The sequence below is a fragment of the Anser cygnoides genome, chromosome 3 (genome assembly GCF_040182565.1).
Source record: "Anser cygnoides isolate HZ-2024a breed goose chromosome 3, Taihu_goose_T2T_genome, whole genome shotgun sequence".
NCBI classification, from domain to species: domain Eukaryota; kingdom Metazoa; phylum Chordata; class Aves; order Anseriformes; family Anatidae; genus Anser; species Anser cygnoides.
Window position 1 is genome coordinate 62,440,637 of NC_089875.1, and position 124,075 is coordinate 62,564,711.

At 41.4% G+C, this 124,075-nt stretch overlaps 8 protein-coding genes and 4 non-coding genes across 19 annotated transcripts; 7 read left to right on the forward strand and 5 right to left on the reverse strand.

Moving 5' to 3' along the window:
- Positions 1-17,401: 17,401 nt before the first annotated feature.
- Positions 17,402-17,486, reverse strand: LOC125184228 (small nucleolar RNA SNORD100). The gene has a single exon (XR_007167896.1). It is a non-coding gene; the product is annotated as a small nucleolar RNA SNORD100 (small nucleolar RNA).
- A 349-nt stretch (positions 17,487-17,835) lies between these two features.
- Positions 17,836-21,615, reverse strand: RPS12 (ribosomal protein S12). 2 transcript variants are annotated; one of them, XM_048075708.2, is made up of 6 exons: positions 21,516-21,615; positions 21,330-21,381; positions 20,764-20,880; positions 19,102-19,204; positions 18,502-18,603; positions 17,836-17,918 (listed from the first exon to the last, which is right to left on the reverse strand). In XM_048075708.2, exons 2-6 carry the CDS (start codon positions 21,341-21,343, stop codon positions 17,856-17,858), a joined length of 399 nt encoding a protein of 132 aa, XP_047931665.1. In that variant the 5' UTR covers positions 21,344-21,381; positions 21,516-21,615; the 3' UTR covers positions 17,836-17,855. The 2 variants fall into 2 exon arrangements, with proteins under 2 accessions (XP_047931665.1, XP_047931666.1); XM_048075709.2 differs by lacking the exon at positions 21,516-21,615 and having other exon boundaries at positions 20,764-20,955; positions 21,330-21,385.
- LOC125184226 (small nucleolar RNA SNORA33) lies at positions 18,246-18,380 on the reverse strand. Its single transcript, XR_007167894.1, has one exon. It is a non-coding gene; the product is annotated as a small nucleolar RNA SNORA33 (small nucleolar RNA).
- LOC125184227 (small nucleolar RNA SNORD100) lies at positions 18,671-18,757 on the reverse strand. The gene has a single exon (XR_007167895.1). It is a non-coding gene; the product is annotated as a small nucleolar RNA SNORD100 (small nucleolar RNA).
- Positions 20,031-20,105, reverse strand: LOC125184225 (small nucleolar RNA SNORD101). The gene has a single exon (XR_007167893.1). It is a non-coding gene; the product is annotated as a small nucleolar RNA SNORD101 (small nucleolar RNA).
- A 5,274-nt stretch (positions 21,616-26,889) lies between the features above and the next one.
- SLC18B1 (solute carrier family 18 member B1) lies at positions 26,890-43,253 on the forward strand. Of its 3 annotated transcripts, none has more exons than XM_048075705.2 (14): positions 26,890-27,048; positions 27,368-27,504; positions 29,217-29,312; positions 30,889-30,962; positions 31,764-31,911; positions 34,130-34,286; positions 35,791-35,927; positions 37,587-37,688; positions 38,397-38,488; positions 39,656-39,751; positions 40,542-40,616; positions 42,004-42,097; positions 42,198-42,244; positions 42,690-43,253. In XM_048075705.2, exons 1-14 carry the CDS (start codon positions 27,003-27,005, stop codon positions 42,760-42,762), a joined length of 1,374 nt encoding a protein of 457 aa, XP_047931662.1. In that variant the 5' UTR covers positions 26,890-27,002; the 3' UTR covers positions 42,763-43,253. The 3 variants fall into 3 exon arrangements, with proteins under 3 accessions (XP_047931662.1, XP_047931661.1, XP_047931659.2); XM_048075704.2 differs by having other exon boundaries at positions 26,896-27,048; positions 27,365-27,504; XM_048075702.2 differs by having other exon boundaries at positions 26,912-27,048; positions 27,260-27,504.
- A 149-nt stretch (positions 43,254-43,402) lies between these two features.
- LOC106032501 (pantetheinase-like) lies at positions 43,403-50,945 on the forward strand. The gene is given in 8 exon segments (XM_013175487.3): positions 43,403-45,188; positions 45,288-45,418; positions 46,814-47,006; positions 47,529-47,777; positions 47,779-47,821; positions 49,057-49,430; positions 50,040-50,210; positions 50,637-50,945. Coding segments are annotated over 8 exon segments (1,494 nt in total). The 5' UTR covers positions 43,403-44,975; the 3' UTR covers positions 50,757-50,945.
- Positions 50,946-53,433: 2,488 nt separating this feature from the next.
- On the forward strand, positions 53,434-67,689 carry VNN1 (vanin 1). 2 transcript variants are annotated; one of them, XM_066994274.1, is made up of 9 exons: positions 53,435-53,604; positions 56,940-57,067; positions 57,176-57,417; positions 57,529-57,659; positions 59,157-59,349; positions 62,489-62,783; positions 63,973-64,346; positions 66,765-66,935; positions 67,187-67,689. In XM_066994274.1, exons 3-9 carry the CDS (start codon positions 57,205-57,207, stop codon positions 67,283-67,285), a joined length of 1,476 nt encoding a protein of 491 aa, XP_066850375.1. In that variant the 5' UTR covers positions 53,435-53,604; positions 56,940-57,067; positions 57,176-57,204; the 3' UTR covers positions 67,286-67,689. The 2 variants fall into 2 exon arrangements, with proteins under 2 accessions (XP_013030943.3, XP_066850375.1); XM_013175489.3 differs by lacking the exon at positions 56,940-57,067 and having other exon boundaries at positions 53,434-53,604.
- Positions 67,690-71,309: 3,620 nt separating this feature from the next.
- Positions 71,310-79,883, forward strand: LOC106032502 (pantetheinase-like). Its single transcript, XM_066994273.1, has 7 exons — positions 71,310-71,573; positions 71,686-71,816; positions 72,893-73,085; positions 73,735-74,026; positions 75,016-75,386; positions 75,554-75,724; positions 76,823-79,883. The coding sequence occupies exons 1-7, from the start codon at positions 71,361-71,363 to the stop codon at positions 76,940-76,942; spliced, it is 1,491 nt and encodes a 496-aa protein (XP_066850374.1). The 5' UTR covers positions 71,310-71,360; the 3' UTR covers positions 76,943-79,883.
- A 5,967-nt stretch (positions 79,884-85,850) lies between these two features.
- Positions 85,851-95,838, forward strand: TAAR1 (trace amine associated receptor 1). Of its 4 annotated transcripts, none has more exons than XR_007167849.2 (3): positions 85,851-86,212; positions 87,339-87,419; positions 88,842-89,137. XR_007167849.2 is itself a non-coding variant. In XM_048075647.2 (3 exons), the coding sequence occupies exon 3, from the start codon at positions 94,618-94,620 to the stop codon at positions 95,686-95,688; it is 1,071 nt and encodes a 356-aa protein (XP_047931604.2). In that variant the 5' UTR covers positions 85,851-86,212; positions 87,339-87,419; positions 94,584-94,617; the 3' UTR covers positions 95,689-95,838. The 4 variants fall into 4 exon arrangements, 2 of the variants coding, with proteins under 2 accessions (XP_047931604.2, XP_013030822.3); XM_048075647.2 differs by lacking the exon at positions 88,842-89,137 and adding an exon at positions 94,584-95,838; XR_007167848.2 differs by having other exon boundaries at positions 85,863-86,212; positions 88,882-89,137.
- A 7,756-nt stretch (positions 95,839-103,594) lies between these two features.
- Positions 103,595-106,333, forward strand: TAAR2 (trace amine associated receptor 2). Its single transcript, XM_013175370.3, has one exon. It carries the CDS (start codon positions 104,426-104,428, stop codon positions 105,584-105,586), a length of 1,161 nt encoding a protein of 386 aa, XP_013030824.3. The 5' UTR covers positions 103,595-104,425; the 3' UTR covers positions 105,587-106,333.
- An 11,976-nt stretch (positions 106,334-118,309) lies between these two features.
- LOC106032417 (trace amine-associated receptor 5) lies at positions 118,310-119,338 on the forward strand. The gene has a single exon (XM_013175354.3). It carries the CDS (start codon positions 118,310-118,312, stop codon positions 119,336-119,338), a length of 1,029 nt encoding a protein of 342 aa, XP_013030808.3.
- The last annotated feature ends 4,737 nt before the right edge of the window (positions 119,339-124,075 follow it).

Genomic DNA, 124,075 nt, shown 5'->3' on the forward strand with positions numbered 1-124,075 from the left:
GCTGTCTTTGTCATCCACATATATCTCCTCACTTGACTAACCAACACATTTTCCTTCTGGTAACATCCTACAATTACAACGACTCCTGGGAGAGCAAGATGGAAAGAGACTAAGACATGGCAGAGGGACTCTCTTCTCTCTTGCACATCACAGAATCATTTAGGCTGGAAGAGACCTTCAAGATCATCAAGTTCAACTGTCGACTTACTGAGTCCCATCACTAAACCATTTCTACAACAATTATTCCCACTTATTATTCCTATACTAACCATAATCAAACCTTTCTGCTCTTAAAGAATGTGAGGACAGCATGGAGCTCCCTGCCTGGCAAATGCTGAGGCTTGAATGTCCACCCAGCATCAGTTTTACACTGCTGTCTTCCATTTAACTACTTACTTAAGGCTGCAGTTGTTACAACTTCTTGTTCCAGTGGTCGCTTTCCCACAAATTTACCTAGCGATATCAACAATAACATTGTCAGCTAAGTAATTAAATCATCTTCATTACTAGTGTAACACAGAAAGGACACAACTTGATTCCAGGTGGAATCTGCAATGCTGTCAATTTTAAAATATATTTTTAACGTAGGCAAATTTGATCTGGAGTCATAGAAAGAATAAATTTGGAAGACCACCAGGTCATTTTTACAGAATCCCTTTCATAAATGTAATTGCGCTTTAATGGAATTTACACTAGATACACACATAACCAAGAGAAAATTAGTGTACATCAGTTATGATAATGTTTTCTGCTGAGCACTGAAAAATTACTGGAAAACCATTTAATAATGGTCTTATGTTTTATAATACTGTCAGATGAGTGATTTCCTGCTCTAAGGAAAGGCACAGCCCCGCTGTGAATTTCATTGGGTTGCACTCAGGGACTGTTCCTATGTGTACAAGTGCTCTTAATAGTTATCTTGGTTGTGACTACATAAACTGAAGCCCAGAAGTGACCCCCTGCTCTGACAAAAGCCAGAGAAAAGAGATAGTTTTGGTATTATGGGAAGACGAATGAAAGATTTTTGGTATTTGTTTTTGAAGCTTTAGTTTTATCCTGGGATGACAGAGCGTGTAACCTTGTAAATACACCACTGGTAAACCATTTCAAATAACACCACGAGGATTAGGGAGATATGAACACTTTTAAGACTATTTCAGACATTTAAGAAAATCTTAGCAGCCCAGGGCTAGGGGCAGTGAACAGAGTAGGAGAGGACCTGCTTTCTCTAGCCTCAGTTCTGCCAGTTGTACAGGGTGTTTTATCTCCTTGGATCTTACTATTTTCTGTTTTACCTTCTTCCTTTTCTACTTACATTTCAGCGTCTCTGCCACAGCTAATTCGGTAATGCTACAAGCTTTATTTATGTATAGCATCACTGCTGTAATACAGCTCCTAATAATTTGTTTACCTCAAGACTGACAAATGAGACGCTCCAGAAGAAATAAATTAGGAAGCACATTAAGACTGTGTAACTCATACAGAAGGGCAGAGCTATTCCAATAGGCACTTCCACCAGAATTTCTGGGAGATTTAGGCTTGGCATGGCCAAGCACAGCTAGAAGGGGCTGTCAGATGAAAGAGGTACAGCCACACAACAAACTCCCTCTTCCCCAGCTCCCATTAGCTCCTTTATGGGGCTCACTGTTTAGATCAGAGCTGCACCTACCCCCCTACAACACAGATCTCAGCACTGATCTGGATTGTCCTACTTGTTGGGTTATTTTGACCCCACCATCCAGACGAACCATCCCTGTCAAGCTGCCATTCTTTTTTTCGCTGTCCTGCATTTTGGCTCCCTGGCTCTCCTCTAACACAACCAAGAGTGCCAAACCAGTGCAAAACTCAGCTTTTTCCAACTTTTAGGGCACAGTGGAGCTTGGAGGCATTTAATGGGCTTTGTTAAGAAAGCCTTATGCAGTTTGAAAGTGGATAATAAATAATTAGAGATATTGTCCCCCAAACATATTGTCCTACAACTGTAGCCAGAAAGGAAAACAAAGAAAAAAAAAAAAAGGAAGACATCATAAGAGTTAAGATCTGACCTGTTCTGCATTTTGTAGGGTCACTTTGTTTCCTAAACTCAGTGAAAGCAATACTGTGCATTTTTTTTCTACAGAAATATGCATTTGTGGTTTTGCCCATGTTACATAAAGCTAGGGTTCAGCTCCAAGTCATTGCAGCTGTCTTGTACAAAAGGTGGACACACAGTTCTGGTTCCTTCTAACAAAACGGGGTGAAACGGCATGTCCTGTATGTCTTTCCAAGATTTCAGAAGAAAGGAAACCATTACTTTTTTAAATATACCATCCTGAATGAAGGTGCTGTGGAAGAGGTGACAAGGATCTTCTGCTGTATTAGAACTCTTCATTGCTAATCATTTTCTTTCTAGGACTAATGAACCTTGAAGCCAGATTTAAGAGTCTGCATATCACCTTCCACCAAAAACAGTGAGGATGAAGGGCCCAGCCATCTACCTCTACTTGCTCCATCTTGCTTTAAAAGCAGGGTCAGTTGAGCTGTGTGCTCACATTTGCTGGGATTTGTTTAACTGACTTTCAGCATACCCTACTGTGCATGTAGGTTTGCAGTCGCACAGGTTGTAATTTGAGTTCTGCTGAGAGCAAAACTGCAACTTTGAAAAGTTTTTAGGTGGTTGTGGTCAGGGTAAAGTGGCCATTTGGTGCTGTGCGCACTGTTTTTAAGCTCTGACCCTGCCTTTGATCTGCTTCCAATGCCTTCCCCCACATGCAGTCCACTAACAGAGCACAATGTGCTTCTTTCTCTGTGAGAATTTCTGTTTGTGTTTTTCGTTTGTGGTTTGTTTTTTTTTTTTTTTTATGGTTGTCTTGGTTTAGGGTTTTGTTTGTTTTTATGTGAGAGATTCTCCCCATTCTCAACAAATCTGAAGTGTTTAGTATTAGTGGCAACAATTTAGTATTAGTGGCAACTACTCAGACTCTAGCAGGAAACACATGAAGTAAGAAAACTAAAGGCTGCCTAACTGAGGCTTTTTCTGTGACATATGAAAGCAGGGCTATGGTGGATCCCAATCTGGCTTCAGCTAGCTTTGTTCACAGCATAACATGAGCCTGTGCACCAAAGGTACATGGGAGATGTTTGAATTGGTCATCAGAGGCTCCCTTCACAGTTCCCAAGACACAGGCACTTCATTTCACCCACCATTTAAAATATCTACTTTAAGATGAGACTGAGTGATCACTTTTTTTTTTTTTTTCCATTGAGAGTAAAGAGAGACATGGGTGATAACTGTACCTTGCAGGTACATAGCTTTGCTAAACCAGCCTTGAAGTCATAAGCAGAGACAAGAGGGGAGAGATCGGGCTACTTACCAGAAGAAAGGGAAAACCAATTTTGGCATTAAGTCCCATGGTCTGCTTCAGCATTTTACTTTAGAGAGTCACTAAAGAATAAAAGCAAAGACCCAAGAATTTACTTGGGCATCAAGGAGTAAATTTCTTTCCCCCAGTCCCAGTTCAGGATTGCATCCATTAAACTACAGACCAAGATCTCTCCTGCCCCAGGATGTCACCATCCCTGGCTGCACAGGTCTACCTGCAGTGGGGCAGGGGTTGGGACACTCCCTCCATACGGAGACTGAGAGGGTCGAGTAACTTTGCAAGAGATCAGTAAAATCTGCTGTTAAAGAAACTTCCTAACACAGGAAACAGCTAGTAAAATGAACGATCATTTGCTAGAATAAAATTTAGCCAGTAAAGTACTGTACATTTAAAAATTCTTAAGCACTTTCGATTTTTAAGTACAAATGAGTGTGGAACTCTGTTGTCATTGTTATTAAAGTCAAGAAATACATGTGTAGAGATAACACAAATATCTGCAGGTACATTACCTCTCCCTGTAGGGAAACTGTGCCATCCTCTTGGAGTGTGTATATGTATACATGCATACTTGTATGTGTGTGAATAAGGCAGAGCTGGATTCAGGAAAGGAAACAATTACATTTGTCCAGTCTCTCTGGGAAAAAGAAGTTCAGATTATGATGTATTTTTCCTTAAATAAACAAACTACAAGTTGCAAAATAACAATGTAGAAAATTCACCTTTTTTATCAGCACAGATTTCTGAAGTATTAGAGACTAAAATACATTTTATAAGATGATGAATTTGTAAATGTTTTCAAGAGTAAAACAAATATCATTTTAACCTCATGTATTTTTTTTTTAACTATAGCTATGATTAAGAGAAAACATTAATCTAACTGCTCGGTGCAAGTGGTAGTTGCTGTCTTGATTTAATGCATACAACAAATTAGCTCATGTTTAAAGCTGTAAGGATTTGTTTGGGCTTCTCATAGTCTGTTTGCCTTAATGTTATCCTACCATACTATCTTCTAAGTACGGGAAGTTTACTTGGAAACGTTTATTTATTTTTTTCAGTTGACCACAATTCCTTGAGATAATTGTTTTAACATTGCCTTTATGGCTGGGCTGTTTCAAATCTATATAGCATACCAAAATTATCTTGCGAGAACCTGTTGAATTTTTGTTAGTTTTCTCCCAGGATCCAACACTTTAAAAATGCTTTTCGTCTTTCAGCTTTTTAAAATGCTGTTCTCTTCATCCCTGAGATCATTTTCTGACAATAAGAGCTAGTGGGCTTCTAAGCCCTCTACTCAAAGCAGCTTCAAGGCATTTCCCTCCACCTCAGTTCTTTGTTTGATGAGTTTTCTCATGTCTACCCATGTAATTTTCACCAAGGTTCAGCCCAGAATTTCAGTAACGATTGCTCAACAACTAGCCAGCAGTGGACTCCATGTCTTCCAGGCCACTCACATGCTGCAAACTGCCTTCAGACCAGGGAACCACTGCAGCCAGAAAGAGTCAGTCCCTCAGAAGATGGAGAGTACAAGGGACCACTGCGAGTTCCTACAGGAACTACTGAGACGTTACATGGATGAGAATTGGGTAGGTCTGAACAAAATTAATTCACAATCCAGTTATAAATCAACTCATCACCTGCACAAACCTGTTTTAGGAAAATAATGTCAGTACACACTAACAGTCTCCAAGCCCAAATATTACAGCAGTCATGCTACAAAAATCTATCTCTAGGTGGCCCATCACATGACCGTCAAAATACAGAATACCAGTAAGTCATTTGTATCTTGGGGGACTCTTCACCAAGTATTCCATAGGTTAAACTGCTCTTCCATTATTGCTGATAGACTGTGACTTTGTGTAGAGGCCTATCCAGGACCAGGATCCATGTCACATATACTTATCACGAAGCAGCCTATGACCTGAAGAGCTTCCAGGCTTAGCAGATGTAGCACACAGCAGAAAAAAAAAAAAGCCATGTTACCTTCAGTCTGAGGTTGGTGAGCTGAGGGACAGATTTGCTCTAGGTTTCACAGTAATCACTGGCAGAACTGGGAAACAATCCAAGGCCAGCATCGTAACCATTAAACCATGCTTGCTCTCCTGGCATGGAGAGAAACAGAAACATGCCAGAGATGGAAAGCAAACTCCAAGTAGTAGAATGGGCCCCTAAAGTATTTTGTTCCCTGGAGAGAGATTAAAGTCTTGCAGTACATATAAACACCTGCCTAATGATGACAGAATTGAATTTATTGCTTCATGCAGCAAAAATGCCTCAGAAATAAGATACTAGACTTACTATTGAGATCATCCAAAACATACCACGTGTTGTAGTTATCACAGACTTCAGGTGATCAGCCTAAAACATCTGCAGCACATGTACTATCTGGTGAACACCAAGGCACAGCTCATAGAAACTCTGCCTGGGACCCTCCAGAGATTGTAAAGTAGCTGAGACATGATAGACTCGAAAGAACACCTCACTTCATGAACCTCCACCACTACCCCAGCACAGCAGCTCCGGCGGAAGCGCTGCCAAATGCCTAAACTACACACCCTCTTCTTCAGCTTATCATGCTCTTCGCTTAGTGAAAACACATTTCTGAGGCTGGGATAATAAGTTTGAACAGAGACCTTACCACAGAACTGCTGCACCCTTTCCTTTGGGAATTAAACATCTTCTATAAGCACTTAAACCATAAAGTATTTCTAAAAGTAGTATACAGGGCTTCAAAAATGTTAATCAAATGCAACATTTTAAACAAACAAATCTTTGTAATCCTTCCTGATACATCCACATGGTCAAAAAACAAAGCAGCTACAACATAACAAGCATCTGTTAGAAAAAGTAGTATCAGCTTATTGGCTGCCCATACAAAACAGCTTACCAGCTTTACTGTGTTCACAATTGGTATGAGTAAGGGCAATTTCCATTAAACTGTCTATACTAAATTTGACACTGATGTGAAAGGTGAAGTATTATAATTAATATATTGGCTGTAAAATCATTAAAAACACAGTACAAATGGCAAAACAATCTACACTGTAGTCATCTGATATTGTTGGATTTCTTTTCTCTTATGAAAAAAATGTTTTCATGGCTTTTTATTGTTAGAAGATGTAATCAAGATGGTAGCTCTAGACTGAAGAGAGTAAATCATGCAGGTTGAGGAGGAACCATACTTGCAGATCGTAAATTAGGTGAAAAGGATCCATATTTATTTATTTTCATTTCTTCTCCTCTGGGCAAAATTCCCTATTTTATTATCTGGAGCAACTGGCAAATATTTCAAAATACAGTCCTTACAAATTACAAATTTAACTTCACTCCTCAGATTGCAGGCCAACAACAGCTAAGTGAAAGAAAAAAACAAATAAATCCTTGCCCCCACTCACCCTTTCACCACCTTCAAAATTCTGTTCCTCTCAGAAAAACTTAAGAGAACTGGTGAACTTTGCAGTATGCCAGCTAAGTCAATGTGCATGGACTATTTTAGATCAAAGGGAGAAATGCTTTCTGAAGTGCCAAGAGCTCCCTCACTATTACACCAAAAAAGTGCCAGCTCACCTTTTCTGATGGCTGAAATATTGTGGGGAGAGATGAGCTACTGTCTAATATAGGCAGGCCTGGGTCATTAGAGATCCTACAGAGCAGCAGAAGAAATGACTTACAGCTCCTTTTGGAAACAGCCCATCCTGGTGCTCAAAGGCAATATACTTGCAGGGCAACAGACAGCATGTGCCAAATTCAGTCCTGCAGCAACTTCAGTTTCTGAACTGGATAGACAAGTGGTTCCAAGTGAAGTGCATCACAGTAATGTAATTCCCAAGATGGCAAAGTCCACTGTAAGACCTGAGAAACCCCAGCAGGCAAAAAGCTTAAAAACATTTTAATCTGATCACCTACAAGCATGTAGAAAGCGAACTGGATTAGGTGTGTTCTCAGTTCTAGTCTTCTCAAGTAACAGTAAAAGGGCTTATTGCTTCCTTCACTTCAGTGACTACTACACTGAACCACCTACAGCCCCTGTTAGTCTTCATTTTTGGGCCAGATGCTAATTAAGCAGGTTCCTGAAAAAGTCTAGTAAAAACATTCTAGCCACCCAAACTTCTTGACTTCCAGAGGACTGAAGTAGCCACCCCTCTTTGCTTCTTCTCTGGAAGTGCTATTAAATCTTTTGTAACTTTTAATGGCTGTGATGATGGAACAAGAGACTTTGGGCACCTCTCTGGGTTCTTTTAGTATTCCTAGGTGTATGTCTGCCATATCCTTTCCTATCAGGAATGCCCCACAGGATGAGACCAATGATCCACTTGCCCCGTTTTGTCTCACACAGTGGTTGTTGCAGAAGTTGTTCAGGGAGAGCAGACAGAACGAGACTATCTGAGGTCCAATCTTCATACTCCTCCTGCATCCTGCTATTAGATTAGGAACATCATAAGCAATATCCCTACCTATTCCCAAAAGTATCTGATTTGCACCTTTTATCCATTAATTTGTCTAATACATTTTGAATTTCTTGATATGTGTTGACTTCATACTTTCTTGCAATAGTAAGTTGCACAAGTTTATCAAATGCTTTGAAGAAAGACACTTTTTAAAATCTATTTTAAATTGTCTCCTATCAGTTTCAATTCACATCCCCAAAATGGTATTATAGGACCTGGTATGTAAGTTTAGCATTCATTTTCTGCACTGCCTTCTTGATCTGGTAAATCAACCAGAACCCTTTTGAACCTTACTCTCCAAATTGAAGTGAGAGCATACGCCTGGTGTTACATCCCCTTAATAACTTTAGATGTTTTTTGTTTGTTTGTTTGTTTTTCTCATGTCTTTATTACACTCTTCTCAAAGTGTGGAGATCAACTACATGCAGCACTCAAGATGTGGGTGTACAAAGATTTTCTACAGTGGCAAAATGATGTCTTTGGTTGTGTTCTCAGTACCCTCCTGATATGGGTAATTTTGGCTGCAGCTGAATATTGAGCCAATGATGACAAAGAGCTGCTAACTCAGCATGACTTGGATTATTCTAAATAACCACAAAGTTGTTTTGGAGACACCCAAATTAAGTCCAGACAAGTGACTAGACTAACACAACACGGGATAATACTATGCAGAGATACATGCTTAAGCCCTGGAAGATAACTCCATTAATGGAGTTCACAAACTCCTAGATTTACAGTACTACACTCAGCTAGGTTGTCTACAATTACAGTGCATTGGATAAAAAGAACAGTCCAACAGTCTCTCCCATGCTTCTAAAACGTTTTCAGAATGATACCTCTCTTTTGAGTAGCTCTCCCCTCTACTTCCAAGACGACCAGAGCACTGTATGCACTGTGAACATCTCAATTATCAATAAAAATCAGTGACTAACAAATTCTCCCCAATTTAAAACTTGTTTTCAATCACTGAGAAAAATTACCAGTACTCCATATGAAGGCCAACGCATAGCTATTATGTGACAGCAGAGAATGAGAAGTATGAACTACTTCCTCCTCACCCAATGCCGCATGTCTTCTCCCTCCCCGTGTACACCACTGATGCACCTCAAAAAATATTTATGAGTTCTCATTCAAGTACTTCAGCTGATAAATTTAATATCACATTCCCTGGGGTAAGCAAAAAATAAAATATTGCATTGGCTTTTGCACATGTGGAGATTATATTACTTTACAATGAAACCCAGCAAGCTGCATGTTACAGTTTTTACCACAATCTCCTTGGTAGGAATGTTTCAAATACATTGCATATGTGTGAATACAATATAAGCATACTGAAATGCTTTGAACGCTGTAATACATCAGACACTTGAGGGAGCAGAGACAAAAAAAAAAAAAAAATAATGCTTTCACCTATCCTGGCTCTTAAATCTGTGTAATCTGTTAAATGCTTCGTTTGACACTGGTGTTTTCTAGTCCCATACAGTGCTACTTAGCTAGCCAATGTACAAAGCAAATTTCTAAACAATTGACTACTCAAACATATCCCCAAAACCTCCGCAAATTTTCTGGCTAATTCATTAAATAAGATGTCTCTGTGAAAGCAAGCGAGCAGACAATACCGCTTGCTCTGTGCATTACAGCTCCGAGAAAAACAGATTAGAGTCACAGCTGTACAACAAAGCCCTCTGGTTTATGCAAACGCGTTTCTACACGCCGTAAAAGCCGAAGCATCTGACTCATTTGGATTTTACAAGGCTGCAGTGCTGGAAAATATGCATAAAAATCGACAGCATTCAAAGGCGTTAGAGAGTTTCAGTCCCCCGTTTGTTCGCTCCGCGGCCGGCCCGGCGGGACCAGCGCAGCACCTGCCGCCGCCCCTCCCCAGGCCGCTGCCGGGCCGCGGCCGCCCCGTGCCCGCAGCACGGCCGCCATCTTGTGTCGCAGCCGGGCAGCGCCGCGCCGCCACGGCGCCGCTCCAAAACGGCGCTGGGTTAAACACCCAGAGGCGAGCATTTACCAAAAAAACATATAAAGAACAAAATTAGCAACCCAACCGACGTTATCCGTGCTAAATATCTCACTCGCCCAAGCTGGTCGTGGTGGCGCCATGCGCACGCTGGTTTGCCTCAGTACCACAGTGACTGATGGGTCAAACTGTCTTCAGCTTCATTCGTCTGAGACTCCTGTATGCTTTATTTCTCAGAAATAAAGTAACTTTCTGTGCTTAAAGCAAGGTTTCAATAGTTGTGAATGTCTGGCAGTTCCACAGAACAAGGCTCAGGCAAGCTGGGGCACCCAGAAAATAAACACGCATCACCCTCTGTGAACATTTCCGAGTGATTTGCCTAAGAGGAGCTCAACATAGGAGCTCTCATAGGAGCTCAACGGCAGAGGTAAAATCTACATCACCATTTTTAACCACAAAACCATAGGTGGCTTTTTTATTTTTTATTATTTATATATACATATATACATATAAAGCAGCCTGTGGAGGACTAGTTTGCTTACTAGTTGAGAGAATATTTTACCCCCTTTTGCTACCAGCTGAAAGCTGGAAAGTAAGGGGTGACAATTGTTCAGAGTGTTGATCTAAATCCAAATCTCAATTAGATGCTCCATTTAAAAACAAACTTGCACATTTTTGGCAGCCTCAAACAATAACATTAGGCCTGAACTGTTACTGGGATTCAGAGATAATTTCTCTTAACTAAAAAATAAAGCACAATCAGGATAATGTGACATTCTCTACGCTGTTGCCCAAGTTTTATTAGTTCAAAAGATAAAAACATTTAAGGTTCCCAGGACAGATGCATTAGCTAGTGCAAATGTAGCTGATGCAATGAACTAATACCAACAAAAGAGATCCGAATTGTGCAACTAGCATGTAATCACAAGCTGAAAAGGAAACATTTTCCAACTCACTTCAGAACAAAATGTTCCTGCATATTGCTTCAGCCTTCTAACAGATTTGCTATGAGGACTTGTTTTCAATTGTTGCAGTATGTGTGGCCATCCAGGACTTTTTTTTTTTTTTTTTTTCCAAATACAGAAGAGATACATACATAAGGTGGAGCAGAAGGAAATACTGCTTTTGTCTATACGTCTATATTACTCTGAAAGAACAGCTATCACCAGTGTGCTGCTTGCCTCCTCTCCAAAAAGTGCCTTGTGAAGAGGCTACAGGTTGTGAACAGCTTGCCTGCAGATGCTGGCATTCTGGGGAACATGGGATCCTGAGCTGTAAGCGGCAAGGTGCACCTTCCTTCATGAAGGCAGGGAGCACATGCCAAAGAAGAGAAGAGGAACAGTTGGGCCTGGATGTTCCCAAAAGAAACACACCTGCTCAGGATACATCCCCCCAGTGCAAAACTCCTCCATGATCGTATATGAATCCTTTTTGAGTCACTACACAAGCAATTAACAAATCCATCTCTATCCTTAAATAGTCTGGGAGAACAGATTGAGGCAGACCAATTCACCAAAGAATATTAAACCTTTAGGTAGCGCTCCCCATTTCTGAAGAGGTTTAGCCCTTGTCATCCTTCTATGTAGACATCATGAAAACAGAAACCTTTTGTGAAAACCTGGAAAACAATAGCAAAGTAACCTTGCAGGCACTTAAAAGGAGCTTGTCACAAATGTGATGCTGAGCATATGAAAAAAATATTTATTTATTGACACTATTGAACAGCATTCCAACAATTGTTTTGCAGTCTAAGCAACAAATAAATGAAGTAAGTCTGTATCAGAAAAGGCCCTGACAAATGCAAGATGAGCACCTTGTGCATCATACAGGAATGGGTTCACACCATGGTTCACATCAAGAAGGCCCACCTGGAGATAAACAAAGAGAGGGAGATTGCTCCAAGGTGGTGAGAGAAATTGTATGTTAAACTGCAAACAAGGAGTCAGGAATGTGAAGAATTATGGCAAAACTGAAATACAGATGCCATCTCATAGGCTTGAAGGCCAGAAAAATGACACTACTGTTTGCAATGATCAGAAAAGGATCAAGATAATGCTACTCTTAAGAGGCAATATTAAAAGATGTCATGATGAGTTTGAAACAGATGGTTAGATAGTCATGAGGAAACAGATTAATCTGAGATTTTGATTTGGATATAAAATATACACATGAAATGGAAGGGTAAAAGTCAGTCAATGCAGAAATGGGATTTGAATTTATATGTATTAAAAGGTATAGCAGCTTGCTAAATTCCATGCACATGAAAGTATCTTATATGTGTGCTGACATACATTGTATTTTTCTACCCTGAAAGAAGCAACGCTGAAGAGTGTTACTTGAATATTGTCCACTCAAATGGGGGGGAAGAAAAAAAATATATATATATATATTTACCATATCTTGTATTGATATACAAACACCTTTTATATGTGGTATCTGAGGGTGTTTCATTTTTTGTGGATGAGTTCTATAATGCATGACCTCCATTCCCTTAAACACATACTCTTAAAATTAGAAACATTTCAGTATTTTTCCCCCTATTTGCCTTCCTAAACCTGTCCTAAGTATCTGCATTATGTTATCCAACACACTGGCTGCTAACAGTACAATCAATATAAAAGGTTACTTAGGGGGCATGGCTTTTTTCAACTCGGTCCTCAAAACACAAAGCTTATTTTTACCAAGAATTTGAAGTCTTTCACTGTGGAAAGTATCTTAGAACCATTTGAATAGGGAATGAAAAAAATAATAATAATAAAAAGGAAAAACTGAAGCATACTGGAATTACAACTTTTTGGAGCAAGAAATCAGGAAATTTGCTTTAATAAACATTTGTCTGCATGTCAGCATAAAATGTATTTTTTCAGTTTCATAACTTGATTGTAAAATTTTACAGGGCAGGAACCTCGCATACCAGACACTGGCCTAAATGCCTATTATTTCATTGCTTTTAGAAAAGAATATCTGACCACCTATTCATTGGTATTTTTACAAGAATATTAAGGTATAAAGTAGTCTACTGTTGTGCTTCAAACAGTAAAACTTATGACAATAACTTCAATAAGGCTACAGCAAAGATGAACAGAGTCCTGATATTTACTGAGCTAGAAACCTACTCAGAGTTTAAAAATAACTTCCAATCACTTCAGCGAAAAAAAGTCTAGGCTGATTTGTACATAAATATTTTCCACTTGTGAATATTTTTGTATAACTCTGCTTTGTACCTAGTAATCTTTCAGCAATATGAAACATCAGGATTTCTTTTTAATAAACCAATCAGGTACAAATAAAATTATATCAATTTGTAAATTTTAGGAAAATGCCGTTATTTTCCTTAGAGAAAACATCCCCATTTTATGTAATACTGTACTGGTGGCACAAGTCCTAGTGAAAATATTTTAAATACTTTTGCTTAAATACTATAAAGTCTCCATAACTGCTTTTGAACTGGAAGAGCAGGGGAAATGCTCCTGTAAGCCAAGGTTACTCTCAAATTAGTTCTCACCAGTTCATATAGTATTACATGACCCAGACACTTCGGGGATTGAAAGGAGGAAGGACAGTTACCAATGCCGGAAAGTTCAAAGGTCATGTTTTACTTCCATAAAATTACACCATCGATTCCAGCAGCTACGTGAAGCAATCAACATGGATTTAGGGTATTCTGCTGGTGGACCTTCATACAAAAATAATGCTAATGCATGAGAAAGCGACTATGTAGGATCATTACATATGACAGCATACTAATTACATCATGTGTTCAACTTGGTTGTAAGATCCTAAAAATAAACATTTGCTTGCTAACCAATGGCTGGGGAAAAAAAAAAAAAAACCTGTCTAAAATTAACTGTCTTTACTTAACTGTCTAAAACTAATTGCCTATAACCCTTGAGAAAATTTGCCATTTCTTGTTTTCCTTCAGGCTACATAAATCAAGCCACAGCTCTGCGCTTGTCCACCACCCAGTATCTGGTTCAATAGCTAAACACAGTTAAAAATCCTCCTGAGGTTTCAAACCCCAAACACATCCTCTCCAATGTAGAGGGCAAAACTGACAAATGGATCCATGCTCAGGGATCCTTCTCAGCACTGGATGGGAGATCTTGGTAAGGTCTTCAGAGAGTGAAGCACGTTGTCCACACCAACCTTAGCATGGCAGACACAACAGGAGCACTGGCTGACAGCTGGGGCATGCAAGTCCTACAATATGATGAACAGAACCAAGCTGGTGTTGGCAATTCTCAGTCAGGAGCATTAAACAGAAAATGTTCTGTTTTGCACTTGTTTGCAGCAGGAAGTGTTAAGGATAGTGTGTTTTAACACCAAATATATTTTTCTGTGTGTGGGATTAATGCTCCCCAGCCAGAACATACTTTCGGCATTAAATAAAATTGGCATATGTACTTTTCTCTTGGCAGAGCTGGCAGAATAAACAACACTGTCCGAAGGGTGAAGCTCTCAGATGTGGGTGCACAGCGACTTGCTGCTGACAAGCCGTGTCTGTCCATCCCATCTCCATGACATTTGTGCTACTGTAAAACTCAGCAGCATATTACACTGGGAGCTCCTGATGTGAATGACCCGTCCTGATAACGAATCCCTCCCAGTGAGCACTCAGCTTCCCACTACATTACGAGGACATCTACCTTCTCCCTAACCAAACTTGCATACCACAAAAGATCACTGCCATTATGCCTGACTCTAAGGGACTCAGTAAAGCAGGGGCATTGCCATGGCAAAACGTGGATGACAGCTGTAATTGGCTCCCCAACAAGAACCACAGCCAAATTTACAACTTCATCACAGCAGGAGCTGTGCAAATGCAAGGCATGGGATGGGTGAGCACCCAGATGCTCAAGAGTTTTTAATCTAAGACAAAGAGACACATCCAGGACACAGACCCAGTACCGGCCAGCATGACATGCAGATGGCTCCAAAACAAAACGAGCTTTCCCAGTCACAAGGTATTTTTATCTTGAATCCCCCCCATAGGACATTGCTAATACTATCTAGATGTCTCTACTCACACCTTCAGCGACATTTCTTCATAGCACTTTCCTAGCTTCTTCCTTCACAAATACAACCCAAATTAAGAAATCTCACATTGCTGCAAGTTACCTGTCTTTGTGGATAGATGATCTTCCACATGTAGACCATAACTCTGACTAGGGTTTTGTTCCTGAAATGCAGTACCACTTGTATGTTTTTGTAATAGTCAGACAGAAAATCGAGTGACAATACTGCCATCTAGCAGTGAATACATACTTTGAATTATTTTTCTCTGTAAGAGGTGTTGGGAGAAGCACAAATGGGAAAAACTTCAGATATTACACAACAGACTTCCACATCCTGAGTGTATGAAGGTAATTAAGTAACATTCAAACAACCTCTACGTAATTTTATTAAAGGAAAAGGTTATCACCTTTATTTAACTTCTCAGATACAGTTCTTCAAGATCAATCATTTCAGCATTACAATTCACCTGGACACTTCCTGTTTCTTCTCCCAGTGCAATCCTTCAACTTCTCTCCTCTAAAACCAAATTAAGAAATAGTCCCATCCAAAGCTTCAACACGGATTGGTGCATGTGCTTCACATTGAAAGACACCATTGATTTTTAAGAAAAGTTGTACAAACGGAAGTTTAGTGTTGAGTTGGCCTCCAGCGCATTAAGTTTCACTCAGAAGGGCATAACCAGATAAATTTTAGCATCTATCATTTGCCCATGCTGAAACCACCACAATTTTACCAAAAAGCTCCAGAACCTTAAGCAGGTTAGACGAACCTCATGTGATCGTATATGTGCAGAAGGTAAATATTTGTACATGACTTGTTTAAAAAGTCCCTTTGTAGTCTAGGGCAAAGTCCATCTGAATTAGGCATCACTCCCTTTCATTTTCATGCATAATGTTAAAAAAGCGTCATGTTTTAGCCAAAACACAAACATCTGGAAGTGTTCAATTAGCTTACACAGGCTCAAAAACTTCCTCAGATTTGAGCTTGCAAGTCTGGGGATTTTATCTTGTTGATGAATCTTCACCCACTACCCCAGAGGAGCTTACTGAATTACACATTAGTTGCTCCCAGTCCAAAGATATAAGGACTGGACAGGATTTACTATTCCTATATATATTCTGGTACAGAAGCATCAACAACTTTCAACCTCTGCTGCACACAGGCTATTGAACCCAGGTACCAAGCTCCAGTTTGGGATCCCAAATCCCACTGTAGATTTAGCTATGATGGAGCACAGGACCAAGGCAAAGCAAACCATAAATATAACTAGACTGCCACCAGCACTACTGTTTCATATAGTTTTCTCAAGCATATAGCTGGGAACATTATAAAAATGCTAAGGACAAGGATGCCTAAGTAGTTTATGTATTTTCAAAAAGAAACCCAAATCCATGGAAGATACAGTCCCTTAAGACAAAAGGAAGTCTACTTTGGCATGTGCCTATATACAAGTGATATACTCGAGGCTTATTAGCCAAACCAAACTGACAAAGTTTTGCAGTCTTCACACTCCACTTAGAAAGGCACATTCATACAAGTTATATTGTTTAGAAGCCTTTAGTAATCCAGTGAGATCTGCAACCAAGGCTCTTACCTACAACAGAATTTCTGTAATTTCAGCTATATGCAAAAAGCTCAGAATAGTAATTGGCAATATTCATCATACACTTGTTCATACCAACTGCAACTTGTTACCAATTTACCCAATTTATACCTCCACTTGCAACATGATTAACATTCATGCAAGTGTTATGAAGTTGTGTTTAACACCTTTACTGCAAAGTTGCAGACCAGAGTGAAAGTACCTAAGTTAAGCAATAAACATGGTTCTTACTTTTAACCAGTCTTGGAACATGAAATAATACTTGAAAGGCTACCACAGAAACCTCTCAGAAATCAGGTCACCCAGATCTGGCTACTGGGAAGTTGTCCAAGAGTGTCATGGCAAAAATAAAAAAAGCAAAGCACCACACAAGATAAACCTTCTGAGCTTTAGTGAGAGCTGCAGGAAAAATCTGCTGCTGAGCCCAACATTTAGAGATGCCTGCCTCTTTACTACACAAATGGCTGGGGATACGAAGAAAAAAGTGTGACAAGCAATGATGAAAATTTAAGTTCAAGAGCCTGAGAAGTAGATATGCATTCCAGCCTCCTCACGTGTACAGGTGCCCAGCCCCACATCATCACTATAGTCATGCCCTACTCACCAGTGTAACAGAGCAAATCCTCGAGCCTACTTAAGAGCTGCTCTACTTTGCAGAAAATGCAAGACATGCAAAACTTGCAGGAGAGAGGTGATCTTAAACCTGTTCCAATCCTGCCTCATTTCCAAAAAACAGAAAACTGACAAATGAGTTCTGTACCCTTACCACTGTCAGTGAAATCAAGCCACTGGACAAGTCAGTTAAGCACTGCCTTGTTTGAGCAGTGATCTCAAATTTGGCTACCCTTACTGCCAAGAACTCTCACACAATCACAAGTGCGTGGCAATACTACTTACACCAAAGTAATTCCACCCATTATTTGCTTCAAAACTGAGGGAAGGAAGGAAAATACACCTAGTGGCAAGTCGGTCTCCTGAATAAATTAAGATGTATTTAAAGAATTCCTGCAACATCTCAGAAGATTTGGGTAACAATTAAGGCAGTTCTCCTCACTTGTTTCAGTAGAGGGAGCCAAATTTTCATCACAGATGTAGCAGTACTTCAGACTTACCCGCACACACATTAGTCTGGAACCCCTGCAGAAGTAGAGGCCTAAGCACTGTCAGACCAGGTGCAAGCAAAGATCATAATCAACTGTCTGCACTTATGCAATCCAGAAGCTGTGACAAGTTCCCTACACAGCTAACCTTCATGTTAGGAATAGTAAAGGAAGCACCATGGAACAGGAGTTGCAGGGATTCCCACCACCTTTTTAGGAAACAGTTAAAATATTTGAGAACTATTCCAAGACCTGTGAAGTTCTTAAATCTGATGTTATCCTTTACAATCCAAAGAATTATTCCACAGACCCATTAAACCCACACATTAAACACACACACTCATCAGGCTCAAAATTTATTTTTCATTTCTTGCACTTGAAGTACTCTTCGATGACATCTTTGGCCTGAGATTCCTTGCCATAGTCCTGTAACACAGAATAACCCATTATTAACATACAGACCCATTCCAGAGTTTATATCCCACTTTTAAAAGGACAACAGGACAACTGATTCTGACAGCATTTCTCAAGGCACTCCCCAAATACACCCTTCCAAAAAAGTAATCTCAAGAGAAATCAGATCTACCAGCTGCTTTCCCTTAGTTATTCAAGGACTATTCTACTTTATCTAAGCATAACCATTAGCACAGATCCATGCAGGCTTTTCATTTCTGCTTAAAGCAAGTCAAAATCAGAATGTGAAACAGTAACAAGTATGTAAATACATGCAAAAGCCATTACTGCGTATGGTGAAGATGTAGCCATCTCTTGGGACCTCAAAGACAACAAAGTCTTCAAGGCTCGTACTGTGGCTTTACTTTACCAGCATTATTTTAAAATACACTCTGCAAAACACTTTCAAGTTGAGCAGACATTATTAACTGGATTTTACTCTTAAGATTCTTTTCTAGTATGTTCTCCTTAGTGCTTCTTGGCGAGAGGCCACAAAAGCATCCTTACATTTCCTTATACGCTCACTTGCAGAAGAAATAAGCAAGTATCAACTTACTTTAACAACCACACAGCTGCAGCCCACGACTTTGCGAGGCTTTCCTTCTCTGTCGATCTTGCAGAGTCCTACCCATTCGCCCAGCTTTTTGTTGTCATCAACCTGCATAAAATATTGCAACACATTAGCACTAGTAATTTCTAACATAACTGGGTTCAACAGAAAAGCTGCTGTACTCTCAGAAGTATTGGGTAACATATGGCTGCTTTCCTCACAAGTATCAGTAGAGGGAGCCAAAGTCTCATCACTGTACAGCTCCTATGTTCTCTAATTTGAAGATGAAGTCCCGTGAAGACTTCCAACACTCCGTGACCACTAACTAATGAATTCCCTATCTTAGCATACAGGACAAAAGCTCACTTCAGCTTTCTAAGATACATGATACACATCCTTAGCCATTTTTATATCTGTGGTTTTAGCGTTGCTTGTATGAGAACCACACAGAACTGAGAAGTCACTGCTGCTTTCAGAAATCGCTCAGATAAGCCATATACAGAATTACAGCACAGTGTTTCAAGGTTCAGCTCTTTATATGAAACGAGTAGCTTAGATTGCTAGCACAGTAACCGTTCCAGACTTGTCTGAATTTTGTACACTCACCTTTATCAGGTTGATCTGGTGTTCTGCACAGAGTGCTTCAACTAGCTTCACGTACATGGGTTCATCACAATTTGAAGCCAGGACACAAAGATGGGCTTGGCGCCTGAAGAAAAAGAAAACAGACAAATGTAACTTCAAATGCTGACCAAGCCTTCTTTAGTAATCAAAACCATGACAAACAGAACAACACGTGCATTTGTAGTATTTTTTTAGTCTTGATATACTTCTTTTGAAATACTGAAAGTGTTTTTGATATAATTACAAGCACTTATTGTTTCTCAAACACAACACACTACTTACGGATTGTTAGCTTTATTATCAGATTCTATTCCAGTTTCAGAAGCTTTTAGAAACCCCACTAAATTAAATCTCAATCACTGAAAAAAGGTGTAATGACTGGAAAAACACTAGGTCACAAACAACTGGTATCTTTAGTAGAAAGCAACAAAGTCACAAGTTGATTTTTGCTCTTTACCTCATATTGCAGTAATTCAACATTACAATTATTAAAAAAATGAATTTCTATGTCAAATTGTTATAAGCTCTTCAGAACAATCTTTTCTACTTACGTCCAAAGAAGCTGTTATGACAGGGCCCCAATTCTAATTAGGATCTTTGTATACTGCAGTACAATGTTAAGAATATCAAAGGGATACCTGACAACAAAGAGAGCTGTATAGGTCTTCTATGCTTAATTTAATTTGACCACAGCAAACAAATCCTATGTTCTCTACAGCCTTCTTCACAACAAACTTCACCAGAATGTTTCAGAAACAGCTTCCAGGCAAGAACCATCACACACAAACACACTTAAGCCGTGCACATCCATCATCCTCTGAACTCACATTACATAAGTTACCAACTATTTTTCAGCCAGTAAGTTCAATTTCTCTCATTCAGTACCTTATCTTGGAGCTTTTCGCATACAGGTTTGTCAGACCACTGTTATCACTCATAACGGGAGTGAAGGGGTATCCGACAATTTGTGGAGTCATCACTCAAACACTGTAGCTTTACTTCAACATTAAGGCTATTGTTAAAAGTTTGTGCCTATGCAGATAGGTGGCCTACTTCATGTTACCAGAAACCATAACTGTATTCTACAACTGGCACATGAATGACAGGTTTAAAATTGTTTTGATATAGTACCAAAGCAATTATTTTCAGCTACAACAAATAAAGTGAAGCTGAAAAAAATAAAGGCAAGATCTTTTTTATAAGAGCTAAAGCAAGTGTTCCAGTTTAAGTCTGACATATGTGCTAGGCCTCCCAGATCAAATTTTTATCAAGGTTTAGGAGATTATCATTTCCTAAAACACAATAGTAAGCCTCAGATTTCCATAGCTTCACATAGCCAATCCACTGTCTTCACAAAATCAATCTACATGAAAATTTGACGGCCCTGGGACTGCAAAAAGACTGAATCTAGTATACTAAATGCTGCCATCCTCGAGTCATTGAGTTTTGTGTCAGCATTTTAAGGTCACAGTTAAAAGCATTGAAAAAAAAACACTACCAGAAAAAGCATGGTTATGCTAAAACATTCAACTACAAAAATCTGTACTAAAAACACACTGTATGTATTTAGCATACTTCTTCACAATATACCCCACCCAGTTTTCCTATTCACCACAAATTAGACAGGAAATACTAGACACTTACTTGTCCAAGGCTTTAGCTGCTTCACGAATACCACGAGCCAGGCCATCGTGGATAAGTGCGGTCTTCAGCACTTCTTGGAGGGCGGTGTTAACATCCATTACACCTCCAGCAGTAATGCTAAACAGAAGACAGACATTATTGCTCTGTCCATGCCAAAATCTTCACACCTCTAAGCAGAAGCTTCCCGTTCACCTGCAAGTATCCAACCATTAAAAAATTACAGCAGAAGAGCAAACCGAGGAGCTAAATCAGAGCAAGAAAGTGTGAAACAGAAGCAGTTGAGACAAATCTCAAGAAACCCCATCGGGGCGCCTGCCAGCTTACGCGCCCCTTACAAAGGGGAAGGAAAACGGCGTGCAGAGCCTCCCCGCCAGCCGGAGCTCACACCGAGCGCCCGCCCGCAGAAAAGGAGTGGCGGCAGCACGCCGGGGGCCGCGTGTGCAGCGGCCCCAGCAGCCGGCCGAGGCGGAGCGGCGCGACACGGGGCGCTCAGGCCCAGGCAGCCCCCCGCCTCCGTCCGTCCCCTTCCCCCCTCTCCCACCCCACCAAGCCCCATCCCCGCTCACCCTTCCTCGGCCATGGCCCTCTCGGTGGGTGCCGCTCCCGCCCGGCTTCCTGCTGCAAATACAGACACAGACCGGCGCGGTGAGTGCCGGCGGCCCCCCCGCAGCCCCCGCCCGGCGCCCCCCCGCCGCGATGCCCGGCCGGCCGCGGGGATGGAGCCCGGCAGGCCCCGCCACCGCCACGCTCACCCGCCGCCGCCGACAGCCGCACGCCGAAGAGGGGGCGGGGCTTCCGCCTCACGCTCTTATAGCGGCCGAGGACCCCGGCGCGCGCGGGGACGGCGGCTGCCCGCGGCGGTGCCTGACGGAAAGTAACCAGAAGGCGGGGGGGGGCTGCGCTTCTCCCCGCACCCGGAGCTACCACGCGCAGGGCTGTCAGGAACAACGCTGCCCGTTCCTCACGCTGGCAGCCTCCAAGGTTTACGTGATCACCGCGAAGTATTGCCACTGATCTAAGGAGTTTTTGTACTGAGGGCAACAATAAACCATTCCCTCCCTCAGTATCGTCACGGACACAAGAAGTCAGCCAAAAGGCGCGTTAGGGTTGTTGGGTACATGCAATGTATTTTCTCTCCAGGAGATGGAAGTATGCACATCTGAAAGATCCCTGTTACAGCAGAGGTCATAATCACAAGGAAATTAGAGTCCCTGGAAGTCAAATATGTAAAAACAGCTTTCCTAGACCAGTTGCAAGGCAACAAACCTGTTACCTACATAGAGGGGAGGTGTTCGTTGGCACTGAACTCTGTGCTGCAATGTTGGTATAGCACAGTAGGTATATGTATATAATAATTAAAGAAAATATACGATCTAGTTTGAAAGTCCACTCCACTGTACAGCCTGTTAACACCAACTCAGCATTCACGTGGGCGCAGCACACTGTTGGCATTCCACCTGCTCTACCATTCTGTCCAGTTTCCTACAACGAGTTGTGGTGGTTTTACCCAGCCGGGCAGCCGAGCTCCACCACAACTGCTCTCTCACTCCCCCTCCTCAAAGGGAAAGGGAGAGAAAATACAATGGAAAGGGCTCAAGGGTTGAGATAAGGACAGGAAGATCACTCAACAATTATCATCACAGGCAAAATGGACTCAGCACAGGGAGATTAATCTAATTTATTACCTGTTACTAACAAATTACAGCAGTGAGAAACTAAAAAAAAAAAAACTACCAACACCTTCCCCCCAACCGCCCTCTTCCACCTTCTCCCCCCGCACAGCACGGGTCCCCCACGGGCGGCAGCTCCCCCCAGACCCCCTGCTCCTGCGTGGGCTCCTCTCCACGGGCTGCAGCTCCGGCCCGGGGCCTGCTCCTGCGGGGGCTCTCCATGGGCCGCAGCCTCCTCCAGGCCACATCCACCTGCTCCACCGGGGGCTCCTCCACGGGCTGCAGCGTGGAGATCTGCTCCGTGTGGGACCCGTGGGCTGCAGGGGGACAGCCTGCTCCACCAGGGGTCTCTCCACAGGCCGCAGGGGAACTGCTGCTGCCTGCCTGGAGCACCTCCTGCCCTCCTGCTGCACTGACCTGGGGGGCTGCAGGGCTGGTTCTCACTCCTTGCTCTCCCAGCTGCTGTTGTGCAGCAGTTTTTGCTTGTTTGTTTGTTTGTTGTTTTTTCCTGTTCTTAAATCTGCTCTCCCAAAGGCACAAACAAAATCAGTTATTGGCTCAGCTCTGGCCAGCAGCAGGTCACTTTGTAGCCATCTGAAACTGGCCCTTATCTGACATGGGGCAGCTGCTGGATTCTTCTCACAGAGGCCACCCCTGAAGCCCACCGCTACCAAAACCTTCCTATGTGAACCCACTTCAGGGGGAGAGGAAGAGTATGCACAAGATGCTGTCACATGACGTTTAAGAATTTGGGTTCTCACCAGCTAGCTGCTCAGGGCAACCCACCCAGACTCATTATCTCACTGCTTGTATTTAAAAATTCTTTGCTTATAGCTGCTACCCTCCACGGTCTCCATTCGATTCCTTGATACCTCTGGCTGTACCGCCTTTCCACTGCAGCAACCTTCCTCTTTTTACCCTGTATGATCAAAATGGCAACTGAACCCACGGGGCTTTTTCAAAGGAGTGGTACTGCAGTGAGTATATAACTCTTCACTGTGTCTCAGAAGTCCTCTTCCTGCTACTTTTTCTTTGTGTTTCTCTCCTAGTCTCTTGCTGTGGTAGCCTCTTACTTTCACCCTGTGCTTACCCTGGAAACCACAACCCATCTTTTCTTCAGAATGCCAGACTCATGATAGCTTAACTTAACTGCCAGGCACTGAGTAACAAGGAGTTCAGACAGTGCAGAGGGCAGCGAGGCAGCCAGGTAGACAGGCAAAATGGTTAGCTACTGCAAACTCTCAAGAAAGATCCACAACACCACCAAACTCTGAACAATCAGCTCTGAATTTCAGTTCTGAGCAATCTTTGCAAAACTTACTTCCTTATGAAGTCTGTTTCAAGAAATGCAAAGCACAGGCAGCGCTATGATAAATTTCTACTGTCACACGACAGAATTATCTCATTTTCATTCCAAAACATAATTTCTCAGAACATCAAGCTGGAAGCCTTCCTGCAAATAACATCAGCACATATTCTATCCTACTCTTCCTAAATTATCTTATTTATTTCCTGGTCACACAGTCCAGAAAAACATTCCGCATCATAAAGATTTTTGTTGAGGGCAGGTTATTTTTACCCATTTCTCACCCTATCTCTAACCGAAGTCCTGCTCCCCAGCCCAGACAAGTCAGATGAGTATTTCCAAGCACCTCCAAGTAATAGTTCAGAACAGCCAACCAAGTGCCACTACTCAAAAGTGCAAAAGGTGCATATATCAAGTTTTAAGTGCCCGTAGAAAATATGGTGAGACCATTCTAGGGGTTCAGAAAAAGGACAAGCTGTGGCATTTCAACTCCAATGGAAGAAAAATCTTTGGTGCTGTGATAACTGAATAAGTTTGCTGGCTTTTTGTCGCCTTCCACAGATTCTGTGCTGGACTCTCAAAGGATGTGGTTATCATATGGTTACCTTACGGCAATTGTAAACTTTCTAAGTACCTGCATGCACCACTATGACTTATGGAAAAAAAAATATGAATATGATGCAAATAAGCACCAAGCGATTTCTGGATTGTAAGTTAAAAGTGTTTCTAAGATCTCTGCAAATATACTGTACAATAACATAAGATACATACTCCCAAATGTGCTAAGCATTTCAGAATATCCTGGATTTCCACACAGAAACTGTTCTTAAAGCGATTTTCTTAGTATGTTTTTATCTTGCAGAAAAGGCAATGGATGTGGACTCTATTTGTAGTATTGCTCCAAGGCTCGAATTCTACGTATGATTTGAATCTGAAAGATATTTTTAAAGTTGCTGCAGACATGACATAAGCAAGAAAGGCTTGTGTGCTTTAAAAAAAAAAAAAAGTCTTCTTGTAAGACTTGAAAGGCTTTTTTGAGAGGCTGGTAACAAGTACCTGTTCAAAGGCTAATAAATATTCATATCTGGTTTTGTAGTTTCCTTTATTTAAAAGATAGAAAGAATTAACAAACTTTCTGCCAACCATTTTCTTCTCACAACAATGAGCACTGCATTAGTAAACTGTATGCGTGCACAGAGAGTTCATAGTCCCATTTCATTACTTGAGCCGTAGCTCACGCTGATCGCAGTACATCACTGCTACATCCCATACTTTGTCCTTCTGTTGCACACATGAACTTTGTGGAAATCTGATTCCACAGGCTTTACTGGATTATTCATTACTTGCATGTAATTATTAATGAGAGGAGGACAGGGTCTGGAAAAGAGTTATACTGCTGAATGTGCATCTGCACTGAAAAGAGCAAGTAGTTGGAATGAAAACTTTTGTTGAAATCAGGATCAACTTCAAGTGTTCTTCCTTTTTGGGGAGGGTAAGGCTGTTCAAGGGGCAGCATCTGTGAAAAGGATTTATTTTTATGGCTTTTTCTGGAGGCAGACAGGAAAAGATGAAGGTAGTTCTCAGGGATTTTTTTTTAACTTCACATCTATAATATATGCCACAAAATATATCGTCAAAATATGGTTCAACAAAGGAACTCATGGCTATTGTTCTTTAGGACTGATAAATAGTTTTAAAGTTTCCTAACCTTGTGATAAGAAAGTAATTCTTTTTTTCCTGTCGCTGTGGGGGGATTCTGAAGTTACATAAACGGAAATATTTGCCCTGAAATATCCCCATTATGCATCTTAATATCGTAACTGGTGACTAGATGGAGTTCTGATGACATAGTTAAAATAGTGCTTTTAAGAGTAATTACTGATTTTTCTCCTGAAACAGTAGGTGGTCTGCCTTTTATTATGGTTTTATAATAACAACTGACTCTTGATCTCCTTCCTCATTTTCCCCCCCTTTCCAATAGGAACTTGTGTCAATTGTGTTGCTTCTTCCTCAGCTCCAGCCTGAATTTACTCCTGGCCAGCTGACAGGTACTAATTCTTGTGACAATATTGGCATTCAGCTCTTCTGTTACTCTTATACTGTTCCTGTACCTTGCTATAGGCTGTGCAGATGATTAGCCACCTTGCTTGTTCTACCACTCCCAAGCAGCAATGCCGATTATCCTTTGTCATGGAAGACGGGCAAGTTACAGCTCTATTTAAACCAGATTAATGCTTGTGCTTACAAGGCAAATTAGCGGCCCTACAGTAACTGCCAGTCACACCTGAAGAGTCTTAGAGAGCAAAGCTGGGCCACAGCGGTTGGGTTTTCAGGAACTGCAACCAGGTCAGTCAGCTGTAGCGAAGCGGAGTCCCTGGAGCCCATCCCTCCCTTACCACCAGAGCTCCGCTTAGCTGCCCAGATGTGGAAAGGACCTCTTGGGCTCCCGATCCCAGCTCCCTGCAGACCCTAGTAGTATTGCTACTGTTTTAAAAGACATGGGATTTTATACTTCCGTTGTGAGGCTTTTCTAGAATGCACGCTGCCATACTTGTTGGAAACATCGTTAGGCGAGGTGTAGCCATAAGCAGCAAATACCCGCTTGATCTTAGGACAGCTTTTCTCCTTACCTCCTCACTTTTCTTCACCTGTAACACATTGAAGCTGCTGTACCTAGAGGATGAGCTGCACTTCTTGCTTTGCCAGGCCCAGCGAGCAATGCCCTGAGACAGGCGTGCGGCATACACGCAGATCCAGCCGGCCATCGCCAGGCTGCGCCAAGCCCGGTGCCCGTTACACCGCACAGCGCGCCTCCCGCAGAGCTGCTCCTGAAGACACGCCGGGCACAGCCTGCCGCTTACACCCAGCCACGGAGGTCCCACGGCGCTGCAGATCGATCCCTTCACAATACGAGAAATAAAGGATTAAACAAACCCCGAGGCGTAGCTGAAATGGCCGGAACCCGAACCCCCAGACCTTAGCGCGACCATCCCCGTGGGCATGGCGGGGCTCCTCCTCACCTGCTGTTCTCACCGGGACAGAGAGGCCGGCCCCGGCCCCGGCCCCGATCCCTGCCCGGTGCCCGTCGCTCCCCGCTCGCCCCCCGCCGCTGCCCGCGGGGCGGCGCAGGACGCGCCCCGCAGCCCGAGCATGCTCAGTGGCGGCGGCCGGCGGGGCCGCGGCTCTGTCCCGGCCTCGCCTTGCCCGAGCGGCGGCTCCCGGCCGGTGCCCGCTGCCTGGCGGGGAGGCGTCGCGGGCTGGCGATGGGCAGCCGGGCCACGGACGGCGCGGGGCCGCTGCGGCCGCCAGGTGGGGGCGAGGGGCGCGGGGCGCTGCGGGGGGGTCGGCGGTGCGGGGCGGTGCGGGGCGGGACCGGGCAGCCTGAGCGGGGCCGCCGCCGCGACTCGGGGCTGGAGGGGGAGCCTGCTTTGTGCCCTGCCTGCCCGGCAGGTGCTGCCCCTGTTCCTGCCTTAGCGAGGGGGTTGGAAAGCGGAGCCATTTACTGCAGTTTATTCCCCAGAGCCGGGAGGATGGGGGTTTCGAGCAGAATTTTCAACCCTGCTTTGCGAACTGTGCTGTCCTCTCTCCGTTTGTAATGCATACGCATCCAATTTCTCGTTTCAAGAAGACAGCGCGCCAGAAGCGCTCGGTGAGGAGCCGAGGAGGCTTACCAGAGAGCAGCTGTTCACAATGGTTGCAACAGCTTCTATAAACTTCAGTTCGATGATATGCTTTTCAATCCTGGGACCTTTTTTCCCTGCGGAGGTAAACAATTTAGCCGGCTGTTCTTTAGATTTTTTTTTTTTTTTTTTGCACACTGAAACTTCTTTTAAAAGGATCTTGAGCACCACGAGACCTTTATAGCTGTGGGTAAGCAGAGTTTTACTTTTCAGTTATGGGAATTTGTAGTGGTAGCCTGATGCTGTCCAGAATAGCTCAGAGCGCATGTAACAGTGACCTGGATCCTGGCCATGGACTAATTTCATCGCCCCCATGACCGTAAAGGAGACAGCAAAGTAACGATATGACAGAGTGTACTCGCTTGGTTTCACGTGTGCTCAGGCTTTCTGATCAGGCTTCTGCTCAGCAGCCATTTCCTGCAGTCACCTCTATGAGTGTAGCTTCCCTGCCCTCTCAAGTCTGAGAATCAGGTCTCCTAGTTGACATCCAGCTCTTAGTATGGTAAGTCACAAATTACTGTGAGTTATACAGACAGGATAGATTAGAGATAGAAATGAAATATTTTTTTGCCTAGTGTTGCATAACAGTCTGGGGGGAGTTGAGAGTAAAACTTGAGCCATGTCCTGACTTGCATTTCAGTACCTTAATCACTCAATGACTTTTTATTCATATCACCCTCTTTGTTAACTCATGCTTGGCCATCATTTGCTGTGCTAAACTTACTGACCTGGTAGCTGCAGGAAAAAACACAGTCTTTGTTCATGTTGAGTGAATGCAGTGCTTAAATATGGGATGAAAAAAATTGCCATTATGCCTTTGCAACAGAATTTCATTTCTCTCATGGTCAAGTTGTTCCCAATTATTAACAAAAATATGTTAACATTATTTTTGCTGTAAATATTCCAATGTACTGCTTGTACCTAAGTGTGCTGTGCCAGCTGTCTAAGTCAAAAACTTGCCTGGCACTTTTTATCACAGAATATCAGTACTAGGAAGGAACTCACAAGGATCATTGAGTCCAACTCCTGGCTCCACACAGGACCACCCAAAAATGAAACCATATGTCTGAGAGCATTGTCTGAACATTTTTGAACACCAGTGCTGTGACCACTGCCCTGGGGAGCCCGTCCCAGTGCCCGACCACCCTCTGGGTGCAGAACCTTTCCCTCACCCCCAGCCTGACCCTCCCCTGTCCCAGCTCCATGCCGTTCCCTCGGGTCCTGTCGCTGTCCCCAGAGAGCAGAGCTCAGCGCCTGCCCCTCCGCTCCCCTCGTGAGGGAGCTGCAGGCCGCCATGAGGCCTCCCCTCAGCCTGCTCTGCTCTGGGCTGAACAAACTAAGGGACTCTCAGCTGCTCCTCATACGCCTTGCCCTCTAGACCCTTTAGACGAGGACAGCAAAGATGGTGAAGGGTAGACACAATACAGTGAAGTTAACAGACTTCTCTGTTCACTGCCTTCCCATTGTGTGAGGGATCAAATCTTTGTAGGTAGCTCCACTGCACACCAGCTATAGTGATCGGTATAGAGTCTGGTCACCTGGTCGGTAGTAGCAAACCACAGAGTGTTTCCATTCATTGCAGAATTAATGTTGCTTTTCCTTTGATCATGTATAGCTTAAATAGAAGTGGAAGGTGTCTGAATTGTTGCGGTGTTACCCTGTGAGCACCTACTGCCTTTGAGAAAGGAAATTGGTTTGTAACTGCACTGATAGAGATAAAAAGAACGCGCAAAGCGTGAATGTTATTCACCCGAGGAATCTGTCTCCATCTTTACTGGTTGTGATCTTTTTTTGCAGGCAGAAAAAAAAGGTGCCAGTAACACAATTGTTGGTCTGATTTTTGGCTGTTTTGCTTTGGTCAATTTCTCGACTTCTTTAATCTTGGGAAATTATGTAAGTATAATTGCAGCTGTGACTTATTTCTGTGATGACACAGGTTGCTACACGAAGATAGTTCTCTAAGGATGAGAAAAGAGGTGTCTCTTCAGTAGTACTCTTGGAAGGTTGTCTGAAGTAATTGGAGTCTGGCCAGTCAGTCTGAATTTGACCTAGATCTTGTCAGCACAATTTCAAAATTGCTCATCTACAGTTTTTGAAGGCAACATAGGGTGGCCGACATGCAACTGTTTTTTCTCTGGTTAACTGTTGTGTTTGCTTCAGAATAATCTGCTCATCAGTTCTCCTTTAATTTACCTCTCTTACCCCAAACCCACATTTTATTTATTGCACTTATTTATATATTCTGTTTGATTTGGCTGTGTTCTTAAGGTGTTCTTTTTCCTTCAGTCTGCTGCACCCTTCTTCTTTTCTGGTATGTTGCCTTTTTCTTAACATTTCCTCCTATTATGACTCTGCTGCTTAATTCAGTTTCACCTTCCATTTCATCCAATCACAATACGAGATAGACGTCTCCCTTTTTTCCAGCTTCAATTTTCATGCAGATTCAGGATTTTTCTCTGTCTGGAGTGATTATAGATAAATTATATAACAGCTTCTCTGGCTGGGCATTCTCCTTTCACCCCATGGTGAAAGGTTTGTTCCTGGTGATGAGGTGGCTCATCAAGGTGCCACACAAGTGCCATTGGTAAGTCCACTGTATGTGCTTATGATGGCATTTAGCTATGGCACAACCTCACTTGAGTACTTCATAGAAGAGAGAGGGAGAGATCCACCCTCACTTGAAGGCAGGTGAAGCGAACAAGTCTTTATCAACAGAGGTGGACAGTCCAGCAGTCAGAAAACTTGAGTCTTTCAGTGAAACTTGGCAGAATGCAGGTTTCAGTAATAATGGCTGAAACACAGGGGACTCTGTCCAGGCCTGAACAAGAAAAACCGTCTGAAATACCTGCTTTCCTTAGGGGATGTTACAGCATGGAATTAGAACCTCAGGTGTACTTTGTTACTGGATTAAGTTAGTTTTATGGCGTGCCTCTCATCATCCTTCACTCTCTAGTGATGGAGTCTGAAGTGAAGGAAGATGGGGCTGTTTTTCTGGTAATAAATGGGGAGGCCTGAATTTACCGTGTCCCCTATTCCAAAACTTCCTGCTATTAAAGGCCTCGATAGATTTACTTTAAAATTGGCTTCCATTGACTCTTTCTGAGCCATATACATGACAGGTATTGCTGACTTGGCACTGCTGACAGTACTGGAGGGGGAATGTATTACTTCTTGCTTGTAATGAGGAATGCTGCTGCAATCTGCTGCCCCGCAGAAGCTGCAGCATGCAGCTGTGAAATAGTTAAGTGCACCATTGTCTTACCATTCTGAAAACTGGGTTAAGTCACTTAACCAGTTAGAATATTTTTAGGTTCAGTATTGCGCGAAGACACACAGGCAGGAGAATTGTCTCCAGATCTTTTAGTTAGGCTGTGAAATGCCAAAAATGTTTTGTCTTCTTAACAGTAGCTTTGAGAGATTTTTGAAATAGGCTTGAAATAATAACGTGGAAATGATATTTAATTTACAGCTTACACAGATTGGTGCAAAATTCATGTTTGTGGCAGGGATGTTTGTTTCAGGATGTGTGACGATTCTGTTTGGGTGAGTAATTTTTGTTTGGTTTTGTTGCATGTGTCTTCTAATTACCTTAATCCATATGAAAAGATGTTTTCAAAACACAACTGGAAATACTTGAGCATCATTTAGGTTTTGCTTAGGTCACTTAGCTTTTTGCATCTTTACTTTTTATGCCTTTTACTTTACTATGCCTTGTAAAGCACAGTGAACCCTTCTCCATTTCAGTAGGTTTCAAGGCATGTGTAGTACTTTGAAAGCCAAGGGGAAAGTTTCTATATATAAAAATAACTTCCATAGTTAATGAACTGTAAGAAATCTGTCAAAGTCCAGCAAGAAGGGAACTACTTATGCATAGTGTTTTAATTGTTGCTTTCTTAATAAAACAACACTGAATGCAGATGACAAGATTCGCCTGTCAGCCAGTGTGGCTAAGCCACTCATTTTAGCAAAATAAAAACTTTATTAAAAACTAAATAAGCTGTTATTAGGTAGTTGTAACTCAGTACATCAGACTCCTTGCACAGTTTCTTGGAAAAGCGATGAAATACAACAGAAGGTGGCACTGGTGTTTTTCGTGGCTTGGGAGGGTACTACCCTTTTTCCTTCTCTTTTCCAGCACCAAAGAAAGGGGTAAAGGAGAAGGCTGTCTGAAATGGTTTGATAGTTTGAATGACTTTAGTAATGCGATTCAAAATGATGTAGCAATAGACAGTATTGAGTGTCTTGTAATTGTGCTCTTTAATAAGAAATTATGTTTCAGAGCCGTTAGTGGATGACTTGCTGCATCCTGAGAGGTCTGTATTAACTTTTTTTTTTTCTTCACAGAATACTGGACAAGGTGCCAAGTGGACCAATGTTCATTGGTTTTTGCTTTTTAGTAAGAGCAATGGATGCAATAGGTTTTACAGCAGCAATGACAGCATCATTTTCAATCCTTGCAAAGGCATTTCCTAATAATATAGCTACTGTCATGGTAAGTTCCAAAAGCAGTGTTACAGCCGAGTTCCCACAATACAATGAATTTGCTGTAGGCAGCCTAAAACCAGGAGGATAAAATATGCTGTTTCCTATGCAGGCGTATTCGAAGTTGTCACGTAGTCTTTCTCTTCATAATCCAGAATCACAATCCTAAAACAAGCTTAGACCTTAGCATAACTTCAGCTGAACATAAATAATCAAAGCAGTGCATGCTGCATATGTATTGAAGACAGCTCGCTGAATCAATGGTAGTAATTATTGGTTGAAACCAGGCTATTAAAATACTACCTAGCTATGCAGGTTATCTATCCAATACTCAGACTTCAAAATAAATGTAATTCTGGCTGCCACACAAGTGACAGCACAATAAAAATGATACATAAGTGAAAAGTGTGTGGTGATGAAGGTCTCCTTAAGAGCACAATTAGAAATGTAACACAGCTGGTGGCTTGGTAGCTACATTTATCAAGACAAGATCAAGACAGAGTACTATCAAAAGACAGGTTACTTTAAGATGTTAATCCATTTGCCATATTATATATCATGAAGTGTTGTTCTACATGAGAACGAAACCTCTTCAGATTCGTTTATGTAGAATTACTCTTCTTGAAGGGAGGTGTTGGAGAGTTCTAGGTGTTGTGAGCTGTTTGTGGTTATTGCAGAGACAGGAGGCAGAAGGAAAAGCTGAGGAGCTGCAGCAGGTTTCACCCTATAATAAAATCATGAAGTCTGAAGGAATGGTTGAGGGATTTCATCCTCACTTTCCACTGCCCTTCATGATAGTGCTGAAAAGTGAAGAGCACTTTTCCACACCTTACCCTTTTGGTATTGGCTTACAGCCCACCTTTTATCTATCCATACCCTAAAGAACGTACGGGGGAGTTAGTAAATGCAGCCACATCAGCCTTGTTGAAGCGGGAAGTTCAGCAACTGTCAACATCCTCCCTCTATGGGAGGGATGTATACACTGCACAACACAAACAGTATCACTTTTCTTAGAATATCAGGTGTACCTTGTCCACCCCTTACCTGTAATAATGCAGTGCCACAGCACCTCCTCCACTCCCATTAATTCATTAACTCAGAAGGGCTTAGATGGTGCAAAGCCAGATTTGAACTGAAGTCTCACTGATCATAAATATTTTAGTCCTAGAACAGCACAAGTAAAAGCATTATTTGGATGCAATTATGTTAATTTATGGGTGTTGAAGTTCACCAAAATTTCTCAAATCTGGCTAGAAACGTTGAGGACTTGCTAGTGAAATGCTGTTATTAGTTATTTCCTGTCCTGCTAGGAAAGGAATAGGCTGGGACCCTAGGCTAAAGAACTTGGCTATTACTGACCGCACCCACTGTAGGGGCGTTTGTCCCCTCTGACTTGTGTCAATAAAATTAGAGATATTCAACATTCATGTGTAGATTAATCCCTATGATATCTTTGTGAGTCCTGTAAGTTATCAAAACTTCACCTGTGAGCAGCTATTAACCACAAGCTGTTACTTGTTAAAAGAGGGCAGTCCAAGCATTGATTAATCCAGTGTTGAGGCAGGTGGTGGTAACTGGTGTTTTAACACAAGATTTAAATGTAGTTGCATTATTGTCCTTCTAAAGTCAGTATCTTCTAAAAGATACCAGATTACTTTGACTATAACTTAATAATCTGAGTTTCCCCTGCTGCAGTTTCACTGTTATTTCCTGCCCCTTAGTCAGCAAATCCAGCCAGTCAGTTGTGGAGAGAAACCTTTACCTTGATGCATTCGTCTCATGAAATAATGACCCATCCAGGTAGGCTCGTTCAAGACCAACCCCACCACCAAGGCTGTGGGATGGTCTCTCCTCTCTCACGTGCTGAGTGGGGGAGATGATGACTTCAGCCTGCGTTGGCCTACAGATGCTTTCCATCAGTAGAGCATTTGTTTTACCTCAGGACTTGGACACATAGGTGATAGCTACGTGGTTAACCCTGCAGTGGGTTTGGGTACAGGTGGTTCACTGCAGTGAAGCAGGAGATAATTGGTGTCCCACAGACAACTGTAAAAGTCTGTTTGCTATCTGACTTTTTAAAGTCTCCATTGGCTGTTATCCCCTGTAGCAATGAAGTGTCTCTTTCTTTTACTAGCCTGACCACATTATATTGCTTCTCAGAGAAGTGGTTTGCTTTTTATTGTTACATTGAATTTCTTAGCATACTGACTGTTTTTTTCATCCTTTAGGGTAGCCTTGAGATTTTTACAGGGCTTGGACTAGTTCTCGGCCCACCTTTAGGTGGCTTTTTGTATCAATCTTTTGGTTACGAGGTCCCTTTCATTACGCTGGGATGTGTGGTGTTGGTCTTAGTACCTGTGAACATGTGCATGCTACCAAAATATGGTAAGCACCCTTCTTCCTGCCTCCTTTGTTTACCTTCATTTCTTGACTATATAACTTCCCTTTAGAAAATTGTCAGCTTCTGGAGTCTGACCCAACTCAAAGGGTTAAATTATCTTGTGATCCTGATCGGGCCCATGTTTTAATACTAAATAATGCGTGCAGTTGGCCTGGAATTTATGCAGCATGTCTTGTCCATCTCTGAGATGGACAAACACTAAGAACTCTGGAAGTGAGCTGAGAGAGATTTTTGTTTTGTTGTATCTTCTCAGCTTCAGGGCCTGTGAAGGTTGTATCTTCTTAGTATCATCTGGTTGTTGTAGCCATTTGAAGATGGAAATAGGTTTTGCCTAGAACAAGAGCGTTTGACATGTTTGAGGGGTTAATAGTGGGGGGGGGGGGGAACAATTACAGGGAGAACAAAAGGGGGTTATTTGCACTGAATGATGCCTGATGAAATTAACATGAAAGAACGTTAAAATTAATAAAGGAGGTCTTAAACTGAAGTGCTGGAGGTCATACACATTTGATTAGATTTTAGGTGATCTTGTTTGAACGGAATGTGTACTTAAAGATTTAAGTCTTCGTGGAGGATGGCAATTGAAAACTTCCAATTCTGTTAGTCTTCTCTAGGAGAAACTTTAAAATACATGTTTTTCTCACCTTTTTTTCCCGTACGAAAGCCTTGGAGATTAACTTCATATATACTGTCATTGAGAGGAAACTTATGATGGTTAACCAAATGCTGCTGATGATTTTTTTTTCTGAGTGCTGAAATTGTACAGAATAATGATGTTATTGGCCAGTTTGAAACTACATTAATAAATGTTAGCTCTGAGCTAATAGATGCTAACGAATGAACTTTATATATATACTCTGAGATTACATTCAACTATTAAAGCACAAACAGCAGCAAGAAGAGAGTCTGATTTAGAAATGACATCTAACAGAGATATCTGAAAGAAGCTTCCTGTCTGGAATACAGATAGAACATAACATGTAGGAGACCTGAATGATTAGTTGCTTAAAAGTTCAAACAGATCTCAACTGATAAATAATCATTTTATTTTCAGAGTATGTTTCTGTGGTTGAATATGAATGGTTCATCTACGAGGGATGTACTAAGAGATTTTATTCCCCCCCTTTGTTTGTTTTAAAATGAAATGTGTCCATGAGATTTTCATTTTAAAAGGGCTAGCAGAGAAGTAACTGCATTTTCACAAACCTAGGAATAGTAAGTGCTTTTGTTCTATCTGAGTGGGGTACATGCAATTGTTGAAATCTAAATTGTATACTTCTCTTTTTTATTCAGCTATCTTTTTTTTTTTGCATAAAAAATAAGCATAATAGTCTAATATTGACTTTCACTTGTTTGTGAAATAAAATAGGACTTAGGACTTAATAGGACTAGAAAAGAGGAAATGCTGATTTATTTATTTATTTCATTTGAAACTTATGCCACTGAAAAGAATGTGATTTTTTTTCCCCTCCTTTTCTGCTGAAACAGATTCAACCCCTAGCAAGGAGTCCTTTTGGAAGCTTATTCTTCTGCCAAAAGTCTTACTCCTCTGTCTTACTATATTTTCTCTAAGTGCGTGCTTGGGCTTTTTGGATCCCACAATGTCTCTGTTTATTCTAAAGAAGGTAAGTCTTGCTAACAGGCAGGAAAGTCCTGACTTGCAGTGAATAACTGGTAAAAATTATGGCTTAGTATCCCAAACAACATTAAGTCTTATCTAACTGTATTGGTTTAATTAGCTATTAACTTTATTTCCAAATGATTTGATTTCTACAGTGCTGATAAATCACAGCTTCCATTTACACCATCTGTTGCCACAGGGTCTCAGTAACTTTGAGTAAATTTGGGGGCTTTTGAAATATTTGCTTTTTCCTCTTAATTGGCTTTAAACTGCAGAGGCCATTCTCTGAATGGGCAATTTCTATAAACTAGGGACTTTTTCCTCCTCTCTGAAAGCTACTTCTGTAAAGTTGCAACAGTCATTGGCAATGGTGTATCTCTTGATGGTGACCCATGTTTTGGGGAGCATTGTGTCACAGCCCAGCTTTCTCTTACAACAAAGCCAAAGTGAAGTTGGTTGCGACTATGTAGCCTGCTAGCTGGGTTCTTCAGCACTCATTAAAGAGGCAAATGTTTTATTTGCTTTAAATTAATTTCAATATTTGCATTTATTTATATATAATTTTATTTATCTTCCTAATAATGGTTAAGGTAATTTCAAGTAAACGGTTTATGATTCTCTTCCTGCCTGAAATTAAGCAATGCTTTTTGAGTGGTTTACTTATTAATTGTTTTTCTAGGGAATAGCATTTCACAGGTTGTAGTACTGCTGCTACGTTTTCTGGGTCTAGTTCAGCACTAAGTGCACTCATCCAGGATGGGGAGGAGGCTTGGTGCTAACCTCTTGCCATCCAGAGAGATGTGAATGTATGTCTTCCGACACCCAGGCAGGATCTGTTATCCCACTGTAGAACAGTGTGCACTGGTGTGGCTCGTTTGCTTTCTCTCTGCTCTGTGCTAGCAGATACTTGCTGTGAAATGACTGCAGCCTTCTTGGCAAGTGTTCTAACCACAAAATTTAGAGTCATTATTGTGTCCTTGCATATAGCAAGGAAATAGTGAATATTTATGTAGTCTGTGCCACATGAAACACCTTGTAACTGGTAGTTAAAACCCTAATTTGAGAGTAGTATGCATTTTGTTCGTTATGCATTTTGTTTCAATATAGAGATGTTGCTGCATTAGGAAAATGCAGGCCTCAGGGTATTTGCTAAAAGGCTCTTACTCAATCTCATAAAAATCCTCCTTTGGTTGAAAAGCCGTAGTTGTGTTTTACAGCACTGCTTTAAGATGCCCTGATTAGCCATGGATGACTGCAGTGTTTATGCTTTTCTAAATGAAAATAAAACTGAAGATTGGAGAGGTAAAGACTAAATCCACCTAAACTTCGGTGTGTCAAGTGTCTGTTTCGAATGTGGCAGCTATCAGTGTTAGAACCCAGTTGTGCTAGTGCAGGGACATAGCATAGTGTTTGTGCCCTGGTCAGGCCTTATCTGAGTTCAGTCATGTGAGACTTTGTTGCTCCATGTATAGAAATGGAAGAAAACTGGATCTCCACTGATGACTTCAAATACTTGCCAAAATTCTGTATGGTATCAATAAAATACGTAAAATCTTGCACAGATGGCAGTTATTTGACCTAAAATATAATTCTTGGATTGCCCTTTAATGAATGTAACATACATGGCTTGTGTGTTGTTGTTGTGTTTTTTTCCTTCTCGTAGTTCAAACTTCCAGCTGGTTATGTGGGCTTAGTATTCCTTGGCCTGGCACTCTCATACTCCCTGTCTTCTCCCCTCCTCGGCCTCCTAAGCGACAAACTGCCAGTGAGTACTATCCTGTTGTTTGTGTAGTGGTAGTAGCACACTTGGTACATTTAGTTGAAACTGGAGGACTTCCCATATGGAAGCAATGTACGTTGGCCTGCTGCTGTAAAGGGATTTTTGTTTCAGGACCTTGCATGGCCACTAAATACTGTCAACTTGAAGGTCGTGTTTCCATCCAATATGGAACAGATAATGGGAAAGCATTTTACAGTTGCTCAAGCTTTTGTCCACATCTCATTTTATCTTCTTTTGAGAAGAGGAGCAAGATGCATCTAAAACTGTCTGGGTGACAGCCACTGCTAATTATCAAGGAAACCCAGACTTGGAAGGTGTGCATGAACGGTGGTGCCAATTCTCTTGACTTTTCTTTGCCACCACCTGTCAGAAACTAATAATGGCCTTTATATATGAGAATTGCATGCAGTGCTGTATTATATTTCTTATGCTAAGGAAGAGTAAGACCTGAAATATTTTGCTGACAGAGCAGCATTACTCAGTATCCTGAAATCTCTGTATTAAGCAGCGATTGTATCGGTGGTGAGGAAACGTGAATTTGGTAGTTCTTGGTGGTGTTCAGAACTGGCAGAGAAACTGTGTGTAATGGCGGTCTCTAGAGGAGCAGTAGTTTTTGGATTATTAGGAAAGACAAAATTGTTGCATTAAATATTCACGTTTTTAAATTGCATACCTCTTCCGTTTCTTTCACAGCACCTCAGGAAATGGCTGATGGTATCGGGAAGCTTAATAACAGCCCTGTGCTTTTTCATGTTAGGACCTGCTCCTGTGCTGCACATTGAAAGGTACAGAACTGCCTCTTCTTGAACCTGTCTCCTTAGGTGACGTCTTAGTGATAGCTGTCATGACTATAGTCATATTTGTCCACAAGTTGATAATTTAGTACCTCTGACCATGAAAAACTGTGTGTGTGTTTTGGTTTTTTACTTCTAATATGAGATTATAACTGTAAATCAGTGAAAACATCTGAAAATTGAGGTGTGTAGCTAAGGTAGAAATGGCAGCTTCTTGAAATGCATCCTTTTCCTCTGCATGTTGTTATGATGTTTGCTTATGTTAATGGATGTGGCGGAACTAGTGCTGCTTTTTATTTTCCTTGCCTCCCAATTCTGTGACACTTACACTGTAGCAAACCGAAGTCCTCTTTCTGTCTTATTTTTCAGTTTTCTCAATTTCATCAGTATTTATTAACTGTGGGTTTTATATCCATGGCTACGCAGTGCTGTTGATTTTTCTTCTTTCCTTATAGACCACTGAGCAATAATGCCTGGATATAGCTTTGTTTTCAGCTTGCCAAGTAGAGACTATGTCTATTTCACCTGAACTCTGCATTGCCATAATCCTTGAGTTACTTCACTGCAAAACCCTGCTACATTTAGAAAACAGCTGATTAGTCCTTCTGTCATGGGTTATATACTCTGTTAAAGGTGGTGATGGGCTTGCTAATATGCAGAGTTAGTCAACTCCTTCCTCCTAGACTTCTGCTTTTCAAATGAGCTAGCTTCCTCCTAGACTTCTGCATTTCAAGCCGAGCTGGTGAGAAAAAGAAATCAGTAAATTCTTCAACATTCTTTTTTTTGGGTATATTATATTAGAGTACATAATTTTACCTGCAAAATCCTTCACTTGTGTGTAACAAACTGAGGCTGGAGCTTGGATGTATGTATTGCTGAATTAAACTCGTCTGTCCGCTTCTCTGTGTATTCCTCTTAAATTGAACTGCCTTTGATAGAGAAACACTTAACTTGAGGATTTTTAAAAGCTTTTGCAAAGTCTGTTTTTTTAAGCATAGAGTTTTATTTTTCAAGCCTTACTGTTTATTTACAATAAAAATATTTTTGGCTTCAAGAAACTTAGTTTTCTGTTCAGTCATGATGAGCTTATATAACAGCCTTCAGTCAAATGGTGTTTGAAAAGAGTCTTCAGCTGTTGTTTAAATGCCTCTTTTGCAGTCAGCTGTGGATGTTTGTCCTAGTGCTGGTTCTGATTGGCTTTTCCCTTGGCATGAGTGCTATCCCAGTATTTCCAGAGATACTGCACTGTGCATAGTAAGTAACTCTGTCCAACACATCTTCCATGTTACTGTTAGTAGGAAGCTCAAGCTGTAATTTCAGAGGTGAATGCAAAGTAGGTTTTGTTGTGGCCTTTTCCCACTTTTGAGACCAAAGCAGCGAGTAAGGATGAAATGAAATGTTTCCTCTACTCTTTTGTCTAAGGTTTTCTGACTGAGCACCCCAATAAGGCACAGTCATTATATTTCAAATAAAATTTTGTAAATATGTACATCTGTGCTGCAGGCATAATGAATTGACTTTGTGTCTCATAATATGGGATGACCTGGGTGTGGTTTCATATACATATGATTTATTTAGTAGCCAGCAACTTTCACTGGATTTTCGGGCTGCGTTAACATTAACAGCTGCACGTACAGGAGTTGCAGTTGCTCAAAATACAAGGTCTATGATGTAGCTTGGGAACAATGACCTAGAAGGATCTTGATTTACTGTTGTTAGCATGTTCCTCTAGAAACAAGGTCTTCTCTACTTAAAAGTCACCTGTCATTGTTTTACATTTGCCATGTGAAATATGGGGACTGAGTAATGGTGTGATGTTAGGAATCTCCCTCAGAAGACATGAGATGAGAAGTAACACTGCAGTCCTCCAGAGAAACAGGAAAGAAGAAAGTATTGGTTAAACGGAGATGATTCTGGTGTACACTTTTGCTTGTTAACTATTCATGTTATGCATAAGTTAAGAGAAGGAAAAAGTTTTATAGGAGAATATAGAGTGAGGTGCACTGATGTATTGCGCTACTCTAACTGGGCTTTCTTTCTGCAGTGAGAATGGGTTTGAAGAAGGTCTGAGTCTGTTGGGGCTGGTGTCAGGGCTCTTCAGTGCCATGTGGTCCCTTGGGTAGGTATACAGTCACCTTTTTGTAAGCTAGTAGTGCTTGCTTGTTTTACACTATTGCGATGTGAAAGTGTGCTAATTGCAAATAGAAGTCACTCACCGCAGTCTTGTATTGACCTTCATTCAAGAGGTTCTTGCTGAACAGGTGCATAGTGGACACATTAAAACAAAGCTTTTTATCTTACAAAGGTAATGTACTCTGAACTTGTCTTCCTTGAAATGTATTGACCTTCGTAGCAAAAAGCTTCAGCGATTAAGTGGATGTTAACTTACCCTTTTCTATGGTTGTTTTGTTGCCACTGGATTTTTTAATGCATATTATAGACAGAGGTGGACTCTGATTTATTTTATTTTTTTCCTCCTGTATTTGTCCTGGTTAGAATCCTCTATTCTCTTTCAACCACAGCTGTTATTCAGGATCTGTGTTTGCTTAGCTTAGCAGAGGGTGTCTTGAGTTTCTTACCCAGTGGTTGCCCTGGAAATGAGTGAAAGATGCTCCCTTCTGAGTGACTTTTCAGAGTTGTCCCTCAGTGGGAAATGAGGGTCCCCCTCTTGGCAGTCACTTTCAGGATGCTTTTTAATCAGTCCTTCTAGTCCTCTGTGAGTTTCAATGGTATGTATTGACACCATTTTTGTAAGCTAGCTGAAGCACTAGATGTCCTATGTATTTGGTGTAGGGTTCAGTACAGATAAATGCAGCATAATTTTTGCAAAACACAGTTTTCTGCTTCTACTAAACATGGTTTTATGACTTGTTTCCAGGTAGTTTCTCTAGTTGTACAAAGTTTTATCCTTTCCTGTAGCAAGTGTTGATATCATGTAAGATCTTTCATAAAGTGACAGCAGCAGCATAACCTTTCATGGCATTGTTACACAGGCATGGAGTTGCAGGGATGTTACATACAGCTCAGCCTTGTAACGATCATGGTAATGAGAACCACATCTGTCACAGTGTGCCTTCTTACCTGCCTGTATCCATCAGTCTTCTGTCTTGAAATTTGGAAGGTTTAAATTTTGAGAGATGAAGGTTTAAATTTCTTTTATGGTAGAAACAGTCTGTCTAGACGCTTTGTTAGAACATTGTCTTTAATGGAGCCCCTAAGCCATCCTGGATACAGAAAAGAGTGCATTCAGCCCTCTGACATGGATCCTATCTCCAGCTGAGGAGGCATCTGAACAGGTTTATTGGGGCCATGGCAAACAAAGAATTAATACTTAACTGTGGATTATAGGCAAGTCAGGTCTGTGGAGGACAACTTCTTCTTTCTTGACAAAGAGAGAATCAATGGAGGGAGGCCACAAAGTGCAATAAAACTTGTACACAGAAAATAATCTGTGGGTTTTTTTTTGTTTGTTTGGGATGCCAACACCTCATTTTGATTTGTTGCAGGGCATTTATGGGTCCCACTTTAGGAGGATTTCTAAATGAAAAGCTGGGTTTTGAATGGGCCTCAGCCATCCAAGGAGGATGGGCACTGTTAAGTGTAAGTAATTACAAATGTTTTGCTTTTTATATCTATTGCAAATAAGAACTGTTGCATAAGGTGGTTGTTATTATGATTGTAACTGACTGTTTTCTCAAAGGGACTTGCAATTGGAATATTCTATATTTCTGAGGCCACAAGACGAAGGTATGCAGAGATATTTTTCTTTATTTTACTTAAAGCAAATATTTGGAAGTTGTGCTTGCCTTGTTTCTTCACTATCAACCTAATAATGAGCAGTAAAAATATTGCTTACATACTTTGTCTCTATGCTTTACTAAATTGTTGCTGACCTAAACAGAGACCTGAACCAGGCAGTGCCTGTTCTATACAAGCAACAGGTCTGTGGCATTAAAGAGCAAACCCTACTTATGGTTCCTCCAGAAGGATATCTGAGAGCTGTGTCAATAGAAATGTGTGTGAAAGCAATAGTATGTGTTTCTGTGCAATAGCAGGGAGCCAAATTCAATGATCCAGGTAGCTTTTTCCGTGTTATGTATGGGTTTTATGTTACAATGTTGGTATTGCATAGAAATATCTAGAGAATATTAAACCTGTTTCTTGCCATACATTCTTTCCCTTCTGCAAACAGTTCGAGTTCCAGCCTGCAAAATCCTCCTGTTGATAATGAAGAACGAACTCATCTGTTGGCTAGTGAAACATAGCCAGAAATTATTTTGGTTCTTTATTTACTGTTGTGGTTTAACTTACCGTCTGAGATGAGTGGACTTAACAGTGTTTCATTATTCTGGAGTCGGGATGCACGACCCCCTTAGTGAACAACCAGTTGTGGTTTAGTTGGAGCTGCATCACTGTTTTGAAACACTAAACGACTGCCTTTCTTTTGGAGGTCCTCATGTGGATTGGTTGCGCTGATGGTAACCCTCAGCTGTTGGCCTCTTTAATTGTATTCCATATGCAGTGTACCACTGTATGTGAAGAGGTGCATTTTCAAATGTCTGGCTTTTGTACTTGAGCCTGCTGTGCATTATTCTTGGACAAAGCTACTATTTTGCTACTGTGATTTTTCTGTATTTTTTAGAAGAAAGGTTATCTTGTAATACTTTAACCAATAACATAAAATGTTGAGACAGCATTTGAAATGGCAAAGCACTTAAGCACAATACTGTTTTCAATAAAGCAACTTTTTTCCTAAGTTTTGTGAATTTTCTTGGATAAGAAAAGTCTTTGTGTTTACCAGCAGTTGTATTATGTGAAAGTGTATGAAAACGGGAAGCAAAGGTAATGAAGAGAAGACATAGCATCTCCACACAGAACTGATTTTCAGTCCTGAATGAGGCAGTGCACTCTGTGTGTATGTACAAACATGGTAATATTATATACGAAGACTTAGTTTGGTCTGGGAGAGATCTGTTTTGCTAATAAACGCCATCTGTAATATTTGTACTAGATGACTCTGCAACAGTAAATCTGTGAGAAGTTAGGACTACCATTTTCCAACAGAGGAAGAAAAATCTCCCCTTCCTCTAGATGCTTAGCACAAAAGGAGATAAGGGCATACCTTGCAAGCTGACGCTAGACTTTTAGTCTTTGGTTGTGGTATGAGTCATATTTTTGTCTTTGAACCCAGAACAGGGCCCTAGAAGTGGGTAGTCTGTGGTACCTGTTTCTCCCATAGATAAGAAAAATGGTCTACTCTAAGCAATCTCCAGTCAGCTCTGCTAGAGCCCTTTTCAGGGTTCTACCAAGAAAATTTGCTCTGCTAGCTGGCTGAACTGTGAAGCATTAGGGTGCAAAGGGCAATCATCCTCTAGGAACATCCTGGCAGTAGCTCTGTTTCTTTTTGTATCCTTTCTGAGATCCAGAGTGTACTGCTCAGCCTAGTATAAAATGCCAGTCCTGCGCGTGCTGACGGTGAGGCACATAAGAAGGAGCTGAGAACCAGAGGAAAATGAAAAGTGCATAAGGTGCAAATCTGTAGAAATGAGATTTCATTAGCTCTGCTGTGGAATTACTTGTTTACTTACCTGATTTGTGCTGTTAGGACTTAAGTGGCAGGAATTACCAGAACATAAATGTCATTGAAAATAATTAGCTGTCCTGCAACTTGTGAGCTTTGCCAGCAGTCCAGTAGAAACTGGAAGGGCTTAACTAACTGCTGTGGTACATCTTCTCTTCCTTCTTTCATGTATACAGTGGAGGTGAAGACCTGAATTGGGATCCTGTTTTCCAGATTTCTTCTTCAGATCAACTAATTCACAAGCATGTTCTCCTGCCACGATTATCTAGGGGTCCAGAAACCATGGTTAAAGCAGAGCAGTGGGATCTCCTATGGAAGACTGAGCGCTCCTACAGTCTGTGCTGTGCCTGTTTTATCTGATGGCAGGTCTAAATACCCAGTTTGCTTTTGGTAACAGCTGCACAGTCTGTGAAGCTGTGAATAAGCACTAGGTATACCCAAACAGATCCAAGCAGCCCTGAGCCACTGCAGTGCCCATGCAGCAGCACCGGCCTCAGGCCAGTCCCCGGCCGCACCCTGCAGTTTGCCCAGGAATGTCTGTGCTGAGATTTCCCAAACTCCTCTGGCTTTCTTCCTCCTGTGACCCGGGCTTGCCTTCAACTTATTACAGTGCTGCCGTGCCTGAACACTCGGTGAATCTGGCCGGCAATGCGTTTCTTCAGCTGCAGCACAGCAGCGACTTCTCTGTCGGTGGTGTAACCGTGGAGCAGGATTGCTCAATGCTTGTGGCTCTCCGGCCTTTGATGTTTGAGTCTTCAGGGACACAGTGATTGCATCGCATGGTGTCGGCTTTCTGGCACTCTGGGGAATTCCCAGGTTTCTGTAAGACTTTCCCTATTAAAGTCCCTGGTTTTGCCCACCCCTGTCCTCCTCTTGGGTGGCTTACAGACTTCAGGTATGGGGCTTTTGAGGGTTCGCGCCTCCGCTGTGGTTTTGGTGCTGTCTGCTCTTGAGGCCTGGGCCCTGGACAGCTACATTGCAGCCGTCTATGAGCACAGCGTGCTCTTGTCAGAGGACACTGAAAAGCCTGCTTCTCCTGAGGAGGCCTTGATGCTGATGGACAGAAACATGGATGTTTTGGAAGTGGCCATCAAAGAAGCAGCCAGACAGGTATTATGACCTAGTTAGAAATGTTGTTTTTGTTAAACATTCATCGTTGATAAGGGGGAGACGGAAATGTTCTTCTTTGTTTTTGTATGTTGGTATTAGGGTGCCCACATCATTGTGACTCCTGAAGATGGCATTTATGGCTGGGTGTTCACAAGGGAGACGGTATACCCTTATCTTGAAGATATTCCAGACCCACAGGTGGACTGGATTCCATGTGCTGATCCTGAAAGGTATTGTCTCTGCTATGCAAGGGGGAATGGTCTGGAGGCAAAAACAGCTGCGTTTAGGAGTGCTAATGGTCCAAGACATTTAAAATTATATACAACTGCTGCGAGAAGAAGACAGGTTAGACATTGTACAGTTGCCATAAGTAGCTTCAGACGGCTTCCTTTGTCATTTTTCTCCATAGGTCTTTCTCACTTTAACTCTTCTGGGTTTTGTTAGCATACTCATGAAAGTCAAGATTTATTTAAAAGTGGAAAAAAAAAAAAGCCTTATGGATTTTACTATTTCATAATGCATTCCATGCGTGGTGTAGAACATTTCTGTGATTCTGTGTTTAAGATTTAGGAATATTACAAATATAAGTGAATAAAATAACTACTACTACTCAAAGCTTATTCTGCACTATTTTAGATTTACATTTTTTTTGATCTTGACTCTAAGTGAACAAGAAGTATGACATGGTGGCCTTTTTATTTTAACATATTTTATTTCCATCAAATTAAAGCATGATCAGACCCTGTTCTTCTTGACATCACAGCATTGTAAAGGGAAGAAAGATGAAGTTTTATTTTCCTTAATAAATCACACAATTTTTTGAGACTTATGAGGAGCAACTGAGGGAATTGGGGTTGTTTGGTTTGGAGAAGAGGAGGCTGAGGGGAGACCTCATCGCTCTCTACAACTTGAAAGGAGTTTACAGTGAGGATGGTGCCACTCTTGGACACAAGGAAACAGCCTCAGAACCTGCCAGGGGAGGTTTAGACTGGTCATTAGGAAGAATTTCTTCACAGAGTGGGTGGTTAGGGGTTGGATCAGGCTGCCCAGGGAAGAGGTGGCCTCCCCATCCATGGTGGTATTTAAGGGACGTGTGGACATGGCACTAAGGGACATAGTTTAGTGATGGAACTCGGTAGATCATGTTGATGATTGGACTGGATGATCTGAAAGGTCTTTCCCAACCTAGATGATTTTATGATTCTGTGATTTGGTGAAAGAACCAATGCAGAACACAATGCAGAAGAAACAAATCCTGAGCTACGTCAAGATGGCAGCTGAATCGCGAACTGGAGCAGAATGCTGAGATTAGCCCATATGTCACTGTCACATCAATGCTCTGCTACACAACGGCAGCAGAAGGGAGAATTAGAGGGTGCAAAGATTTGCTTTCATTGTGACGAAACTGCTGTGTTCCTCAGTCTTTTGACATTAGATGAAGCCAGAGTTTCAGCATCCTAAGTTTTGAAACAAAAACACTGTGTCCTGTTGAATAACAGTAAACAACTATATTGTATTAGGAGTGCCTTACTTAAACCTATTGTTGTGATCTGTAGCCTTATTTTTGGCATTTATACTGATTCATCATTTCTGATGTCTTGTTTCCTTCCTTTCCTGCTGCTTAGATTTGCTCCTTCACCAGTGCAGAAAAGACTGAGCTGCCTGGCAAGGAATAACTCCATCTATGTGGTTGCAAATATGGGAGACAAGAAGCCATGTAATTCCAGTGACCCAAGGTGCCCAACTGATGGTCATTACCAGTACAACACCAACGTTGTCTTTGATTCAGAAGGGAAACTGGTGGCTCGTTATCACAAGGTAAGACAATTCTGCAAAGTTTAGGAAGTGTATGATCCATGGGTGATTAAAGATTTGGAACAAAGGCTACTTCCCAGGCTTACGTGTATTTGTACATAGAGTCGTTATTTAGCAGGTTTCACATGGTGAGTAAAAGTCACTGCCTTAAGATACCTTTGCTCCTGCTATTCTGAAATTAGTAGCAAGTAATTAAATGAAATTAATTAAACTCAGACCTCTGTTTTTACTGTTTCTCAGTAGTAAGTGACACATGAAATATTAAAACTTTAACATCCTAAATTCTTGCTAACTGAATACAAATCCCCTTCACTGGTATAAATCAGAACGATGAATATTTGTGCTTAACTACTCTTGCAGTGGTAAGAATTCTTTTAAAAATTAAGAAGTAACATGTCCACAAAATATATTCTCCATTATTTGTATTTAAGTGAATAAGTATTGTAATGAATATTATTCTGAATTAAATAATTTGATTTCTAATGTTTTGTTTTTATTTTCTCATTTCTTCTTTTCCACAAACAGTATAACCTTTTTGTGACAGAGAAACAGTTTAATTATCCCAAGGATCCAGAATTTGTGACTTTCAATACATCCTTTGGATATTTCGGCATTTTTACTTGTGCAGACATACTCTTTCATGACCCAGCTGTGGTCCTGGCAAGCAGATTTCAGGTTGACACAATTCTGTTCCCAACTGCTTGGGTTAATACTCTTCCACTTTTGTCGGCGGTCCAGTTTCACTCAGCATGGGCTATGGGAATGGGCATCAACTTTCCTTTCAGCAAATACACGCAACTCCACTTTAGATATGACAGGTAATGTGATATTGGTCTAATTGACCTTGTTCATGTGGATAACATTGTATCTATTATATCTATGTAGTCCATTTGACCTGGGCTGAAATACCCATAAGCTTTAGGCATGGGTGTGCATGTCAACAAGATTATCACAGAATCATAGAATGGCTCAGGTTGGAAGAGACCTTAAAGATCATCTAGTTCCAACCCCCCTGCCATTGACCCACTAGATCAGGTTGCTCAGGCCCTCATCTATCCTGCCTTGAACACCCCCAGGGATGGTGCATCCACAACCTCTCTGAGCAATCTGCTGCCTCACCACGTTCTGAGTGGATTAGGACAACAGAACTTGTACAGATAAAGAGAAAATCAAGATATGGTATGTAAGAACTCAGAAATGTTTTAAGATAGTTGGGACACCTTTAGTTGTTTGTTAAATGCTCAGTTCTGAGATTTAACACGTGATTCTACATCTTCTGACCCAGACCTTGGTGTTTATGTGTGTTTTGTTAATGCGAAGGGCCAAACTCTTTTCTTCCACTAGGTGGAAGCCTAGTGCTGAGAAATGCTCTTGTAAGTCTTGCAAACATTGCTTCTGGACTGGTGACCTTGTGAAGTTTTCACTGTATAGTTTTACTGAACAGATGGTAGAAGTCAAGCACAAATTTAATGCTACTTGTTAATTCTAACAAGCAAGAGAAATATACTGGTGTTGCTAAAAAGCATCTTCAAACTTTGCCTTCCAAATGAAAGCAAATATGGGCCGTTGCTATTGTCAGTCATTGATGACCCTAAGCTAGATAATTCATATTCATTATGGATAGGTTTTACTCTGGGATTTAAAGATACATCTGTGTAAAGAACTTGCATAGAAGTGTGACTTTTGGTAATTTCTTTTCCTTACAGGATTTTTTTGAATTGACAGCATTACCATTCACTTTAATCAGAAATACTGATTTCTGATGGAGCTAAACTTAATGAGGAACATGTATCTTCAGCCTTTTAAATCCTATATAACAGCACAGTGTACTAATCTTGCCACTTACAAGAAACATCAGAGTTTGGTCTACATTCCACTGATTGCAAAAAGCATTAGACCAGGATTGTAGTATATGAAGGCTTAATTTAGTTTCAGAAGAATCTGGTAAACATTAGAATAAAATTTGGCACATGTTTAGTTAGCAAAGACTGCTTACTTGTACCATAAACACTTGCTTTCAGATTAAAATCTTCCTGGTTTTGTGTGTTTGCAGGGAGTGGTATTTATGCCCCAGATGGTCCAAGAACATATTATTATAATACTGAAACAGAAAATGGTCACCTTCTTGTGACAGAGCTGAGTTCACGTCCACGTTTATCTCCTGGCTATCCTCCTGCTGTTAACTGGAAGTTGTATGCCAGCAGTATCAACTGGCTTCCATCAAATGACCATTATTTCAGTGGAGTCGTTTATCATGATCTCTTCTCCTTCACTGAACTCACTGAACCTGAGGGAAATCGTGCTATTTGCCAGAAGGACCTCTGTTGCCACCTGAGTTACAAGATGACAGAGAAGCAGAAAGATGACGTTTATGTTCTGGGTGCCTTTGATGGGCTACATGTTGTTGAAGGAGAGTATTATCTGCAGGTAAAGGTTTTCTATTCTTATTTGGACAGGCTAGAACATTCTTTTTGCAGCCCCTTTGCATTTGTCCCATTTTTGATTGAGGTGGTTCAGAAGGAAGCATTTTTATGCCCCTCTCAAAACATTTGTTTTCTTCATGAGGTATTTTGACTTCGTTAGTGATGTTGATCCTACTTTTCTGTCTGTATTATAAATGATGAAAGTCAAGACTCTGGGTTATCTCCTACACTCTAACACTTCAAGGTTTCCATATATGTGTACAAAAGGGAGAGAAGATGTAAGAGATCTTAGCATCTTCATAGGGATGCTCTTGTCACAAGAGAGAGACATGGATTTTGCCATTTTGCTGATGTTACTCTCTAATGTGCAATTATCTTACAAAATGAAGAAACTACATTACAGATAAAACCTTTGTACCCAAATGGCTTGCCAGTGTATTGGTTCTTTTAAATTTTGCTGTTGGACTTTTTTATTGATATTGTATCTTGTCTGCTTGTTTCTAATTAATTGTAATTTTAATCATAATATTAATTAGTCAAAATATTGAAAATCCAACTCTTGATTTTTGAAAGCTTACTGGTACTTTGATTTTTCTATATCCTCTCACCACAGGTATGCACGCTGCTCAAGTGTAGGAGCACAGACCCGAGCACATGTGGGCAGCCGGTGGAGACTGCGCAGACCAAGTTTGACATGTTCTCCCTCAGCGGCACGTTTGGCACTAACTACGTCTTTCCAGAAGTCTTACACAGCGGGGTGCAGCTGGCCCCTGGGGAATTTGAGGTAGTAAGATACCCTTGGGAGTTGTCAGCCCTGTAAAACAAATGGTTAAAAAGCCACTGTGAGACATGGAAGCAACTTGGGAGATATCACTGTGTTCAGTTTCAGTAATTGGCCTGAGTACAGCAACTCCATTTCACAATTCTCTTATCACCTGAACAAATAACTGGAACTCTTATGGGCTGTCAGGAAGTTCCCAGATCAGCCCATATTTCCCCCCAGTTCTCCTAGAGTAAAATCTTTCCCAAGACAGAATTGGTACGGCCTCAAACACAGTAGCTCCATGTAAAAGACTCATACATGCCTTGCTTTGTCTTTTTTCTAAGACTTCTCTCAAATAGGTCAACATCAACGAATGTTATTTTGTGGTTGTCATACAATAATATTACTTTGTTCATGTTCCTCTTTACTGTACTTTTCCATAACTAGGTACTAAGTGATGGGCGTGTGATAAGCCGGACTGGTACGTCTGAGCCAGTTTTGAGTATAACGCTCTTCGGAAGATGGTATGAAAAGGACCCTCCACACACAGAGCAAGCTTCACCATGATTTCACTGCAGATGCTTTAAGATCTTGTCTGCTTGTTTCTAATTAATCATAATATTAGTTAATCGTAACATTAATGCTAATACACATAATTATAATGTCACTCTGTTTCTCAGGTTGCACTAACAACATAATCATTGCACATTGGTTTGTTTACTTAATTTCGCAACAAAAATAAATTACTCCGCTAGACAGTTCTGTATCTGTTTTTATACGATAGCTTTGGATTGTCATAGGCTTGACCTTTTTCCCACTGGGAACAAAGGACATAGAAAATAAAGTCCACTGACTTTAGTGGTATGGGATCCAGACCCATAGTAAAGGAGATTTTGAACTGTTCAGGACACTGGTAGGGAGGGTCCCTTGTGAGTCAGTCCTGAAGGGCAAAGGAAAGGGGTCCAGGAAGGCTGGATGCTCCTCAGGAAGGAAGTCTTCAAGGCGCAGGAGCAGGAGCATGCTGTCCTCGTGTGCTGTAAGATGAGCTGGTGGGGAAGAAGACTGACATGACTGAACAGGGAGAATACAAGGAAGTTGCTAGCATATGCAGGGACAAAATCAGGCTAAAGCCTGGCATGAGCTCAACCTGCCACTGTGGTAACAAAACAAAAAAAAAAAAGTTTTTACAAATATGTTAACAATAAGAGGGCCAAGGAGAATCTCCGTCCCTTACTGGATGCAGTGGGGAACATGACTACTGAGGATAAGGAAAAGGCTGAGGTTCTTAATGCCATCTTTACATCTGTATTTAATAGTCAGACCACTTATCCTCGGGGTACTCAGCCTCCTGACCTGTCTGCAGTGGGGAGTAGAACAAACCCCCCACAATTCATGTGGAAACAGAGACCTGCTGCTCAACCTGGATAGTCACAAGTCCATGGGGCCAGATGGGATCCACCTGAGGGTGCTGAAGGAGTTGGTGGATGTGACTGCTGGACTGTTTTCCAGCATCTATCAGCAGTTATAAACAACCGGAGAGGTCCCAGATGACTGGAGACTTGCTAATGTGACACCCGTCTATAAGAAGGGTCGTAAGGAGGACCCGAGGAACTACAGGCCTGTCAGCCTGACCTCAGTGCACGGGATGGTTGTGGAACAGGTCATCTTGACTGCAATCACACAGCATGTGCAAGACAACTTGGGGAGCAGACCCAGCAAGCAGGGGTTCATGAAAGGCAAGTCCTGCCTGACCAACCTCATCTCCTTCTATGACCAGCTAACCTACCGGGTGGATGAGGGAAAGCCTGTCGATGCAGCCTACCTAGACTTCAGCAAGGCCTTTGACACGGTCTCCCACAGTATTCTCCTGGAGAAGCTGGCAGCCCATGGCTTAGACAGGCACACTCTTTGCTGGGTTAAAAACTGGCTGGATGGCCGGGTCCAGAGAGTGGTGGTGAAAAGAGTGAAATCCAGCTGGCGACCGGTCACCAGTGGTGTTCCACAGGGGTCAGTGTTGGGGCCCATCCTCTTTAATATCTTCATTGATGATTGGGATGAGGGAATTGAGTGCACCCTGAGTAAGTTTGCAGATGACACCAAGCTGTCAATCTTCCGGAGGGTAGGAAGGCTCTGCAGAGGGACCTGGACAGGTTGGGTCATTGGGCAGAGGCCAATGGGATGAGGTTCAACATGGCTAAGTGCCAGGTCCTGCACTTTGGTCACAACAACCCCATGAAGTGCTTAGTGGGTGATATTGGTGGTAGGGGGGTGGTTGGACCAGATGACCTCGGAGGTCTTTTCCAACCTTAACGATTCTATGATTTTTAATCAGAAGTCAGTTCCAGAACATCATTCAGCTCCAACTCTGAATACACCCTGTTCTAAACCAGAGAAAAGTAACAGAAACTTTGAAGTCAGATGGTTGAAATTTTAAGTTGTCATTTCCTTTGAAAAAGAAAACAAGTCTGTTAAAAATGTTGCTTCAAATCAGATAGTCAGCTCAGCACATGGAGTAATGTGTTAGCACGGCATGCCCTAAATTGCAGTTGAAGGAGGCTACTTGATCTTCCCGACCACAGTTTTACAGTGTGGAACATTTCCATTCCACAAAACTATTGATAACTGTGTCACCTTTTTCAAGCAGTCAGGTGGATCCATGTCAAAAATTCTCAAAATGAGCAGTTTTGCAGGGGCATATCTGTCTCCCAGTTGAAATGGTTGCTGGTGCTGATGTGAGGAGAGTCAAGAGTGCAGGCAGGTGCTGGCAAAGGCTGGCTAATGGCTTGAACGGACTGAATATGCTTGTGCGTGCCAAGTGAGTGCATTGGATTTTTTTGTGTGGTATTTGGCTGATTTCAATGTGAGGTTAATTCGGTTGTTTGTTTTGCAGGTTTGTTTTGAAATAAAATCATTCACATTTAATCTGACCAAAGTCATAGAATAATTAAATTATAAATAAATATACTTGCAGGGTGTAAAACACTTTGAACAAAATGAACACTGTAAAAATAAGTTTTCAGTATATAGATACATCAAATGGTAACCCTATGTAATGGATACAATGGAGGTAATGGAAAACACTCTACTTGTTGTGGAAAAAAAGTATGGTATCTCCACATGTGTGTGTACACCCCTGTACACAGTGTCCTGTTACAGCCACACAGCACAGCCCTGTGCTGGGCTAAAACAGGAGAGGGGGCTGACCTCAGCCTGGCCACCTGACCTGCCTGATCTGCCGGGGTTGTGTGGTTTCAGGCGTGTCCCTTCACACAGGTTTTTCCATGCAAAGATTAGCACGTGAGGAGTCATTTTCCAGGCAGCTTCTCTCAGCACAAGGAGCAGGACCACGATCTGAAGGCGGACTGCCTCTTTGGCTAAGCTGACTTGGCACCCAGTTACACCCTGCATCACCAAAGTAAGTCCTCAGGTAACCGCTGTCCTCTCATGGTAGCAGGGAAGGAGGAGAGTGGGCTGGGAGAACGGAGGTGTGAAAAACAGAGGGAGCTCTAGGATAAACGTCCTCTCACAGTGCCCGTAGTCATGTATAGCCTGGACTGCTGTAGTTTCGCAGGGGGTTGACTCAGCGGATATGTGGGTGATTTATTTATTTTTAATCTGTGTTAGTTCCTTGGCCCTGGGTGAGCCCCCAGTTCTGCAGGCAGCGGCGGTGGTGCCTGCTGGCCCAGGCCCAGACACCCGACGTTGCTGCAGAAACCCTGTCCTGGCAGGGCGACTTCAGCCGCGTGCCTCTGTGCCCGCCTGGCTGCAGTAGTCACCCTTCTGGGCCGCATGTTTTCGTAGCTCTCCCTAAACACGGCGGAGTTTACCACTTCCTCCTTCAGACTTATGGCTCACTGCAGTTAATGAGACCCAGACAGGTTTCATTTGGTTAGAAAATCAGAGCAACAACAACAACAAAGTCTCCTAAGCTACATTACTTCAATTACCACTAACATCTCCACTGCAGCCTTTTAAAGGCTCATATTTAAGGCTCACAAATGTGCCTCGTGTTGTATCTAGGGATGTACATAGGGAAGTACTTAGTGGTGAACACTAGTAGGTGCAAATTGATGTTCTTAATGCTTGAAGCCCTTGGACAGCACTGCTCTTGCAGGGAACTCTGGTGCTTGCATTCACCCACAACATTTCTGCTCCGCCTAAGAGATGGCTCTGCAGTGGCAGCAGGACGTAAGCAGGCAGTCTGCTCTGCTTCCTACTATTCAGGAAACCTTTTCCAAATGAGAATGCTGCAACTACTAGAATGTCAAAAAATGGAAGATGTCATAGGAAAGCACATTAGAACTGAAGTCAAAGATTAAAAACGAAGGCTGCTTCGATCAATAAACAGAACGATCCCAGGGTCAGGAAGGGTGAGCTGAGGAGCAGGAATGCTGTGGTGCAGGGCGAGCTGCCCTGACCTCTGCTTCAGGCATGTGGTGGCCAGACAGTGAGGCACATGGATAACGGGCTGGCTGGTGGCTTACCTGCCTGATTTCAGGGGCAAACATTCCCTCCAGATGCATATTTGCTGGTGACAGGCTATTGGAAAGTCACACACAGCTAAAGAGAAGCAACTGGGAGAGCCTCTGGGATAAATGCAAGGGACAGGTCTGTCGCTGGCATGTTAGGTACATGACATTTAAGTGCAGTGAGATGATAATATAATGACTCTGATCTAAAAAAACTGTGGGATGCAAGCTGCAGATAATGGCATCTAGCACAGGAAATGAGGAATGTGAAGACACTAGAATAAAGCAAACAGTTTTTGAAGCCCTCAGTTTTGCCACAACAGCTCCACAGGTGGCAATGTTTTTTATAAATGCATAAACACAAAAAGGAGAACAAAGGAGAATCTCTGTCCTTTACTGCATGCGGTGGGAAACTTAGTGACAAGAAATGACGAAAAGGCTGAAGTGCTTAATGCCTTCTATGCCTCAGTCTTTAGCAGCAAAAACAGTTGTTCTCTGGATACCCAGTACCCTGAGCTGGTGGAAGGGGGTGGGGAGCTGGATGTGGCCCTCATAATTCACAAGGAAATGGTTGGCGACCTGCTACAGCACTTGGATGTACGCAAGTCGATGGGGCTGGATGTGATCGACCCGAGGGTGCTGAGAGAACTGGCAGAAGAGCTGGCCAAGCCGCTTTCCATCATTTATCAGCAGTCCTGGCTATCAGGGGAGGTCCCAGTTGACTGGCAGCTAGCAAACATGACGCCCATCTACAAGAAAGGCCGGAGGGTAGACCTGGGAAACTATAGGCCTGTCAGTCTGACTTCGGTGCTGGGGAGGCTCATGGAACAGATTATCTTGAGGGTCATCACGTGGCACTTGCAGGGCAAGCAGGCGATCTGGCCCAGTCAGCATGGGTTTATGAAAGGCAGGTCCTGCTTGACGAACCTGATCTCCTTCCATGACAAAGTGACACGCTTAGTGGATGAGGGAAAGGCTGTGGATGTGGTCTACCTTGACTTCAGTAAGGCTTTTGACACCATTTCCCACAGCATTCTCCTCAAGAAACTGGCTGCTCATGGCTTGGACTGGCATACGCTTCATTGTGTTAAAAACTGGCTGGGTAGCTGGGCCCAAAGAGTTGTGGTGAATGGAGTCAAATCCAGTTGGAGGCCGGTCACTAGTGGAGTCCCCCAGGGCTCAGTACTGGGGCCTGTCCACTTTAATATCTTTATCAATGATCTGGATGAGGGCGTCCAGTGCACCCTCAGTAAGTTTGCAGATGACACCAAGCTAAGTGCGTGTGTCGATCTGCTCGAGGGCAGGAAGGCTCTGCAGGAGGATCTGGATAGGCTGGACCGATGGGCTGAGGCCAACCGTATGAAGTTCAACAAGGCCAAGTGCCGGGTCCTGTACTTGGAGCACAACAACCCCAAGCGGTGCTACAGGCTGGGAGATGAGTGGTTGGAATGCTGCCTAGCAGAGAAGGACCTGGGAGTATTGGTTGATAGTCAGCTGAATATGAGCCAGCAGTGTGCTCAGGTGGCCAAGAAGGCCAACAGCATCCTGGCTTGCATAAGAAACAGCATGGCCAGCAGGACTAGAGAAGTGATTGTCCCCCTTTACTCGGCTCTGGTGAGGCTGCAGCTCGAGTACTGTGTTCAGTTTTGGGCCACTCACTACAAGACGGACATCGAGATGCTTGAGCGAGTCCAGAGAAGGGCAACGAAGCTGGTGAGGGGTCTGGAGAACAAGGCTTACAAGGAGCGGCTGAGGGAGCTGGGGTTGTTCAGCCTGGAGAAGAGGAGGCTCAGGGGTGACCTTATCGCACTCTACAGGTACCTTAAAGGAGGCTGTAGCGAGGTGGGGGTTGGTCTATTCTCCCACGTGTCTGGTGACAGAACAAGGGGGAATGGGCTAAAGTTGCGCCAGGGGAGGTTTAGGTTGGATATTAGGAAGAACTTCTTTACTGAAAGGGTTGTTAGGCATTGGAACGGGCTGCCCAGGGAAGTGGTTGAGTCACCATCCCTGGAGGTCTTTAAAAGACGTTTAGATGTGGAGCTTAGTGATATGGTTTAGTGGAGGAGTTGTTAGTGTTAGGTCAGAGGTTGGACTAGGTGATCTTGGAGGTCTCTTCCCACCTAGATGATTCTGTGACTCTGTATCCACCTTTACCTGGGTGTCAGAGTTGAGCAAAAGTGTGTTACAATCAATGACAGAAAAAGTACAACAGCAAAAATTGGTCTGCTCTTTCAAGTCATGCATTTAATAATGTACTTTCATATTGCCATTATTACTCTAGGCATTAGCCACAGTTCTGTGACTGCCTGTGTGCTCTGCCAACTCTCCAGTCTGAGTTGCGACATCCTCACCTTCTGATGTTGTGGTGTCCTACTTTTCCGTATGTAACCAGAGACATTTGATTACAAGGTAATGCTTTAACTGGCCAGCACTTCCTCCCTCCCTTATTTAAGTTAAACTTTGACCCTTTTTTCTTTTCTGTGTATGCTTTCTTTTCACCATTTGTCCGTGACTCAGAGCATTCAAGCAACTGCCAGGCAGCAGCCATGGTCCCTCCCCGGCCTGTGGTGCACGCTGCGGTGTTTGCCCTGGCAGCCCTTCAGGCCCTGGCCTCAGACACCTTCATTGCAGCCGTGTACGAGCACGCCGTCATCCTGCCACGTGCCGCTCATAAGACAGTTTCTCCTGAAGATGCTTTGGCCCTGATGAACAGGAACATGGACATCTTGGAAGGAGCCATCAGGGAAGCAGCCCAGCAGGTACGAGATGTATCCTGAGTGGTGTTAATCGTGTGTTCTCCTCCTGCTGACACCTCCCCCCCCCCCGGGGGTGCATTGATGGAGACTTCTTAACAGAGCCTCTTCTGCCAGGGTGCGCGCATCATTGTGACTCCTGAGGATGGCATTTATGGCTGGGTTTTCACAAGAGAAGCCATCTACCCGTACCTGGAGGACATTCCTGATCCAGAGGTGAACTGGATTCCCTGTACTGATCCCACAAGGTGATTCCTTCTGCAGCGGTTTGTATGGTTTTAAACTGGTGTCCCATGGAGTTGTGAGGTGCTCCTAACAAATGCCTAAGAACTGCTAATGCTTTTGACATTGGGCAAGTTTCAGTTACAGAATTACAGTTGTATAATATCGTATGAAGGTAAATTACATAATAAGATTGACAAGGGAAACCTGTTAAAATGCTTTTGGAATGAGACACTTTAAAGGGAAATTCAGAAAATATACCGAATTTGGGTTGCTAAATGTAGACAAAACTTTTTTCTTTTTTTTTTTTTTTAATTTGGAAAAGCTTTGATTCCAGGATATGCTGCTTCTTGTTGTTTTCATTTTTTTCCACACTATTTTGAATGAAACTAATTGGAAATTTTTAATGCTAGTTTTTGATTTGTTTTGTTGTTTTGTTTATAAATGCTGTGTTCATATAAAACCACACATACTGTTTTTGTGAACAACTGAAAATTGGTTTCTGAAAAGCTAGTAACAGAGGTGATGAGGTCGCTAGTCAAAGTCAAAATCTGCAAGTGATACAGACCCAGAAAGTTCTAGTCTTAGTTTTTCACAGTTACAGTAAGGTAAAGTCCTAATTGCTAGACTCTCTGTGCTCTGGAACATGATCTGTCACTCAGGTGTCATGTTCCAGCAGGACTGTGGTAACCTGAAGTTGCACACTGGACTTCAGACCCATACAGTATGCAGTAAGTGCTCAGCCACAGAAATACAAACACGGTCTGGCTTTTGCAATGCAGCTTTCTTCACCTGCTCAAAGATGAGATGCTAAGACCATGGTATGACATCTCTAATGAGATTCCTCAATGGTTTCAAGAGGAAGACCCACAATGGAGAATGTATGCTGGGAGAAGTGCAGGATGTGCAGCTTTTTACTGAGACATAAGTTAACTAAAATATAAGGCGTCTTTCTCAATAAGTGAGGTGTGGGGAGTAGCAACATGTCTAAGCATGTCTTTATTCCAGTTCCTGAGTTAGGTTTTGTGAAGGTGATATCTGTATCTTTCCACTGTTTTAAGTCAGGTCAGCCATCAGCAGCTTTGTGGGACTGTAATGCCTGCCACCACATTCTGGCATGCTCTATTCCTCAGTGCTCCCTGCGTATCTGGCGTGATGGTCCTCCTGCATGGCCCATCTCATGTATGACCTTTCACAAAACAACGGTGATGAGAGTGCCCTCTCCCAGCCCCAGGATTATCTACTCTCTGCAGACCCCATTCTGGGTGCCCAGGGCACTTGTAGGCAGTCCAGCGATAGCATTTCCCTCTGGATACCATTGGGAAGGCTTCAGGACCTGCCTCAAGGCACAGAAAGCAATCCAAGGAAGTACTGCCGCCATCCTATATATATGCCTGCCCTGATGTGACTGCAGGATCAGGGATACTGTCAGCATGCCTTCAGAGATCCAGTGATGGACACCATTGTCAGTACATCTTTTCTTAGTCTTTTTTTTTTTTTCCTCCTGGTCTAAAACATATTAGATTTGCTCCAGCACCAGTGCTGGAACGACTCAGCTGCATGGCCAGGAATAACTCCATCTATGTGGTTGCGAACATCGGGGACAAGAAGTCGTGCAATTCCAGTGATCCCAACTGCCCCAGTGACGGTCGCTACCAGTACAACACCAATGTTGTCTTTGACTCGGAAGGGAAACTGGTGGCTCGTTACCACAAGGTAAGAAGTGGCCTTGGAAGCCATTTTTTTCCACATCTTCCAAAATGTCTCCATTAGGCAAGACAATTTAATGCCAGTAATTGCTCCATGGCAGATGCCTCCCTCGTATAGGTTTTTGCTATAATTTAAAAGAATCTCTCTGTTCCTGTGAAGTATTAGCACTAAATTTGTATTTACTGTCATGTTTCTAAAAGCAGACTAAAATGAAAACAGTTTGACTGATTGCTCGGGTCCAATGTTAGTTGGTTGACTGCCTCAGTTTAACTTCCTTTTACTGGAAATCCTGGTGTTTGAGCAACCCTAGTTTTCTATGCCAGCTTTTTACTGGAGTACCCCTTCATGTTCCAGCATTTTAAGATGTTCATCTGCATCTCATCTTACATGAACAGTCTGATTTAAGGAAAACAGGCCCTTTCCTATCAGTATTTTTCTTACAATGTTTCAGCACAGCTTCAGGACAGCTTTTGCATAACAGGATTTGTGGACCTATGCTGGGAGCGAGAAGTGAGAGCACTGAAACATTTACAGCCAATGAAAGTATCTTTTTCTTTTTTTTTCTTTTTTCTTTTTCAGTTTTATGTACCTCTGTGGTGGTTTTACCCTGCTTGGCAGCCAAACTCCACCACAATCCTTTTTTTTGCCCAATATTTGGCTTGGAGGCTTGAGATATAAATTGATTTGATCAAAGCGCTGTAGAGGGAGCTTACAGTTATCATACTTAGTTAACAGTTGCTAGTCACAATGTTGTCTGGTTTGTTCTCAGTATTTGTCTGTGTGATCCTGTTTTATCTGATCCATGCCACGTTCTCCCTTTTACAGTATATCAAGCCGGAGAGTTTGTTAAAGGCTGTGTTTGGTTTTGTCAGCTCACTGTGCTGTAAAGCACTGGCCTTGAGCCTAATCTGGTATTTGGGCCCTGCATTGCTATCATCCCTGTCCTCTGGGAACTATCTCTTTGAGAATATTAACAATTCCACTCTCTTTTTTTCTCCTCTGGATGTCAGTTTGTGGATGACATGAGGAATGGTACATCCTCCTTCTTTCCCTATGGGCTAATTACAGTAGCTTTTGAATATTTTGAACGCCTGTGGGTAATCATCTTCTGCTACCTTCCACCCCTTGCCTCTGTGAAAAGCTTATTTTAGAATTATCACAATATACTCTTGCACCACAATCATCACAATCTTCACTTATATCAAACAAATAAATTAAAAAAATAAAAATCCCCACATCAAAATAAACATAATATCATCACAACACTGAGAAAGTGGGCAATATACACACATGCCACCCCTCGTCCCTTCACCACATTACTGCAACATATATTCTTCACGATTACTACTTTCTTAAGTTGTTCACAACTATTACATTCTAGACAATGTCCAGTCCATGATTTTGCCTGTTACTTCTCTCAGTTATCATCATCTCAAATTTCTCAAGCCCTACTGCTGAGCACCATAGAGGACTGTGGTTGTTTTACTCAGCTGGGCAGCTAAACTCCACCACAGCCGCTCTCTCACTCCCCTTCCTCAAAGGAAAAGGGGGAGAAAATACGATGGAAAAGGCACAAGGGTTGAGATAATGACAGGGAGATCACTCAACAATTATTGGGCAAAGCAGACTCATCACAGAGAGATAATGTATTGCCTATCACTAGAGGACCAGAACACTGAGAAACTAAAAGCAAACTAAAACCACCTTCCCCGCCCCAAACAACCCCTTCTACGTCCTCCCTTCTGAGCGATGCAGGGGAACAGGCAATGGGGGTGCGGTCAGTCCCTGACGCTTCGTCTCTGCTGCTCCCTCACAGTTGCTCCCTGCCCCTGCCCCACGCGGGGTCCCTCCCACGGGATGCCGTCCTGCCCGAACTGAGCCTGCGGGGGCTGCCCACAGGCAGCTGCTCCACCAGGGGCCTCTCTACAGGCTGCAGGGAAACTTCTACTCCATGCCTGGAGCACCTCCTGCCCTCCTTCTGCACTGACCTTGGGGTCTGCAGTGCTGGTTCTCCCAGACTTTCTCACTCCCTCTGCTAGCTGCAGTTTTACAGCAGTTTTCTCTTTCTTCAGTCTGCTCTCCCAGAGGCTCAACCTGCATTGCTCCCTGGCTCAGCTTTGGCCAGCGGCGGCTCCCTTTGGGGCTGGCTGGAGCTGACTCTGACCTGACACAGGGCAGCTGCTGGGCTCTGCTCACAAAGGCCACCCCTGCAGCCCCCTGCTACCAAGCACTCACCATGTAAACCCAAGACAACCTACTTGTAAGGGTCATCAAAGTTTGGGGTTCATATACCAGATATATCACACTGACGTGGCTAGACTGAAGTCAGTTGTTTATTTAATGCACCTTGGATGTAGTATTCCACCTAGTTCTTCACAGGCGATGCCAACATACTTGTTTGCTCACAAACTGGATGAGCCTTATGCCAAGGCTGGTCCCCTATGTGCCAACCAGGCAGGGCACAGGTGCCAAGTGCCACGTTCAGTAACCCTGAACCCACTTTCTGGCTCGATTACATGTGTTTATTGCCTAGGCTGCCTGTATATTAAAGGACTCTTTTAGTTAAGGAGAATCCAAAGGAAGAATGAAAATTTTGCAAAGCAGGGATCATCACAGACTTGGATTTTTCTGTCAGCTGAGACAATATGCCTCCTCCCCATCACCACCGCCATTGTTTTCTTCTGTTTTTGGTCTTTTGCTGTCTCATGCTTCCTCCTGGTACTGTCATGTACTTTTGTGTTGGTACAGTCTGTCCATGCATCTTCACATCAAAATTACCAACCCACCAGATGCTCTGTGTTCCTCTTCCATTATCATTTCTCTGCTGTGTGCCTTTTGGGTCACCAGGTTTTTAAACTTAGGTGGGGAGATGGGAAAGATCATTTTTATGGGAGTTGCAGGTAGCTGACACAGTAGACCTGCAGATAGCCAGATGTTTTTCTAGCTAGATGCCAGGGCAATATCTGTCTTCCCATGTCAACTTTTTGGGCACTATGGTGATCATACATATGATGGCTTCCTACATACGAGGGCTTCCATCACAGGTTAAAAACCTGAAGTCATTCAGAACAGTTTTGCAGAATGACTCCAGGATATGGCAGTAGGTACCTTTAACTGGTTTCTGGTTTTATTCCTCCCCCTATAGTATAATCTGTTTATGTCAGAAGAAAAACAGTTTAATTACCCTAAAGAGCCAGAAGTTGTCACCTTCGAGACACCCTTTGGGAAGTTTGGCGTTTTCACTTGCTTCGACATCCTTTTCTGGAAGCCTGCTGTGGTGCTGGTGAACAAGCTACAGGTGGACACAGTGCTCTTCCCAACAGCCTGGATGAACGTCCTGCCCTTTCTGACTGCCGTGGAGTTTCACTCTGCCTGGGCTATGGGCATGAGAGTCAACTTCCTAGCTTCCAATACTCACAACACCATCATGTCCATGACAGGTAATTAATTTTAACTTTGTCAGAAAAATCTTTATAACCAGGAATCTTTATTCCCTGTTTTGCAAGGTCATTTTGCAGAGGAATATAATGTGTTTATCTGGAAGGCGAAGAGTTTAGCCAACAAATTTTAAACCTGGCAAACCCTGTCCCTACTGGTGGCATATAAGACACAGCAAAATTTCTGGTGTTCTCTTTTCTCCTCCCTAGCTTCTCAGGAGTTTCCTTTCTTTCTTTTAATGCCTCCAAACAAGTAGTAAGTTACTGCTACTTCTACATGAGTAGAAACTTCTGAAAATTAAGCTCTTTTCCTTTAGACCTCCAAATCTGTTCTTAAATGCAGAACTGTATTGTACACCCAATGCATGGCTCCATTTATTCTGGACAAATGAAAGACTCATTTGTATCTGTATTAAACACAGTTGTGGAAAAGTGTTGAAATCATTTGCTTCAGACCTATTGCGGCAACACTGCTAAGAAGTGCGCATTTTCTTTTAAGAATTTGACACTGACTTTCTAGAGTTTAGCTTGTGGGATAACATATTTCAGCTAGACAAATACTTTCATTGTGCCCTGAAATCGCAGTATTGGCTTGGGGCTTCTCAACTGAAATGCTTAATAGGCTACTGCTTGTTGTCCATTTTATGTAGCTGAAGGGCAGAACTCTTTGACAGTAATGGGCATGACAGATTTTCCTTGATTTTCCTCCATCACTTGGCACTGGCCAGGTGTGAATTCCCCATGTGCGGAGTCTTCAGATCGTATAAACTGAGCTGGACAGCTATTATCTATTCCTGTGTCCATCAAGATGGGCCTATGATACTTGCCTGTGTGGTGTTTTGTATGGTCTCAATCAGTAGTTAGTCCTTTTACATCAAATCACCAAGGAAGAAGCAACTCCCAGTCAACTCTGTTGCATGCAGGAGAAAAGAGAACTGGGGAGGTCATGAATACAATTATAAGGTCATACCGTCTGCCTTTAGGCTATACTGAGCAGGCCTCATGTAGAGAAATAAATGCTACTCTTTGCCAAAGCATGATCTCTGTCTACTGAGTTACTAATAGTTGTCTTTGGTGAGAATAAAATTTCTATAATATTTATAAAAGACTGGATAAGCTAGCAATAGAGACAATTAAAAGGACAATATGAAGTGTTTGAACTATTTTGGACTGAAAATTGCATTCTCCTCAGGGAGCGGCATTTATGCACCAGATGGAGCCAGAGCCTATTACTACAATATGAAAACTGAGGATGGCCATCTTCTCATTGCTGAACTAGATTCACACCCTCGCCTTTCTCCTGCCTCCCCTCCTGCTGTCAGCTGGAGTTCATATGCTTCAGGTGTAGAAAAATGCGTACCAGATGAACAAGATTTCAGTGGATTGATCTTCTATGACCAGTTCACTTTCACTGAGCTCACTAAGCCTGAGGGGAATATCACCGTTTGCCAGAAAGACCTCCACTGTCACCTGAGCTACAAGATGGCAGGGAAACGAGAAGATGAAGTGTATGTGCTAGGTGCTTTTGATGGGCTTCATGTTGTTGAAGGACAATACTATCTGCAGGTAAAGATTCTTTGGGGGGTGTTACTTATTTTAGGAAGTTTCTTTCCAGGGAGAAACCTTCAGCTCCTTGGGGCAGGAGGGAGAAGGACAATGATTTATTTCTTGTATGCTATAGTCCTGGTGTCCTATTTGCTAGCAGTAGAAAGTAGTTGCTAAAATGTCCAAATATCCAAATGTGCCTTTAAATCCAAGAAATGCAGTGCAGAGGTCTCTCAACCTCTTTTATGTTCCCAGAGGCCACACGCTATTTTTTAGACACACAATATTGGCTAAATAGGGAGCTACGCTTTAGTATTCTGTTGTGAGTATCTGCAGTAAGTGTTCTGAATCTCTCCTTTAATCTTTATCAAATGGTTGCTGTTAAAAAAATCACTTGATCATCTATCTTTATGAAATGCTCTGATAATTCAGATTCATGAAGAAGTTAATATTTTGTCTTTTTTTTTTTTTGAATTATAGCAATGAATTGTACTGAAATGGCATACAACTTTTACTGGTAATGTCCACTCTTCCTCGTTTTTAATCAAATATGTGGGAAGACACTGAGTTGCATCCTAACTAATAGTTTGCTTAAAGCCATACTTTGCCTTCATAATTAAGTTATTGTGCCAGCAGATTAATTTATTTTTTTAGTTACTTTTCTCTGCCAGCAGGGCCTTTGCATATCAGCTGGTATAGACTCTAGGATATGTAGAGAGGTTTTAGCCAGTGAACAGCTCATCAACAGCATCTAAGAAGATAGCTTGAATAAAATCAGTTCTTGGTGAGCTCACTTGGAAAATCTATTTCAGTGATTGTGGAGGCTGCCAGATGGTCTTTACCAGTACTGAATATTCTAGAGCAGGCAGAAATTTCTACTTTTCTTTTTTTGCTTTAGTATTTTTTTAAATTTCTTCAGAACACACTGAGAGAATTCAATTCTTTATGTCTGCATATTTGCATTTCAATAGGAAAGCATATATGCTGATGAATAATACTTTGGTTGTTTGCAGCTATGCTTCTTCTGGCTCCCAGTATCTGACATGAGTAGACAAACACTTCCATCACTTGGTAGCAAAGCCAGCCAGTGTCATTTGAATCTTCACAGGAGTGCTAGCCCTATTTCATATTTCATTGTAGTGTCTGTAAACATTTATCAGCTTTAAGATGGAGAATGCTTATGGTTAAACCGTAAGGACAAAAGGAAAACATTGCCATTCCTACTTTCCTTTATGTGCTGCAGCTGCTAATACAAAACTGTAACAGAGGATGCTGACTTCATCACACGGTCATCTATTACAGAATCATGGAATGGTTGAGGTGGGAAGGGACCTCTGCTCAAGCAGAGGCACCTGGAGCCAGGTTGCCCAGGACCCTATCATAGAAGCATAGAATATCCCAAGTTGTGAGGGACCCACAAAGATCATTGAGTTCAACTCCTGGCACCCAACAGAACCACCCAAAAATCAGACCATATGTCTAAGAGCGTTGTCCAAACACTTCTTGAACTCCAGCAGGCTCAGTGCCTGCACAGTACCTTCACCTGCACAGTGAAGACGTGCTTCCTGATGTTCAGCAGAACCTCCTGTGTTCCAGCTTGTGCCCACGGCCTCTTGTCCTGGCACTGGGCACCACTGAGAAGAGCCTGTCCCCATTCTCTTTGCACCCTCCCTTCAGATATTTGTAGACGTTGATAAGATCCCTCTTGAGCCTCCTCCAGGCTAAACTCTCTCAGTTCTAACTCTCAGTCTTTCCTCACATGAGAGATGCTGCAGTTCTTTGATCATTTTGGTAACCCTACATTGGACTCCTTCTAGTATGTCCAAGTCTCTCTTGTACTGGGGGGAGGGGGCAGACACAACTGGACACGATATTGCAGGTGATTCAGTATGATACTCCAGTATTCACCAGTAGTTGGATGGAGAACATGAAATTCAGATTTCCCATGATCGACTAGACAATCTAATGAACTGTTATTAGCAACACGTATGCATACCAGTAAGAGGACTTGTGTGTACAGTAATACAGTATACACATGATGAGGACTTTGTTTCATTTTCCTAAAACTTCCACTCACAAATTCATCTTAATAAGACTTGTGAGAAGGGAATCTTCAAATAAGAACTGGCAACTAGAAGAATTAGTGGAAATGCCACTGGCCTGCAGGGATCATATAAAGAGCTCTGGCAGTGCTTACATCAGAAACAAAGGTTATTTCTAACTATTAAGGCAGTACAGGTCTGTAATACCCTCCAATCAGGTCAAGGGTGAAAAAGTAAGCTACAACTGAAGTTTATGAAAGAGATTTTGATTGAAGGTTATAAAAGAAATCCTGTGACTGTCACCTACTCCAACGCACACAAGATTTAATGGCACAAGGCTTTCATATCAGAATATTTCTGTCTTGCTCAACATGTTGTCTTTTTGTCTTCCCCACAGATATGTACGCTGCTCAAGTGTAAGAGCACAGACCTGAGCACATGCGGGCAGCCGGTGGAGACTGCGCAGACCAAGTTTGACATGTTCTCCCTCAGCGGCACGTTTGGCACTAACTACGTCTTTCCAGAGGTCTTGTACAGCGGGGTGCAGCTGGCCCCTGGGGAATTTGAGGTAATGGGGCACTCCGGAACCGGTTCGTGTTAGACTTTCTGTGGACTAGTAGTGGAATAACTACATCAAAACAGCCAAAGAGAACTTTTTCATAGTGAATAATCAGACATAGTTTATACTTTTCAGTTAAGTCACTAGTTGCCGTAAGTGATATGGTCTGATGTACCTTCTTGTTTTATTACATCTTTCTGAGCTCTTGGTTCATAGTAGTATTCCTCTAATTATGTCTTTCTGTTACTTTTCCCAATCAGGTATTGAATGATGGGCGTTTGATAAGTAAGACAAAACCAACAAAACCAGTCGTCACTGTGACACTTTTTGGTCGGTGGTATGAGAAGGATCATCTATAACAAGATCCACAACTGACAGCCTTCCCATGATGTTACCATAACTGAAGCTGTACACTAATAATCTCACGTCCAAATGAGATACAGTATCCTCTACATAATCAGGATTATGTTTCATTCTTCATGTTGAACAAACTTCTCAATGTAATTTGTTTAGAAAAAAAATCAGCAACATTATTTTATTGCTACCATTTATTGAGAAGTAACTATTTCTATATTATAAGAATACTAATCCTTTTATTAGTACAAAATAGCAGTTGTGTTTCTCTCACTGTTTTCTGGATTTTTATTTTTCTAGCCCTCGGAAATTCTGTATTTTGGGACAGAGGATAAATTCTTACTAAAATTGCATTGCATATTTTATAATTGCAGATTGCTGAAATCGGTAAATAAAACACTGAAAGATGTGATTCGTGACAGCTCCATGCAACAAAGCTCAGTAATGCTTTGTCTCTGATATGCAGCTACAAGTGCTAATTACTTTACAAGTCAGTTCTTTTATCACAGTTACACAATTCTTTCTCCTATTTGTGTTGTTTTGGGTTTGTTGTCTTTATGCCAACGGTTAACATTGTGTGGCACATAGCAGCACAGAACAGTGCATCATGGAGGCTAAGCTAGAACTCCAATCAAAGAGCCCCCCCTGAACCAAAATCTGATGGCTCTTCTTGTACAGAACTGAAGATGAATCATCATTTTTCAGAAATCTCTGTTGAACCAAAACTTGAAACTGAAAACCCAAAATATTCTGCTTGCTGGTTCTGAACAGGTTTGTCAAGACCTGCTGGCTATACTGGATGCAGTGCTGGAACTGTGTGTAGCCAGAAAAGAGATCACTGAGTGACAGTGTCAGGTAGCAGCTTCTTCCTCCTATCTTTTCTATTTCTCCCTCATCATGTAACACCAGCATATGTGAAATAAGCCTTATCCTTTGCTTCTTGATAATAATGCTGGGCGGTGCTGCCCTGCAAGTGCACTAACTGTTGGGATTAGGGGGTTTAGATTTCTATTAGATACCAGCAACTCCTGGTGAGAAAGCACTGTTCATGTCTTTGTTTCCTCATCTTCCCCCATGACCTGGGGAAGCATATCCTCTTCCTTTAGCATATTGGTGTATAGAGATATGCATCTCTGTCTGTGGTGTTTTAGAAGGGGTCAGACACCCCTATAAGTCCCAATTCCACTTCCTTTTTCCCCACACTGGCACCATTCCTAGTCCCACCACAGCACTCTCAAGGTCCTCAGCTCCTCGTACTTTGGTTACGAAGTTGACAAGAAGGTGGAAATGCAAATCCTATCTGGACTCCAGCACTAGTTATCACTGCTGGGCACCATATGACCTTTCTGCTTTCAAATACAAATAAATAGTTGTGACATAACACAATAGCACAAAGTTGTTCATCAAAATCTCAAATCTTCCTAACCCTACACCATGTGCTCTGACTCACGGAAGCTCAACATCAGTGCTGCTAGAGCCATGCTCTCTCAAAACCTTCTTCACTGTTTGAGTCAGTTGTTTTCTGCCCACAGATAGATCTCAATTTATCAAGGGATTATTCAGTCTGATCCTCTTCCCAGGTGTACAGACTCAGTGCAGACACTGTCCTCATCACCCAGGAACCTGGCGGGTCATGATGCAACTCGCATGAGAAAAGGATCTGAGTTTAAAGGACACTATGGTATGCAAGGAGGTTTCATCTTGCAGTGCAGAAGGATGTAGTAGGAGCATGTGGTGAGGCTGGGAGGCAGCTAGGCAGCTCCTTCAGGGCTGTTCCCTGTTGATACAAGTCCTTTGGCTAAGAAAGTGGGTGTGCAGGTAGTATATGATCCCAACCCTGAATCTGGCAAGTACCTTGAATTTAGGATTTGGTTTAAGACCACTGTTGTCTGAGTAGGTAGATTTATGTATTTGAATGTTGAATGTTTTCTCATAGAAGGCTGGCATAAGCCGTTATTGCACTAAACTCTTTTTGCCGCAAAGATTGCATAACATTCATAATCATGAAATGTGTTGTTGTATGAAGTGAGGCAGGCATACAGAATATAATCGTTTCCAAATCTACCCATTCGTCCGCATACCAACTCACTGTGCGTAAAGATAAGTCTGTGCGTAACCACAGATAACAATAGACAGTTCTTCCAGGCCAGTTCAGCAAAAAAACATTGCTTTATCTGACAGCTGAATCTGGAACAAAGAAGGTAAGAAACCTTAGCAAATGTGATTTTTTCTGCATGTGCAGCTTCAGCTTCAAGACTTCCAATGGGGTGATCTGTAGATGTAACTAAAACAAGGTGCAATGGGGAAAATTTAGGAATTATTGCTCCCAAGGACAATGCTGCTCTAACAGAGATCTTTGAGGACCAGAGATCCTCAGAGCTCAGTTACTGAGCAGTGTGCTAACAGGTTTGCCCAGAAAAGCAGCCTGCTGGCACCCCTGCTGTGATGTGGAGCGGCCCCCAGAGGCCCCACAGCCCTGAGCCAGGGGTGGCACAGGCGGTGCCCAGGCAGCAGCACCCACCTCTGGCAGCCGTGCCTGCACCCCACACCCTGCACTTTGCGCAGGAATGTGTCTGTTCCGGTCTTTGCTGTGATTTCCTAAACTCCTCTGGCTTGTTTTCCCGCTGTGACCCAGGCTTGCCTTCAACTTATTACAGTGCTGCCGTGCCTGAACACTCGGTGAATCTGGCCGGCAATGCGTTTCTTCAGCTGCAGCACAGCAGCGACTTCTCTGTCGGTGGTGTAGCCGTGGAGCAGGATTGCTCAATGCTTGTGGCTCTCCAGCCTTTGATGTTTGAGTCTTTAGGGACACAGTGATTGCATCGCATGGTGTCGGCTTTCTGGCACTCTGGAGAATTCCCAGGTTTCTGTAAGACTTTCCCTATTAAAGTCCCCTGTTTTGCCCACCCCTGTCCTCCTCCTGGGTGGCTTCCAGACTTCAGGTGTGGGGCTTTTGAGTGCTCGTGCCTCTGCTGTGGTTTTGGTGCTGTCTGCTCTTGAGGCCTGGGCCCTGGACAGCTACATTGCAGCCGTCTATGAGCACAGCGTGCTCTTGCCTGCTTCTCCTGAGGAGGCCTTGATGCTGATGGACAGAAATAAGATTTCTGGATGGAGCTGCATAGTGAAGAGGAAGATATTGTCAGGATGAAGAATATGTTCTTTGATGTCTTACTGAAAAGTCAAGATGATTAGCCAGGTTATGTTCCTTCATCCTCACAGGCACGGCGCAGCTTCTAACAGTGGACTGTTAATGAAGCACCTGGAGCTACTGTAGTGAAGTGCTATTTCCAAAATATTATGCAAAAAGTTATTCTTCATGAGGAATAAAAATTGCTTGCTATAAGCAATTCCAAATTATTGTGAAAAAATGCTTTTCATAAAATAGCAAAAAAGGTCTGTTGTTTAATTAATCTTCACAAAACAAGTTGGTTATTTCAGCTCTAGACAAAAAGGTCAGAACAGTTCAAGGGTTAGTATATACCACAGTGTGTACCTGGGAGGGAGGATACTCTGAAGTGTTCCAGCTATAATAAGTCATTGGCCACAGGAACGCGGCATGGCAGGACCACGCAGCTTATAACTGTACGTGGTATCAGCTACAGCTACGCTCCACTTCATGCAGGTGGTCTGCCTTCAGCCCTGGCTGCATTTTTAACCGATAGAAGCCAAACACAGCGAGGTTGTATGGAATAGTGTGCCCTCACCATGAGAGCCTGGGCTAGCCCAGAGATCAGTGTGGAAGCCTGGAGATGGTGCAAACAGAACTTGTAAGAGATCCTTCTGTAAAGACTCCTGTAGACCACTGTTGCTCCTAACACTTTCTCTTAGCTTTTTGTTCACCTTTTACTCATGGCATTTTAAATGGGAAATGATCCAATTCATGCAACTGTTTCTTTCTCTTCTTACCATAAATGAACGTTCTTGAATGTTGACATGCACTGTACTTCCCCAGATTACTCAATAGAAGATTACTTCCAAAACAAACCTGTTACAAACTTTACTCCTCCTCTTCCCATCTACTTTATATTCCCCGTGACTGTTCCAGACTCAGAGCATTCAAGCAACTGCCAGGCAGCAGCCATGGTCCCTCCCCGGCCTGTGGTGCACGCTGCGGTGTTTGCCCTGGCAGCCCTGCAGGCCCTGGCCTCAGACACCTTCATTGCAGCCGTGTACGAGCACGCCGTCATCCTGCCACGTGCTGCTCATAAGACAGTTTCTCCTGAAGATGCTTTGGCCCTGATGAACAAGAACATGGACATCTTGGAAGGAGCCATCAGGGAAGCAGCCCAGCAGGTACGAGATGTATCCTGAGTGGTGTTAATCGTGTGTTCTCCTCCCGCTGACACCTCCCCCCCGCCCCGGGGATGCATTGATGGAGACTTCTTAACAGAGCCTCTTCTGCCAGGGCGCGCACATCATTGTGACTCCTGAGGATGGCATTTATGGCTGGGTTTTCACAAGAGAAGCCATCTACCCGTACCTGGAGGACATTCCTGATCCAGAGGTGAACTGGATTCCCTGTACTGATCCCACAAGGTGATTCCTTCTGCAGCGGTTTGTATGGTTTTAAACTGGTGTCCCATGGAGTTGTGAGGTGCTCCTAAAAAATGCCTAAGAACTGATGAATTTTTTAATCTCTTAAAGATCCCAAATGCTGTATAAATTAAATGCTTCAAAAAGAACTCTTAATTAAATGTAATTGAAATATGCAAGCTAAAAAGCATTGAGACCGCTTCACTTTTGAAAATTAGAAAAGGAGGAAAATGAGGAAATTGTAGGCAACATCATAATTTTGAAATCATGCAAAAGCTTACCACTTCTGACTACTCGAGAAAGTTTTCTGTAACTATAAACCAGTTAATTATCATGGCAAAAGCATAGATTAAACGAGGTGATTCGGATCTCAGCTCATGTGGCTGGGGTGATTTCTTAATCAAATAGCACAAAATATTTCTCTAGATTTGAATGAAATGCCTTTTAGAAATCCAACTGCTTGCACAGTCTGCTATGGCACACCAGGCTGCTCTGAATGTGTGTCAGCAGGGGACACCAAGGGGATAAGGGTTGCCTCTAAACTAAGATTTAGTATTCTTCTGTTCTGGGGCTTTATGAAGCAAGATTTCAAGAGTCCTCGGGTCTGTAAATGTTGTGACCACTCTTTACCAGTGGTTTATAGACAGCTGCCTTAAACAGAGTGAAGAGTTTTTAAAAAGGTATTTTGAAACTGAGATTCAGATTTGCCTGAAAATTAATATTTAAGTTATTACCTATATATTGACTTTTTTTTTTCTCCCTTGTTTTCTGAAGCTGTCCATAGCTTTGTATGTATGTTAGCTGAGAATTATATCCACACAGAAAATAACAACTTGGCCTCAATGAGGGTACAGGAAAGAAGAGCACAGGGAGCCCATTTTTTAAAGCTAAAAGACACCAGAAATTTAAAATGATGCTATGAACAGAGAGGAGAAAAAGAACAGAAGCCATCTATCCCTTTTACACCACCTGGGGATATGCAGTTAGTGGAATAGTAAGTTTGAATCCATTCCCCATCCAAACTTAAACTTGTAATTTTGTTGTTGATGCTTTTGCTTGTTTCATCAAAAACACCTTAGATTTGCTCCGGCACCAGTGCTGGAACGTCTCAGCTGCATGGCCAGGAATAACTCCATCTATGTGGTTGCAAACATTGGGGACAAGAAGTCGTGCAATTCCAGTGATCCCAGCTGCCCCAGTGACGGTCGCTACCAGTACAACACCAATGTTGTCTTTGACTCGGAAGGGAAACTGGTGGCTCGTTACCACAAGGTAAAGACGCACTTCGGCATCACCCTGTAGTTGATCATCAGTATGCTTTTCATCTCTGGCACCAATTTCAGCAGGTTTATACAATAATGTTAGGCAATTGTAGAGTGACAGCCAATCTAATGCAAGGCTCTTGTGGCCAGAGGGAAGAGCAGGCAAACACTTGATCCATCGGGCAGCGTTCCCAGGAGCACCACAGCTGCAGAAGGTATGCTGGCTATCAAATGCCTCAAAGCTACATTAATGAGAGCAAACTGGAATGAAACATTGGCACAGTTGGCCATGCTCAGTAAATGTTAGCTGGTTCTCAACACAGTTTTAGCCAAACCAGGCAGCGCTTTCCCAGGTGATGCCTTGGCAGCATTTAGCAGTTAGCATTTGCTCAGCACTGCTGCCAGTAGACAGCAGGGATGCATTCAACCCATGCTCAACAGACCTCTGGGTGAGGGTTTTACCTCCTTTGATTCCCAGTTGCCACTGAGCCTCCTCAAGAGATCTCCAGTGGCTATGGAGGGACCTTTGAGATACAGATAACTACCTTTACCCAAAGGAATCTCAACCCACAGTTTTGCTTTAATCTCAGATAAAAAAGTGGCAGCTAGTAATATTGCCTTATTTTTAGTTTCTGATATGCCATTTTCTTTGCCTCCAGTACAACCTATTTAGACAAGAAACACAGTTTAATTACCCTAAAGAGCCAGAAGCTGTCACCTTCGAGACACCCTTTGGGAAGTTTGGCATTTTCACTTGCTTCGACATCCTTTTCCGGGAGCCTGCCGTGGTGCTGGTGAGCGAGCTCCAGGTGGACACAGTGCTCTTCCCTACGGCCTGGATGAACGTCCTGCCCTTTCTGACTGCCGTGGAGTTTCACTCTGCCTGGGCTATGGGCATGAGAGTCAATTTATTGTCAGCAAATACTCACAACATCAGAATGTCTATGACAGGTGAGTTGCTTTGGGGAAAAGGGGAATAGTCTTCATAGTACAGGATTCAGAAGCAGGCAACATTTTTAAAATAGTTTTAAAATAGCGAAGTCTCTGGAAAATAGTATTTCAAGAAGATTAAAAATATTCTTGATGTTGTATTGAATGTAGTAAACCACTACTGGCAAGAAAATGTTAAAAGTTCAGGGAGAGGTAAAATTAGAATGACATTAAATTTTGGTATTTCAAAAGCAAGGTTTTCTTTCAGAAATGGCACAAAGGTTCAGTTAAATGTTCACCCTCTTCTTTAGAGGCAGCATTTTTTTGTTTTTTTTTTTTGTTTGTTTTTTTTTTTAAATTTCAATCAACAGTTAAATGGATAAAAATGTTTTAAACAGAACTTAATAACAACAAAAAAAAGAGGAATTCTCCTTTTTATTGAATAAAACATTTTCAGATTTTTGTTGCTGCTGAAAAATTTGAGATGATATATTTTGGTTTGATCCGAATAGATATCTACTGCCATTTTTTTTCTGTTAACTGAGAAAACATTGTTCTAGCTGCATATGTAACTACTCCCCAAAGCAGAAGTGAAAGCCACAAAGGAAGATTTTTGTCTGCCGTTAAGACACTGTGTTGAATTTGGGCACTGCTCTAGGTTTCCTTTTATGAAATGTAACTATGCCCACAGTTTCCTTCTTGGCATATATGTCACTTCCAGAGCTCTAATTTCTGTCATAATTAATCTAAGTTGTTAAAAATATATATGGCCTTGTGTGAAATTGCCTCTGAAGGCTCAGATTCAAGATTCAGTGAAGCACAAAACCTTTGGATTTTAGATTTTTATTTTTTAACTATGATGTGTATTTTAGTGTCTCCACGCTTTAAAGTTCTTCCACAGTTCTCATTAACGAGTTGTCTGAAGATAGCCTCATGTTTACAGGTGACAGAGCCCACGGTGCCACCCGCCAGGAGGTGGTGACGGTGGGCGCCGTGCGTGTCGTTTGCAGGGAGCGGGCTGTTCACGCCCGGCGGAGCGGCTGCCTACTACTACAACAGTGAGACAGAGGAGGGACGTCTCCTGGTAGCCGAGCTGAGTGCACGACCCCGTCTTTCTCCCACCTACCCTCCTGCTGTCAACTGGAGCTCATACGCTACAAGCGTCAAAAACTTTACAGAAGATAACACTTTTCTGGGAGCTGTCCGGCGTGATATATTCACTTTCAGTGAACTCAAGCACGAAGATGGAAATTATACAGTTTGCCAGAAGGACCTCTGCTGTCATTTGACCTATAGGATGTCAAACAAGAACAATGATGAAATTTATGTACTTGGTGCATTTGATGGGCTTCATGGTTCTGTCATAAAATACCATTGGCAGGTAATCTGTTCAGAAGGGTTGAGAATGGGTTGTATATGCCAAAATTAACGAATCATTCCAAAATACTTCTTCATTCCTGCATCATGAGAAATTTTCTTTCTAACAAGTCCAGCTCTTGATTATTGAAATCCTACTGCATGTTACTTTTCTGTATCCTCTCACCACAGGTATGCACGCTGCTCAAGTGTAGGAGCACAGACCTGAGCACATGCGGGCAGCCGGTGGAGACTGCGCAGACCAAGTTTGACATGTTCTCCCTCAGCGGCACGTTTGGCACTAACTACGTCTTTCCAGAAGTCTTATACAGCGGGGTGCAGCTGGCCCCTGGGGAATTTGAGGTAATGGGGCACTCTGGAGCTGTTTGACATGAGGTTTTCCAGGCCGTGGTACTGGAAGGGAAACTGCTATGGCAGCTAAGTCGGAACCACTTCGGTTCTATAGAACATAACTCAAGAGGACATTTAAATGCATGGATTGAGTTCATCCTCATTGAGAAGAACATATAGATGCTAAGGCTGAGAATCTCTTCAGTGTTTTCTTTAGCAAGTATGCATTCCCATTTCACAGCCCGAAGCTATAAATAGCAGCTTTCAATTAGTAATGAGTATTATGCATAAGGATAGAGATCCAATGCAGTTAAAAATACTGAAAGGTATTTTTAAGGGGTTTGTCAGTTTTATTACTTTTTTACATGGAACTTCATATATTTCTGTCAAAATATGTTTCCATTCATAAACTTCAGATTACATTTATGTAAAAGACTAGATGAAATCTTTATTGATTTGTAAGAGTTGTTTAATAGCTTTCAAGAGACAATGAAGTCAGCAAAAAAGGCTTGTAGAGCTTTAGAGGAAACAAGTTTATCTTATCATATACGTGCGTATTGACTGGCACAGAGGCTCTTTAAAAGTTACAGGTACCCATAGTTTGTGTACAATGATTTTAGACATATCTGTAAAAAGTAGCTAAGAAAAGCACCATATATCCAGTATACTGCAATTCTCTTTACTTCCATCTGGAAATTGTTTAGGGGTCTACAAATCAAAAAAGATTTAATATTACTGTCCTAGATATAACCTGCATCACCGTGTACAAGTAACTAATGAAAACATAACAAACCAGCTATTGCCACTCTCGTATTCTTATGAGATGGAGGAAATGATCTTTCTTACAAAGATGGAGCTGGAGGGACTGTAAAGACTTTCAGGTCCAAGGAAATGTGTGAAGGCAGTGGCAGAGCTGAGCATGATACTTCAATTTTCTGAGCTCTGTTTCAGTGCCTGAAGTGCAGGGACATTTCCATGCATGAGACAGAGGATTGTCTTTAAAAAGTGCTGTATATAATTATTTGACCTCTAAGGCCTATCCCTTCTGTGCCATGCAATACTTCCACTCTGTTAGTGGGTAATAGAATCACTCTTTCTCTTTTCAACTAGGTGCTACCTGATGGACGTCTGGAAAGTAAGAATAGCACATCAAAACCACTCTTAACAGCAACGCTTTTTGGAAGACGTTATGAAAAGGACCTGAAGCATCCCCTGCGAAACTCCCCATAATGCAACTCCTTAACTGTTACACAGTCAGCATAGACAAGATGAGAATTTCCCATGGTGATCCATGAGCTCCTCATGATTTGTGGCAGTTATCCTGTATCATTCCTGTTCTATATCTTACACTTCTGCTTAGCAGCTGTGGCGGTTGAGTTTATTTAGGAGAAAGAGATGTGAACACTCTGTTGTGTACCTATATCAGTGGTACATCATTTAAATAGTGCTTGAGCCAATGCAATTATTATTTATGCTCAGTCACATGAAGTCTCTGATTAGAATATTTTTTTTTCAAAGATATAATGTAGGTTGCCAGGATAATGCTAGTCAGACACTGATACTGAAATGTGTGAAATGTGAAGTTTGCCAATTTACTGCTGAACAAATCTTCCCCAAAGAAGCCTTGTTGTCCCTTCCGCCCCTTCCTGTTTTTCAGACTGCATGAACGCTGCATGAATAAGTGTCCATGTTCCTCAGCCTTACACACCATTCAGCAGGGCCTTCCTAATGCTCAATGGGCCTTGATGACATTCAGACCAAGGTACTTTACAATGAAGAAAAAAACAGATTTAAAATGGTTTTAGGTGTAGCCTCAGAGAGAGAAAGTGGTTTTCCACACAGACACCACGTCTGCTTGGTAAAGGATCTTCAGTTCTGCAGTCCCTCTAAGCTTGCATGTCACACCTGGCATGCATGGCGTACACATGCTGGGTCCAAGCATTTCAGATCAGACTTACCATATAAACATAGTATACTAGAACATTCCACTGGATATTTGTAAAATTTCTTCGGAACTGTGAAAATGAAGGAAATATGTAATGTTTTAGTACCCGAGACACATTTGACCATGTAGTGTGAGAAATGTGCATTATTTGGGACTTCCAGCCATTATTATATCTTTGTCGCATTAACTGGGACATGTGAAACTTGGCAGCCCTGGGCCTGGTTTATATCTACCATGTTCTGCAGCAAACAGGCCTCATTTCACCACGTATGCCTTGGAGTGGTCCCTGCCTTAATATTTATCCCATAGTCTTTTGTACCTGCTGCCCTTCACATCACTGGCATACAGCATGCACTATGCTTAGCATTGAGCTGCCCTAACTATGGCACATAAGAAAAACTCTGTGGCTTCCCACCACAAGCACACCAACATACGTTATCCAGAATTTGTTGTAATCCTCTGATTTCTGTTTACCTTGTGGTGCTGGTTCTCAGCACCCAACTTTGGAGGTTCTTCCTAGGATTTGTTTCATCCTGGAAATAAAACATCTGAGCTCATATTCAGGGGAGGGACTGTGCTATTTGGGAGTAGTTATTCAAACCTGCAAGCCCTCAAGGTTGTGCTTCCTTGTGGCTTGTCTAGCATCTCACCCTTTTCTCACCTGGCCTATGGTTGTAACCCAGGACAGTCCTTCATCAAACAGGTTTTAGTCAAGAGAGAAGTTGGCTCCCCAGTGGCAGTACTGTTGGGTGTGTAGTGGGTACAGGGTCCATAATATCCAGATGTAGAAGACCATGCTGTTGGGTGGGAGCTGATCCCTGCTCCCCGAGCCAGTTTGGTACACTCCAGGAACCTCTTCTCTGGTTTGTAACTGGCAGCAGTTTCTGAAGGGCAAACAAGAATAAGCATGCTGGTTGTGAAGATCTGCAGCGTCATCATGTTGACCATGTAGGTCCATTGATTTTCACTGGGGTCACACACATATAGTGAGAAGTGTCTCTGCAGCTGAGCAGCCAGGAGCTTTGCCTTGGGGGTGGTTCCCAAGGTGGTGCTTTCCCATCCATCCTCCGAGTGCTGCTCACTCATCCATGTGCCCCTAAAGAGGTAAAAGAGTAGCCAGTGCCTCACAAATGCTCTGAGAAAGGCAAGTGCTACCCTGACATTCAAACTCCAATACTGAAAATGACCTTAAAATTTTAAAAAGGCTGCTTCCTGCAGCCCTCTTACCACACAGGTGCTGAAAGAGCAGCAAACTCCAGGGACCTCCTTCTTATGAACCCTGCCACTCACCTCTATCTCTTACTCAGCTGCACCTTCAGCACTTCGGGCAAAATATGCTTTTATTAACCTGCCTAGATTTGCTAGCATGGGGAAAAAAAAAAAAAAAGTGAGAGGGGGGAAAAAAAAAGAGGAACTTCTGTAGCTGCATGTGAACGTAATTTAACTTCTGTTTTTGTTGCAGTCAAATCACCTGACTAAAATATTATTTCACTGGTTGGCATCAATAGCTTTACATGTTAATCTTAAAAAAAAAAAAAAAAAAAGAGGATTTTTGGGACATTTTAGATGTTCCATGCTTCACAGATCATCAGTGTCACTCTCAAAACAGCATTTTGCAAGATGTTCATACTCTAAATCCTGAGTATTTCATGCATTCCAAATGGACATGAAATTTATAAAAATCTTTCTGAAGCTGGAGAAAAATGCAACAAATCCCATTCACCTAGAAGAGTTTATGCTGAATTCTAAGAAAGTTAACCAGCTATGCACTTATCTTCCCACCCGCTAGTTAGAAATTAGAAAAGAGAGAATTTAGTTCATCTTTTGGGAAATAAATAAACAAACAAACAAATAAATAGCCTCTCCTATGTTTTCCTTAGGGGAAAGTATTTGAGTTTCTGAAAGAACAAGAGTGTTTGCTGACTCTGGGATAGATATGCCAAAGAAGAATCAAATTATTTTTTAATGTAATTCATGTCAGTGACTCCACCCCAAAAGCTACTCCAGATGGTATCCTCATGAACTCCATCCTTCTCGGAACTGGAAAAGCTTTCTCTTCTCTTGTCAATACTCTTCCCTGATGGTGGCCAAAGCAAACAAGACACTCCTTTACACAGTGTCTCTGATCATACAGAGAGAAAAACAAGTCCTTAATAGGTTTTACTGATGCAAGACTTCAGATGAAGGTAGAAAAATACCGCATTAAAATAAATGTAATCCAAATCTTATGGCTGACTTAAGTAAGACTGGTAACACCTTTGGCAAAACTTAAGCTCTGGGTAAAATCTAATGTATTATATTGTCCACATTGAATTAAAGCAAGCAGACCTTGAGCAACAGTAGAGTGACAGAATCATAATAATCTGTTATTTTTAAGAGAACAGGACACTACAGCCTTGTTCTTGTACACATATCTTAATCATTATAACCTCAAGTTATCCATTAAATAGCATGGACCAGTGAGGCACAGTCAGAGATTGTACAACTATTAGCCACAATAATACAATACTAAACGTTTATGAACAACTCGTGTTATCACATGTGCATTACTGGCAGTAATCATTCCTAAGTACACAGATTCAGTGCAGATTTAGTGGATGACAGACAGAATGGCCATGACCTGTGTTTGAGGTGAAGAATTCATATATTTCTAATTAACCAAGAATCAAACTCTAGCCCCACCTCATCCAGATATTGTTTGCCATGTCACTGTCCACCATCAAGGCAGGAAAACTGAAAAAGAGCAATAACTTGCAAAGGTTAATAAAGACATCAGTAATTATTATAAGGCTTACCACAGCTAATATAGGAATGCTTCTCAGGCTTATGGAAGTCTGTAACATGTCATGGAGCCCAACACAGAAGTAATTACAACACACCTTCTAAAAATGAACCTCCCAAAAACTGATGCTGTAGACAAACAGCACTTCCTACAGAAGCCACGGATATCCATAACAGTCTTACCTAGTGTCTACCTGTGTATCAGCTAGAAAAGCTAGAGATGACTGGTCTTGGTGAAGCAGAACCTTAGCTTATTGACAGCAATATCTTAATTCATCTATCAGTTTAGAAAACAATTGAGAATTAACAAAGGCACTTGTAGCCTCCATCTGTAAAAGTATTAAAATATTTACAGCAACCATTCGATATTTTAAGTTTGTAAGTCATACTCCATTGTCTGTTCAGATATTCTCACGGCAGTAGTGAATTTGCACTAGAAATATATACAATATAAAAAGCACACTGTAGTTACATGATTTTAACTCTGCCTATCCATCATCATTTACTGCTTTTAACATTAATGTGGATTTTGATGACCTCCTAGCCTTGTAGCAGTGATGCTGTAAGGATGCAGGAGTAAAAAGAAGTGTAGGAAGGAGTTAATATTTTTTAATGGCAGAACAAGACCAACTAAAATTGGAATAATCTGATACTGTGCATACTGAAGTTTACTACACATTCTATTAATTGAAATTATTCAACTATTTCAATTGAAATTGAAGCTATGAAATAGAATTGACAATAAAATATTTATTTGTCTGTAATGTAATTCTTAACTAAAACAAAGAAGGAAAAGACATAAAAATATGGAAAGATATTTCACCATATAGACCATAGAAGCTTTCAAATACCACTGAAATTTATATTTTATATTTTATAATTTAATTTTTATATTTTATTTTTTAATTTATAAAAATCTTTCTGAAGCTGGAGAAGAATGCAACAAATCCTATTCACCTAGAAGAGTTTATGGTGAATTCTAAGAAAGTTAACCAGCTATGCACTTGTCTTCCCATCTGCTAGGTAGAAATTAGAAAAGAGATTCCAGTAATGAAAATTACTACACACAGGTGTAGCTGCTTTTCATGAAAGCTGTGTTGACTTTTTGAGGTATTATAAGCATTAGTGAAGAGCTAAAACTTGGCAAAGAGCTGGACTAATTGTTTGCATGAGGACTACCATGTGCTAAGACGTGAGGTTCATATCTGGGCCTCAAAGCCTAATTCCTTCAATTGTCTAGAACCTTTGGAAAACAAAATTTCAGCTTCTGTTTCAGGTGTAACATAAACATATGCCCACTGCTTGATATCATTTTGTGATGAGTATTCATGGGAAAAAAAGCACAAGGAAGTCTCATAGTTTCAGAGAAAACTGAAGTGCTGCAAAGCCTTAATGATCATCTAGTGGCTTGAGCAATTCCAGTGATTTTGAACCCTCACTGTTAATGCAGGAACTTTGTGTTTGAATTCTTTTTCTTCCTCACAGACACCAACCACCAAAAATATCCAGCTCAGTTTAATTTTCAGGCAAAACTTCCCTAGTAATTTCTGTCAAATTTATGAATAGCTTTGAAAAGATCAAAACATCATTCTGAAACATTTATGAAAATCTTAGGGAAAATATACAATAACAAGAAGCTTTAACATTTTAGCACCAAGTCCCTTAAATTGAGCAAAAAGAATAGAGTGAACTTTAGGCCTAGTGAGGTAGTACTGCTATGTTATATACTTTGTAGGATATACTCCCCAATCCTTGCCAGAGACCTTCCAAAGTTTTTCATATAGCATTTATTATTGTGCTAGCTAAATACTGCTATCTAACATGCTCTCTCTCTTTCCTTTTTTCAGTTTGTCTCCACTAAGAGCCAAACATCTTAACCTAATGATCTTTTCATTGAGGTCTGATAAAGACAAATGGGGACAGTGAGGTAGATATACTACTACTAAAATCAATGTTGGTACGTCAGTTTACATCTGCTGATCATGCATCTGCAGAGAAAGAGATGTTCTACATTTATTTTTGAATTCAGACAGCTGGACTCTGTCTTCTTTTCAGTCTACCCTGCATGGTAGCCCTCACACCACTTAGCAGGGCCTGGCCAGGGTTGGAAGACATTGGCTCTGCCCAGGAGAGATCCTATAGATGGTGATCCATATAGCTTCTACCTTGGCAGCAGTTAGGTTCACCGGCCCCATAGAATTCCTAATACTTTGTTTTGTCACCCAGCTGACAAACTGAACTGTACAAAAATTGGTCCAAAATGTACAAACATTTGTTTTCTTCCACCCCCTCCTTGGTTAGTAGTTGTCGTCTCTAGCTTTCTCAGAGATGTTCTTACACTGAGTTGGACACAACAGGTAACATAACCAAATCTCCAACAATATGAAATTTAACAACAGCAAGTACTGGATTCTGCACCTTGGACAGGGCAACCCTCCCACACATACAGACTGGGGAATGAGAGGCTGGAGAGCAGCCCCACAGAAAGGGATCTGGGGGTTCTGGTCAATGGCAAGTTGAACATGAGCTGGTAGTGTGCCCTGGCAGCCAAGAGGGCCAGCCATGTCTTAGGGTGCATGAAGTACAGCATTGCTAGCCAGTTGAGGGAAGGGATTGTCTTGCTCTGCTCTGGTGCCACCTCACCTCAACTACTGTGTGAAGTTTTGGGCACAACACTTTAAGAAGGACATAAAATTATTAGAGAGTGTCCAAAGGAGGGCTACGAAAATGGTGAAGGCTCTAGAGAGCAAGACGTATGAGGAGCAGCTGAGGTCCCTTGGTTTGTTCAGCCCAGAGCAGAGCAGGCTGAGGGGAGGCCTCATGGCGGCCTGCAGCTCCCTCACGAGGGGAGCGGAGGGGCAGGCGCTGAGCTCTGCTCTCTGGGGACAGCGACAGGACCCGAGGGAACGGCATGGAGCTGGGACAGGGGAGGGTCAGGCTGGGTGCTAGGGAAAGGTTCTGCACCCAGAGGGTGGTCGGGCACTGGGACAGGCTGCCCAGGGCAGTGGTCACAGCACTGGTGTTCAAAAATGTTCAGACAATGCTCTCAGACATATGGTTTCATTTTTGGGTGGTCCTGTGTGGAGCCAGGAGTTAGACTCGATGATCCTTGTGGGTCCCTTGCAATTTGGGATATACCGTGATTCCAAATTGCAAAAGCACGTTATAATCCATTCATGGAAAGTTATTGTTTGAAAGAATAATAATTATGTTTGCCCAAGCAGAAATCAAATATATCTGACACTGAGATAAAAAAGGGAAGAGCAAGCTATTAAAACACAGCCATTAATGCACAATGATGTACTTCCTGGTAGCTAGACTGAAAGATAGAAAGGTTTGGCAGGTGTGGGTAAAAGTACATGTATGGTGCCTTTCATAACAGATGTCATTTAGCTATACCTCAAGAGTATCAGATGGCTTTATTTATAAAGACCAGAGTTTTAAAACAATAAAACTTAAGTTTGATCATTTACATTGCTTAGCAACAGGTTTAAACATTCATTTTTGTTGAAGACTTCCTAAGCCTTTCTTTAATGTTGTACTAAACATTCAGATTGTTTATTCATGTTAACATTAGCCTCTGTTTGCAGGGATTCTTCCAAGTTCAGCGTTAGACTAAATAAAAAGTAGGCATGCAACCTCTCTCACTTGGGGTTCCTACAACAGTTACTTCATGTAACCTCTCTTGGATTTTACCAAGAGAGTCTTACAATGCCTGTTGTTTTTTACTGAATCTTTTCTTACAGATCATTGCTCTTCTTTCACCAAGGATGCAACACATAGCCCTCCTTGATTTTCTAAGGCTTATCATTTGATGATATCTTGATATCTTATGAACATTTGCCATAGCAGCACTTCCACAAACTAAGGAATAATTTGTATCCTCTTGCATAGAGGAGGAGATGAAGTGCAAATAAACTGATGTTTACAGTAGCCAAAAATAACTTGAGATGCCAGAATATATTACATATTACAAAAATACTTTATATATTTAAAAAGCATTCAAAACATTGTTATCACTGACTTCAGCTGTAATTGCAAGCTACTTGTAAAAATCAGCTCTTGGCGTGAACCCAGAAAATGAAGATGTTCAATGACCCACCTAATACCACGTGTTAACAGATGCATATAGAGCATGATAGAAGGGATGGAAATGAGAATAGGGACCTGTACAAGGGTCCACTTAGAGCATTAGTCCATGTGGACACACAGGGCTTGCAAGGAACAGAAGAAGCAGCAAAGGTTGCAGATGTGAATAACATTGCTCACCGGAAAAGGGAAAACAGCAACAACAACAAAACAGAGAGACACACAGAGAGAGGGAGAGAGAGAGAGATTTACTTTTTCTTTTTTTTCCACCAACCATCACTTGCAAGAACAAAAAGTTATGCAGGCTGGTGGAGAACCATCTAAGGATGTAAACCTCCTGTTCCTGCCATCTGTTCCTTCCAGTCCCACAGGTATTGTGCAGTAGATGGCTTGCAAGCAGAAACTTGATAGCAAATAATAAATCAAATTCAAACTGAATCCATTAGGTCCTTACCTCCTATTTGGTGATCCCAAAGCATATTTAAATGACATATGGCAGCTGCTGAGGAAGGTGTTCTGGTGAAAAGTCAGACTGCCCATGCATATCTTCCTGAGATGGGGCAACAGAAGGTGGGCATGAAAGGGCACAGCTTCTGAAGCTGGTAGTTTCTGTGTAGGTTGAACTGCTGCACCTTCAGTGCCATGGCACCAGAGATGCTCATGCACAGTGCTGCTGCTTCCTACAGCAGAAAACAACTGTAGAAGCAGAAGATGGCACAGGTAGGTTCCTCCCCTTAAAAATGGCCCACGGTGCAGCAGAGCTGGCAACTGCAGTCTGTTGGGCTTACAGATGGGCGATTAGAAACATTCAGATTTGCTCAGTGTTTCTAGGCAAACAACATGTGCCTATCATAGGCAAATCCAACATTTGTGAAAGGTGGCAGAGAGTACTGTGGAGAACAGGCTCCAGGAGATTTCTTATTGACATATAAGACTTTATGGGCCATTTTATTTTTCAGTGGCTTCCCGTAAAGCAGCCACCCTTCCAAACCAAAATGTGACATTCCAAGACCTTCCTTTCACCACGAATTGTCCCTCCTGTTCAGTCCCATGTCCCCTGTGCCACCTTGCCAGGCCCATGCTTTCTTATCTCCCTAACCTGCCCCAACACCAAGTCCCCAGGGAGACGCTGTGACCAGAGCCACACACGTTATGCTCAGGGCTCAACTCTGTCTTGTTCTCAGATACTGTTGAAGTACTGTGGTTGTGTTTTTTTTTTTTTTTGAAAGTCTTGGGTAGACACATCAAATTTTCTAAAATAACTCAAATTGCTAAAGCTTGTCAAAGTCTAACAAAATTGAAAGTAGAGTCCTGAGGTAGAAACCATGAGGCTATCTTAGTAGCAACACTTCAGTGCTGTTAGCTCCATCTAGACTTTAACCATAATAAACATTCGTTTTTATTTTGTATGCTTCTTTCCATGAGCCTGGCTTTAACTTATTTCAGATTCATTCATCTTTGCATATGCAACCGGCTTGTGACAGAACAGATTTATTGTCTCCTTATCTTTTCTGAATATTTAATATCTGCGTCATTCTGTTGCTGAGATGTTTCCAGCGGGCTGTAATCCAGAGTCAGACCAAAGTAGGCAGCTGCCAAGCTGTGGGCTCCATGTGGGATGAGTCACTATTGTGCTGTATTTGCAGGTTGCGCCAGTTCGTGACGAGGAAATAGCTCCTGAGCAGGTATGGTCTCACCTTCTCATATACAGATAGTTGCTAATATGCTAGTTTAGGAAATTATTATTTTTTTTTCAGTGACGAATTTTCCATGGTTAGCACTTACTCTTCTTTCTGTACTGAGCAGCAACAGCATCAACAGCAGTAAGACTTTTCTGTACTGAGCAGCAACAGCATCAACAGCAGTAAGACTTTGGTAGTGGCTCAGAGGATCATTTAAAAAGCTGTTAATTCCCAATACCTGAAAGAGGAACATAGCTAGGGGGCAAACCTCTTTTCAGGCACAGCTCTGAATGAGGAACAAGGCTCTTTGCTTTCTGTGGAGCTATTCCAGGGCCATGAGGGTCTGGAGTGACCTAGCTGGGATCCTACATGCTTGCTGCTTGCTGCCTCCCTCCTCCGTTTTTGCCTTCACATTGGAGGTGGTGTTTGGAGGCCACCAAATGCCTACAAACTGGCCACAGTCCTGAGTGTGCTGCCGTGGGACTGGTGGGTGCATGGGGACAGCAGAGAGGCACAGAGAACCTGCCTTGCTTTGGCACCACGGCTCGGGGAACTTGCCAGCCCTCCCGGGGAGAGCACCAAAGGGTTGCTCCTGCCCTCCGGGGAGCTTCCTGGTGCTGGTGTCAGGGGCAGCATCTTCTGCTAATAGCATGGCTATAAAAGATTTACAACCCTCCCTGTGCAGAGAGAGTTTCTTGGTTTTGGACAGATGTGTTTTGCACTGCTGTAGAAACATTTTTTTCTTGCTGGAATCTCTTACTCCTCTGTGCATTTCAGAGTTGCATTTATCTCATTTTGGGGGCTAACCCTAAAAAATACACTTTAAGAAACTGCATAAACATCACGTTTCTCTGTATAAACAGCTATTTCTACTTGTCAAGGAAAAGTAATGTTTTGCACTGAAAAGTAAGAATATAAACAATGGAAAAAGATCTAGAGGTCTATCAACCCATCTGTTCTTTAAATTTCCCTGCTATAAATCTGGTCTAGCTTCAGATTGTCCAGAATTACACCAGGTTTGCAGCAATAATGTTCAGCTCAGTAGTTGGTACATCTTCTCATTTAACCCATATAATTAAATATTTAATTTGAATTAATGGCTTACTGGCAATTTGTGCATTTTCCACAGATTTCAAATGTACAAATGGAAACTTAAGAAGATAACTTCTTGTAATGATGTGCTTTTTATTTTCTGAGGACTGCATAAATGGTGAGTGGAGTTACATACTTTCAAAATTCCTCTTCAAACATGGGGCCATCTCAGAGCCTCCAGTAGTTTTAAATTCCTTTGAGAGATCCAGTTTTTAAAATGAACCATATGAAAATGAGAAACTTTCCTCTGTTTAATGGATACTGCAAAACAACATTTTCTGCCAAATGACCAAACCATGCCCACATAAATGCAAATAAGAGCCACAGCTGAAATCACTGCTGTCCAGCTTTTATATTATTTTTTTTTTCCCCCATGGGAACTGTTCTCACTTCTTAGCCGCATTCTGCTCCTTCCTATTTCCAGTGTCCTTTCCACATTCTTGCCAAAATTCTTCCCAAAGAAGGACAGAACCGTTTTTGAACACGTTCAGATGAGTTTGAGATCTGGAAAAAGTGCTATTTCCATTCCCTGGGATGTTGTTTTCTGTCTTTCCTGTTTTAATAATCTTATACTTATTTTTTTTTTTAATTTTTATTTTTTTAATGTAGGTAACCCATGTATGATAGGCTATGTGAAAACATCTCTTTTTCTGGTTTTCTCTGTATCCAAGAATCTGCAAACTAATTATTACAAAAATGTAAATCTTGCAAAAAAGAAAGCCACAGCAACAATTTTGTAGACAAGTCTTCACTTTGAATTTTGACGTATAACTGTTTTACTATAATATTACAGACTCAAAAGACTGTTGAATGGTGACTATTCATAAGTGCTCTGAGGATCCAGACATAGAGCTTGACATATATCTCTTTGATACTGTAAGACTGAGAATATTTTCATGATCCGCATCAGTATCAAGCACCAAGAAAATGCCTATATAAAGCAGAGGCACCAATAACATTAACACTTGTTACCAATATTTCTTTGTTGCTCTACATTAGTTGACAATTTGACCTGCTTAAATAGTTAATTATCTTGGCATCTTAGAAACTGCTACATTCATTTCACTAAGCATGCTATTACACACCACCCCTGTCCATACTTGCAGCTTTCTCCTTCTCCCTTAGCCACCTGAGATTTTAGTAGGGGCAGAAGGCTGGCCAGCCCCACAGCCATAGGAGGCTCTGGAGGATCAGTCTTTTCTTCTGTAGGGTGAAGTCAAGGTGAGAGCCCAGCCACACGTCAGGGGAAAAAAAAAAATCTCCTGTAGTGTGACCAGGTCCCTTTCTCTCTATTTTTCTTTTCAAAATACATTTAATTATTTTAAACTATGTAGACATTACTGGTAGTCAGCTAGAGAGCAAACGTGGCTTTCTCCAGGGGTTCTACACTCAAAATGGCTGCTCTCAAGTTTGTTGTTTGAACTTCCTCTCCACCAGCATATTCCAATGATAACTGCACAACACAGGCAAACAAGATATGACTGTCATAAAGCTATCTGATGAATATAATAACCCTACAACATATCATTTTTATCATCAGGTTTTGAGCTCTTCCTCCTCATTTTATTCACCTCCCTTAGGACTCCTAACCCTTCCATAGCCCTGAGCAAATTTAAAAAGAATCAAGTTGCCTAGTGGAGAAATGTCACACGTAAGAGGAAGAATGGACAGTAAGTCAGAAACCGGAGGAAAGCACCCACTGGCCAGACTAAAAATCTGATTGTGAATGGAGGCAGGAAAGAAAAAAGAAAAGAAAAGGAAAAGAAAAGGAAAAGAGAAGGAAAGAGAAGGAAAGAGAAGGAAAGAGAAGAAAAAAGAAAAGAAAAAAGAAAGGGAAGGGAAGGGAAGGGAAGGGAAGGGAAGGGAAGGGAAGGGAAGGGAAGGGAAGGGAAGGGAAGGGAAGGGAAGGGAAGGGAAGGGAAGGGAAGGGAAGGGAAGGGAAGGGAAGGGAAGGGAAGGGAAGGGAAGGGAAGGGAAGGGAAGGGAAGGGAAGGGAAGGGAAGGGAAGGGAAGGGAAGGGAAGGGAAGGGAAGGGAAGGGAAGGGAAGGGAAGGGAAGGGAAGGGAAGGGAAGGGAAGGGAAGGGAAGGGAAGGGAAGGGAAGGGAAGGGAAGGGAAGGGAAGGGAAGGGAAGGGAAGGGAAGGGAAGGGAAGGGAAGGGGGAAGGGAAGGGAAGGGAAGGGAAGGGAAGGGAAGGGAAGGGAAGGGAAGGGAAGGGAAGGGAAGGGAAGGGAAGGGAAGGGAAGGGAAGGGAAGGGAAGGGAAGGGAAGGGAAGGGAAGGGAAGGGAAGGGAAGGGAAGGGAAGGGAAGGGAAGGGAAGGGAAGGGAAGGGAAGGGAAGGGAAGGGAAGGGAAGGGAAGGGAAGGGAAGGGAAGGGAAGGGAAGGGAAGGGAAGGGAAGGGAAGGGAAGGGAAGGGAAGGGAAGGGGGAAGGGAAGGGAAGGGAAGGGAAGGGAAGGGAAGGGAAGGGAAGGGAAGGGAAGGGAAGGGAAGGGAAGGGAAGGGAAGGGAAGGGAAGGGAAGGGAAGGGAAGGGAAGGGAAGGGAAGGGAAGGGAAGGGAAGGGAAGGGAAGGGAAGGGAAGGGAAGGGAAGGGAAGGGAAGGGAAGGGAAGGGAAGGGAAGGGAAGGGAAGGGAAGGGAAGGGAAGGGAAGGGAAGGGAAGGGAAGGGAAGGGAAGGGAAGGGAAGGGAAGGGAAGGGAAGGGAAGAAGAGAAGAGAAGAGAAGAGAAAAGAAAAGAAAAGAAAAGAAAAGAAAAGAAAAGAAAAGAAAAGAAAAGAAAAGAAAAGAAAAGAAAAGAAAAGAAAAGAAAAGAAAAGAAAAGAAAAGAAAAGAAAAGAAAAGAAAAGAAAAGAAAAGAAAAGAAGAGAAAAGAAGAGAAAAGAAGAGAAAAGAGAAAAGAAAAAAGAAAAAAGAAAAGAAAAAAGAAAAAACAGACTTCCTAACTAGATGTTTGCTCAAGGAGCAGAGCTGCTCATAGCATGTATAGGCTTTCCAGATTGTCTGCCCTGATTGTGGTGGCAGGTGGCAGTGGGACCTCTGAGGATGCAGGGGTTTGGCTAGTTGCTGCTTCTGAAACACATGAAAGCTCTGCTTGAAAGCACATCAAGGAGAGCTGCTTTTCCAGATCAGCCCCTTGAGATCTGGCCCCCATATCTCTCAAAGGAGAAGCATGGCAGGAGAGCAGTGTGTGTGCGTCCATGTATGTTCTTTGACTAAGTTCCCATAGTGAGCTGGCCAACAGACTTCTTCATAATTATGAGTTTGCTACAAACTAAGGCAACATCAGCTTGTTCCCTTAAATTTTACCTTCCTGTAAAATGTGTGTGACAAGATGGTAATTACTAAGTCCTAAATGTTCAGCGCTCAAAGAGAAATGCCTGGCTCCAAGGAAGGCTCACAGCCATGAATTTCAAAAGGGTGAAGACTCTTCTCAGAGACAAGCGTTAGGGTGCCTAGCGCCTCTTTGACATTTTTCCAGCTCTAAGCAATTGGATCTGTCTCCTCTCTATCCTGTTGACTATCTCAAGTGATTTCTCACTCAGCCGGAAAGTTTTTTTACACTTTTTTTGGTTGGCAAACTCTCTTCCCATTGCAAGGAGAACCTTGCATTGTAACACCCCAGTCTGCAAGAAAAATAAAGGAACTGAGTTTTTTGAATTTGTTTTAATTTTTGTGCACATAATATGATCATAGAATCATAGAATCATCTAGGTTGGAAGAAACCTCCAAGATCACCTAGTCCAACCTCTGACCTAACAAGTCCTCCACTAAACCATATCGCTAAGCTCTACATCTAAACGTCTTTTAAAGACCTCCAGGGATGGTAACTCAACCACTTCCCTGGGCAGCCTATATGATGAAGCAGCTAAACCAGGTCATGGACCATAGTTGGCAAGAAGCATAATTTTAATCTACATTGTTGTATATGTCCCTGAATGGGTGGGCTTTAGCTGATGATCACCATATTAATAGTCTGTGGTGTCCAGCAGCATTGTTGTTTCAAAGGGCTGCATTGTGCTTTGTGCAGCACGAAAAGAATGATCCTCATCACTGACTCCAGTACAGTCAATAATAGGTGTTTACTTTAAACAGCTTTTCAGTAGCTGTATTTTGCAAATAGCTGTTAACTGATTATGCTGTTAGATTAAACTCGTTTGTTCAGCAGAATTAGGCTGACAAATACACCTCGTCAATCTGTACACAGTATTTCAAGGAAACGTTACATACTGCTGTTAACTACCAATATTTATGTATTTCACTACATTTTAGAAGCTTACAGAAGAGAGACTACATGGCAGTTTTTGTTCTGCTCCTAGGTAATCTTAGACTGCTCACAAAGTGACCACAATGTTTAATTAAACAAGTAAACGTACTTCAGATGAATTAAATGTACCTATAAATAAGGTCTGTTAAACAAAGAGGAGTAGATGACAACACATATAGTATGAGCTACTATTAACAGCTGCTCCTGAGACAATGCGTCAAGAGTGCCATTCATTACACCCAATATCCTAAGCAGTATGGTGGGGGCTTTGGGAGGCTGCTCTGGATTGTGTCCATTCTCTCAAAATGTATGTTACCCAGAACAGTTACGATGGTGAAGAGCCTCAGCTGCCTTTTAAGGGCACCTTTAAAAGGAAAGGTGCTATTGAATGAGCAGAAGACAAATGAGTACCAAGAGCAGACTTCCACCCAGCATCAGGAGAGAAAGGTAGGAGGGCAGTTTTTTGAAAGGGTGCTTCATATTTTATCATATTTTAAGCCAACTGCTCATTGTAATTAAGGGAAGTATTCTACTTTCTTGTTGAAAACTTCTTCAGTGTTCAGCTCATTTGGACAGTTTGCCACAGGAGTTTATATTTATTTTGCTTCTGGTTTCATGCAAAGCAACACACTTGAGCAGAATTGAACAATTTGTTCTTTTTTTTTTTTTTTTCTTCATTTTCCTTTTTTGGATGGAGTTTCTTCTTTTGGTTTAACAGCAACAACTACAACAACAACAAAATCCCCTGCAAATAAGATTTTTTAAAAGAAAAATTATTTCCATGGGAAATCATATTCCTTTAGGCTAAACGCTTGCACTGTCAAAGAACAGAAGAAAACAGAGACAACAAAAAGTTGAAAAGGAAACTAGAGATAACACCTTAATTATTTTTGGTTGGCTTCATATCTTGTTTTACCATATTTGTTTAGTATCTTTACACATAAAACAAAAGAAGGTAAAAATTTATGTGACACATTTATAACCTAAATGAGTTTAAACCTTTTTTCTAATTCAGTCCAGTATATATAATTAAATTGGCATCTAATATTTTCTGCTGTGAAAATTTGGGTTAATAAATATCCAGCTGGCTGTGCTTTCTCTGTTTTGGGTGGAAATATGCCAAAGGAAGGAATAATAGGCAGTATGAAAATACTGACTTAAAGGTGAAGGAAAAGTAAATAAAATCTGGTATTTACAGAAAAGTGGAAAAAAAGCAAAGATTCTCTTAAATAATTAGCAAGTAGAAAAAGAGGGAGCGACGCACACATTAAATAATAAATGTATGCACTCAGATTCCACGTGTCCTGTATTCCTGAAGGTACCTCCTGGGTACACTGCATCCCTGGTGCTTGGGTGCCACCACATAAAATCAGACAGCCAATGTCTGGTACTAGAAAGTCTGTCTGTATAACACAGGGTGTTCATGGTAGCTGTCAGGGGTTTGCAAGCTATAGTTTATCTTCCGTATTAGTCTTCTAGTTAGCTTTAGTAGCATGGTGTGCTTGTAAGAATATTTGTTTCAACTGGGGAAAAACACATTATTCTGTTATGTTCTGCCCAAAATAAACACAGGCATCAAAGCCCAAAGCAAATGGTTAAGTTAGTAGTGGTTGAATTGGTGTCTCAGTATTTTTCTGACTTCTAACAATCACGTCATATCACAATGATAATGATACTGAATAGCATATGCTAGTGATCTCTTTTTCACTATAATATTTTTTTCTGTTAATTAAAGGAAAACCAGAATGAACGTTGAAAGCCAAGTGCTTGAATACTTTAATGAAATGCTTTTGCAAAAAAAAAGAGACTCGCAAAATGGTCAAATTACTGCGCTCACAAGAGGACAGCAATATTTGCATCCTAAAGAAGCAAACAAAGAAGCAGACTAAAGCAATGTTCAGCAAATATTTCTCTCCATGTCTGTCCTTCTCTAAAACAGTATCAACATAATAATTACACATAACAACGCTAAACTGCTACCATTGAAATAAACTAGAGCCTGACATTAAAGATGTTTAGTTAAATGGCATTTAATGGCTTCAGATTAATCAGGCTCTTCCATTACATTTTGGCAGTGTAAGATCAGAAAACTTTATTTCTCCTCTTAGATTTTTTTCCCTACGTGCCTACTCACAGCTAGAGCCTACAGGATTTTACAGTAAGACTTGGTCTGGCCAAGCAGTGCCATCTGCCTGAAAACGAGGGGTTCATGGAAACATTTTGGTTTTGCCAGGTGCACAGTGCGTTCAGCCCCCTCCATCGGGACAGGGCTGGAGGAGAGGCCATCAGCCTGTGGGGCTGGAGACTGCCATGCACTCGGGCAAAGCAGCCCAGAACAGGCCATAGGGAGGGCCCAGCCCTGCGCCATGAGGTCTTCTGAGGGCCTTATGGAGCCTGGACTGATTTTCAAGGGTAAAGTGAAAGCTGCAGGACTCAGACTGACACTGCTGAAGAAGGCTAAGAGTATATTTACTGTTTTTTGTTTTGTTTTGTTTTGTTTTGTTTTTTATCTCCTGCCCTCCTTCTTCACTGACCTTGGCGTCTGCAGGGCTGTTTCTCACTCCCTCTCCCAGCTGCTGTTGCACAGCGGTTGTTTCCCCTTTCTTAAATCTGCTCTCACAGAGGGCGAACCAGCGTCGCTCCCTGGCTCAGCTCTGGGCAGCAGCAGGTCCCTTTTGGAGCCAGCTGGAGATGGCTCTGACCTGACATGGGGCAGCTGCTGGGCTCCGCTCAAAGAGGCCACCCCTGCAGCCCACCTGCTACCAAAACTTTGCCAGGAAAACCCAATATATTGCCCAGTGCAATGGGACCCACTGTTCATTCGTTCAATTCGTTCAGTTCATACCCAAATGAGGTATGTGCTTCAAGAGAAGTCTCATGATAAAAGTCTCGTTCTATTAAATGTATAATTGCAAAATAATTTCGTCTTTCATAAATAACGAAATGTGAATTTTCTACACATTCAACTAGACGAAGGTGTTTATGATTGCTCTTTTTTTTTTTTTTTCTTCCTTCAGCTTCTCTCACAAAGAAAAGAAAAAATGGTTGCAAATGTTCCTCAGCATTAGGACGTGCCATATAAGCTGTGCCATATCGCTGCGTGGATTTGGTACCTCAGTAAGGATGCAACCGTGCTGTGAATCTGTAAATGGCTCTTGCATAAAGAGCAGCTGGTCGAACAGTATCCGCATTTCCATGTATATCTTCATGGTTTGCATTATTCTGGCCACAGTGTTTGGAAATCTGATGGTTATCATCTCAATATCACATTTTAAGCAGCTCCACACACCTACCAACTTCTTGATACTTTCCATGGCTACAGCTGACTTTTTGCTGGGATTCCTCATCATGCCTTGCAGCATGGTGCGCTCTGTTGAGCACTGCTGGTATTTTGGTGACTTCTTCTGCAAGATCCACACAAGCATGGACATTATGTTGAGCACGGCTTCCATCTTCCATCTTTCTTTCATATCCATTGATCGTTACTATGCTGTGTGTGACCCTCTAAGATACAAATCAAAGATAAATACTTTTGTTATCCTGGTCATGATATTCATAAGTTGGACTGTCCCTGCTGGTTTTGCTTTTGGGATGATATTTCTAGAACTAAATTTGCTAGGAGCAGAAGAGATTTATAATCACATCCATTGTGCAGGAGGATGTTTTGTCTTCTTTAGTGAAACGTCAGGTGTTGTGGCCTCCATAGTGTCTTTTTACATCCCTGGATTTGTTATGCTGTACGTCTATAGGAAAATATACTCTATAGCCAAAAGGCATGCAAGATCCATTGAAGCAATTAGCCAAAAGAAGAGATATGAAATGAAGCACCACATTTCATGCTGCAGAGAAAGGAAAGCTGCAAAGACATTATGTATAATAATGGGAGTATTTTTTATATGCTGGAGTCCGTTCTTCTTCCTTACAGCAACTGATCCATTTATGAATTACGTGGCTCCTCCTGTTCTCATTGATGCTTTGGTTTGGTTTGGTTATTTAAATTCTGCATTTAATCCAATTGTTTATGCATTTTTTTACATGTGGTTTCGCAAAGCATTAAAGATTATTCTTTTTGGAAACATTTTTCAAAACGACTCTTCAAGGATTCAATTATTTTTAGATTGACGTCCTTTAAATGGTTGGATTCCTGGCTTTGAGATCTTGTCTAGAGGCTGACCTCCAGGAAACAAGAGCTGAAAATGACAGATGCAACTCGTATTTGTTTACTCACTTATCAAATTTGGTCAAGCAGATAAGAAAGTATTGTGTATTATGTCTTCTTTCATTCAAGACCAGGAATTATATGTAGTGTTTTGCTATAGCTGTTTATATGCCATGCAGAGGAAAGCAAAACCTAGGTTAAAAAAACCCACAGCAGCTTATTAACTGCTTTTAACCATTAAGAAGTAATTCTGATACAACAGATCATATTTTAAAAAATATATATTTCTGTTTATTTGCTGTCCTCTAGCGAGATCAGAAAGGCCTTTCATTTTGAATATACAGACATCTTTGAGTAAAAACGCAAAGCTTTTAAGTTTTGTCCCTCCCCTTCAGTATGTGTGCAGAAGTCAAAACAGGCCAATGTACAGTTATGCCAGTATGCTGCACGGAGGGAAGATGGGAAAAAGAGAAGTCATGCTGCTCCTTCTCTTTCCATTTCAACTAGTGCTTGTCATTTTTGTCATTTAAAGGCTTTCCTGCTTAATGAGGTCAAAAGCATTTTTAATGGGATCAAAGATATTGTGGAAAACACAATAAAAGGAATAAAAAGCAGTAGTGAAAAGCAACACTGAATCTGACAATGCCAGAAAATTATACTTTTTTAATCAAAATTTTGATGTAAAATATCCACACATTTGCACCCTTCAGAACTTTTTATAGCTTGGATATATTGATATTTTGGCTTACAGCAGTGCTGTGACAGCCAGTGAGGAATTTATATAAAGAACTGTTATAGAAATGCTATGGCTTGCCTGATCGTAGGGTGAGTGGGGCAAGATGGACATGGAAGCACCAGGAGGAGTGGCAGAAAAAGGATCATAGGAAAGACTTGGTGTCACGGCACCTGGGTGAGCAGGCTGTCAAGATTACATCTGTGTACAGCTTTTCTGGACACCCAGATTGGGACACAAAGGACAGTTGAGGAAGTCAAAAGCTAGCCCATGGTTACCAACTGAAGAAGGCCCACAGGCTGTCATTTTTTAATCTATGAACTGGCTTTGCTAGAATTAACATATCACGAAACAGATGGAAATAATACCTCTGGCCTGGTCCTATGACATCTGGTTGGAGTATGAAGGACCAGTTCTGGGAATGGACAGTAAAATGTTGGTACCCAAGAAGAGGCTATGGTGAAGCTGATGACTTGGTATTGAAGGAAGAGCTATGTTCAGTGGTAAATGATGTCGTCCTTTCATGTTGCTGGGATATGTGCACACTGTACATGTATCTTGTCTTTCTTTTCTGGGTTCTGTAGAGCTCTGAAGCATTCTGCACTGTAGAGCATAAAAGTTCAATGATGCTACATTTCAGCAGAGTAAAATATATTAGGATCTGAAATTGTCTCCTTTACACTATCATCTTGTAAGTTTGCACTCTAAAAAGATATAAAAATGAACAATGACTGAAATATGCAACACGTCAGCTTTTGTACTGTGGAAGATAATCCTTGGAAGTGACAATATGACCACTTTAATTTTTTATTGCAGAGCAATAAAGGAAGTTAAGATTTAAAAAAAAAAAAAAACAACTCTACCTTTCCAATAAATTTTCCAATAAATTAATGGATAGAAACCATAGAAAAATAATCCTATGTCATTGCACTTTTAAGATCTGTTATGGTTGAACATAAACTTTCTTGGGTGTAAACGATGAGCAGTCAGATTCAGCTGTATTTTGTACTCTGCTGAGAATATTTCCACTGCCTGGAATGTATCTTCAAGCTATTCCTCAAATACTTTTGCCCCTTGATCATGAAATGAATGTGCTTTAATAAGAAAATTTTGCTTATGTTGAAGGACTTTGAACTCAAAAGCAGAGTAGTCTTTTCCAAAATGTTACAACTATTAACCTTTTCAATCTAGTATTTGCAACTCTTGCAAATGCAACCACATTTTGCACCTTTCCCCAGCTTTTCCTTTTATACCATGTTATAATCTTTTCTTCCTTTTTTTTTTATGTAGAGTGTTGTCATCTCTAGCAATTTTTTAATAGGTTTATAAATATCCTCCTCTGCCTGAGACAGCAGAAATGTTACCCCTCAGAACCTGTAACTGTCAAAAATGTGATCCCTTCTGATTATCCTGCCTTTCCTTAGTAATCATTTTCTTCTTTTTTCTACATGATTGTCCCACACTCCTGAAGACTGATAGTCATCTAACCTAAATGTAGGCGTCTAAGAAGCACTACATCTGCTTTAGTCATTTGTATCTCTCTTTGTACTCATTGTAGAAAAATAGTCACATTCAGAGCTTGTTTTATCTCAACAGCTTATTCATTTTTAGTTGAGATGAATTGTTATTGTAGATGCTCTTGCTCTTGCTACCAAGAAGAACTTCAAGTCACTAGCATAATGTTTTAGATTATTTTAGATGCAATTTTTACGTACCTGAGATGAGAATTACTCAGCATAGATGAATCCCACAATCTGGAGAAATGGTATGATCTTTGGACTCCAAAGAACTTGCATCAAATGACAGTTTTCTGGAACTAGCAGTTAAACAACTTCTAAGGACCAAATCTTGACTAACAAGAGCCCTGAAATGAGATTGTGGATCTAGGCAATGGTCCATGGAGCTGCTACTGAAGGCTTGCCTGAAAAGCTGCAGCTGGGAGAGGGCAGTGGGACAAGTAGATCGTGGAGTCCCAGAGGCACACATGCAGTTCCATGAGGTCCTGCCCTGGAGCACATCAGAAGGGAAACAGGTCAGAAACTGCGAGCAGCTATTAGATTATCCTGTGGAGGTGACTTACCAGGGAAGCTTTGGCTTAGAGTAACCTCAGCTATGCCACTGACACTGTGCAGAAGCGTTAAGGTCATCCCAACATCATGGCTGCACAAGATCACCACAGTCTAGTTAGTGTAAATGAAAATATTAGAAGAATTTTTCAGTACATAGACCAATAGTTCTACTGAAGGATAATCTAGCCAAGATATAATCAACATTTATTCACTGCAAAAGTAACAAGCAGCTTCCACACACAGGCTACTGGTGAACTTCATCCACACCTAGAAGGCAGTTTTCCTTGTTCTTAACCTATAAGTCAGTTTTGTGCACAGCTCAGCTCAGAAAGTTTCAGAAATTATTTTTTCCTCTGGTGTCCTGTTACCTGGAGGTGGCATTTTCCCAAAGAGCTTCCTTGCCTTCTGTTTACAGAGTGTCTTCTCTGGCAGAGCAACTTTAATGAAGTCCCAGGTTACTTTCTCTCATTAGCTCTAATCATAGGCAACACAAAGTTATTTCTCACTGTGAAGGGGACATACAAATGAGAGGTGTTAATGAGGCCATGGGGTCTCTATTTGAACCTGAGATTTTGATAAATTAGGAGAGCAGAAGAAAAATGCCTCTTGCCATTGTCCAATCAGATCATGGGTTAGATCTAGTGATGCAGAATGTACCTAACTGCAATCTCAAAGAGTCATCACATAAATGAAGTGCAAAGGGTATTGTTAACTTTCTTATCAACACATTTAATTAGTGACCTTATTAAACACTTCCCAGATGGCTACCTTTTTCAAAACAAATGAATCTCCAGTGGGTGATTTCATATGTTTCAACTTCCCTGAAAACTTCTGCAAAGCAATTATTCCAACATTATGAAAGGATCTGTCTTGTTGGTAAAACTCTGTCTATTCATTTTGTAACCAATAAATACATCAGGTTTACAACATCACCTCCTGTCATGCTTCAAACAAAACTGGCAGGTTTCTTGCAGCTAGTTTAGGACTCATAGATGGCCACCTGTCCCCTCTACCTTGGTGCCTGTATCTTGTGTTTTGGTGGTTTTGACACATTGGTGCAGCCTGTGGGTTGTAGCCTGCTATGGCCTCATACATACGGCCTCCAGCTGAGCCTCACGGCCTCCCCCTTGGTCACCAGATTCAGTAGCACGGGGCAAGAGGATGAGCACTGACTGTCTAGGCAGAACCCTTCCAGAAACCTCACAAGGCGACCGTTGCTCCAAAATGGAGTATTCTAAACAGCTAGATAAAAAAGTACATTAGTGCAGTGTTCAAACAGAAAGAACAAGCTCTCAAACTGTGTAAATATTGCAAAGTGTATGGCTTTTCTTAGATCATTAACTTCTCTAGGCTGTACAGGCTGTACTCTCTCTCCTCCTGTACATTACATTAATACTCATTCAACAAAGAAGAGAGGAGCAGAAAACGCTAGGTAATTATTATTCCATGGAAGATAATTATTATTCCATGGAAGGCTTTTATTTACATATTTTTTCTTATCATCTTAGTTATCTACAGACTTCAGTGTAACTGCATCATCTAAAAATCTAATTCAGAAAAATACTATGCCTAACTCTTAGCACTTTTGGACTAGTTTGTTTCCATTAGACGTAGCCTAAATTTGATAACCTTCTATGATGGAGTGACTAGCCTGGTAGATGAGGGAAGAGCACTAGATATTGTCTACCTTGATTTCAGTAAGGTTTTTGACACTGTCTCTCATTAGTTCCTCATAGACAAGCTGCAGAGGTATGGACTGGAGGAGCAGATTGAGTTGACTGAAAGATCAGATTGAAAACTGGGTGAATGGCTGAGCCCAAAGGGTGATGATCAGCGGTGCAAAGGCTACACCTGGGATCAATATTGGGCCCAGTCCTGTTCCACATCTTCATTAATGATCTGGGTGATGGGTTAGGGTGTACCCTCATCAAGTTTGCAGATGACACAAAACTGTGAGGAGCTGTTGATAGAAGAGGGATCATGCTGGCATCCAGAGGGACCGTCACAGTCTGGAGAAATGGGCTGACAGGAACTTCATAAAGTTCAGCAAGGAAGAAGTGCAAAGTCCTGCACCTGAGGAGGAACAACCCCAGGCACCAGCACATGTTGGGAGATACCCAGCTGAAAAGGAGCCTGACAGAAAAGGATCTGGGGCTCTTGGTGGACACCAAGTTGAATATGAGCTAGAAGCATGCTCTTGACACAAAGAAGGCCAATGGTATGCTGGACTGCATTAGGCAAAATATTGCAGCAGGTGGTGGGTGGTGATCCTTCCCTTGTACTGGGCACTGGTGAAGACACACCTGGGTCCAGTTCAGGAATCCTCTGTAAAAGACAGACATGTACATACTGGAGAAAGTCCAATGAAAGGCCATGAAAATGACTAAGGGACTGGAGCATGAGGCAATAGGCACAAACTGAAACACAAGAGGTTCCATCTGAACATCAGGAAACACTTTTTAACTGTGAGGGTGACTAGGCAGTGACACAGATTTCCCAGAGAGGTAGGGGAGAATATTGCAGATTCATCCTTAGAGATATTCAAAGTCCATCTGAACATAGTCCTGATCAACAGGCTATAGGTGGCACTGCTAGAGCAGGGCAGTTGGACAAGACGACCTTCAGAGATCCCTTCCAATGCCAACCATTCTGCAGTCCTGTGATTCTATTAAGTTGAATTCTTATAATATTTACTAAGTTTTGCATAGTGTTATTTAGTCTTGCATAACTAGATTTTTCCAACAAAAATAAATTTCCTTCTTCGTAGTTTTTTTTTTTTTTAATAGATCTTTCACCTTAATGCTGCCATGTTAAATCCAGCATAGCATATAGGTAACTGAAAATATTTCTGTGATGTCCATGCAACAGCCTTTGTAAAACAAATTCATTTCCTAAAACACACAATCCACAGTTAAGTGGGAACTCCACAACCGACTCCTAGATGTCCAGTCTTCTTATTTCCCATAGTTATAGGGAAAGTTAGTCTCCCTAACATTACAATCACAGCATACTGACCAAAAGATATCTACCTGTTAGTTAAAAAGATATCACTGAATACAGGGTGTTGTGTGACTTACACTCTTTGGACTTCCTCTGTTACCAGCAGGAGAAAACAATTCTTTGAGAAAATTTGAACATCCTTTATGCTGCATTGCTGTGATTTCTGCTTTACTGAAGCCACTTCAGGGGAATAAAAGAGGTTCATCTCCACAATGCATTATTGGAACCATATTTCATGTTAGTAATCAAATAGTTCTCTCCAACCAGTACTTACGAACAACATGGAAATAACAAAGGACAACATGAAGTAAACACATGGGCTATAATAAAACCAAACTATTAACAAGCAAAACACAGCTTTCTCACCACACTGCCCATACAGCAGTACCTGGTGTAACTAATTCTCAAAGACAATTTCTAAGGTCCTTTCAGCAGCCTTCCCTTAACCCAGTTATAGATCTTTTCTCATAAAGATTTCAGTTCCTGTAAATCTGTTAGCTGTTAAACATTTCATTTCTGAAAGGTGTCAAGCTGCTCATCACTGTGTGCTGCACCATGCTGAAAAGAGGACCAGTTGTGAGTTGCATGGGACACTGCTGTCTGAAGGTAGTGCTCTTTGACGTGTAGCCTCTTTCAACAGCTATTTGTTTGAAATCTAATACAATTTGGTCTGCACAGATTTCTGCGCAGGTTTATATTTTAGTCACTTCTTTCAATTAAGGATCGTCTGTGTGAAGCTTGCATATCTCTCACTTGGTTAGTTAAAAAAAAAAAAAAGGTTTCTAGGCATGCTTGTCACAAAAATGCTGACAGATCTCAAGGATATTTCTATGGTACACCATGACAGTTTTACTATTTTTTTGAGTCAATAAATTATTCTGCTGTAGATAATCCCAGAGATTTGTATTTTATTTCCAGTAGAAAGTTCCCTCATTTGCCTTTAAAATGACTGTCATAAAGGTAGACTCCATTAAATGTTTTTACATTTCCCTTATTTAATTTTAAAAACAATTATTATCTTCTGCAAAGTTTTCATGGCATACTGTATTTCTCATTCAATAAGAATACATCCTCTGCTATGCTGAATAGCAAACATTTATATTTGGACTTGTAATGCATCTCCTTATATATGCACAAGGGTCAGCATTAATATCTGAATATCCACCTCTGATCTCAGAGGACTCAATTTATTCACATCAATAGTGAGTTAATTTTGTCTTTTCTTGTAAGAAAATATATACTGCCTTTCATGTGGTTTGTTTATTTATTTATTTATTTAGAAATAATAGATTGTCCAATAACGGGTGATAGATTGCTCTAAAATTACACTTCTTTTGATCCATCTTTATTGTTCACTAAAGTATAGGGAAAGTTTTTTGTACATCATACAAAAGCTGTGGCTACAACCAGCATGAGAGAAAGTGCTGTTGTGTCCCATTAAATTAAAAGATGGTAATCATATGTTTATTAAATATTTCATTTCAAAATTTCATTAAAAGTTGTAATTGTTCAAAACTGTGCAAGTTAGAATGCATCATCTGCTACAATAAAGAAAAAAGTTAGCATCTTCCCTTCACCTCTACCTTTAGCCTCTCTTTTCAAAGACTGTTTTTGATATGACTTATAGCTATCTTAAGTCACCAAAATAGCTAAATTATACATGAGGGTAAAGGAATTAATAGAGAAAACAAAAATAATGGTCTTGGGAATACAGATACTTTGTTTATCTCCTGTCTGTGTAAATCCCTAAATTATACTTTTTTTTTTTTTTCTTAAAAACTACTGGGAATTAAGTGTAATGCCATAAAAGAAAAATATTTTTCCACATTTCATTAATCCAAGCCAAGTTTTAAAGAGGGTATGCCTTTTAAAGATACTGCAATATTGCTGGATGATAACAAAACAGGAAAATGTCTACTTAAAAAAATCTATTGATGATACTACTACAACAGATGCAGGTAGGATTAGCCTATAAAACTGACTGACAAGCATTATTTTTAATATTTTGATGCTCTGTTTCTGTATTTTCTTCATTTGAGGATGATACCTGTTGGAAAATTCAGTGGACTAAGATGCTTCCTGAGTTCTTTCTGAATTGATTCCTTCCGAGTCCAAAATAGGAATATATGTGGAAGAAATGGGTCTGGTTCTCTGCAGACAAATTAAGGGAATTTTTTACTCTAAAATAATCACTAGTGCATTCACTTATAGCTACTGCAGCTTGACCACAGTCTACTATAGGAGACAAGATTTAACCCTTTCAGCTAGTGGAATGATAATTATGCAAAACGTGTTACAACTAATTTCCACCAGATATGTTCATTGCTAGTATGTTATGATCCACAAAAAGTGAATTTAGCACCATAAATAATTTGGAAAAGGGGGATTTGGGCAGCTGATTTGTGACTCATAAGATGCGCATTTAGGTATATAGCTCACTAACTGAAACCTCAAGGAAAGCTGAGATACGTGAGCTGGCAAAACACTTCTCTTTTAGAAAACACCAGTGTTCTAGGACTGAAGAGACAATTCCTGTACGGTGTTTGCAGACTGAAGTGAACTTGTGGGGTGTCTTTGTCTGTGTATTTTTTCCTTCTAATACTCTAAAATGATGGATATTAACATCTATATATAATGCAATCACAATATTTTACAAAATACTCTAGATAAAACAGAATGCATTAAATAAAATTGATGTTATCATGTAGTTTATTTAATTTAAAATGTAATTAAGTTTACTTTCAACTGCCTTGTTTTAAACGTTATTTGCAATGAATTTTTAATAGCTTCCAGTTATCATGTACTATTTCAGAAGAATAACGGGCTGCAGTTCATCTCTATTTAAGCCAAGAGAAAGTTCGTCTCTGAATTACTTCATTTTCCTCAGTAATTTAATTCATGCTCTTGACTAACTTTGTCTTGTCTTCCAGTTTAGGACTTGGAATCTTCTGGAAACTCATGAAAATTATATCCACATACATGTCTGCATATCCAACAGAAAAATCTGATCAAGGATTGATTATGCTTTCCGTGAATACCTCGACAGATTTGACTGATTGCTCTGAGTTTGGAAACAGGTCCTGTCCTGACAGCTCCAGGTCACCCGGAGCACGAGGGGTATTGTATCTCTTCATGACTGCAGCCTTCCTTCTCACCATCTCAGGGAATCTGGCCATAATTGTTTCCATCTCCTATTTCAAACAGCTTCAATCCCCGACCAATTTTCTCATCCTATCCATGGCAGCCACAGATTTCCTACTGGGCTTTGCCATTATGCCCTACAGCATGGTGAGGTCTGTGGAGAACTGCTGGTATTTTGGGATGACGTTCTGCAAAGTTCATTACAGTTTTGACCTGATGCTCTGCTTAGTTTCCATTTTCCACCTTTGTTCTATTGCTGTGGATCGCTTTTACGCAATTTGCCACCCTCTGCATTATGCCTATCTGATGACCATGAATGCCATAAAACAAATAATAGCAGTGTGCTGGTCAGCACCGGCGGCATTTGCTTTTGGTATTGTTTTCTCAGAAGCTTATGCTTCTGGAATTGAGGGCTATGAAAATTTGGTCAAATGCTCGAGCTTGTGCCCTGTTGTGTTCAACAAAGTGTGGGGGGCTGTTTTATTTACGGTTGGTCTATTTGCTCCTGCTTGTATTATGATAGGGATCTATGTTAAAATTTTTGTAGTCTCCCAAAAGCACATATGTGAGTTGAGCCAAACACACAAGCACACAAAAAGTGATATGGAAAATGAGCTTTCTAAGAGTAAAGACAGGAAAGCTGCCAAGACTTTGAGTGTAGTTATGCTGGGTTTCTTAATATGCTGGTTTCCTTGTTTTTTTGCAATTTTAATTGATCCATTTTTAAACTTCTCTACTCCTGTACCTTTGTTTGATGCTCTATCCTGGCTTGGTTATTTAAATTCTCTCTGCAATCCATTAATATACGGCTTTTTCTATCCATGGTTTCGGAAAGCATTTAAATATATTGTAACAGGTAAAATATTCAACTCACACTTCCGAACAGCAAAACTTGTATCTGAGGATCAGTCACACTAGTAGATTCTACAGCTGACAGTAGATCTAAAGGTGAAGAAGAAACAGTGGATTACTGGGTATTCATGTTTCAGTAACCAGTCCGAAACATACAATTTGAATTTTGCAGGACAGTACTGTAAAATTATCTCAATGACTATTTCCTTAATAAAATCAGACTCTCTATGTTTTGATATTTAATTACCACCTGTGCTGACTCTTGCTGCCTTGGTAGTGTTTGCGAAGTTAAGTTGTTCTAGAATCGCCGCATGCATGGTTTTGTTATTTCCAGAAGTATGCAGTCCATAAACTCAATACGACACCTAATTATGTTTGAATACAGCAAATCTTTCTTGAGATTCATCATCAATAATCTCCTAAACTGAATACATTCCACATTAGCATGGTGATAGTATTTGCCATCCTTTTGTGACTGGGGTGTTAATATATAGATGTATAGAGTCTGCTGTTATTCCCAAGCAGATATAATTTTGGAATAATTTTGGCTTAAAGTTGCTCTTTTCCCCTGTAATCAGTAGAATCAGGTTTGCAGCCCTTATCCTCAGTGTGTGGATACCCAGGAATGAGAGTGCTACGCACACTTGTATGTACATGCTTGTGCTTTCTTCGTTTTGATGTCAGGCTCCAGATGCTATAAAATATCCTTTCTTATAGCTCACCCCAGATCCCCTCCAGCAAACCTGAGCACTGAAGTGGAGCCTCTAGCTAGGTCTTTGCCATGCTAAGCTCCCTCTGAAGTTAGTAAGGAGTTACTGCCAGAGTTCACATCAAACACATGCTGGGAGCAAGGTAGGCTGAGTTGTCATTATTGAACACAGCTACTGCAGTCCCTTTACTGTGCACATTTCCTCCATCTTACCTTTCACAATATGCATACAGTGCATACCGTACTTTTATTAAAGTTGGACTACCAAAAAGCCACTCCCGTATTTAATCCCTTGTTGGTTTATCGTAGCTGTATTGGTATGGCATAGCAGCAATGGCTGTTCATTTTCTTTGCTGAAGACATTCTGTTTTGGATCTGGAAAACCCCAGTTTCACCCCCACCACAAAACATTGGAGACAGCAAGGAGATGGAAGGTCACAGTCTTGTCTGGGGTGGAGTGTAAGGCTCTCACTTTCCCTAATAATAAACGTAGCCCCCAAGGCTTTACAGATAATACAAATGCTCTCTGTGCACTAGCTGAACAGTTAGAGCTGGGAACAGAGTAGGACTTAATGCCAGAAAGAACTGAGGCACCTAGAAGCTGGATAAGACACTGCCCCATGTCATTGCTTGACAGGTGTCCAGGTGGCAATGCAAACCTCTGGATGAAACAGCGAGGCACTGTGATTGGTACCCAGGGAGAATAAGGATGCTGAGCCCCAGGTTGCTTATGATCAATGGCTCTGGAAAGCTGGATCTCTTTAACATAGCCCAGTGCTGACATTCAGGCTTGTCTAGACTCATCTTAATCTTATTTTGCTCCTGCAGTGATTTCCTTAGGGCCAGCTCTGGGACTGCTCTGGTGAAGCGTAGAGCAAACATTTTACGGGATAACTTACTGGCCAGGGTACCATCTAGGATGCTATCAGAAGATGCAAGAGCTTACTGCTGAGCCCCATGAAATACACAGCGTTTGGAGACAATACGGAAAGTCCTCAGTGTGCTGATGTCAGCAGGGAGAGGGAGCTCCATGCCAGGCAACGGGGGACACTACAGAGCTGGTGTCACAGCCACATGTTCCAGGTCATGCCCGCATGTGGCTCAGTGTGGCTTCTTTAGACAAACTTCTGTGCCATCAGACCAGCCTTTGTGTAAAAATAGGAGTGCATGCCTGCACATAGCACAGGTGGAAGTCCATGAGAGGTTCATACTGAAGGCTAACAAATGCTGAAGGTCTCTGATGTCCTTCCAGCAGTGAAGTCATGATTCAGATACAGAATCATAGAATAGAATAGAATAGAATAGAATAGAATAGAATAGAATAGAATAGAATAGAATAGAATAGAATAGAATAGAATAGAATAGAATAGAATAGAATAGAATAGAATAGAATAGAATAGAATAGAATAGAATAGAATAGGAGTCATAAGGTTGGAAAAGACCTCCGAGGTCATCAGGTCCAACCATCCCCCTACCAACAACGTCACCCACTAAACCACGTCCCTAAGCACCACATCCAACCTTTCCTTAAACACCCCCAGGGACGGTGACTCCACCACCTCCCTGAATTAATATGAATGAATATGAGTCATGCCACAAAACATGTGAGGTAACACTAGACTTGAAAGCAACTACTGATCCTTTTTAAGTGTCTTCACAATGTTTGCTGCCAGCAGTGATCACCACTGAACTCCACTATTTGGCAGAGTGAGTTTGAATCCCTCCTGCTACTTCAACAGAAATGTGTTAAGTTTAAGTTAGGTGTCTAATTAAGTCTTTAGATCCACATTAAAACATTTCTGAAAATTCTCCTACATATTAGATGCCTAGCTGGTGACACATGATGCAGTCAGAGACATTGTAAGTAATGATTAAATGACTTCATCAACATATAGTATAAATCATTCATAGTCAGCCCATTACATTACATCTCCTACAAAGACAGAATTTCTTCCAGACTGCAAATCCTCAGAGAATGACTTGCAGTTATCTGGGAGGCTTCAGTGTGTCATATCCTTGTATCATCCAGTGTGTGCCCTTGGATGTTAAAGGAGTATCTGCTTAGTCAGCCTTCCTACACAACTTTCAGGCTGCAGCTGGACCTGACCTACCAGAGTAGTTTTTCTGGCCAAAATGTCTTGCAGATCTGTCATAGGGTTGGGCTTAGTTCCTGGATGACTTTGCAGGATGCCATGCTGTTCCACCTGCTCCTAAACTTTACAGAAGTCCTAAACCTGGTGCTAAACAAAGCACTGTTTTGCATGAAACCTAGGGCAGCAGAGTAACAAGTGGTTTTTGCAGACCATGCCTACTGGCACACAGAATTAGTGTCTGTGGTTTTTGCTATAACATTCACCACAGTCAGTTCAATGAGGTACACATTTATATTCAGATGCAAAAACTGCAGATCTCTTCAGGTTTTCTCCTCTTTAAATATCATGGTAAGCTTTTTTTTATGAAACACATGGTCACCCATTAATTTATTTTTTCATGTTTTAGCATGAATTGTAGTCTATATCAAATCCAGGCTGTGTTCTTCCCCTCAGGGCAGCAACCAGAAGCTTTAGGACTTCTTGTATCTTTTTTATTGTGAGTTATTCCAGCAAGAGTTAACACTGCCTTGGAGGATATATTTGCAGTCCGTCATTCAGGAGGGAGTTCAAGCTCCTACATCCAGGTGGGGACCCCGGTCTGAGAGCACCCCAGTGGTCCTCTCCCTCTCTGGAACATCCCAGGTTGAACATGCAGGGCAGCTTAAGAGCATCCAGGCCAGCTAATCCAGACTCTGCCTCCCTCTTGTTCGGCATCTAACAGCAACATTCAGAGACATCTTCAAATTCGGTGATTTTTACTGAAATAATTGCTGTATTTTTATACTTAAATAGTTTGCAACTCATCAACTGGCAATTCTTAGCTTCAGTGCATGACCGTGGTCAGAATAGTTCAATTCACTGGCTTTTGTTCATTTCTTTTGTTGTTGTTGTTGTTGTTGTTGTTGTTGTTTGATTTTTTGTTTGGTTTGATCTTCTGTGTCACAGCCTAAATTGTGTGAAAGGGTTTTCTACCCCCTTGTGGAGTCTACACGCAAGAGCAGCTCTAAAAAAAATGACAACATACGACATCTATGTTTTGTTATTATTTATGCAGTGTTAAGCAAATAAATAAATAAATAAACACTTGGGTTGCAAAAACATGAGCTGAAAAATTTCTTATAAATAGATTGATTTATTTTTCAAGGTCTGCCCTTTTTTCTGTTAAAGGTTCTGTTAAGGTTTCTGTTTTTTTTTTTTTTTTTTTTTTTTCAGTTAAAGGTTCTGTTAAAGGTTTCTGTCAAGGTTTTCTGTTGTACCTTAGTACTGCAGAGCACTTAGCAAGTCTTTAGCATCGGGTCGCAGATATAACTGTGGTTCTGGAGGCAGGTGTGTTCTGGAGGTGAAGAAAGTGAGCAACAACGTAAGACAGACAAATGGCAATTCCCCAAAGACACTGCCGTTACATTTCCAAAGTAGAATCTTTGAGATTTAATTTAAAGGTTTTGGTTTATAGACATTAATTTTTGTAAGAAAAATGAAAATATGCCAAAGAAGTCATATAGTTTTAGGTAAATTAATGCTCAATAGTCAGTGTCCAAGTTATAGTGTTTTTTACACACACACATACACACAAAAAACAACCCCTAAATCCTTTAGTCAGCTTTATGAAAATGAAAAAGTAAAATAAGTAAATGAAAAAAATAAAGTAACTGGTCCATGAAACTTCTGACAAAGGGGCATGTACGGATGTGAACAGAATATATTAAAATAATTTATTTATTCTTCCTTTTGCATAACCAAATCAAATCACCTTTGATGGTCCAGCAGGACCACGGAGGTGATTGTTCCCCTGTACTCAGCTCTGGTGAGGCTGCACCTCGAGTGCTGTGTTCAGTTTTGGGTCCCTCAGTACAAGAAGGACATTGAGGCCCTGGAGCGTGTCCAGAGAAGGGCTACGAAGCTGGTGAAGGGCCTGGAACACAAGTCCTGTGAGGAGCAGCTGAGGGAACTGGGGTTGTTTAGTCTGGAGAAGAGGAGGCCCAGGGGAGACCTTATTGCTCTCTACAACTGCCTGAAAGGAAGGTGTGGGGAGCTGGGGGTCGGCCTCGTCTCACTGGTAACTAGTGACAGGACTAGAGGGAATGGCCCCAAGTTGCGCCAGGGGAGGTTGAGGTTGGAAATGAGACATTTCTTCTCAGAAAGAGCAGTCAGGCATTGGAATGGGTTGCTCAGGGAGGTGGTGGCGTCACCATGCCTGGGGGTGTTCAAGGAAAGGTTGGACGTGGTGCTTAGGGACATGGTTTAGTGGATGACATTGGTGGTAGGCGGATGGTTGGACCAGATGAACTTGGAGGTCTTTTCCAACCTTAATGATTCTCTGATTCTATGACCTTCCCAGTGGATTGGTTGTGTGTCCGTCTTCATGGCTGCAAGCAGCAACAAAGCATTGATGAGGCATTAGACTGACATAACAAAAGATGTGTAAGTTCTCAAGAGACAGCCATGAGTCTTTTTGGCTATATATAAATTGAGAACATTCCAGTTATTCTTGTGAGAAAGGAGTGTTTTCAGTTGTGTTTTAATTGCATGTTTCCTCCAAAATACCATAATTAGAAAAAGAGCACCAAAGAAACTTTGGATTTTAATTACAGAACAGATATTTAAACACATTTTGCTGGCTCGCTCTGAATCAGGATATCTTTCTAACGGAAACTACACTGGCATGAAGAAAAAAATAAAGCTTGAAGTGCTGCGGAGAACATAAAGCACAGACAGGTTAAATGGAATACTTTGTCTCTAGTTGTATGGAAGCAACTAAAGCCCTGTAGGGAAAAAAAAACAAACAAACAAAAAAAAAAAAACACAGGACTCTGAAATAATAACTACTGTAAAATTAGTTTCATTCTACAATTAAGAGCTATGTAGACCACTAAGCTGGCACTCTTTTTCCTTTGTTATTGATATCTTGGAGTGCTCTGGGGCATAGTCTGGAGAGGGAAGGTGAAGCCTGCAGGTGCAGGTGTACCTTCAGGTACACTGCAGGTACTTGATGCTGGCGGAGCTAAGAGACAGATTTTGTCTATGTCCATCAATTCAGATGCCGAGTGACAGAATGTGCCTGCCTGCGTTTGTGTCTGTCACATTTGTCTCTATACCTGATCCTAAGATACTTCTGAAGATATACAGATGTATGTAAAATAAATCAAGAAAGGCAAGATTTGATCCAAAGACAGGATCATGTGCTCAGAAACATTTTTTCACCCCAAATTTCCCCAACAGATCATGTTCTTCAATGTTTAAGCAATTTTGTTTTATCTGTTTTTCTTCCCCAGGACTGGCTGTGTTGCACTACTTCAGCAAATTCTCCATACTCCCGGATCATGACTTCATCCATCTGGAGCTCACAGACTGGGTGACACTGGTTTGACATTGTTAAGATTTTAGGGCCTAGAAAGAGAAAATACAATTAACATTTTAGGGCCTAGAAATGCAAGGTGTGGGCTTTGCCCCTGTGCTACAGCATACATGCACGTGTGTTGATCTGCCCTGTACACATTCGGGGAAATACGTCTGTGGCTGCTTCCAGCCGTCATTTCCAGCAACCCACACTCCCACTAATTTCTAAGTTTCTGGTCTGCTTTGTGGCCATACCCGCCTTTTTCTGACAGTCACATTATGCCCAGCCAGGTACAGCCAGGTCTACCAAATCATGCTGGTACTTTCACGGTCTCTTCTGCAACGTCTTGTGGTGCAGCTGTGTGTAGCACCTCTCCTTTCTGTCCAATTTCTCTCTCCTGACCATAATTATACCTTGCTCAACCAGTTGCATTACATCACCAGAATGACCATGCCTATCATAGAAGTAATTTTCTTAGATAGCTAGTCAGTTCTATTCTTGTTTGGCTTTAGCATGGTTTTCTGAGTTAAATACTGACATTATTGGAGAATATATGGCATCCATTGCCTGCAGTAGCTTCTGTGTTTCTCTCATACTTGACAAATTCTGCAGAGTGCTGGCTTCTCCCCTTGCTTAATCTTTTCCAGGCACAATGATGATAGAAGTATAAACCCATACATTTTCTGCAGCAAGAAAACATTCCAGAAAAATTACAAAAATTCTCCACGAATCATAATCAGATCATAATCAGATGCGAGAAACACGTTTCCTCTGACAAACAGAACAAAGAGAAACACCACCTGTACTCACAGGATACTTGTCTTTTTTGTTAGCTGCCTTTCTTACAGCAGTCCATCTTTTTATTAACTTCTCAGCACCTAAGTATTTGTGCAATGCCGCCTCCTGGCTGCATTATTTCAGTTTTGCCTACATCATTTATGTGTGTTTTTTTTTCTCCTTTTTTTTTTTTCAACAAATCTTCGAAAATTGTCATGGCAGGTTAATTGTCAATATTCAGACTCATCTGTTCACAGTTTTCTCTCTGCTGCCTCACTGTAAAAACTTGGTTACCAGGTCACACCCTTTATAGATGAATTAGCAGCTCCTGGGATTACTTTCAGAAAACTTTGAAAATATTTAAATAGGTTCTTTTATTTTTTATTCTTTTTATCTTTTTATTCTTTTACAATACTTGCATATATTGTCAGATAAAATATCAAGTATCCTGTGGGTGGACTTATAGTCAGCAAGATAGTACAATATCCTAGGAAGCGTGTCTGGATGCTAGGAAATGACCCAGCATACTGACAAAAAGACAGGATACATTAAACAGATTATCTCCTGTGTGCACAGAGAAACAAGCTATGTGGCATGACACTGAGGAACCATTGTGCCCAAGGGCCAGTGTGAACTCTCAAGTTTAAGCTGCATGAGGTAATTATTTAGATACCACTGCCTGAAAATTAGCAACCAAGTCATGCTGATCTCTTAGTCAAACTTTCCGAATGAGCAAGGGGTGCAGAGTGGAGCCAAAACACTTTTTCCAGATGAACATAATCCACAGTCCTTATCTAGTCACAGGACTGCAGACATTGTATTACAAGCACTAGTAAAATAACCTCAGCTTTTTTTTTTATAAATGCAATTTTTCAATCTGTAACTGAAAAATATTGTAAATCGGGGTTGATTTAGGGTATGATGTTCTTGTATCTGAACAATTGCCTCTCTCCATGTGCATTCCCTCACTAATAAAAATAGCTGTTCATCAAATTCTTTATCTATGAAGGTGGGCACATTTACCCAGAGGAAATACAGGTTAAACTTAAAACAAAGGAAGTACTTTAAAAAAAGGGAGTAAATCTACTACTACTACTACTACTACTACTACTACTAATAATAATAATAATCTCTTTGTGATGGGGTCATATTTGTCAAAGGTTTCATAGGCAAAACTTCAATTCCGTCTTCCCACTGTGCCTGTTACCCACAGCTGGGACACCGAAGTGATGGTGAGGTGTCTGTCATGCAGCTGCTCTGTTGGGTAGGTATCAAAAGAGAATGCTTCTATTTGGGGAAGCAAGACCCCAACAATCCAGCACACCTGGCATTTCTATTGTTATCGTGGGCAGAAAAGTGTTGAGTTTTTTTTTTTCCTCATTGTGACAATTTATCAGGAAACAATATCTCATTCAAGTAAAACTACCAACATTGTGGCCTTACCAGGTCAGCCACGAAGAAAACGTTTTTTCTGAAGGGTATGAAAGTGATGCTTGATGCCCAGGGAGCAGTACGTGACCAGAACATCCCCATAGCCTTGCACAATGCACTAACAAGGAAGAAATCGTGTGTAATTATATTGGCCACTTCTGCTTCCTTTGGTGGAAATTGCAGGAAGCGAGCGATATCAGCCCGGTCTGGGATCAGCGGTCTGGCTGCAGGCCAGAGCCGTGCAGAGGCCCTGAACCAAGGGCAGACAGGAGATGGGGAAGTTTTCTTCAACCTGCCACGTGTTCTCCTGCTCCTTGCTCGACCCGGTGCTGTAGGAGCTGCCCATGCCCACAGGAGTTTGGTCACCTCTGCTGACTTTGTGCCACTAAAAAATTGTCCAACAAAAAGGCAGCTTTGCATGGGCCACATCCACAAACTTGAAAGCCATTTGATGCTTTTCACAGGCTGGGCTCTTGATGCTTTGTATCTCAGTATTAATTCTTCATTTTGTTCTGCAGGTACTTTGCAGTACAGTACCTCATTTCCCCTTCTCTCTTCCATTTTTGACAGCTTCAGATATCTAAAGTTTCTAGTTTTTCTTCTAAAATGTGAATTAGAGGATCTATTAGCATATTAGAGGTTTTGGTTAGATTATTCCCAACTGAAATGTGTTTTGTTCACTGCAAACTACAGCAAAGGGAATTAGGAGCTCTGGGGAAGAGCTATAACAGTCGTACCTGCGGTCCTCTTTTGCAGTCCTGGGACTACCTTTAAGACCTGTTATTAATGAATTCTTCAGAGAACTATTCAACTAGAGTATGTCACATACAACTTTTTTCAGTTGGTCAAGTGAGTATTTTGACTTTTTTTTTTTTTCACAGAATCACAGAATCAGAATGGTTTGGACTGGAAGGGACCTTAAAGCCCATCCAGTTCCAACCACCCTGCCATGGGCAGGGACACCTCCCAACAGACCAGGTAGCTCAATGCCCCATCCAACCTGGCCTTGACGTTGTTCTATCATATCTTTTGCACTTCCTCTGTCCATTCCAAAATACAAAGTTCACTCAAATTGTGCTTTGGCATCACATTCAGCAAAAATGCTTGGGGAGAAAAAAATGATGAGAGGAAGTATTTGAAGATGATGAACTTTTTAATGGACTTTTTAAAATTTATTATGATGTTTTTTCATTTCAAATCTGGCAAAAAGAGAAAAGGAGGCAATAAAAGAATAACAAGATCAATAAACCGGAAGAAAACAATATATTTTGGGTTAAGACAATCCACGAATAAAACAAATATATGAGTTGTTCATTTCAAAGAAAACAGATAAAATATTAAAAGATATTCACTTTTTGTTTATTAACTTCCTCAACTAAAGTAACTTTTATTATTATTATTCTTTCTCTAATCCAAAATCTCTTTGGTTTTAACCCTTTTACTGACTAATTTGGACAAAGATGTTACAGATGCCAGTGACTTCTCCCTCTATCTTCACTTCCATGTGTAATACATTTGAAGATGTCACAGTTAAATCACAGAGGTTCCATTTCTGAAACTGCTGGTGTGTTCTACATGAGCACTTGAATGGACAGAACATGGACCAGTATAACCAAGAGCAAAACAGCATAAAAGCAAAAATAACATAAAACCGTATGCAGCAGGTGGAACAATTTCTTGTCAGGGCTGTGGACAAGAATTTTCCATTGTTACAAAACTGAAGACCAAATGCTGGTATTTGTATAAGAAAAATGAAGAAAAAGTACATGCAGTACCCAGTGGAGACCCCTGTCTGCAGGGAATGGCACCTTAGCAGGATTTTAAACTGGACTGGGCGAGTATTTACACTAAATACATTCCTACACTTACCAAAAATCTGCAGTAATGGTAAAACACTCATATATGATATGCTGACTTCTTCAGGGATGACCACTGCTCACCATGATGAAGGAGAGCTGTTATAGCTAGAAGATTGGAGTTTTAGGTTCACTAGCTCAATGGAGGCCATTGCAGTAAGCCCATCGCCTTCTCGTTGTATTATATTCTATTTAAGGATCACAGACTGACTCTTTCTGAAGCTGTGAGCAAAAATATTTACGGCAAAAGGGCATTGGTGAAGGCTATCCTAGAAAGTCTGTAAACATTTAAAACTGCCTTGTCCTATTTTAAGGAGTGCAGACTTTGAGGTTACCTGGAGGAACTGAGATCTTAGAGGTTATGCACAGCAGTTTCAATAAAAAAGTAGTTGTCTATGCATGTCTTCACTGCAGGAGATTGAATCATATCAAACAGTACACTTTTCCTTTCATATTTTTTTGTGTTTTCCTGCTGATTACTAGGTTGTGTAGTACATTCGATAAGAATTCAGTTTGAGATTATATCCAGAAATTTTGTCTGAAAGAGGAAAGGGAAAGGACATCTTGAGAATGATTGCTGTTTTTCATTTTATGATAGCATTCTTTCAGAGCTGATACAAGTTAAAAAGCTCTTCCTGTTCCAAGCTGTGAAGACCTACATTTTCACCATCTGAGGCTTCTCTTAATCACGAACTCATCTCTTTTCACATGACGACATGAAAAGAGAGGGGGAAAATGCAAAGCAATTCAAATGAAAACGCAAAGCAATTCAAACAAATAATGTGTGCAGGAACGGCAAGCTGAGATTCTCTCGTTACATGCTCATCTATTTCAGGGTGATGATAATCACTTCGGAAGCATCATGATGGTTAGCTAGCTAGAGGGAGTAAGTATTTTGACAAGGTCACAATTGTACTTCAAATTTGAATGACAAAATGTTTGAGTGAGAATGATATTCTATTACATATATAATACAGGAAGAATGAAAACCAATGAGGATGTCAGAGCACCCAGGACAAAAAAGCTATTGTTAGTGTCAAAAGCTATCCAAAAGCCTCTGACAGTCTTATCATAAATGCTCATTTATTAAAACGGGCAAATAAAAAAGGAGAAACACATCTCTTCAAAGTTAAATGGCCAGTCTCCAACTAAGCACAGTGCTATATTGAACTATGCCCAATTTACACCTTTTGGCACTGGGATTTTTAATGTCCAGGCTAGCCAGGGAGGTTTCCATGGGGTGAAGGTCAGCGATGCCCCACGGTATGCTGGTGTTAGCCGCATCTTCTTGCAGGGACATCCTAAGAAAGAAAATTCACAGACAAACCTTGAGATAAATAGTCAGAGATTCAGCAGCAGCTGAGCATGCATTTGAACTGCTTTTTAGAAAATAGCAATTTTTGCCAAATACACAAGTCTCTCTGCCCCTGAGGTATATTAGTCATCTATAGAGACACTCTTCCCCATCTGGTTTATATAAGCTGTCGACTGATCTCACGCTTTCCACTCAGACAATAGACGTGTACTTAGAGGAGGATTTGAGTACACTGCAGCACAGCACCTATAACACAAAAAGAGATTTTGTACTGTAAGTATTCCTGATTAAAAAGCTTTGTTGCTGCTAGGAAGGATGGTAAGAGTGAGGCTAATATGCAGCTATTATACCAGTCATTTCAAGGAAAAAAAAAAAAAAAACATACTGAAAAATGTAATGTATTTAACTGCAGCTGTCTTACTGTTAAAAATCATACCTTTCAGTTATCTGATTTATTAAAAGACTACCAGAATAATCCATTATAATCCACTAATGTCTTATATTTCTTACAGCTCTATTTAAAACTTACATAACTTAAACATAAAACTTAAATAGCAATGTCATAAGTAAAAAGCAGTGGTAATCTTTAAGGCATATAACAATATTTCTCTTTGCCTTGCTGAATATTTTTTGTCACCTCAGTGGATATACCCATAGCTAAGACACTATAACACGAGCAACTTGCTCTGAGAGCTTTTTCCTTTGCAATCAAATATTGCTTATTTTGTAATAACCACTTCACAACTTTGACTTAATAAAAAGATTTGTAACTAAGTTGGAACTTAACTTCCAGGGAAATTCACAAGAATCAGTGTGCTATTATATTAAACTTAGCTTTAAAATGCCTCATAAGCTTTGGTTTGCAATGCCTGTTATTCCGCAGTATTTTTCCTTCTAAGGCAGAACTTCTCTTTACTTATTGATTACTCACACACCTCTGGATTTGCTGCATTGCCTGCACTACTACTATCGGATGGAAGAAAATCAAGCCAAAAATACAGAAAAATGATGCCACCAAAATTGAACACACTGATCTGAAGCTTCAACAGAGATACAAAACAGATAAAACAAGCTTTTTTTTTATTTTTTATTTTTTCTCAAAATATGGAAATGGTCCAGTAGCTTTAATAAAAGGATTTGATTAAAAGGCATCTCTCCCTCTAACCTGCATTTTTATCAATTTTTTTTGCAGGTAGTCATTTGGCACCTCTGCTGGAAGCCAACTCCTTTTCCAGGCCTGTGGCAAAGCTGGGGAAGGCACCGGGAGTGCCATGAGCTCAGCCCAGGGCCCTGGTGCTGAGGAGGGGTTGCTCATTGCCTTGTGCTATGAGGTGAACGGCTCCTGCTACAAGACCTTGCATCCCTTTGGGGTCCAGCTGGCCATTTATCTGACCTGTGCCTTGGGCACGTTGATCACGGTGCTTGGGAACCTACTTGTCATCATCGTAGTTTCCCATTTCAAAGTCTTGCACACCCCCACCAACTTCTTGCTCCTGTCCCTCGCCCTTGCCGACCTGCTTCTGGGGCTGACCGTGCTGCCCTTCAGCACTATCCAGTCTGTAGACAGTTGCTGGTATTTTGGAGATGACTTCTGTAGGCTGCACACCTTTCTGGACACGCTCTTCTGCCTCACCTCCATATTTCACCTCTGTTTCATTTCCATTGATCGGCATTGTGCAATCTGTGACCCTTTGCTCTACCCCACCAAGTTCACTGTAAGAGTGGCCTGTATGTACATTGGGGTGGGGTGGGCAGTCCCTATGGTCTACACCTCTGTCTTCCTGTACACTAAAGCCATTGCAGAAGGGCTGGGCCATTTTTTGCAAGATAAACCCTGTGTTGGTAGCTGCCAGCTGCTGTTCAACAAGCTCTGGGGGTGGCTGAACTTCCCAGTATTCTTCTTCCCTTGCTTCGTAATGATAGTTTTGTATGTAAAAATATTTACTGTTGCGAACAAGCAAGCCAGGTTGATAAGCAACATGAAGAAAGGTTTTGAGTCTCAGCTACACGTAGGAGCATCCAAGAGTGAAAGGAAAGCAGCAAAGACTCTTGGGGTAGCTGTAGGAATCTACCTGCTGTGCTGGCTGCCCTTTACTATTGACACCATGGTAGACAGTCTTCTGGATTTCATTACTCCCCCAGTTCTGTTTGACATCCTAATTTGGTTTGCTTACTTTAATTCTGCCTGCAATCCATTGATCTACGTGTTTTCCTACCATTGGTTCAGGAAAGCCATGAAACTAGTCTTAACTCATGGGATCTTTTGTTCCAGGACATCTAAAGTAGACTTGTACCAATAACAACGAGGGTTTTTGCACACACTGTAGAAAATATTGTAGGCTATATCATAGTATTTCTCATGAATATTATTTAACATCCAGATAGCTAGTATTTTTCATATTTTTTTTTTTTTTTTTTTTTTTTTAAATATTTAAATAGACACGCTGTTCTGTGAATGACCTTCCCTTGTTAAGGTCTTGTGCTTGCTATGTGATGCTGACAAGTGCTTGAAACTTGGTTGCAATCAGCTGCAAAAAAGACTGTCCTTTTTCCATACTGTTCCTGCCTGTTTCTGAAGATATTTTCACAGGCAATTCAGGCTTTTTTTTTTTTTTTTTTTTTTAGCAAAGCAGATGGTGCTGATTTAGTAAATTACATAGGGTGTATGCCAGTTTTTAAGTACAAAGACCATAAGGATGCAACTACAGGTGAGATCAAATGCCCTACCTAAGGTAGTGGCCAATAACAGAAGACAAAACAAAATTACTCTGATATTTTTTACATTATTTTCCTAGCCCACAGTGATATGTTCCCGAGCCGAAGGCTACAAATGGGACACACACCCTAAATTCTTTGGTGGTATCTATTCAATCCTATGGAAACTTCACCTGTTTCATCAGCGTGTGCAAGGTGACTGCTCCATACCTTTGAACACTCTTTTTGCCCTTCTCTGTATCATTTTCAATCCTACTGCATAAAGGGAATAGAAGATGAGGGAAGAGGGAGGACAGGAACTGCACAGGGTACTAAAACTCTAGATAATAATCATTATGACTTTATTTTTGTTGCTCTTTGAATTTATTTTCCCTGATAATCCTAAAATTCCACATGCTTTTTTGTTTGTTTGTTTGCTTCCAAAGTGAGTGGGTCTGCTTATGGACATAACATCTGCTTATGCTCTTGTGCTGAGTATAAAATGTCAGCGTAGATTGTCAGTTTTCTTCAGCTATGTTCATGTGATTCATAAGGCCAATTTTAAAACTGTAGACATCTGATAAGTTGAGATCTTTGTTCAACACCAAGTTGCATGGTAAAATTTTGTACTATGCATAATTGAGTTCTTTTCCACCTCATTGTTATGAATATTTTATCAGAAAAAAAATGTAGCAAGCAGCAGTAACTTTTCTATTAAAAAAAAAAAAAGAATAGGCATATAAATAACAACTGTAAAGATTTTATCTTTTTATTCTGCTAATGGTATGCAAAACTATTATTAGTTTTTAATATTTTTCAAATTACAGTGCAACAGCCTTCTAAAAAAAAGTCATTCTTATAGTCATCTTATATTCAGTTGCATATTTTCTGAGTGACAAACACTAAGAGAAGAAACAGATATTAGAATCTATTAGATTAGAATTAGAATCTATGATTCTAAACACTAAAAGAAGAAACAGCTACAGAAAGGATGTAACTAATAGTAAGAGACCGGCATAGACCCAACAGCCTGCTGAAAAGCATGATTAATTTTTTACTAAATTCAGTAGGCAGTTGACTCAGGCCTACGTGTAGAAGAACAAAAGAGAGGGGTTGCACAACAGATATTCTGTAGGAAATCAGGGCAATAAAGTGATTATTTTAAAGCGATTTAAGTGATTTCAGCTGCATATTTTAATGTATGTATGTAATAAAGTAAACTAAATAGTAAAGCCCTTTTCACTCTTTTTATCACATTGCTAAGCTTTTTTCATGGCAAGAAGGGTTTCCTCTATCAGTTAAAAATGAGCTATGTATGTTGTAATCTGTTCTGACATCTGATTCTTTCAAATCTTTTTATGGTTTGTCTATAGCCTTAAGACCTCAGCCAGGAAAAATTTTTTTATATTCAAAATATTTAAAGCTCAAGCATATATCTGGAAGAACGAAAGAGAAAGAGCACTTAAGTGTTATTTTCAGGGATGTCCTGAATGGAGACTGACCATAAATTGTCTGTATTTTTAAACTGAGACATTTATGTAGCCTTATGTCTGTAGTTAGAGTGGTTTTCAATCTCACTTCATTCTATCAGTGTCTGATATTCCCTCCATTTGCTATATTAATCTTCACTGTTTCTTAGGACAGAAACCAAAGAAAGACTCTTCTCTTTTCTACTCATGCTGTAGCAGAAGGTAAAAACCTCAACCCTATTGCATACATCTGTAGACTTCCTATGGTTAGGGTCCCAAATCCAAGCTAAAGAGAGAGAAGCAGAATCAGACTATTAGAGAAATCCAGGTGCTAAATTACCATAGAAATAAATACAAAATCTGAAGTACATCTTTAATGTACCATTGTGGAATAACATAATGAACATTGTGAGACGAGTTTTGAGATTCAGACTCTTCAATTTAATGTGCAGAGGTAGGTGTCTATAATTACAGTAAATGTCTAAACTGATTATAGTTATAGCCAGAATGGCTATTTAAGCTCTGACTGTAGTCAGTGGACATCTAAGGATATGAATCAATTGCCTAGTGGCACTTCAGATGCTTTAGTGAACCCGAGATGACTACACAGGACTGGCACTCAGCATGGATAAGTAGCAACAGGGAGCTAGGTGGAATACATATGAGCATCTAAAATGGCACCAGACATCTGTGTTTGGGGTATCTAGCTTAAGCAAGGCATGTTATAGAAGTTTAGACATTTAGCTATATAGAAATCTGCAAGCCTTAAACGGAATCATGTCATAGGGGTATCTTAAAAACATCTTTCATTGACACCTTTTTCTTTTGAACTCACTGCAGCCAAAGCAATAGAGAAAGGGAACTTCCACTGAGTTCACTGAAGGTTTTTTTTTTGTTTGTTTGTTGGTTGGTTGGTTTTTGTTTGTTTCTGAGATGTTTTCTACCAGTCCTCAACAGATTACTGTCATAAATGTATTCAATTGGCGACTTTTTGGAGTCCCATGGCATAATCTGTCTTTATAGTTTTCTTTTTTGTATGAAAGTGGATGAGCCTCATTCCCTTGATGGGTTACCACTGCCTATGTTGCAGTAGAAGGTTTATCACATTACGAGGAGATGATTACTAGATCTCCTTTTTTGCTAAAGAACAGGTTGGGACAATGGAGAGAGGAAGAAGCAGAACCCAGCCTATTGGTAGCTACAGTGGCAAGGCAAACAGGTGAGGCAGATCTGGAAGGAGCCACGATCACTGTCCTCTTCTGTCACTGCATTTTGAAGCAGTGACATTTTTATAATCACACCTCTTGCCCCTTGCCTTTGATGTTTACATAGCCTGGTTTTGTCATGATCTCTCTGTGTATTTGTTTTTCTCCATGGTTTTGAAAAGCAATGAAGGCAATTATAAATTGTAAAATGACAATGATGATGAGCTGTAAAATGATGGAGATTGGTTGCTCAACAATGACCTCATTTTCAAAATGAAAACCTATCAGATTGTATCAGAGTCAGTTGCTAACCTCAAAGTCCATAGATTTTATTTTTTAATATCTTTTCTTTTGCAGATTTGTATTGTTTTATCTAAATAAAATATTGCCATTTAATTTTATGCCTTGTATAACTCTTTATCATTTTAAAATGATCTGGCTGAAGAGAGAAAGACTATTTATTTCCAAGATCCTCTTAATTAAAGACTAGGCTTTGCAATAATAATGTCAGCTCATTTCACTAGCACAGATACAAGCATATTGTGACCTTTGAGAATTAAACAGCAAGGCAAAGAAAGATTTGAAAATAAGTTGCTAGTAAACTTTTTTTTTTTTTTTTTTTTTTTTTTTTTTTTAGGAAGCATTATCAATGCTGGGAACAGATTTTTTCTCTGGTTATTTAAAATATGTACTATATGTTAATTGCTGTTGCTAGAGAGTAAGTACCAGTCTAATTAACACGCAAATGGTCAATTGAGTTTTTTAAGCAAATTTATAGGCCGTTCTGCGACGTAATTAGCCCAGCCCATAAGCTTGCTCAGGCTGGAAACAGTCATCTGCCAAAATTTGGAAGAGCATCTGGTGTAACAGGAACCTAATCTCATTTCAGGTTTTGAAGCTGATAGCGTAATTAAATCAGCAAATGTCGACAACAACAATAACAGGAATTCTTCATGCTGATGGAATGCATTAACAACAACCGTCTGAGAAGGCCTGCTAGACAATTTGCCACAGGTAGCAAATACGGGTAGCATGGCTCTCTATATCTAATGTCAGAGGCACACGAATGAAATGTGATAGCAGAAAATGAGATTTGCCCGTAAGGTGAATTATGCACCACATACACACCACTCACACCTGAGAGAGAGGACACTCATTAGGAATACAAGGACAGGGTTGGGTTTCCTCCCCGTTGCGTTGTCATGCGTCACGCAGGCATGAAGAGCTGCTAAGTCCCTGTGTCACAAGCAGCTCTGACGCCTGTGCCACCCCGTGCTCCGTCACCCTCCGCCCAGGGACAACACCTTGTAGGAGCAAGAGGACTCCAGGATGGAATCGCTTCTCGGCCTTTTGGCTAAGATCAAGTGTAGTGTAATATTCTATGGAGGCAGGAAGGTGGAGCAGACCATGGACTCAGACACTGGGTGAGCAGGAAGGGGTGTCATTTCCAAATCACACTACATTGGTCTTGGTCTAATTCCAAACACTTTCAAATACCATATACCATGATGAATACGAGTAGCGTGTTTTTGAAATGACACCCCATTATTTCAGTTTTATATAAAATAACAGGAATATAAAATGGCATATACTTTGATCTTCAGAGTCAGTGAATACCCAGAGCATCCTCCATGGTATCTGCTGAATATTCAGAATACCCTCCATGCTG

Excerpts from the sequence above, each read along its gene's own strand:
- RPS12 (XM_048075708.2), bottom strand. Across the intron at positions 18,604-19,101 it reads ACCAGATCAACCTGATAAAG|GTTGATGACAACAAAAAGCT; the intron begins GTGAGTGTACAA and ends TATTTTATGCAG. Across the intron at positions 17,919-18,501 it reads GCAGCTGTGTGGTTGTTAAA|GACTATGGCAAGGAATCTCA; the intron begins GTAAGTTGATAC and ends TCTGTGTTACAG.
- SLC18B1 (XM_048075702.2), top strand. The coding sequence starts at position 27,003 with ATGGGCAGCCGGGCCACGGACGGCGCGGGGCCGCTGCGGCCGCCAG. Across the intron at positions 35,928-37,586 it reads CTCTGTTTATTCTAAAGAAG|TTCAAACTTCCAGCTGGTTA; the intron begins GTAAGTCTTGCT and ends TCCTTCTCGTAG. Across the intron at positions 38,489-39,655 it reads CCTGTGCTGCACATTGAAAG|TCAGCTGTGGATGTTTGTCC; the intron begins GTACAGAACTGC and ends CCTCTTTTGCAG.
- VNN1 (XM_013175489.3), top strand. The coding sequence starts at position 57,205 with ATGGTCCCTCCCCGGCCTGTGGTGCACGCTGCGGTGTTTGCCCTGGCA. Across the intron at positions 64,347-66,764 it reads AAGGACAATACTATCTGCAG|ATATGTACGCTGCTCAAGTG; the intron begins GTAAAGATTCTT and ends TCTTCCCCACAG. Across the intron at positions 66,936-67,186 it reads TGGCCCCTGGGGAATTTGAG|GTATTGAATGATGGGCGTTT; the intron begins GTAATGGGGCAC and ends TTTCCCAATCAG.
- LOC106032502 (XM_066994273.1), top strand. The coding sequence starts at position 71,361 with ATGGTCCCTCCCCGGCCTGTGGTGCACGCTGCGGTGTTTGCCCTGGCA. Across the intron at positions 73,086-73,734 it reads TGGTGGCTCGTTACCACAAG|TACAACCTATTTAGACAAGA; the intron begins GTAAAGACGCAC and ends CTTTGCCTCCAG. Across the intron at positions 75,725-76,822 it reads TGGCCCCTGGGGAATTTGAG|GTGCTACCTGATGGACGTCT; the intron begins GTAATGGGGCAC and ends CTTTTCAACTAG.
- TAAR1 (XM_013175368.3), top strand. The coding sequence starts at position 91,955 with ATGAGCAGAAGACAAATGAGTACCAAGAGCAGACTTCCACCCAGCATC. Across the intron at positions 92,014-94,583 it reads CCCAGCATCAGGAGAGAAAG|CTTCTCTCACAAAGAAAAGA; the intron begins GTAGGAGGGCAG and ends TTCTTCCTTCAG.
- TAAR2 (XM_013175370.3), top strand. The coding sequence starts at position 104,426 with ATGCTCTTGACTAACTTTGTCTTGTCTTCCAGTTTAGGACTTGGAATC.
- LOC106032417 (XM_013175354.3), top strand. The coding sequence starts at position 118,310 with ATGAGCTCAGCCCAGGGCCCTGGTGCTGAGGAGGGGTTGCTCATTGCC.